General features: G+C 31.5%; 3 protein-coding genes across 3 annotated transcripts in view; 2 read left to right on the top strand and 1 right to left on the bottom strand.

Moving 5' to 3' along the window:
- The first annotated feature begins 25,464 nt into the window (after positions 1 to 25,464).
- Positions 25,465 to 125,993, top strand: LOC126735915 (adipokinetic hormone/corazonin-related peptide receptor variant I). The gene is made up of 7 exons (XM_050440038.1): positions 25,465 to 25,604; positions 40,618 to 40,916; positions 80,059 to 80,207; positions 96,658 to 96,763; positions 108,981 to 109,188; positions 121,833 to 121,959; positions 124,581 to 125,993. The coding sequence occupies exons 2-7, from the start codon at positions 40,632 to 40,634 to the stop codon at positions 124,837 to 124,839; spliced, it is 1,134 nt and encodes a 377-aa protein (XP_050295995.1). The 5' UTR covers positions 25,465 to 25,604; positions 40,618 to 40,631; the 3' UTR covers positions 124,840 to 125,993.
- LOC126735916 (procathepsin L-like) lies at positions 71,021 to 72,655 on the bottom strand. Its single transcript, XM_050440039.1, has 5 exons — positions 72,497 to 72,655; positions 71,982 to 72,189; positions 71,735 to 71,892; positions 71,472 to 71,677; positions 71,021 to 71,420 (listed from the first exon to the last, which is right to left on the bottom strand). The coding sequence occupies exons 1-5, from the start codon at positions 72,599 to 72,601 to the stop codon at positions 71,069 to 71,071; spliced, it is 1,029 nt and encodes a 342-aa protein (XP_050295996.1). The 5' UTR covers positions 72,602 to 72,655; the 3' UTR covers positions 71,021 to 71,068.
- Positions 125,994 to 138,660: 12,667 nt separating the features above from the next.
- Positions 138,661 to 144,179, top strand: part of LOC126736306 (uncharacterized) — a 15,097-nt gene continuing 9,578 nt past the window's right edge. The window contains exon 1 of the mRNA XM_050440598.1: positions 138,661 to 139,506. Within this exon, the coding sequence (XP_050296555.1) occupies positions 138,718 to 139,506 (789 nt within the window). The 5' untranslated portion in view covers positions 138,661 to 138,717. The remainder of the gene's footprint in view (positions 139,507 to 144,179) is intronic.

Raw genomic sequence — 144,179 nt, 5'->3', positions numbered from 1 at the left:
GTCATATATTCATCTGAACAGTGATTTTAAATATTTATTGACATTTAATTACAAGAAAAATATGTTTTTTCTTATTTGCTTATATGCGATAACATCTTTAAGTAAATTTACAAACGTTTAAATATAAGTATTGCTTCAAAAACGGTGACTAGTAAAAATGTTTATGTATTTTTCTGTATAATTTTTTTTAATTTATGCTGTCAGTAATTTTATTCGTATATCAATTGACAATAATTAAAAAAAGATATATCCTTTGATGTTAGCACATGTTCATCTCATCAGTGATTTATAATGGAATTCATTATTGTTTTAATGGTTGAGTCACTATCACCATTAGGTTTATTATAAGGATAATCTCGACAAAGACCAAAGCTTTATATGTCGAAGTCTCTAGTTAACACCTGTCTGTCACTTTTCAACTATAATTTCCTATTGATATCCACAACACAAGTGAGGGTCGTTTAAGGGACGTTTAAGAGTAATATTTTTAATAATACTTTCTGTCAAACAGTATCGACCTAGAAATTCCTTGCAAATTTTATCGTTCGAAAATGCCAAGCCAATGGAATTTTTTCAAATTTTTATTAAAAATTCCTTGTTTATGGCCTAGCGAGGAGCATACTAATTTTAACTGATCGCTCGATGTTAATGTAAAAAATATGAAATATTGATACAGTTTTAAAGCTTGTAATGTATAATGATGAAAAGTACATAAATTCTCAGATTTTTCATATAAAGTACTTTCAAGATTTTTAATTACAAAGAAACATTAGTCTAAAGACAATTTCAATATTTTGTTTGATAACAATCAAACAAAAAAAAATGTACTGTTTTAAATATTTACAAGAATTAAGTCCAGACATTAAGCGGGTCAGGGTTTCGACTACTGCCTTCCGAAAACAAATTAAATTTCATGGATTCACAAAAGGCGGACGTGCTCTTTTATCGCCACTCTAATCAAAAAACTTCCATCTGAAAAAAACATTTCCGAATAAATACAACTGAGGACTCCCAGGACTCGTAAATAAATTCAGTTGTAACCGCGCTGGCTTTACTGTGTAATCAATTTGGAAATGGCTCGAAATGTAAATGATGTAAATGAAAAGTCGTTTCACAAGCTACACGTAATTAGAACCAGGAATTAGATTAATCCTATGTATTGGCTATAAGTCGGTTTCGTAAAGCCAGTTCAGATCAATTGAATATTTAAGACGGTTTGTAAATAGATAACGGCAAGGAGTAGTAAAATACTTTTGTGTTCTGTTAAAAAAAAACGTTTCATTTTTTAATGCAGTAAATTTTTTGGATTCAATTTTTATCTGTATAAATTTTATTATATTGTAGAGCCTTACATTTTATACAAATTATTTTATTGGGTCACATTGCACTTTTATAAGACTTTTTTAAAGTTTTTTTGCATAAAATAATATTTTTATCTATCGCTTGATTATCACCAGAAGTTATTTGGAAATGTTCTGATAACGCCTTAAGAATTAAAAATTATTTCATGGCTTCGATCATTGCATCTATGCTTACTCTGTTGCATCTATGCTTACTCTACATCATATGCTTACTCTGTTAAATTGATAACTTTTACATTCGTTTTAAAGCTTTAATCAATTCCATGCTGATCATGGGTTATTTGGATAAATAAAATCATTCCATTTATTTTGTTTTAATAGTGGTATTTTTCTCATTTTCCATTGACTGCAGAGTTTAAGATGATCTGGATTATATCTACAGTAGCAGTGCAATTTACTCTACGAACAACCAGTACATTTTTTTCCGGAATATTTTAATTTTTCTCCGCCACTTTTCTTCGTACTTATTAAATTGAACATTTTTGGAATTTTGAACATCACAATCAACATTTTAGGTTGCTCTTTGGATATGTAAATTGCCTCATATGAAAAAAATATAATTTAATTGAAGACTTTTAAATTCGTCATAAGTGTTTACTCATAATAACTTATACATATGAAGAGCCAGGGGGAATAAGGATGAAAGTCCATGAAACATAAAATCGAAATATCGATAAAATTAAGTTTGAAACCATTCTATATTTAGCATAAAAACTATTCAATGAATAAATATATACTATTGGATAGTTCAACGGCGTTACTACCCGAAAAAAAAATTGTAAGACTCTAGAACAATAAAAAACAAAAAATTCTAGCAGAGATCGCAAAAAACTGAGAAAGAAAGATGAGGGTCCAGTGACTTTCATCGATATTAATTATTCTACTTTTATTATCAAGAACTTATACGGTTTTTCAATAAAAGCTCAATTTTACAAGATAAATCTTTATTGTTTGGTGACAAAATGGAGACTACGAAATAAAATAGAAATTCTCAATTTTGTGGCAAGCTGCAAATGTACTCCTGTGCCGATTCTCCACAAAATCTTGCAAGTTTAGTTAGATCCTTGAACTTAGCACCTGATAAAGGGCATAGACCTGAAACAAGACAAACTAGATAAGGTAAAATCTCATCAGAAAATACATACAGATTTATACCTTCGTAAGAAATTCCAGGTAATTCAAACTCCCCCCTATTGTTTGGCACCAATGGTTTTCCGACGATATCAGCTTACTGCCACTCCCCGTTGAATGTTGTCCGGAAATACAAAAGCCTTGGATTTTCCTTTGAAAATTTGATTTCCCTAATAACTCTAGTTGGAAAGGGACATTTTTTTTGTAAAATGTATTTAGAAGCACTTCCCATTGCCGGAAAAAGTGTTGTTGAACATTTTCAGTTTTAAAGGGCGATGATTTATTCCGACTTGACTCGAAAGCCTCTATCCAGTCTTGCGGTATTTCTGCTCTATGCTTTTGATTCACTGCGGCGAAGTCCTTGTCGCACTCCATATATGAATGGCCTCGAATCGGAAATGCAAGTATCTAAACATAGTTCAGTTTTTATTTTGTCCTAGGCATGAGTCACAGAAAATATTTAGTTTCCTCGTTTGCTGATTTAGATGATTGTACAGCATATGATGCAATAACGAACAAACATTCGAGCTTCCCTTTTTGCCTATTACTTCTGGATACGTATAGAAAATAGCTTAATTATCCGATAAAATGTGAATAATAAATGTGTAAATTGACAATTGACGACAATAATACACGTCATTTGTGGAAATGTTTGGAACTGGCAAGTTTTTGGCATAATCGATGCATATTGATTCCATTTCCATTGTCTTTCTACTCTCATTCTTCGCAGCTGTTTTCCTTGTAAAAGGTATCTGCTTTCCTCAAATGAATATCTTTATCCAGTTGCAGTTTCTTCAGTTCTCTGAGAATTTCAGCAGTACTTTTTTCCATCTTTGAGAGTTTTGATTGAAGATTTTGTATTTTGACGTTTATCTCGTCACAGAAAGAACAGGTATCTGAACGAGGGTACCCAAAACTAATGTTGAAGTTCTTGTTAAAAATTTCTCGATAGCTGTCGTAAGATAATTTCATATCATGATGTTTTTGTTTAAACAGTTTATGCATTTTTGCAACATTTAGGTCCTCCGATAGATACGTTTTCTTGGACTTACTTCAGCTGTAATGGCTGCTTTGGGATTTGAAAGATGAGATGTGCTGCTTTACACACGCAATTGTTTCCTTGGACAGAGCATGCTTTCTATTTCTGTGCTTAACTCTGTTGTCAACTGGAGAAAACCTGTCATTTTAAATGACCTTTGAATTGTTTGGACGCCCAGTTATTCCGTAAATTGACAGGAACGCTTTGAAGCATATCTGAACGCCAGAAGTGACACCATCTTGCCCCAAGACTCTAACTCTATATTTGTATGATGACTGATTAAAGTTAGTGACTTCATTTTGCGGTTTACGGGGTCGTCGTCGCTGAATGGGCACTACGGAAATCAGTCCGGCAAGATACGAGTTCTGCTCATTGTATGATGATAAAGAATTATTGAATTCACGCAAAATTTAACGACGTATTTCTTCGTTTACAACAGAAAAACATTTCAAATTCTTACACTTACAATCACTGCCAGTCTCATTAGATTTCTAGCGAAGTTTCTTTGTAGCATCACAAATACGTCCATCTTTCCTTCGTTTTTTCATCAGAGCGCTAGGCAAACTATTCTCCATAACCTCAAAAATGCACGCGTTTACAATATTTATCAGTTATCACTCACAACAACACAGTCGCACTGATTTAAAAGTGATATTTTTATAATATTATGAAGTAATATTTTTAAAGGCGCCATTCAATCCATATGGGACTCTCAGCGTTTTTTTTTCGCTGACGCATGGACTTTCAGCGTTCTTTCCTAGTTCATCTAATTTTATTTCGATTATAACTTTGGACTGTTATCTTTATTTCTTCTTATACTGTAACCCGACAAAATAGAGGCTATAAGCATCGTTCTGCATTGAATACTTTATTTTTCGTTAAATGTAGACTTTTATCGTTCTTCTCCCTGACTCTTCATATTTAATCAATTCCATGTTGCTAATGGCTTATCTGAATCAATGTTATCTTATATATTGATTTGGTGTTGCATTATATGTCTTTGCAATAACAAAAAATCTAGCAATCACGAAAATACTATCTATCAAGTTTTAAGTAAGTACAAAAGGCAAACATATATATATATATATATATATATATATAGAAGTAAAAATGTTACATAAAGAGATATTATGCTTAAGGGCATGTTAATTTTTATCTTTGGTGTGTTTGTTTTTCTCTGCAACAAACAAATAGTTACATATTCTCGGGATAAAGCAAAATAAAATAATAAAAGCAAAATAACGTTGTCTAAGATAACAATAACTGATTGCTTGAAAATAAAACAGGCTTAGGATTTTCGCCATTTTTCTTAGAGACGTTTGGAATCTCGGATATTTTATGACCTTTGGGATGCTTCTAGGATATTTTGTTTGACAACTAACCCTTTAAAACTTGCGTATGTTTAATTTCTGAACGTGTTAAATATTGTCAAAATATTCATAGAAATATCAGTAAATGAACGGTTAATGGAGCACAATGTTAAATTGATTTAAACATAGACTATTTTTAAATCAGAAAATAGAAATATGATGGAGAACTATCGCTCAATTTTCATTATGTCCAACTTTTCTAAAGTATTTGAGACCGACATTCATAGTGCACTAAACACACAACTGTTTTACCAAATTAAACATCCTTTTTTACCTAACCAGTACGGGTTTTTTCAGTGTAGATCAACAGTCACTAATTAATATCATTTCTGCAAAACGCATATAAGGTATAAATTGCAAATACTAACTTGATGTAGTCTACATAGATTTTGCTAAGGCGTTCGATAGATTGAACCGTGGAATTCTTTCCAAAAAAACTTTATAATAATAATAATAATAATAAAGGTCTTTTTATTTAGGAAAGAAAAAATACAATTACAAAGTTAATAGTTTAAAGGCGAGATTCAGCGCGCAAAGATTCAGATATCCAAATAATATAAACGCTATAAATTATAAAGAGTACATCAACCAGCAAAAAAAAAAAGAAAATCTGACAGCATATATGCCTACACAAGGAAAAAGAAACAAACTCAACCCCACAAACAAAACACATCACAAAGCAAAAGATACAGTCTGTTATATGTATGTATATCATAATATATAGTCTGTTGCACTAATTGTTTTTTTATCATCATCGGAATAGAGAAAAGAAAAATAAAACGAAACATCCACTTAATTATGCTTTATTGTTCCAGCAGTAATTTCTTAAAAATGTATTTTTTTAAAGAATATAAGCTAAAAATGTTTTCGGTATTAGTGTGGCAGCTATTTATAATTTTTGAAATTTGATAAGAAAATGATCTTTTATAAGTTTCGGTTGAGTGAAGTAAAGGTGTTAGTCTTCCTTTATACGGGGAATTAATATTGTGAACATCTGTGCGAAATTTTATTTTATTATATAAGTAAGGTGGAGATCTTAAATTAATTATTTTAAAAAACATTGAAAATGCGTGAAAAATCCTTCTGTTGTGCATAGTCAACCACCTGGTTTCCTTAAGCTTGTGTTTTATGGGGTTGCGCTTACTTATGCCATATATTAATCTAAGGCACGCATCTTGGAGTTTCTGAATTCTACTCTCTTACAGCAGTTCTCAAGCATAGACCATACACTGCATCGCAATAATTAAGCTGTGATAGGACCAGCGAATCACACAGTAGAATTTTTGTTTTTCTATTTAAAAAGTAACGAGGTGGATACATATTTTTAAGGTTTAAAAATCCTTTTTGAATACATGAATTTACGTGCTGCGTGAATCGCAGGTCACTATCCAGAATCAAACCCAAGTTCTTGCAGTACTCGACGTGTTTTATAGGCTCGTTATTGATATGAATTAAGTCCCCATAATACTGTAAAAAATCTTATGGCTACCCTTGCCCCCAAACCGCATAAATGCTGATTTCATAGAATTTAATTGTAAGCAATGATTTTTAGAAAACTCGTAAACATTAGCAAGGTCATAATTAATGGCAGCCACTGCTTGGGAACTTTCACCCGGTTCAAATGAGAGAAATATTTGAGTATCATTTGCATTAGAGGGCACACTACCCTCTAATGGAATAAGCGATCATAACCTTGTATTTGTCAAAATATCTGTTAAATTAATAAAGCCTCCTCCGCGCTTTTTTCAATATAGGACTTTTGAAGACTTTGTAATCTAAATGCTTTTAAAAATGATTCACAAAATATACCATGGCATAGAATTTTTTGGGAAAGAAGCACAGAAAAAAAAGTTATTATCTTTAATGATGTTATTATTTCACTTTTTGATAAACCTGCTAAAACGGAAACTAATTGCAATTATTACAAGTCTTTAAGAAATCATACATTATCTTGTATTAGAAAAGAAAAAAGAAATCACATATCAAATATTTTTAAGCTTAATAATCCTTCTAAACTTTGGAAAACTCTACAAGACTTAAATATTACTTTAAAAAATAACAGTACTCTTCCGCCAAATCTATCAAACGCTGAAAATATAAATAAATACTTCACCTCTTTTTTACAAACAGTAACTGAACAATGTAGAGATAATATAGAATACTACAACAATAATGCTTATAATTTTAAATCTAGATTTAACTTTGCACTAACAACTTCTCAGGAAATACATTCAATTTTGCTAACCCTTAAATAGGTGTAGATTCAATCAATTTAAAAATGTTAAAAATGTGTAGGCCTTTTATAGAAGATATTATTATGCATATGATTAACTCTATAATTTAAACGAGCGATATACCGACTCTGTGGAAAACTGCAATTGGCATCCCTTTACCTAAAATAAGTGATCCTCATCCTTCTCCAACTTAAGAATTATAAGTATATTACCCACATTGTCTAAAGTATTGGAAAAAGTTTTATATAACCAATTTTTTTTTCATTTTAACAATAATAAAATTATTCCTGATTTTCAGTGCGGACTTAGAAAGGGGTTTAGTACAGCTTCCGCTTTAGCATCGGTACTTGATAATGTCATTAAGAATTTCGATGAAGGTCTTGTTAGTGTTTTGGTTTTATTGGACTTCTCTAAGGCCTTTGAGACTTTAGACCATAGGCTTCTCTTAGCTAAACTTAAATACTATGGCTTTGAGTCCGATGCACTTAATCTGGTTGGATTATTTCTTCGAGGCAGATCGCAAAAGATCAGTGTTAGGTGACTCGATATCAAATAAGATTTCGATTAAATCTGGTGTACCTCAGGATGCTATTTTATCCCCGCTCTTATTTATTATTTACACAATAGACGTTATCGCTGCTCCTTTGTTTTGTAGTACACATGCCTATGCTGATGATACTCAGATCTACTTTTCTATAAACTCGGGTCTTAATCTAATTAATCAATTAACTTAGGAACATAATTTTAACTTAAACCCCAACAAGTTATTGTGTTTTGATAGTAAAACCAAAAAAGACATGGTAAAAAAGTCGTTAAATCTACACATTGGCGCCACAAGTTTATCCTTTGTATCTTGTGCAAAAAATTTGGGCTTAATAGTAGATGAGGATCCAAGATTTCATGAATATGTACGGAAGATTATTTATTAAAAACGATGTTGTGTGATAATAAAATGAAAAAAATATAAAATGCATGCTGTAGGGTTTTGTATGGAATACGTAAATGTGACCATGTCTCTTATTTGATCTCTGAATGCAACTGAATGAACATGGAACACCGAAGAACACACCATCTTTTAAATTTTGTTCATAAATTGGTTACTGAGGCGGAAGCATCTCAACTTCTTAAATCCAAATTTTTACCACGCACAGCAATTCACAATGTTAACGTTAGATCACGCCATACTTTTACTGTATCACAAAATAAAACAGCCATGTTTCGGAGATCTTTTATTTTCAACGCCATCAGCATATACAATCACATACCAGGCAATTTTAAAATTCTTAATATAAATAAATTTAAGTTTAAATCTCGCCAGTTTCTAATGGACAGATAAGTGTGAGTATGCAAGGAAGTGCTGGGTGATGACCTGCGGTGGGCGCGGGGTGCCTTCGATGCTTTTGCTGTGACTGAGGGAGGTCGACTGTCTGTTGCATGTCATTTTGTCTTAGGTGAACCTTAAATATGTTGAGTAAGAATAGCAGCTCGCTAGACTTCGCCCTTTAAGTTTACACAAACTTTTTCTTTGTTTTCATTGTACTTAAGTATCGTATTTTTTTGTAACTTATGTTAATAAAAGTCGTTTTTATTTATTTATTTTATTTTTTATTTATTTATAATAGTGCTGCTTAGATGATATGAATATTTTTGCCATGTTTGATGCATAAATGGAAAAGAGGATTGGCCCAAGGATGGAGCCCTGGGGCACGCCAGAAGAAATCTCTAAAAAACCGGAATCTACCCCATTATAAGAAACAGCTTGATACCTATTTCTAAGATAATTAGCAATTAACGCACATGCCTCCTCCCATAAACCAACAAATGACTAAATATTTATTAAAAGATTATGTCTGAGAGTATCAAAGGCCTTGCTATAGTCAAGCATTACCAGTAATGTTAGTTTATTGAAATCAAATGCAGTTATAAAGGGCAAAGCCGTACAACAGCTGTGGTTCGATCTAAACCCTGATTGTGTTACTGGTAAAATTGAGTTGTCTTTAACATATTTCTGAAGCTGCATTTCCATTACTTTCTTTTATATTTTTGATAGTGTTGGGAAAATGCTTATTGGTCTCAGATCGCTTAATGTAAGAGGATTTAACGTCTTGGATAAAGGGCTAACTTTTTTCCACAATGAAGGAAAAACAGAATTTTCGAGACAGAAGTTTATGATATGGACAATATAAGGTAGTAAAAAAGGCAGGCATAGTTGGATGGTAAGTATATTAATTTCATCAATGCCCGTGGCAGTAGTTTTAATGTTATTAATAACCTTTACAATATCGTGCTCCGACACGGCCAAAAACCTAAAACTCGTTTAAAATAAGTTATTTTTAACACTTTTATAAAAATTTAGAGTATTTTTATTTAAATTAATTTTTGGAACAGAGTTAATAAAAAACTGATTAATTTTTTTCAACATTTTCAAGATTTTTAGAAATATTATCTCTATTTTGTTTATTTTTTAGGTTAAAAAATTTTATTGAAGATCAAACATCTTTTGTAGCAATTAATTGTAAGTTAAAATATGATTTTTTTTATTACGTATTGCAAGAGTGGTCATATTTCTTAGGAGTTTATAACTATTTCAGTCATCAATACTTTTTTTTTGAATTTTGCTAGCATTCTATCTCTATCTTGCATCATAGCCCTTACAGTGTCGGTCAACCATGGAGCGTAAATGCGAAATTTTATAGGTGGTGCATGTAAATTAAGCAAGGCAACTATGTTGTCGGTTATAAAAGAAATTTTGTGATCAACATCTGTTAAATTATATATTATTATTATTACTCCAGGGTAAAGACCGAAGATCCGACTCAAACTGTTGCAGATTTATACTTTTTGTCTTAAAAATAGGCGTATTTTTGGTTGAATAAAATACAGTCTTTATATAAATAAGTTCATGATCACTTCCATCACAGGACGTTGTTCCACTAGCTATTACAGAATCTTTGTTCGTTGTCAGAGCATATTCAATTAATGTAGCAGGGTAGGATGTTATGCGCGTTGGTTCCTAAATCTCCTGAGTCAAACCCAATGCATTAAATAACTCATTAATTTTAATTACATCCGAATTTGCATAGTTAAGTAGATTTATATTTAAATCCCCAACACAATAAATATTATCATGTACTAAAATAAGATTTATCAGAGTATTCTCGAAATTATTTAAGAACTCCATGCATGAAAAAGTTGGTGGCCTATACACAACCCCTATAACAATATTTTTTGGTTCAATCGATAGGTCTATTGCAAGTGGAGAATTTATTAACGAAAAAATAAATTCACCTGAATTTATTCACTTATAAAATGGTTTTCATGCATATCTGGTAGAGTTTTTCATTTCCTACTTAGTAGATAGACCACATTTTGTAGAGTTCAATGAGTCCAGGTCATTTAACTACATTTCCTTAAGTGGTGCCTCCAGGAGAGCAACCTTGCTTCATTTTTGTTTTTGATTTTTATCAGTAACATTTCTCCAAGTATCGGCAGCCAGTTTCTACTGTTTGAAGATTTTTCGTGTTATTAAGGGTCGCCATGCTGCATGCAGCTGCAAGCTAATCTTGCTAGGGTTTATGAATAGTGTTAAGTTACCAGACATCCGCTAAATTTTCAGAAATGTAAGAATATGTCAATTACCTTGCTCAATTACCTTGGTTACGTAATAAATGATTCCACACTTTCAAATTATGACTCTGTCCGTGGCCTGGGGCGTATTGATAAAAAGCTTACCTGTAATACTCATATAGATACCATAATAATCTAGTTGTTTTTAGAGCCCAGGCTTCAATAAAAGATTAACAGATCTATTTTCAAATATTTCAAGCAGGACAATTGTGTTTACCTCCCTAGTAAAATCACGCCTAAAGCTTCTTTAATTTTTTTTCAATATTAACGTTTCAGCCTATATTTGGCCATCTTCAACCTCTTTATCAAAAATTAATTTAGTATACAATATAATAAGTTTTATTTGACTACATATCCAGCTGCAAAATTATTTAATATGATATTCTAGAGTTTTTATTTATTTAAAGTGTCATTTTAATATGCATAAAAGTTTTTTCATATATCTTAACGAAACGGTGCATTAAATCCACCTGACCTAAAAAAAAACATCCTTAATAAATAATTCATAGCCAAATTTTTGCGCCTGTACAAATTTATTCACCATCCACTCAATTTGCAAATTTTTATTATCATCTTGGGAGGTATTTATATTACAGCTACTTATCGATAATATGCCACGCAGTTCTCATATTAAATAAACTTTAAAAAGATTCTGAAAAGTTTTCTGAAGGAAAAGCCTTGGGCTCTTTCTTTGTACACTCAATCGTCTATATACCGCTATTTTTAAAGTCCCTATAGGCACATGGAATAAAAGATCTATTTTCAGATACCGTTTAATTTGAAATGGTAATGAAATATGTGCTTTATTGCTCTTTTATTAATCAATTTATTTTACTAAGATCTTATTCAAATTAAAATTTTATTTCCCGGAAAAGTTAAAAATTAGCTTTTTATGTACTACTCATGCAACTTAAAAAGGTATAAAACTTGTTTATTCATATGTACGAGCTTTCATTCCCTTTTGACATTGAGGGATGATAAAGCTTAATACCAATATATTACATCATATTAAATTACGCCTTGGGGGCTGCTCAATTTATTATTTCTGCAAATAGGTTGTGTATCAGAATAGAAAAAACAAGCGAAAAACTCATATGGTTTTTTTTCAGTTATTTTAATATGGCGAAATTATTGGGCAGAATTGATGAAAGCATGCCTTTGAAAATTCGTGTCTCTTATCGCTGTAATTATTAATTATGAACTGCATCTAAAAAACAATTTTATAGTGATTTTTTAAAAATTTTTTATATTAAATTACAATAATGATAACTCAATTAAAGAGATATAAAGATAAATATAGTAAATAAATTTAATTAAATAATCATCATAGTGACTATACAAGAAATCATTGAAATAAATTTAATGAAGATACAGACAAACGATTATCGGGCAAGCATTGATGAAATACGTCTTATCGATAAAGGATCATTGTACCTAAATCAATAACGTAATTGACATAATTTAATAATGTTTTTTAAAAGTAAAATAAGCTGAATAATTATTAATTAAGAGGCCATTTACCAAAATCATGAAATAAGAGTCAACGACGAGAAATCACGGGTTGTGATTTAGACAAGCCATTATTGTACTAGAATTGATTGAATAAATTATCGCAAATGGTCGTCGATAACTCGAAAAATATTTTTTATGTTCTAGATGAGCTCTTTTTTCATTATGCAATTAATAAAATTATTTCTTTATTATAGTTGATAACTGTTAAAATTGAATTATTAATTATCACAATGCATTTAATTAATTATTTAAAAAAAAACTCATAACCCGGAAAATTTACATTAGGCGAATAAATTAAATAAAAAAATTAATATAGCGATTTTAAAGGATGTTTGCTAAAGTTAATAACATGATAAGCCATTATAGGGCTAGAACAAATTAAAACATTATATTAGTATTTACTAATGGCTTCCATAGTAAATCAATTTATCAATAAAATTAACAAAATCGCTATCATCTGTAATTTAATTATCATCAGTGCGTTACCAATTAAACAATTTTTACGTATTAGATAAACCCTTAACAATAATTGGCTATTAAAAAACAATTACTAAAAATATTGAGATTGAGCAAAACTGATTGATAAGAAGTGATCTTCCCTAATAATAAAACAAAATCGATTAAAAGAATTATCATGGTGACTCTAAAGACTTATCATACCTAAATAATAAGATATTTTTTTATCAAAAACAGAACTAAATTAATAATCATCAATACATTTAATCAATAATTAAAAAAAAAATCTCGATGTGATTAAAAATGGTGATTTTAAATAAGATGATTGTCTGGAAATTCCTAAAATGAATTATATGATTTCATAAGACCATTATAGGACTTACATTGATTAAAGTATTATAATAATAATTATTAATGGCTTCCGCAGTAAATCAATGTATGATTAATATTAGCTAGTTACCAATTAAATTTTCTAAATAATCATGCTACTAGTTACAATTGGTTATAAGAGAATAATTTCTAAAGAAATATTAATTGAGATTGATAAAAAAGTCCATAGGGCATGTGGAATTGATTAAATAATCAATAGAGTAAGAGATCATTAACCTGAAACCCTTAAATCTAAGCAATTCTAAAATCCAAGAACAAACATGACAAGTCATTTTCCCAATAATGGGAGAATCGATTGGAATTAAAATCATAGTGACTATAAAGACTGATCAAACCTAAATAATAAAATTTTATTTTGTTAAGGTTGGTAACAAGAAATAAGTGTTACGATTTATATTAGATTCTGTTGGAAAAGAATTTACTTAATATTTATCATAACGCATTTATTTAATTTATTTATTTATTTATTTTATTTATTTAATAGATGGGATCAACCCAATTACAAAAAAAATATATTACAAAGTTCAATAGTTACACCTAACCATAACTTAAAATAGCTAAAATACAATTATGTTTTTACAGACAAACCAACATAAAATCACCAGAAGAGTTTACACAATCTCTCTAATTTGATTCCTAAAACTAGACAAGCCAATGCCCACAACTTCAATATCCTCATGGATAATATTTAAGGTTCTTTCGATAGGGGAGTGAGTGGCATAGTTGGTACTGTGAAAAGGCAAAGCAAATAGTCGATTTCGTCTCAAGAGTCTTAAGGGGACATTGAAGCTAATTCTACCGAGAAGGTCGAGGCATACAATCAGACCATTAAGAAGCTTAAATACAAAGGTTGAATCACCACGAATACGTCTTTCTCTCAATGTTGTCATAGCCAGCACTTCCCGTGCATCATCATAAATATGACCGTTCGGTATTTCTAAATTTAATTTAAATAGACAAAATCTTAAAAACTTATTCTGAATCCTTTCAAGAGCCAGACAGCTGTTCATGTAATAGGGGGACCATATCATTGAGCCATACTCCAATAAAAAAACCACCAAAGACATGTACACTCTCTTACAGGTCTCGACTGATAGCTCTCTACAGTTACGCAGAACAAAACCCAGAACCCTGGAGGACCTAACCATTATATTATTTATGTGTATATTAAAATTTAAATGATCGTCAAAATAAATGCCAAGATCCTTGATTGTATCAGAATACTGAACAGGGCTTCCCTCTATATTGTATGATGTTACAACTTTTTTACTTCTTTTGTGAAAACTAATATAATTATATTTCTGTATGTTTAAGAATAAGATATTGTTGACACATCAATCATTTAGCCTATTCAGGTCATTCTGTAACAAAATTTGGTCTTTGGGAGTCTAGATTACTCTATAAAATTTCAGGTGATCTGCAAACAATAAAAAGGCACTATTTTCAAAACATGTAGCTATATCATTAATGAAAATGTTAAAGAGCAATGGTGCAATAGATCAACAAGTTAGTGATCGTAGATCTGCCCGAACTAAACCCATGCTGCTGATTGAGCAACAGCTCCTTGCAATAGAAATAAATTTGGTCGTAGATAAGACTGTCCAACAGTTTTGAAATGGCCGACTGGATGTAAACGCCCCTATAGTTGCCTATTTAGTCATTATCATCTGATTTAAATATTGGTACCACAAAACTATGCTTCAATAATGACGGAAAGAGTGCTGAGCCAAGGGATTTCTGAAAAAGGAAGAATAGAGGGCGAGAAATAGTACAGACACATTTTTGTAAAAAATAGTTTGGTATCCCATCAGAACCTGAACTAACTTTGGCTTTTAATTTTAAAATTTTATCAAAAATCAAACCAACAGACAGTTGGGGATTAGGAATTGTCATATTTTCTCCCACCTGTTGACCCATATAATAATTGTTATTTTTATTTATATTAGTATTGTAGACAGTTGAAAAAAACTGGGCAAAACCCACCGCTATCTGTTCGCAAACAGAAAATTCATTATCACCATAATACATTGAATTTGGAATTTTATTTACTGCCTTCCTACTATTGAGGTGATACCAAAAGCTTTTAGGGTCAGTACACAGTAATTGGTCTAAATTTGAAATATAATCACGGTAGCAAATATTCGTTAAAGTTTTGCACCTCGCCCTGAGATTAGAAAAAGTGACATAATCAGATTGATCACGAGTACTGATGTAATTCTTGTGAGCAATCTTCTTCTGTGTAACTAGATATTTAAGTTCACCTGAGAACCACTTGGGAAAATCAGATGTCTTATATCTTTTGAGAGGAACAAAAAGGGCTATTGCCATGTTTAAAATGTGATAGAATTGAGAGACAGCTATATTAATATCAGTCGTGTTCAGTATTGTAGTCCAGTCAATTCCAAACAAGTAATTATTAATGCCATCATAATCTGCAAGCTTAAAATCATAATAAAATTTTACATACTCTACATTTGGCTTGAATTCACCACACAAATCTAATTGAAAGTTGTACGCTTTGTGGTTTTGAGATTTATCAAAAAGGTAGTCGATTGCTTCTGTTACCACAAGATTACTTTTATTAGTGAAGATCAGATCCAAATAAACCAACCTATCATTAGGTATTGTTATTTTTTTTAAAAATTCAAATAAGCATAAAACTGACCTAGAGTTAAACCTGGAGAGTTAGGACTGCACTCAACTACAGCGCCAAGATTGTTACTCCCCTAGAGGGCATCTGGTACATTAAAATCACCGAAGACATAAAAATCGTAATCAGAATATTCCTGCCGGAGAATATCTATCGAGTGGCAATGACTTTCATACAAACTGATTTCAGAATTAGGGGGAATATAAACCCCTCCAATAATAAGATTATTGTTACCCACTTTACATGATATAAACAATTGTTCCACAGAATCATATGCCAACTTAATACTTTTAGAACTAATTCTATCACTTATATATATTAATAATCCCCCACCTCGGTTCTTACTGCTAGTGACACGAGATCTATCACAGCGGAACAGGTTAAATGATTTTACAGCCAACTCAGCATCAGAGAATCTATCAGAGAGCCAACTCTCCACAAACACCAATACACTGTATTGAGAACATAAAACTAGTTTACGGAGTTCTTCAATTTTAGTCCTCAAACCACCAACATTAAAACAAAATACTTGTAATGGGGCTAAACAGTGTTTTTTCTTGTATTCTCAGATTTATAAGTATCAGTAGTCGTAGCGATATATGGTGCATCATTTTTATATTTAATTAAAAGATTTGTTTCACCACTATTCTTCCTTCTATTGAGTTCAGTAACCACCCGTTTGATGCACTCTCTCTGCATCATAGTTAAATCACCTTTAATTTTATATGTATTCCCAGGCACCTTTCGTCCAGCCAACAGTATATCCTTCCAGCCAACAGTATATCCTTAACTATCCTGTTCTCGGAAAACACTACCTTAAGTGGCCGAACATAATTATCTCTTTGCTTTCCCAATCTAATCACCTTGTCCATTTTGTCTACAGCCGATTCTTTGTTTATAGATAACAGAAGTTCAGATACCTTTTGCTGATCATCTTGGATTCTGTCTTGAATTTTATTACAATTGGATTCAGGTACATTGTATACTATAATATTGTTAGCCCTCAGTGCTCTATCGTTGACTTAACACTTAAAACAGTATCCATACTAGGTGGCATGTACGGAGAAGCTTCAGACAGCGGAGGATGCTGCTGAGTGATTGAAGATTTTACCGCAGCCAAATCAGTTGTCAGTTCATCAAACAAGCTTGCAAAGGATGTCTTAATAGTTTTAATGTCTTCACTGAGAGTCTTCATGTTCCCCAAAAATCCTGTCATGTTCGTGGTCTCAACCCTTACTGCCTTAATTTGTTGCTCCAAAGAGGTTATCCGTGCTTCCATCACGAATACATTTTTGAGTTTAGGAGTACAATCTTTACATATATAAGGAATAGATCGTGATCCATCCGTGCAGGATAACACCAAGGAACACTCTGAATCGGCAACTCTAAGCTTTAGACGCAAAAAAACTAGTTATATCTCAAAAAAGTTTTAAATTTATAATTTAAAAAAAGGAAAATTATAATACGGAAAATTTTCATTAGGCGTGTAAATTGATTAAAAACTTAATATATAGATTAACATCAATGCGTTACCAATCAAATAATTTTTACATATTAGATAAACCCTTATCAACCTAGGATTGACTAAATTAGTGATAATTGGCCATCAAAGAATAACTATTGAAAATATATATATTGAGATTAATAAAAAAATGCATAGCTGACATGGAATTTATTAAATAAATGACTTTTTACATTCGCACTAATAGGAAATAATCAATCTGATTAAGATAAACTTTTGGGTGAAAATTCATTGTGACTTTAAAGAGATATCTAAATAAATTTAAAAAATTTGCAAGATTCATAGAAATCTTTTTTAATTACCATAAAATTGTGATAAAAAATACCTGATATAAATTACAAAGCTATTTTAGATCAGGCATTATTAAGTATCATCAAGTGATTGATATGTCATTATTGGAATAATTGCAATTGAACTTATAAAATAAACTTACGATTCAATTGATTAATTAGTCAATTTTTACTTAATAATAATATCGTTAATTTAATAGGAAACGTTATCGATTGGAAACCAACGTCATTATTAATATTAATAAGATTTGTCGATCTGAAATTCATGACTAATCAATCATACTAGTGATTGTCATCATTCCGATCATATAAAAAAGTGTGGATTTTGATAATGGGCCTATTACTTAATTCTAATATTACTTGCGAAAAAAACAATTAAAATAATACGAAAATACAAAGGATTAGTAACAAAACTTTAAATTAATTTAGTACAAATTTTTGTCATATATTCTTTTAAAAAATGATGATATTTGGTTTTTGTATTTTTTTTTAATATTAATTAAAGGTCTGAAAGACAGCAAACCAATGAATCGAATTCTAAACATTTTTGAAAGTGTTTAAATTTCATTAAATTATTAAGCCAAAGAAATATATTAAAACAAAATATAAATCGCATTTATTTCAATGTATGTAGCTTCCGATGTTTAATTTAAATAAATCACGGCAATAGGTTCGATTTAGGCATAATTAAAATATCTCAAAAATTCATTCAGTGACTTTATTTTTCGTGCGCGTTAACATATCTTAAAATGTTACTTGGTTTAAGTAAACTGGATTGTTTCGAAACATTTTTTGGATATTAAGACGAAAATTTGTATAAAGGTAATATTTTGTTATAAATAATTATTACTACATTTATCCTCGTAACTTGAAACACGCTTCAATCCACAATACATCTATAATTATCTAAAAATTATCTGGCATGAAACCTAGTGGGATATCTAATATATCATATTTAAACCCCTGGATTGCACTAACAATCAAAGTGTAAATTAATAATCAATATAAACCTAGTGCATCACTTATTCATTGAATTATAATATAATTTAACAAATACTCAGTGGTTTACTATTACACCGAATAATGTTCCTGGTTATAAATAATTCACTGAACTTGTTATTATATAATTTAAGGTCAAATTAATTAAGTGAAATGGAAAACGGTTAATAAATGATTATTAGATAAGAAGGCTTTCTATATAACTTATTTATAATATATATTTTGATAATGGTTTCTGTTATTGAAATAATTAGATATTTACTACTTTCATTGTTTCTTATGATCATTGTCCATATAAGGATTAAGTCATGAGCAGTTGGTAATAAATTAGAATTTTCCAGACATTATAATAAAAAAACGGAAGAGTAATTGTTGGAAAATATAGATATATTAATTTTTTAAGCCTTATTAACATCTATAGCTTTTATTGAAGAAATTATTCAAAATAAGCATGAAACTGAAATTTGACTTTATATTTATTAGATAATTTTTTTATTATTTTATTGATTTATTATATTGTTTTAAAAGTCCTTTACTTTAATACGTAAAATGAGTTATTCTCATAACATTTCTAAAAATATAATATAAATTTTTCATCGTAATCAGCGAAATTGAGTATTGAGTCCAATCATAATGAATTATCTCATCAAAATGCAACACTCTTGAAACAAGACTTTTGGCATTTTATTTTGTAAAGAAAAAATTAAAAATAAAAATAGTCAGAGTCATCAGATTTCTAAAAGAATACGAAATATCTAGAATTGGAATATTAATCACAAGCGGATAAAAACAAAGTTACCCAGAAGTACCAGAAGAACCACAGGAATCAAAAAAATACCTGTCGATCATTACAACGCTAGCAGTTCATATGTTGCAACATATTGGCTTGGAAAATTAGAATTGACTTAGAAATCAGGCAATAGACAAGAAAACTAGAAAATACCAGACCATCCATGGTGCGCCATACCCGATATATGATAAAGACAGACTCTATGTCCTAAGAAGAGAGAGGACTCACTAATATGGAAGTCAGCTACAAGACTGCAACTCTTGAACTAGCATAATATCTAGAATTAAAATAGCATGACAAATATTTTGAAATTGCTTATAGCAGAAAAGCAAGGAAACAAAATCAACAAGCTCCAATCTTCACATTAAAAAGTAATTCAGCTTAAAAATCGAGGCTAAAATAGAAGGGAAAAAGAATCAAGAACAATTAACTGATTAAAAGGAAAGAGAATTTATGGACAGATTCTAAAAGAATCAGAAAACGAAACTATCAATAAACCAGATACTTTGATGTGGATGTGGCCTAAATATGGAGAACTGAGAGTGGAGACGGAGGAGTTATTCAGGAACAAGCGATTGCAAATAATTATCTCTGGGCAAAAATGAAGACTATTCCGGACAAAATGCCAGAAAATTCATCATGTTTTCTCAACTTGCTTGATCGTTGCCAAGAAGAAATATCTCGAACTGAATTATAACATCCAAGTGAAAAAGGCACACAAAAGGCTGCAATACATAAACTTAGAGATATAAAGAATGTAAGAAATGATAACAAGAGTTACCTCGGTGATCATAGGAGCAACAGAGCTCATTTCACAGTACACATTCAACTATCAAAGAAATCTTCGAAAAGCAGTAATCAATGGCAGTAACTCAATCAATAGCAAGTTCACCCTAGGCTCAGCATGCTCGGAAGGCTTAAGTTTTGCTTCAAATTCTGGATTTACAAATTATTCCTTCTTCAATATAGCCATATATATTTACTTAAGTAAGTATAAATGTAATTCATAGTATTAATTTCTAGAAATTTCAAGAAGGTTTTACCATTTAGATGTGAATATTTATTAAAATATGCTATGACTATCAAAAATTTCTACTGAAATTTTTGAAAGAAGTAGTTGGCGCAATTCTTTTAAAGCTTCATTTCTGCAATTTCTATTGAAAAAAAAAGTTTAAACCGATCCTGCAACTAAGGGTCTCTCTAAAAAGACATTTGAAAACACTCTACCATATTTGATACACGTTTTTTTCTTAAAAAATTAGTATAATCTTTAGTTGAAAAAAGGTTAAAACCAATGCTAAAACTAAGGTTTCTCTAAAAAAAAATAGAAAAAAATCGTCTAGTTTTGTTTCTGTACGTCTTTTTCATCATGATCAGTATATTACGGAAGCATTTATAGCTTAAAACTACTTTGTTATTCTGATTCTATAACTAACTAAATGGAAACTGATGTTGAATCTGAAGTTCCTTTCAGATGAAATTGAAAAAAACTCTCTAGTTTTTTCTTCACTATTTATTCTTAACTTAATTTTCTTTACTTAAAATCAATCATTGCTTCAAAAAGTCAAGAGGTCTTCTGAAAATTAACTCACAACTCTAGATTCTATTGGGGCAATTAAACTTATTTTAAGATTTTTCTCTGACTGATCATAAAATCAATATAGATCTTAAGAACTGACCATCAGTAGTTTCATTTTCACCGTGACTAGCATGGTGAAAAGTCTTCAGTTTTTCTCCATATCCAGAATTGACAGCTTCTTCACTATAATAACAATTTTTTGCGAATTCCATCTTGAAGGTAAAAGATGATAAATATATTTTTAACCCTTTGGAACCCAATTTTATTTTTAATGATTTTAAAGATGTTTTTGCGAGTTATGGTATTTTAAGAGATCATTTGATAATATATACAAGGTAAAATAAAAAAAATATATACAGGGAGAGCAAAATATTGTGGGCATAAAAATATATCCCAGCGGGATTTTTAGGTGGTTTATAAATATCCCTAGGGGCCGAAAAAACGTTTTTGGATTTCAAAATTTTTTTTATTCACAAAAAGACAACCTGCAAAAGTAAGTATTTTAGGACGAATGATAAAGCGCAAAACAATGCTTGCACAACCCTACATCGCACATTGCACAAATAGTAGTGGTTCTACGTTCTTTTTTCTGAAGAGCGCAACGAGTTTCGATGTTTCTATTGGAAGGTCACCCACATTTTTCATTACTTTTGATCGCTTTGATGGCCTTCCATAACTGTTTCTTCGAAGTTTGACTGAAGTTTGCTGTTGTCCTTCTTCGAATAGGTCCTCTGATAAGGTAAATACAAATTCCAGGAAGGGTATCTTTTTTGGGTACGACGTAAGTGATTATATATTACCCAGCTGTTAACAACAGCAATCATCAAAAGTCGATAAAATACTTTTTTCCACCATTTGCATGATTTTCTGCCAAAGTCATATACACCACTCATCTGATCAGCCAGATCCACACCACCCATGATTTCATTGTAGTATGCAATAGCAGTGGGACATGGTATGTCAATTCGCTGCCCAGTATTGTCTTTTCTCTTCACACAGGTCATATCAGGGGTATGGCAGTTAGTCAAAAGAATAACCTGCTTTGTATCTTGCCATTTGATCGCAATAGAGTTTGTTTGATTTGATAAAAACTCGCATTCACCCCTAGACATTTTTCGTTTTTCAATGAATTTTTTTGGCGTGTCTTTTCTTGTAATAATGGCTATTCCCACAGCTGGGTATTGGAGGCAATCCATTAAACGGACTGATGTAAAAAATCGATCAAAGGCCAGAACTATACGTTTGGATTTTGTATAGTTTCACATAATTTTTTTACAACAGTTTCGCCCAAAGTTCCGCTCCTTTCAACGTCGTCCTTGCCGCAATATACATTTGCATCGTATGTATATCCTGTTTTGGCATCACATCTAGACCATAATTGTATGCCTCTTTTCACAGGTTTTTGTGGCATATATTGTTTCAGTGAAGATCTTTCTTTGAAGCCCACCATGCTCTCGTCAATACTTTGACTTGTACTGTCGGATCGATAATTCTGAAACGTATATTTGAAGCAAGATAGAAGCTCTTGTACATAGTAAATCTTACTGGCCCCTTCTGGCTTGACTGAATTATTGAAATAAAGCTTGGGTAGTAAAAACAAACACATGTTTTTGGATATGGCCGATTTGATGGCCTTGTTTCCCAAAGATGGATGCGATGACCAGTAATGGCGAAGTTTTGGCACCTTATTGAAACACATAACTAATGTGCAGCAAATAGTAATCATAATTTCCCTTGCATCAGTGAAAGTTGCCTGCTTTTTTTTATTTTCTTTGTAAATTTTGATTCGCTGGTTTGTAGACTCAGCAATAAAAGTAAATAAACTTCGAGGACAAATTTTAGTGAATATGTCCAGCGGGGAGGCATTTGCAGCAATTGAAGGATGTATGATACATTAACTTTCATTTGGAATGCTTGCTAAGTCTTGGGACATAGGTATTTGTAGGTAATGACCAAATTATATTACCAGTTGTAACAGGAGTTTCAGCCTCTTGATCTGAATTTTCAGCAGATATAACGCCGTCGTTGGGTTGGGTTAGGTTCTCGTTTGCATCACTTTCAATGTCTTCACTATCTTTGTCCGAAGTATCCGAGGGCTGATACAACTCGTCGGACTCTTCACTATTATGGAATGGGTCTTCTTCTGAGGAAGAGTCTTCATATGGGGATTGCACCTCTTCTCCGGATGACAACTCTTCTAAATTGTCAGCAAGATCTTGAAGCTCTGCCCTAGTCAACTTCTTTTTTGACATACTGTAAAATACCATTGGGATATAAATCACCCTATCAGAAAACCCATTGGGACACATATATCCCATAGCCAAATATTACACCCAAAATGCAAAAACCAAAAAAAAACATTAAAATACTTTGCTATTATATATGCTGAACTTACCTAAACAGATTGCAGAGTGTTTCAAAAACCACACTAAAACTTGTTCCGTATCAAATTTGTAAAAAAACAGTGAAAAAACCGTATCAAATTTGTAAAAAAACAGTGTCAAAAACCAACAACGTGCTCGCTTTTCGGCGTTTACAATCAGAATGACCTCCAAAAAGCGTGTCGCTGCCTGTCGAAAAATTGTTAAAACCTTAAAATACCCGCTAATGACAATTTCCATTAAAAACGGGACAGATAGCGCCGAGCAGATGTTATGAAATTTATGTTGGGATTTATTTGTCCCATTGATGCCGAAAGGGTTAAACTAATTTTCTCGCTTTTTGGTAGGAATAAGCAGTAAACGCCTTTGCTTCTCTTCTTATTGATACAAACTGTAGAGTTCTTTTATCTATGAGCCAAGTTCTTAACCTGGAAGATGATGTAACGACGGTTACTAGCCGTATTCCCACCATATTTAGCAGGTTTAAAGGCTCAAATTTTTCTTCATATCCAGAGCTTAGAGCGTATTCTTTCGTCAACATTTTTAAATTACTCTTAAAAGAGAAAACAAATTCGAGTTTGTGAATATATAAATAATTGAATAGCTCCCACTATGAGTAAATACTTAAATCCCACAATATAGATGAACTAAATGTATTATTAATTTTAATCGGAGATGAATTTCTTGAAATCTGAAGAAACTTGTACATTTTTATTTGATTTTTTTTGGAAGCTTTCAGACTCCATCCTATGGTGTTATTGGCCTTTTTGATAAAGTGAATAAACTAAATCTTCTGAAGCTTCACTAACTTCTATTAAAGAAAATTTATCTTTAGTTTTCTGGTATTTTGGATAAGTCTAATTAGCTTACTCAACAAAAACATATTCAAAATAATCTAGGTATGAAAGTCATAATTCTTTAAAAAGTAAGTAGACTAAATTCTTCTGAAGCTTTACTAGCAACTTCTATATACAAAATTTTGAAAATTAGACTCAATTTAAGATTTCTTTACTTGACAATTTTAGATATGACAATCAGCAGTTTATTTTTATTATGAACAGTAAGAAATCTGAATAAAAATTGACATTTTAATTTAGTTCTCGTTTGGAAATTTTCAGACTATTAAAGATCCCTATACTGAAAAAATTGTATGTTAATATAAAGTGATGGTCTTATTGAATTATTCTTGGATAAGATGGTTAAACTAGTAAAAATTCACTAAATTCTATTGAAAAAAATGTGTCTTTCACTCTCTGGTATGCTGTATAATCAATATACAATCCAACAAATACATATCTAAGATTCATGGAAATAATCTTATTAGAGTAATTATTGAGAACATAAGGTTAGCAAATTCTACTAAGATTTTACTAGCAATTGCAACTTCTATTTTAGAAATTGCTGAAAATTACACTGATTTTGAAATTTTTTGAGATTACTTAAGAATTTGATGGTCAGCAACTTTATTTCTATTATGAACAATATAGTTGATTCCAGTTTTCCTTCATATCTAGAATTAATGGATTATTTTTTTCGTTAACATTGTTTAATTACTCTTAAAAGAGAAAAAAATTTATGTTTTTAGATATATAACTAATTAAATAATTCCCAGTAATTGGAAAACCGAAATGCATAATCAATGACTCGAATATTAATTTCCTCAAATTACAAAGAAAAATTAACATTTACACATTGTTGAAACGTTTCAAAACTAACGTAAAAAAATGTTCTTACTGAAGTAATTACTGAAAAAGCTAATTCTTGTTAGTAAATAAACAAAATGTTAAAACTGGCGATTAAAATGTAGAAAGAAATTTAAGAAAAACAGTTTTTTGGAGTAGGTTTATTTCTATCATGACTAGCATAAAGCAGGAACATATTGGTGTCCTTGAAAAACGTTTTCTTCATAGCCATAAGTTATTGCTTCATATTTCTTCAGCATCCTTCCTCTGGAATTACTCCTCAAATACAAAACAACTGGAAGTTCCTGGATCTATAATTAATTTAATATCTCTTAAATGTACTATCAATTTTACTCGCAGACGGATTTCTTGCAATCTCAAGGAAAAAAATTAACATTCACATATTATTTATTACTTTGTTTACTTAAGTGAACATTGGTCACTGATAAACCGACGATAAACTTTCGCCAAACATATGCAACACACGAAGATCAGTTAGTGTGACCGGGATCTGGAATTATTATCCGCGAGATTTGGTTTTGTGTTTTCTTTCTCAAATGCGATTTTAGGATACTATTCTTCTGGATTTTGGTAGGTACATTACTTAAGGCATAAAAAAATTTACTTCATAACAAATTACTTGTATTTATTAAGGTTATTATCATTATTATTTATTAGGAAATATTGGTTATTACGCAGGACGTTGTTTGATGAATCAAAGATCAATAGAAATTTTAAAAATGTTTGATCTTTACTGGTAAATATAATTTCAGAAACAGTTCATGCCAACTTGAAATCAGCTGTTTCTTATTTACCGTGTTTGTTCGTTATATTTCTTTTATTAGTCAAAATTCACAAACCCATTTACTATCTTTAGTACATTTGCATGGATGTTCATGTATATGCAAAAACCCTTAAAAAATACCCGGAATCAGTTTAACTCCGACTGCAACGAAGGTCAAACTGTTTTTAAACCTCGCATATGCACACGCGTGGTTGGAATGAAAGTTTAAGGGTCTTTCAGATTCAAATGAACTTCAATCAATCGATATGACTCTTTATATTATCTTGCATTGCATTAAATAGTAATTGTCAATCTAACCTCAATTATTAAGTAATATTTGTCATCAATGTCATATTAAAAGGATTTTTTCATTTCTTTAGTCTCTACAGATCATTGGTCTCATGTGATATTATCATGCAGCTAAGATCTATTTACTAGCGATAAGTAAAATGTGTGTGCGATGCACTAACGATTGCTTGCAAAGTTACCATCCATGGACTCTTTGACTATCATGATTTAAAATTCATGATTTAGTATCCATTTTTAGGCAATTCCAGCTTAAGGATACTACATGTAGTATTTCACAAGATTTTTTTTTAAGTTTCTTTCATCGGTGAACCTTGTTATGAAGAGCCAGAAAATAGATTACTATTTAGTAAAGAAGCTTAATCATCTGATCTATTTTCCCAGAGTTTGTCGTGTTACAGCTATGAAAGTGATAACATTACGAAAAGATAATGGTAAAATTCTTTAAATAAATCTAATATTTAACGTTTTTACGACTACCCAAAAGAACAGCCATTGTCAGAAAATCTGATATTAGGCCTACACTTGATTTTAAACTCTTAAACAATCTTACAGAACATTTGTATTACAATGGCATTGAGAAAAGCGTTTTTTGAGGACATTACCTGAGTCACTCTGAGTTCATTCAAGTCATGATATATGACTTGATATTTTGGGCTTGACGTAGATCATTCGAATCTTCCATGATCGGAAAATCAAATATTTAAATGATGTTGATGATGCTCTGGATAGTAAAGAAATTATCTTGCAAGAATTATTTGGATATCACTGATATCACTTATGACAAAAATCACTTTTAAAATATGAATATATACGATCTTATGATGGGTGATAATAAGCCCTTCAGTCACCACTCTTGTATCAGATATTTTTTTAATAGTTTTGATTGGGCTAAGTAGTTCTATATGCTTACTTGTAAGTTACAAATTTTTTCTAGGTTCTACGACATTATAACAATAGGCAGTATCATATTCTTCTTCTTTAGTTCCATTTTTCCTTAGCAGAAATTGGGATAAGCTACTCACTAAGGAAATTTGCTGGTCATTCACATGATTGCTGAAAAATGTCTATAAAAGCGCCAATATTATTCGCGAGAAATCTTGTATACAGGGTGGCCCATCGAAAACGTACCGCAAGGCATTACAGAGTAAGAAAAAACTTTTCGGCAAAATCCAAGAATACGTCAAGTATTTTTGTCAGGGGGACAACTTTTGACATAAAAACCATTTTAAAAAACTCAACCCCCTAAGCGGGGGTGACATCCTCTAATTTTTTTCAAATAGGACGGGGGATCAAGTGATACCTGTTTAAAAAGGTCTTACCATTCCCTATACAACGCTGCTTATTTTTTAAAAATCGAGTCTCTCGTTCAAGAAATATGGGCCCTTGAATTTTAAACAATAATATGTGACGAAAAATGCAAAAAGCGATTTAATGCTTACCATGTTAATCAAGTAAATGCTCGAAGTGCTGTCCGCCAACGTTCATACAGTGATACAAATTATCTTCAAACCGATGCCGAACGTTTAGAACCATTTGCGGTGTCACTTCGCGACATACGTTAATAATTCTTCTTCGCAACTCTTCTTATGTAGCAGGTGGAGTTTTGTAAACTACGAATTTTATGTGTTCTTACAAGAAAAAATTTAAAGGACTTACGTCGGGTGACCGAGGTGGCCATTCAATTGTGCCCCTTCGTCCTATCCAGCATTCTGGAAATCTGTCATTTAAATAGTTGCGTACATTTAGTAAGAAATATGGAGGAGCTCCGTCTTATTGAAAAACTAATTCCTGTTCATTGTATGCGCGGTCCTTTTCTATGATATTTATTAGAGCTGGGTCAATGGCATTTTGTAATAAATCTAAGTACATATCGCCTGTTAAATTTCCAAGGAGGAACAAAGGGCCCACAATGGAATTTTCAAAAATATCAGTTTATACATTTAACTTCTGGGGGTGTTGTGTGTGTGTTTCGTGTAAAATCCTTGGATTGCTGTCAGCCCAATAAAGGCAATTGTGGCGATTCACTAAACCATTTAGGAAGAAAGAACAGTCGTTCCAAAAACATACATTAAATATGAAATTATCATTGTTTAACGCTCGTTCACTCATAACTTCGCAAAACTGCAAGTGACGATCAAAGTCGTCTTCATTTAATTCTTGCACTAAGCGAATTTTATAGGAATGGCACTTGTAGTTCTTCAATACCCTTTGGATACTTATTCGAGACACACCCGTTGCAATGGCCAAGTGTCTTGCACTTAGCGTACTAACCATTGCAAGTTCCCCCAATACTGCAATCCATAGCTTCATGAAACCCTGCATTTTCAATAATTTTGTTATGAACTGAACCTGTTTCGCAGAACTTTGCAACCATTTTCCGAACAATTTTTCCAGAGAGGTGTTTCTTAGGATGCCGTTGATTAAATTAATCCGCGACCTAATTTCACACTCATTGTTTAAAAAAAAACTCAATACTCTCTACTCTGCAATTGAGTACACCATAATTGATAATAAATTTAAAGGTTCAATAATTTTTAAATACTTTAACCACAAAACAGGTATCTGCAAACCTACTTAACCTAATTTAAACGTGAAGAAAGGAACCAGATATTTTTATTCACTAATTATGCCTAAAGAATTTACCGGAAAAACGGGAAATTCATTTAAAAGACGAAAAATTGTTTCTCGCATTCTTATCGTTTGTTTACTTGAAATGATTAAATTAGTATTTCGACTTAAAGATGTGTTCTATATTCCCTCTGGGTTCAGCCTTACTCTCTCAATAAATTTTATGATATATATATGGTCTTTATATCTAAAGTTGTCTTCCTGACAAACATACTTGACGTATTTTTGAATTTTGAAGTTTTTTCCCACCCTGTAATGCCTTGCGGTACGTTTTCGATGGGCCACCCTGTATATCAAATTATAACCTGATGCATCCTAAATGACCCAATTTTCTATATTAAAGAGGGTGGTTCACCAATTTGTGAGCATTGTTATGAAGAATATAATTAGACAGTCTGAATGGAAATTATGAAAAGGATATAAGTCACGGTTAAATTAGAATACTTAATTTGAAAGAAAAAACAGCAGATTGTTTTTTTTTAAAGCGAATATATTATGGCTTTCTGCGTTGTGGATTTGAACCTTCCATCCAATGGAAAAATAGAAGACACCTGGTGATTCCGTGCAGAACCATGTATAGGAAAGAAATTATGGTCTAAGGAATATTTGGATATCTTGGTTTAAGGTGGCATGATATATAATTCGTCATATCAGCCAGTTTTCTACAAATAGCATTCTTGGAAAATTAGATTTCATCTGGCTAAGACTTTTGACGTTACATTTATATTATCCTATCATGCACAATTTTCTTAGTGTTGTCCTTAAACGTGTTTGCTCTAAAAATTTGCAATTTTGAAAATATTTCCTAATGTCAAATCTTTTGCTACATTTCTTGAGTTATATAATTATCTACGACATAAATACATTAAAAAGTGTCAACTGCTACTTTTTAGGAAATTAAACTCACTGAATGTCTTTAAAATTTAGTGGCCACCTCCATTTTTGCTAAAAACGTCTATGAGAGATTTCACGAACTAAAACTTTGTACTAATTTTTATCATTAATTATACATACAGATCGTGTTTTTGTTCGTTACTTATAGGAAACCGCATAGAGGCGAAGTTTTTCAATGTCGCACGTGTACGAGTGCTTGCGACAGGGCACCGCCTCGGCCGGCCCGAGGATGGGATTAGTAAACATCTGACTTTCGTGAGAGCTGTGTCGTTTAGCGACAAAATGTCCCAAAATATTACGCGAAAATCCAGGCATTCTTGACATATTTATTCTAATGCGGGTTTTACAGACATGACAATGTGTAAAACCCGGATAGAATTGTAATCTTAAAATGTTTAATATGTTGTGTTTTGCATAATGAAAATTAAAGCATTATTCTAATAAAAAATAAAATATCAACTCTGATAAAAATATAATAAAAAAATCAGAAGTAAAACTCTAATAATCAAACTTAACAACATATAATTTTTTAAATAAAAGGCTCAAATAAACCGCCTTCTTTCGCTAAATAAAAACTTAACCTATCGTAAAAGCTATTTCGCACCTCCAAAAGAGTTTCCAAAAGGTAAAACGGAATTGGCACCTTCGACAATTTTATTTCGCAACTCCTCTAAATTTGTTGGCCTACTAAATTCATGCTTGTAAATGGTCTGCTTAAGGTAACCCCACAGATAAAAGTCATTTGGAGACAAATCTGGAGATCTAGGAGGCCATTTAATATCGCCAGTCCCACTAATAAGGCGGTTAGGAAAAGTATTTGTTAAAAATTCTTTTACCCTAGACGCGTTATGAGCAGGACAGCCATCTTGCTGAAAATAAACTGATCTCAGGTCTACATCAGGTAGGATTTGAATGGCAGGAAGAACTTGGTTTTGCAGAAACTCAATGTCTTTTTGGGCGTTTAAAGTGCGATCAATAAAAAATGGCCCTATAACATTGTCGCCCAAAATACCTGCCCAAACATTCAATTTCTGAGGATACTGGGTACGAAACTGAAATTTTCTGTGCTCATTTTCTTGAGACCAATAACGAACAATGGAAGGATTATTTTTGTTATATAATGGAAAAGAAGATTCATCAGAAAACAAAATATTAAAAAAAAATATTCGTTTTCATTTGCCTTTTCCATCATGGTTTCACAAAATTCCATTCTTCGCCACTGGTCTTCAGGAAATATTTCCTAAATTTTTTAATTCTTGAAACATTTGTAGGTACCCATATTTTTTCCAAATACGAGCAACAGTTTTATTGCTCATTCCCGGTTCCTCTCCAAGAGGACTGTCCTTCCTGTCTGTCGAAGCGCACATGATACACTTTACAAATTAAGACTAAGTTTTTTAACATTTGGTTACATTGGTAAACAACCATTGGTAACATTGGTAAACAACCATGTTTCCACATTATACAAAAGAGAAAACTTGCATTAGGTTATGATGTATCCTTAATGACCACTTTTCTATTTTAAAGTGAGTGCCTTCACCAATTTGTGAGCATTATTTTGAATCTTAAAGAAAATGCTAGAAAACACCTGCTGCATCATGTGGAGGACCTTGGATTGGAAAGAAGTTATCGTCTAAGTAGTTTTTGATTGTCTGGATTCAGGTAGCATATAGGATACGCCATTCCATCCATGGCACTATTCATTCTTTGGAAATTCAAGCTTTAAGATACTGAATTGACGAAAGGAAAAAAACACACAGTTTCGTCAATTTTGTATGTTGGTCCCTTTGAGAAGAATGGATCAGATTTTTGTATTTAAGATACTGGATATTAGATGTATGTTGTCCTTAAAATTGTTTGCCTTAAAAATGTGAAATAAAGCTACTCATTCTTTTTCTGTGAGAACTTGGCTTGTATCTTTGATGATGATAGTTGAGTTTTTCCATCTGTGAGTTGTATTGAAAATAAAGGATTGCATTAGGAATTGCCGTGCTATGGCAATTTATTAAGTATATGTTGATTAAGAATATTTGGTACAACTAAATTTCATTTTTTAAGGCGGAGTTTTGAATTTTGATTGGGTTAAAAATTTGCGAAAATGTTCCTCTGCTTTTGTCTCAATAAGTCTCTCAAGTATCTACAACATTATTACATTGAAAAGTATCAAGTTCTACTTTTTTATTTTTTTTGAGCTTACTCCAATCAAGAAGTTCTAGGAACTAAAACTTAGTATTAAACGTCAAAACAATGTTTCTGAAGTATCCAAATAAGAAATTTTGTGGAAGAGACTGAAAGACATATTTCTTTAAGTTAAAGTGAACGCCTTCGCCAATTTGTGAGCATTGTTATGAACCTAGAAAATACTAGAGTGAGATAATGAATGGAAACTTCAAAGAGGATTTGAATTATAAGGCCAAAATAATTAAGAAAATCACTCAGATTGTTGTAAATAATGTATAAGAAAGAAATAGCAAGAATAAAATTGTAAATAAACGTTAAATATAAGAGGAAATAATAAGTAGAAGAAAAATAGGACGTGCAGCGTGCTTACAAAGTTCTCACAAAAAATAGAAAAACGACGATAAAATACCTAAAGAAACTATTTGAAATCCCTATAAACTTGAAATGAAAGTTATATGACTTGTGACAACCCAGGATTATCTATGTATATCATAAAACGAAATTCGGGCTGAATTAAGCCGAGCGCATTCGCTAATATTACCGATTCTCACTGATTATCGCCGATTAATATTTCATGCATTTTAGTCTACTTATTTATAAATTGATGGGTAAAATGGTTCCAATAAAAAGAATGTAAGAATATGGTAAGACAATCAGTGGTAAAAAAAAACAAATACATAATTGAAATCAACTGTCAGGCAAAGTAAAATATGGCCCGACACCGACCCACGGTCCTCAAGTGGTAACCCGATATTTATTGAAAGCTAGGCTGGTTATTAATTTCGGTACTTAAGATGGGTTTCATGGAATCGTATTGATGTGCTGATGAAAGACTTTTAGTTCTATAATTTTGTTTAGAAACAGGCTGAGAAAATATATCGAGTTTTAGTTTTAATAGATGAGTCTTAAAAAGCACATCCGTGTATTATTGAGTCATCCTGATATAACCTCCGAAAGAAGAAAGCATATGAAAAAGAAGAAGAAGTAAAAATTTAAATTAAAGAAAATAATTAGAGTAAATAACATCGTTTTATCTTAATTTGTAAGAGGTCAATGTCTTTATTATGTAATTTTTGTGATATATAATATATTTGACATGGTAAATCACAGAATATTACTGGCTATATTAGAATATATGGGTTTTGCTGAGTCTGCGTTGGCATTGGTGTCTTCTTTCTTGTTTAATCGAAAACAAAGAGTAGTGCTTAATAACAATAAATCAAATGCACTGGATGTTACCTCTGGGGTACCCCAAGGTAGCATTCTTGGTCCTTTGTTTTATACTCTTTATACTTCACAAATTACTAAAAAAATTTTACACTGTAAGCACCATTGCTATGCAGATGACACCCAGCTATTTTATTCATTTCATCACACTAATGTTGTCCAAGCTAATCAATATATAAATGAGGATTTAAATACCTTAAATGTAGAAACTCAAAAATTACTTCTAAAAATTAACCCCACTAAATCAGCAGCTATTCTTTTTTGTAGTGACAATCATCGAACTAATATTTTAAATAATTTAAATGTACACCTTAATAACAATATAATAAGTTTTAAAAACTCTGCAAAAAATCTTGGACTAGTAATGGACTATAAACTTAAATTCAAAGAACATGTTACCCTTAAACTAAAAAATGGATATTCTGCCTTAAAAACAATATATCGTCAAAGACATTTTTTAAGCTCAAGTATCAAAAAACTGCTCTGTGATGCTTTAGTACTATCACCGTTAAATTTTTGCGACACAATTTATGGACCATGTCTCGATAACTCCGACTCAGGTAGAATTCAAAAACTTCAAAACTCTTGCTTAAGACTTATATTTGGTATAAGAAGACGGCAACATATTTCTTATAAATTAAAAGAAGCAGGTTGGCTAAATATGCACAATAGACGAATATTGCATATTTTATGTTTTTCTTACAAAGTTCTTAAATCAAAAACTCCGCCTTATTTACTTGAAAAGCTTACCTATCGTACTGATGTGCATAATCTTAATATAAGACGTAAAAATCTTTTAACAATTCCTAGCCATAGCAAAGAACTCTTTAAGCGATCCTTTTCTTATGTCGTACCAAATTTGATTAATAAGTTCAAAATAATTAATTTGACTGTCACTGAAAAAACTTTTAAATTAAAAACCAAGCTTCTTCTTTTAAATCAAACTTAATTTTTCTTGAATGCCTTTCTTTATTAAAATACTACGCACATGCTAACTAACTGAATGCAACGTAAAATATTCTATTAACATTTATTATTCAAAAATTAACTGTTTAAAAAAAAAACAGAAGAAAAAAGAAGAATTTTTTCATTCCGTTTCATCCATTTTTCCCCTACTGCTTTTTCCCCTCATAAGTATATGCCTACCTATTTGTGTTTTTTTTTAGTTTGTCTATAAGAATTGTTTTTTTTTTCTCTCACTTTTTCTATTATAAGCCTTAACAGAATCCAGGAAGTTGTTTCCTTCTTTTCTGGAAGTCTGAATGCATGGCTTTTTAGTTGCCTTACTTGTGTTAACTAAATTCTTTATATATCCTATTGTTTTTAATATGCTCTCTTTGTTTAATATTCTTATATTCAATTCCATGTATATAATCATATTACCTTCTGTAATTATGCTTTTTTTGTATTGGTGGCTAATAAACGTCTTATTATTATTATTATTATTATCATATATATGCCAAAATTATTTAATAATACTCGTACATTTGAAGTAGTTTCAATAATTCTAGATGAAATTCTTCATATTTTGGAAGGTTGCGCTAAAATATATTTTTTTAATATGTATTTAATAAAATATTATACACGATTCAATAAATACTTTCATATCCTCATACACTTATAAATGTTTATGTATTTTAATAACCGAGCTTATCTCAAAATTAGTTTTCTTTTAATCATCAAACATGAATTCATCGTAAACAGTAAATAATTAATATTCGTTTAATCTATTCTTATCTGCTGTTGATTAAGCAATTATTGACTGGAATCCACTAATGTCAAATCAACAGGACACCCACACAATAATAAATGTTTCAATAAAATTTATCACCATGTGTAAATTATGCTGATCAGAGATTGCTCTAAAATGCGATATAATTTATTCAAGGTTTGTGAGTTGTCCATACCCGCATGGACAAAAATTTATTTTCGATATTAAATAAGTGGTTTTAATTAATTAATGAATTTGGGGTTATTCCATCACAAGAACGAGGCGTGTTAAATTTTCTTAGTAATTCAAGTATTAAATCATAAACTTTAAATCTTGTTAGCTTTGATAAGTGGCCTTTAGTAATTACCTTTTGAACTTGAACACTTCTGTTACTTTAGGCTTATTATTAGGATTTGTACTTCGAGCTAAAATTCATTTTTAATCGCTTTCTGGAATTTTTTTAACCTAATTAAATTTTTAACTTTATATAGTATTTATATATCTTATATTTTTTAAGTCTAAAATTTAAAAAAAAATTACATTGATCTCTTTCTAAAATTTTCTTTAATAATATTTTTTTTAAATTTAAATATTTTTAAAATTTTAGAACATTGAAAGTCTATATGTCTCATAGGGATATTTTCAGAGAGAAATATTTTGTAATATTATTCTAAGATGAAAATAAAAAAAAAATAATAAAGTTTTTTATTTCTCTTTTATTTAAGTCGTTTTCAAATATTTTTTATGTCTTTTGATTTTTAAACTAAATTTATTTAATTGGGTTTTATTCTAAGATTTGTATCTTTACTTAAAATAAACTTTTTTGCATTACTTTTTTTATTATTCTTTAACTTTTCTATGAAGATTTTTATAAGAGATTCTTGGTTGATTTTAGGAGAAAAATGAATTAATCAAATTAGTCTTATTTTTCTTTTAATTTAAAAATTTGAATAGTTAAATAAAAAAAACTTCTTTTGAGATATTTCTATTTTTGAGTTATTTTAAAATAGTATTTCTAGTTAAAGGAATGTTTTTCATTTTGATGTTCCTTAATTTCTGTTACTTTAAAATTATTCTTTAATTTATTAATTTTTTTAATTTTTATCATATTTTTATAATTTATACTTTTTTAAGCTAATTAAATTTTTTTTTAAATAAACATAAAAATTTAGGTACCATATAAAATTGTTTGCTCCTAGAACGCATTTAATTTTAAACATTGTTTTTTGCTAATAATATTAATTTTATTATTATATAAAATTTCGTTTAATATTGATGCTAATTAAAATTAAAAAATTATAATTTGTCGAAATTTATAGGTATTTTTTTATTCGAAATATTTTTTTTAATACAGTTATTTTATCTCTGTTAAGTTCTTAAGATTTCTTTACTTTGGTATTAAATTTTTTTAATTATCTTTCTTATATATGTATTTGTAAAAAATGTATTAAAATATACATACTTATTAAATTCTCAAATTTAAACTAAAATTTTCTTATTACTTATTTTTATTTTAATCAACTCATTTTTATTCCATCCAGGGCATACCGATCTATTCAAAATTTTAGAAAGTTTTCAGGAAAACTTTAACAATAGTGAACAGCGCCATCTAACTTCTTTCCTTAAGCTAACTTATGTTACTGCAAAATTTCGTTAAAAGAGATGAAAATTATCTTTTATATAACACCTTGGTCATTAAAATTTGCTAAGAAGTGTATAAGATATAGCGATTTAAATATGACAAGATTAGTTTGCTTCTCCCATCCTTATTATTGATTAAATCGAAATTTGGCTTAAGTCAAATTCATAGGAAATTTACTCAGCTTTCCAATAACGTTATCAAACTCATATTTTAGTTCTGGAATTATTGTGAAATTTTAAATTGCCATCTTGTAAAGTTACAAACATTTTTGTTAAGAATATTTTTTTTCCTTATTAGCTGCGATCAAGGGTTCTTAAGGTATAGATAATGTATGTGCATCCTTAAGTGAACACCCTGTATAATATTTCGCTGAAATAGTGTTAAAATCCGCTCCACTATTATACAAAGCTTTTATTAGAGAATACGATATGTATAATATATGAATGTCTACCCAATAGGATTAAAATGTATAAATGCTTTCATACTAATTCCCCTTTTCATACGTACAGTTAATTGTGATAATTATTTTTGATGATTTTAAGTATCGACAAAACATTTATCTCAAAGGTGGCACAATTGCATTCGTTGCACTACATTTTGACACCAAAATCAATAACTAAAACGAAGTCTAACATACACAAAATTGAGTTTTTACTAGACAATAGCTTAAAACACCGCATCAACAATACTAACGAAATACATTTTTTCATATACCAGATTTGTTGGAGGATTTTACTCTATTGTATAATTTGACAAATTGTACAATAAAGCCCAATCAGTCATACACGAAAAAGCGCCTATATAAACAATATTTACAAAAGGACAAATTTGTTTTATTTAAAAAATGTAAAAAAAAATATATTTTTTGTATAAAATTGATGTTTTCTGAAAAAAAGAACAATGACAACATTATAGATTAAATTTAAATTAAACTTGTTTTATTTATAGAATCACATTTTCAAAGTGTTTTTATGATTTATTTATGCATTAAAAATTTATATAATACATTCGAAACATTATACAGAGTGTGGGCCGTAGACAACATAATTGAGGAGCAACTTTTCAAAACGCATTTTGTCCAAATTGGACAAAATTGAGCTTAAAGCGGATTTGCAAATTAATTATTATGTTCTACAATCCTGTAAAAATGAAACGTTTCAAACGGCATTATGTCACTGTGTGTGTAATCGACGTGCAAAGTATAGGGTTCACATCAAAATGCATTTTGTCCACAGATGTATTTCGCCACTAAAAGGCGCTGTCTCGAACAAAACAGCTGATATATAAAGCTAGTGTTGTGTTAGTTTTGTTTTTTGTAACCTGTAATTCAGTAAGTTTCTGCAGTGGAACAGGTGTATATTGTCCAGTTACATTCTTTAAATAAAATATTTAGGAACTAGAAAGTGTAGGTCCTAAAGTGCGTTCTAATGGAAAACCTCGATAACAGTGTTATTGTGGGCAACTATAATGAAGGTTCAAGGAAAATGCAACGACAAAAGACAAAAAGGGAAATGGATTATTAGAAGAGGGAAGTATTGCTCGTTTGTTACAATAAAAAATATTCACACCTATACTTATTTTTTATAGATATCAAGACCCTGACCCTTTGTTGCTTAATTTTCAACCACCCTGCCTCCACAGAAAAAGAAAATTTAACTGTCTCAGTATTTCAAGAAGCATCCTAGCAAAAGCAAAGAGAAAGGTTTTTTATAAACCAGATGGAAAGGAGCAAGATAAAAGACTGTCCTTTTTAATGGATGTTGCTCAACCAAAACGCAGCCGAGTTCGTGGTGAGGTGAGAAAAAACAAGCCACATCGCGTTGCAGTTAAATATTTCTTGATATCTACAGAAAAACAAAGACTACCTGTATGCTCCAAGTTTTTTGGGGTCGGTCAGCGAAGACTAAACACGGATTGAAGAGAAATTGCTGACGGAATTTTATCTGGAATCGGGATCGTAGAGAAACGAGGAGGGGATCATAAACTTCGGAAATTTTCTGCAAAAAGAAAGCAAGTGTACGAGTTTATTTCAAATTTGCGAGGTTGCGAAAGTCATTATGCACGAAATAAAAGCCGTCGACTTTACTTGCATTCATCTTTGAACATAAATCGACTTTTTCACTTTTGTAATACTACCGTTGAAGACGAGTTGAAAGTAAAAAAAACGTTTTTCGTAAAAATTTTTGAGACAAAGTTTAATCTAGGGTTTAGCTCTCCCGCTTCCGATACCTGTAGCTATTGCGCTAGACTTAAAAGTGAAATTAAGTCTTGTGAAAATGGTGTTATCAAAGAAGGTTTAATTTCAAACATCGTAATTTACAAAAAGAGAGCTAAAGCTTTCCATACTTTGATGAAGCAAATCCCAGAAGCGAGTATAACGTACGTGTTTGACTTGCAACAAGTGCAAGCAATTCCCAAAGTCAGTATTGGCGAGGCTTTCTATTCCAGACAAATTTCATTTTACACTTTTTGTGTGACTGATGTTGCACCTAAAAACCCACATTTTTATGTCTGGAACGAGACATAAAAAGTCCCTAAGAATAGATCTCAGAGAAATACTGAAAAACATTGATGGAATTAGTGACATGAAGAGAATATTTCTACAAAAAATTATAAAAAACAGCTACGTTGATATTAAGATAAAACTTGAGCCCACCTATATGTTTGACGACGCTTCGAAGCACCCAATGGCAATAACAAAACGAGGCCAAACTTTGATAAGGGATATGCAGGATCGCTGTAACATTCTACTGGTAAATAACATCAAAGAAGAAAGGAAAACTGATGTGCGAAAGCTGCTTTGTGCAAGATTTGGACAAGACTGGGAATTTAAAGTCCCGCTTTCTTCGCTCTTGTTTTTTGATCATGCCTTAAACACCACGACGGAACCAGAAGCTGAAATTCCAGATCCTGCAGATGATGTAGGTTAAGAAAATCCCATGTGCGACTGCCTCGCAGAAGACCCTAACCAGGAACAAATTTGATTTTTTTTTTAAAGTGGACTTTGTATGTTATTAACATTAGTATTATTTTGTAAGTTTGCATTTTTCGAAGAAATTAAACAAAACAAATAAAAAAACATATTCCTGGTGCTTAGTTGACATTTTATCTTTAAAGTCGAATAATTTCACTACCAACACCAGTTTTTTGTAAAACGAATAAATTGGAACAAACAGCATTATGTCCAATTTTGAACGAAACAAAATGAATTTTATACATTGTTACGAATCAACACGCTTTAAGTCCAAAATTTTTTTCGATTTTTCCAGATGTTCTAATAAATATTGATTTAACTGAGATAACTTAATGGGTTTTTATGTTAATTTCTATCAAAACAACTCCATGTTGTAAAAATATATAGCAAGGTTTAAAAGAAAATCGTTTTTCGTCAATACCCAAAAAAGTATTTTTTGGACAAAATGCGATTTGAAAAGTTGCTCCTCAATTATAGAGGGCGTTCCTAGAAATATTAATAAATTGTCATAAACTTTTAGTTTTTTGATTAAAGGCATGAAATGCATATTTTATACTTGAGAAAATTAACGATAAAGAAAATTACAAAATATTAAATTTCTCGAGAAAATTGCTCTTTGACCGAGAATTTTCACAATATTTTCTTATTGCAATATTTTCATAAGAATTATTTTATTTAGAGCACCCAGGGATTTCCTAAAGAAAATTAATGTGTATGCCTTATATCCAAAGCCTCAATAAGAATCTGTTAAAAATCTAATCTTAATATAGCAAAATATTAATTTACTTATCTTATTATATTTTTGTATTAAATTTTATATTTGTGACTAAAAACTTTATTAAACGTTAAAATTAAGTTTATTGGCAAATTAAAGAAACTCAATCAATACTTGTGTGGATAATAAACTTAGCAACTGTAAACATGTCAAGTGAAACTTGGGACAAAGTTGTTTTCCCTCAGATTTCCCGGCATTTAAGTTTTTCACGTAAAACCAAACTTTTAGTAATAACATTTCATTAGGAACTTTCTATTTGTATTACAGAAAAAGCTTTAACTTCACAAATTAACTCATGGCATAACTACACAGTTAAATATTGTTAGATGTTTAAAATCGCCAATTTTTATATTTAGCGTACAAAAAATATTGGCCGAAATCATATAATTTTAATAATTAAGGAAATTTCTATATAAACCAAAAATTTTCAAGAAATATGTCCTCTGGTGATATATTACAACAATTGATTGATCTTTCAGACTCTATCATCAAAATGAAAGAACTAAAAGACCCCTCCGATGCCATCGAAACGGTCCAGGACCACAGAAACCTCCTGGACTGGTCAGATACCACCAACATATCAGATCCAGAGCACCATCTGCCGATCAACATGAAATTCAACGATGGACACAGACTGTCAATTACGGTTTATAGTACACTCATGGTGTTTTCTGCTATTGCGAATATTACTGTGTTAGTGTTGTTAGTGAGGAGGAGGAAACTGCAGCCTACGAGGATAAATACTATGTTGATCCATTTGGCGATTGCTGATTTACTGGTAAGCTTAAGATATACAAGAATAGTATTTTTTGAATTAATTCAATTTGGAAATTATTGGTAAAAATTAATTTCTTTAGTGGATAGACGAAACATTTATATTAATTCAGAAATATCCTTGCCTCAACTTTCAAACGTTATACAGTGACCGCCTAAAGTTCCGCATAAATTCGATGAAAATTAGAGACATGATTTTTTGAAAAAACGTTTGGACCCGTCGATTTTTATTTTAAGTTGTGCATTAGTTCACATAATTTTTTGTATACAGAGTGGAACAAAAAGATATTACGTCATCGGTCATTTTTTTAAATACAATGCTATATTTTTGATTGCATTTATGAAATATAGGCGAAATTCCAAGCAAGTTTTGTATAACACACCTTATTTCAAAACTCAACTGTTTTCCGAAATATTTACATTTAAATAACAAGAAAACAAATAAGTACGTCTGTTTACAAATTAAGGTAAAATCGAGGATAAAACTTTATAAAAACTGTTATAAATACTGCCAATTGTTTGTATTTCCATGGTTGCACTTGTAAAGAATCTCCATTTTGTCACTGTCAGTTCGAAAATTAATAGTTTTTATCAGAATAAATTATGGCTAATTTAACGGAAACCCAACGAATTGAAATTCTGATGATACTAGGGTACGGGGATCGAGTGCGCACGTAAAAAGAAGTACGTAAACTGTTTAATGCCAAATACCCAAACCATCCTATTTCTCAGTCAACAGTTAGCAGAATAGAGCACAAATTCATAACTTCAGCTCATATTAGGGATTTGCCAAAATCAGATCGTCCAAAAATTTCCGAAGAAACAAAATTAAATGTTCTGCTCTCCGTCGAAGAAAATCCAAGCCATGCAACTTCACAAATTTCAGTTGATAATAATATAGCCGAAACGTCAGTAAGACGGATCTTAAAAGAAAATGAATACCACCCTTATAAAATTAGACTAATACAGAAATTAAATGAGGACGATTCTGATCGAAGAAACCAATTTTGTGAGCAAATGATGAACATTTGCAATAATAAACGTCAGTTTGTGTTACAAGTTGGATGTAGCAACTTTTTGTTTAAACGGTGTCGTAAATCGGCAACATTGTCGGTACTGGTCAGTGTCAAATCCACACTGGGCAACTGAGGCTCATACGCAGTACCGTAAATCTATTAATGTTTGGGCTGGTATCGTGGAAAATAAAGTAATAGGGCCATACTTTTTCGAAGAAAACTTAACAGGACAACGCTATTTGAATTTTCTTCAAAAAGATCTTATTCCTGCTTTGGCTGCCCTATACCTAAACGAACAAGACCCTGCTGTCCCGACAGATAATTTGTGGTTTCAGCAAGACGGCGCACCACCACATTTCTTTCGAGATGTCCGTAATTACTTGGATACAGTGTTCCCAGGAAGATGGATAGGATGAAAAGGGCCAATAAAGTGGCTGGCTAGGTCACCAGACCTTAATCCCTGCGACTATTTTCTATGGGGGTACCTGAAAAGAAAAGTTTATATTGAGAAGCCAAACAATGTAGAAGAATTAGATATGAAATTAGACATATCACCCGAAATAATTGATAGTGTTTTACATGAGTTTGTAAATCGTCTTGCTTTTTGCCAAGAAGTAAATGGGGATCAGTTTGAACACTTGATACATTAATAAGAGTTTTCACAGTTTATAACATTTTAAGCTTAATTTGTAAATAGACGTACTTACTTGCTTTCTTGTTAGTTAAATGTAAATATTTCTGAAACAGTTGAGTTTTGAGATAAGGTGTGTTATACGAAACGTGCTTGGAATTTCGCCTATATTTCATAAATTCAATAAAAAATATAGCATTCCATTTAAAGAAATAATGCGCAGCTTAAAATAAAAATCGACGGGTCCAAGCGTTTTCTCAAAAAATCATGTCTCTAGTTTTTATCGAATTTATGCGGAACTTTAGGCGGTCACTGTATGTGTTTTATTACGTCAAAAAAAGAGATAGTTTAGAATTGTCCATGTACTTCTTCACTTATTTAAATATATTTTTCTCTTGGCTACCTACTTTATTTACTACGATTTATGTCCGATTTAAATATCGCACCAATATTCCGACCTGCACTACACTGAACTGTCAACTGCCTTTCCAGTGCCGACGCGACTCATATACTCGATAGAACACGTCCGGAAGATTCGCTAACCTCCCATGCGTCTTAAGAGATGTCGTGCGGTGTGCTCGCTTGTCATTCCGGAATTACGAAGAACAGGTCGCATTGACGGCATTGCCAATATCGTTACACTGCCCCCTACCTAAGTTCATTTCATCCCGAAATGATTCCAAAGAAGGTGAATGTCGATATCGGCAGTGCACACTTATAGACCTAAAGACCACTTCTAACAAGCTGCTAATCAGGCTCCAGTCCAGATTATCAAGTCCGCATATGAGTTTTGAAACTGCTAGGCTTCTTAGATCCTCGGCAAGCAACTCTTTCTTTAAAGAACACTAAGCATCCCAAAGGTCATACGTCCTTATAGTTTGGCTTGAGGCGCAATTCAGTTTTTTTTCTAAATTTTATACGAAAAACCTACTTATTTCCGGGTTACAATCCTTTCAAAGGAACTTAGTACTGACCCACATAGTACTGACACATCAAAGCCTTCTGCTTTGTCTACGGTGGGTTACTTGTTGCACACACAACCATATGTCTGCCTTGCTATTGACTCAGTAAAATCTTTCCCTCACTTTTCCCAGGGTGTTTGTTACTCCAAGGTATCGTTCTGGATACCGGGATCTTCCTATTGGTCTCTTATAAGATCCCCATTTTGCCAAGTATCATTGACGATGATCATTCTTAACAACTGAGCATCTTTCTCCTCTGCCCGCTGACAATATTTGCAGTCCTCTGGTAGGGGCTTCTCGATAGAGCATCTTCATTTCCATTGATTTTCCCTGCTTGATGTTCAGTGTCAAAGTCAAACTTCTGTAGCCTCTCTATCCATGTTACCACTCGAACCTCCGAATTTTTAAACTAAAAGAGTCATTTTGAAGCTGCATGTTCAGTAGGAATTTTCTCTCGTAGAGGTACTTGTGAAAGTGTTCCACTGCTTTGACAACAGCTACGAACTCTCGGCGAGTGACGTAATAGTTTAGAACTGGCTTGAACATTTCTTGTATTGATTTTGTACTGAAATATGTTTATCTTAGAAATTCTCCTTCTTTGGTCTGGCATTAGACCAGTGCTTCCCGATGATGCCAATACCTCTTGGTAATCTACAAAAATTCACTGAAATTTTCTGATATGTGATTTTTTTTTATTCTTACTCAGTAAACTATCATTTTCCGTCTCTTTCTTGTTTATTTGGACTTAATATATCTTGCTCGACCTTAGAACATTGAAAGTCTTTCAATTTTCTAAGTGCTCGACAGTATTTCCAATTATCAAACCTGTTCTAGTGTAATGTATTTTATTATTTTAAAATAGAGAGTAATACTTCTTGTAAAATGGTTCTGAGGAATAAACTTAATTTGTTTTTCCTTTTTTCCTTTCTTCTCTTATGATTTTTTCTTCTTTTAATGCTGTAGATGCAAACTTCCACATTCTGTTCAAATATCTCTAATTCTTAAACGAACTTTTTTCCTGATTTTTTTTTCTGTGCATGTATTTCTTTACTTAATTAATTCTATTTCTTTATCCTTCGTAATCTATATTTAATTTTCTAGATATATAACTAAAATTTGCTAAAATCTTCTATTTTTTTATTAGTTACAGTTAATTATTAATTTCTATCTCTCTCTTATTTATAAAGAAAATATTTCGATTGATTTTAAATAGAAAGCTATTTAAAAACGTTTTATAAGAAGATTCTAATGATTAAACCTAAAGTGCTTTGTTTTCCTTTTATATTTTTTTCTTTATCTTTTTTCTCTTCTTCTGTTAAACATATCTAGCTCTTGAGTTTTTCAATTATTCAAATTCTTTTTTTTGTCTATGTATTTAATACTTCTTAATTGACTTGATTCCTCTCTTCTTGGACAGTTATGATAGTTATTAGTACTAATATTTATTTAAGTTATATGAATATCTGTCTATTTTGTATATGAAATATGTTCTATTATTTGGTTATTAGGTATTTTTGCTACTGGTGAATCTAAATTTTAATTAAACTCTGATATTATAACCCCTTTCAACTCAACTTATCTGGTTTCCTCTTCCAATGGTTCAATGGCAAACATTCCTTCTTTTCATTCTTTTTCATTTTCATTAAAAAATTTCTGATAATTAGGTTCATGGAGGTTTCCATCCCTGCTTACGTATTTATTTTTTTTATTTTACTATATTTTCTCTTCTTTACATTTACTACATATTTATCTGTAACTTATAGATACCATTTAATAATCTTATATGATTCATACTAACATTATATTTCTGGTATTTTCACACTTCTTTTATTTTTTTTTTTTGAATAATGATTATTTTTTCAACTTATCATCTTCTTTAATTTATCTTTTGGTCTTTATTTAGCATCCGTTTCACTTTTCTAAGCTGCATATGGATTCTATTATACTTCTTCCTAATGTCTACTTGACAATTTATATCTTTTATTTTTAGATCCTCTTACAGTTGTTTTCCTGATATAATATTACACGCAACAAAATATTTTTATTTTTACATAAAGTTATTTCTATTATACCTCAACTGGAGTCACATAATTCGAATGATTATTTGGGATTCTATTTAAACTCATCAGGTCATTTATGAAATCAACATATTTGCTTCTTTTCTATCATTATTTCTGCTTGAACCTTTCTGCTCTTTCATTGATGCTCTAGCTACTGCTGTAATCCACCTTTGTTTAATATCTATTCCTATTGTTCAAGGCTATTTCTAGTATAAAAATTTCTATCAACATAATTTTTCCACATTTGTTTGACTTTACTAAGCCATAAGGGATATCTTTAGCTTTCAGCCTACTAACTAGTGACAGCCAATTTTTAATTAAAGGACCTACAACTAGAAATCTGCTAACATTAAAAGACAATTTAAGTCACTGCTTTTTTAATTTTTTTCTATACATTAAAATTTTTGTTGTTACTGACTAAGCTAATGACCTAAAGCTATATAGGTAGATTAAGGAAATATAGAAAAAACTAAGAGAGTTATGCCTTCTTTCATTTGGCTATTCTGAGGTTTCTTGCTACATCCAGATCCAACTGCCACTAGCCGTACCAAGTGCCACTAGATTGTATCCAGATTCTTTAGCCTCATAATTAAGTGAATTAAAGGAAAACCATCAAATAGCAGAATTTATCTGTTTGATATAGTGAAAAATTCAAATTGATCTCTCAACACTATTGGTGAGGAAATTAGAACAAAATGATCTTAAAGATAATCGAAGACAGTGGGCTCTCGGGAGTGTCTGACCACCTCCAGTAAGCTCCCCTTCTCTTTAATCTACTCTTAAATGAATAATTAGTTGAATGTAAATAAATGAATAATAGAAGCTCTACAGAGAGGGTATGGTTGAGTTGCCTAGTTAATCTTATATGAATGCTCAATTTTCTTAAACTTTTTATCTATGACTAATTAAACCAAACCTTAAATTCTCTTTATGGTTTGGGCTCCAGTAAACTACGTTATTATAAAAAAAATACAAAACTGATAAAATCCATACCACAAAAGTTTGGTTTTAAGTTCGTTAACGATATAACGAATCCCAAAGAAGCTTTAATTTGTCTCATGTTTCTCATAATCTTTAATTGATTCTTTTAAGAACATCATTAGAAATAATAAAATTAAGCTGAATTCCTTAAAATAGAAGTGAATGAGATAAACATTTAATTGAAAATCCCTTTCTAACAGTAACATAAAGCTCCTCCTAATTATATCAATGTCTCTCAAGTTTAATCTTACTTTATCACGTATTTTTGCCCTGGTTAATGAAGCAAATAACATCAGTGAATTGTCTTAGTAGTTAATGCCAAGGCATTAAAATCAATAGTTTCTCAAACTGAATAAAAAAGGTTGCATGTTACATTAAGGCAAATTACCATATATTAAGGGAAGTTACATATTATATTAGCTTTTTAAAATAAGTTTTTCATCTCTATTATTCGGTCATACTATTTAGACTTATTCAACAATATTTTTGTCGATTCGTCGACAGCAATTTGCTTTTAACCTTGACGAAATAAATCTGATGTTCGGGAGAAAAAAGCTGGCTGAAAACATTTTACATTGAAGCTTTTAATAAGTTAAATGGAAAAAGTATATAATATAATCCTTTTATTTAGAGAGATTTTCCCAATATTGTGCTTTTACCTTAATAAAAGATTTGTTTTTATTGGAAAGTAGGCGGTCGGCCACTTCAAGCTTAAAATAATTTGTTATATTTATTATAATATATTGATTAGATGCGTATCTTTTAATTAGCATTATGTGGAAATTATTTTGTTAAATTAGGCCATTGGATTTTGAGAAATTTTTACGACTTTTGGAATGCATGTTTTCTCTTTTTAGTAAAATATACTTCTGTCTAAGCAAGGACAGCAACAATTTGCTGCGATTTCTCCAAGGCTTTCGACTATATGAATCATAATATCTTTAATTAGTTCAGGTTCACAGGAATACCTCTCGAATGGTTCATGTCATATCTTAATAACAGTAATCGGTTTATAAGGGCTAATATGAAGACGTCTTCTTGTAAGCCGAAAGACTGTGATCAAGGTTCAGTTGTAGAGCCTATTTTATTTTTTATTTATAAATGACGTAGCTAGTTTTGACATCAGCGGTGAAGTTTCTTTGCAGACGATAAGTTTGATTTTGAGCCACCCGGACATTCACGCCCAATATAAAATCGTATCAAATGCCCTAATTACTATTAAATTGCAGTGCGATTTAAATTTTCTGTTATTTAACGTTTGTAAGTTTAAACCTCCAAATTTTTAAACTAAATGAGTCATTTTGAAGATGCATGATCAGTAGGAACTTTCTCACATAGAGGTACTTGTGAAAGTGTTCTACTGCTTTGACAACAGCTAGGAACTCTCCGCGAGTGACACGCAATAGTTTCGCACAAGCTTGGACAATACATTTCCTGTATTGGTTTTGTGCTGGAATATGATGATCCTCTTTTCCTTTCTAGAATCGAAAACGTCTCAATATCTATAGACCACATGTCTTAGCCTCCTTCTTTGGTCTGGCCTTAGACTAGTGCTTGCCGATGATACTTAACGTTTGTAAGATCAAAGTCTTGCTAAATGGCACCCGTTAAGCCATTGGATATCCAATAGATTTCTGCTTTTGGATATACTGTCTATCCAAAAATGATTCAAATGATATCCAATGGACAGTCGAACGACACACTCTTGGACGTCCATTTGAAATTCATAATAATAATAAAAGTTTTTTTATTTCCAAATATATAATACATAAAATAATTATAAGTGAAATAAAAATTTATATATGCAAATAAAAGGCCTACAAAATCAGATTTCTGCAGTGCAGATTCTGATCGTTAACGTTGTGACCCAAAAAAAAAGGAAAATTTATTAAAAAACAGTTAAATCTATGTTTTCGAGTAATATTAAAAACTAACGACCTAAGTACTAACATGCATGTACTAACACACACAAGACCTACACAATCTATTACTAAAAATAATTTTTAAACAAAATATGTCAGGCACACGCACAAAGAGCAATAAAAATAAATACATAAATATAAATACGCCCCAATTAAATATTCTATAATAATATCCTTTGTATTAATATCTAATGCTGGCTCATTAGAATTGATGTCATTCTTTTACGAAAAAGTATCACTAGATTAGAAAACTTGGACCGAACAATTTAACTTGAGAAGCAACATTATACGAAAAAGATGTTTAAAGAAGTTTGAAGAAGAAAAGACGTTGAAATATTTCTAGTATAATGCGCTTTTTAATTCGTGTGTGAATTTTGCCGCTCGACTTTGCTCGCATTCGAGGATTCTCGCATGGTTTCGAAAATACGGCCCCAGGGCCGAGCAACAAAGTCGAGCGGCAAAATTCGCACACGAATTAAAAAGTGCATTTTTGAACAGCATTCGAAATTTCATTCGCATGCGAACATGAAATGTAGTGGCAACGTAGCAAAGTCGAGTGCTATTGGAGGCCGTGTCAACCGGGATGAAGACGATAAGAATTTTTTAACCTAACCTAAAATTTAAGTTTAAAAACATCAGGGAATTTTCAGGTTTTTTCATGGCGTTTCTTGGGTTTTTGCGAATTGACTTTTTTTTAAATGAATTCAAAAAATAAAAAAATATTGCGGTTTTGTGTCGAGTGAGCGAAAGAAAGAACTAATTTCATTTATGGAAGAGCACCCGGAATTAAAGTCGGGCAATTTCACCCAAAATTTTTCGGCTAAAACTGCACAAGCCTTATATAAAACTAGTGGATAGATTACACAGTCTCAGGAGCACATAAAGATCACATCATTGTAATATGCTTAATCATTCTATCGTAATAGGCTTGCTTAATTTATATAATTTATTAAATTAAGCATCTGCATACATTTCAAATGGGTCAAGAAATAAAGAGTACATCCTATTCCTTCTATCTGCCAGAGTTTTAGTATCTTCCAGTGCATCGACGACGTTTCTTTGCACAAGATTGTTTAATCTTGCCATTTGATTATTGCTATTTTTTTTTTCAATAAACAATAAAAAAACACTACGAAAATACTTAACCAACCAACAAATTAACAAAAAAACAAAGCTAGTTTAAAATCAAAACAAGACAAGTGGCAGAATCGCACACGAACTTGAAATTCGAATGGTATATACCCATTCGATACACCGCATGCGAAAAAGTTCGCATACGAAGCGGTCGAAAATACGAATATCGATTTTTCGTGCGAAATCCTCTAATTTCGTATGCGAATCAAAGTCGAATGGTTTCAAAAATACGGCCCCTGAGCTGTATTTTAGAGACCGTATTTTTGAACAGCGTTCGAAATTTCATTCGCATACGAAGAATGTAGTGGCAACGTAGCAAAGTCGAGTACTATTGGAGGCCATGTCAAACGGGATGAAGACGATAAAGATTTTTTAACCTAACTTGAAATTTAAGTTTAAAAACATCAGGAAATTTTGAAATTTTTTTTATAGCATTTGTTCGGTTTCTCGAATTGACTTTGTTTAACATAGATTCAAAAAATAAAAAATATTTCGGTTTTGTGTCGAGTGAGCAAAACAAAGAACTAATTTCATTTATGGAAGAGCACTTGGAATTAAGGTTAGGCAAATTCACGCCAGATTTTTCAGCTAAAACTGTGCCTTGAGAATAAAAGTAGCGGACAGATTACACAGTCTCTCGAGCACATAAAGAGCACATCAATTCCATCGTAATAGGCTTGCTTAATCTATATAATTTAATAAATTGACCATCTGAATACATGTCAAATGGGTCAAGAAATGAAGAGTACATCCTATTCCTTCCATTTGCCAGAGTTTCAGTCTCTACCAGTGTATCGACGACGTTTCCTTGCACAAGATTGTTTAATCTTGCCATTTGATTTTTGGTCATTTTTTTTTCAATAAACAAGGAAAAAACTACGAAAATACTTAACGAACTCACACAAATTAAAAAAAGACAAAGCTTCTTTAAAATCAAAACAAGACAAGTGGCAGATTCAAATTGAAAATCGTACACGAACTTTGAAATTCGAAGGGTATATACCCATTCGAGACACCGCCTGCGAAAAAGTTCGCATACGAAGCGGTCGAAAATACGAATATCGATTTGTCGTGCGAAATCCTCTAATTTCGTATGCGAATCAAATTCGAATGGTTTCAAAAATATGACCCCAGTATTAATCGACCCAAATTTTTGCTTTTATCCACAACATGAAATTTACAATCCGCTATATTAATATTTATGTTATATGTTTAATTTCTCACATTATTAGGGAGATGTTATACAAAGCCAGCAAATTATTATTTATTTTTTTCTCTAAAATTTTAAACTGCTCGGGTAAAAGAGAAAAATACAACTGGGTGTCATCTGCATATAGATACGAGCAATACTTTAATTTAAGATAAAATCTTAAATTAAAGTGTACATGATGAAAAATAATGGACCCAATATACTTTTAATAATCCAATATACTTTTAATAATCCAAAGTGGGGTTTTGGATTATTAAAGGATCAGATATTCGAGTATCTGTTTTAACGCACTGTTGTAAGATCTAATTAAATCAATGGCATCGTAAGAAAACCCAGCAACCTGAAAAATGGCCTTCAAGTAATCCAACAAGACCAATGCCGTAATTCTATTGTTATCACGCGCTCTTAATATGTCATCATATACACCAGACTTTGCAGAGGCCTGAAGTCTTTCTAAACCCTGATCATATGAGCGTATTTGAGAGCCAAAAATATGTTCAAGAATTTTTGAAAAGGTTGGCAGAATACTAATAGATCACTCACCAAAACTAGTTGGATTGCCCACTTTAGATAACGACCCCACAAATGCTTCTTTCCAACTTTTAGGGAAGTAGTTTTTAATTATACACTCAGTAACTATATCCAGAATGTAAGGAATTAAATAAAGATTACAGAGGTTAACTAAAGTTATATTAAGATTATCCACTCCAAAAGCCTTTGATCTAATATTTAGTAAAATTGTGCAATTTAATAATAATAAAGTATCGCTATAATTTACAATATTGAAAGAAAATTTATTTAATATTGGCAGAGGATTATTATTATAAAAACTAACTATTTCTTCGCAATTAACTTTTCTAGAAATATTCGCATAATATGACAAACTCATATGACAATAATTCATCAACATTCTTTCCGGTATTTGTGTTTGCTTAATTGGTAATTTATTTAATTGCGTTCCATTTCTCTTTATATACAGGGTGCCTCCGATTAAGTCGGCACTATTGGTATCTTTGTTAATATTTAAGATACAGGGTCGGTTAAATTAGCAAACCAGTAGGATTTTTTCTGTTGATTAAAATGGTGAAAACAGAAAAAAAATTGAACATCGCGTTTTCGAGAAAATGTGAAAAATGTACTTTTGTTAAATGGAATCCCCTGTATATTTTTACATAAATCAAAAGATAATAATTTTCCTAATAAAAAAGTTTATTTACACTAATAGCCTAAACCTAAAAATAACAAAGTTATAGCGATATTAATAATTTTGTCAAATTTAGGCAAGTTGGCTTTGAAATAAATAACATCAAGTAAAACTACTAATTTACAATAAATGAGCAAAAACATCGCCATCTTGTTCAATACATTTCTGAGCACACTTAAGCATACGTCTTGTAGCTTTTAAGATTGATCTTCTATCTATTGATCCAATTATTTGCCTAATATGTGTTTGAAGTTCATCAACGGTTCTGTATTTTTTTTTATACATTTTTTATGTAACCCCAAAAATACAAATCTAGAGGGGTTAGGTCTGGTGACCTAGGTGGCCAACGAATCGGGCCACGTGTCGCAATCCATTTATCGTCAAACAGTCTATTAAGTAATATTCTTACATCATTTAGTTGATGGGGAGGTTCTCCATCCTGTTGAAAATAGATTTGTTGTCGTCCCTCCAAGTTAACATTATCCAAATAATCTTCCAGCGCTCCAGATAATATGAGATAAACATATCTCCTTCCAGTCAAAGTGCCATCATAAAATACAGGTCCTATTACTTGGCTTCCTATTAAGCCGCACCAAACGTTTATACTAAATTGATTTTGAGGATTTCTGGGATCAGTAAGGAAAAGATTTTCTTGGGACCAATAGTGTATATTTTTACGGTTAAACATACCTTTGTTTGAAAAATTAGCTTCGTCGCACCAAATTATACGGTTTAAAATATTATCATTAGCTTCATATGCATTCCGTAACCAGTTGCAAAAAGCAAGTCTTCTTTCGTTATCGCCAGGCAACAATGTTTGTACTGGTCGATACTTATATGGCACAAATTTGTGTTTCTTTAAGACCCGCCAAATTGTTACTAAGCTCACACCGTAAGCTTTTGCTAAATCTCTAGTTGAGTTTTCCATATGAGCTTCAAAATATGCCAAAATAGAAATTTCAACATCCTCGCTTACTATAAATTGGTTCCTCCTTCTAGTTCTTTTAAACACGTTTTCGTTACTTCTAAATTTTCTGTAGAGAATTAAAAAGTATCTACGGTTTGGCAAGTTACGAGTCTGTAATCTTTGGCGGTACTCTTCTAGCGCTCTGTCACTATTTTTTCGACATACAAGGTAACATTCTAACATATCACATTTTTCAATATGCGTAAAAGGCATTTTACTAATTTAGATTTTACAAAAATCACAAACTTTGCTAACATGTAACTGTCAGTATTTCTTTATTTAATAAAATCTCTACAGCTACTGTCATTTTATTATTCAAACAATGATTTATTTGTTTTGCTCTCAAAAGGCCAACTTGCCTAAATTTGACAAAGATATTAATATCGCTATAACTTTGTTATTTTTAGGTTTAGGCTATTAGTGTAAATAAACTTTTTTATTAAGAAAATTATTATCTTTTGATTTATGTAAAAACATACAGGGGATGCCATTTAACAAAAGTACATTTTTCACATTTTCTCGAAAACGCGATGTTCAATTTTTTTTTCTGTTTTCACCATTTTAATCAATAGAAAAAATCCTACTAGTTTGCTAATTTAACCGACCCTGTATCTTAAACATTAACAGAGATACCAATAGTGCCGACTTAATCGGAGGCACCCTGTATACTTATAAAGCTTTTAAATTTATTCCTGTAAAAGGCTTTTTTCCTGCTCTAATTGCTGCACTAGTATAGTTTCTGAGTTGCTTATAATAATCTCATTTAGATGGTTGTTTGAATTTTTAAACTGCTTAAGAGCTTTATCTCTTAACTTCTACAAAAGTTTTATATTCTCAGTTAGCCATGATGAATTTCTAACTTTTCGCAAAATAGCTGTCTTAACAGATGCATATTTATCAAATAATTCAATTAATTTACTATTTAAAAAATCAACCTTATCATCAATAGATTCATACTCGTAAGTCAAGTCAGTTTGAAAGTCATGCATGTTTATATTTTTGATATATAAGTCTGAAAGTTGCTACCCGTGATGATATCTTAGAAATGATATTATTAATGTCACAAGAAATACCAAAATGATCAGAAACTGTAGAGGGTATTATACCAGTTTTTAAAATATTATGGTAATTGGTAAAGAAAAGATCAATAATAGTACTTGAGTTATTAGAAATGCGAGTTGGCTGTGTAATCAATTGTTTTAAATTAAATGTAGCGCAAAATGAAATTACCTGATCTGTACACTTATTAAAGGATCTCAAAACATCAATATTAAAATCACCAAGGCAAGTTATAAGGTTATATTTAGATTATAATATATTAATTAAAGTTTCTTTAAACGTCGAAAAAAATTTTGAATGTTGGAGCTTGGTGGCCTATAAATTATCTCAAAAATGTGTAATTCGCCACCAATAATTATATTTAACCATAAACTGTCCAAATAAATATAATTTTCAGCTATAATAACCTGATATGATAGACCGTTGCAAGCAATAATAAGCAATAATGCCGATTTCCCTATTAGGCCGGTCGCACATTTGATACGAATTTGTATCGTACGTAAACGTACGATGCTAGTCGTACGAACGCACACTGAATACGTTTTTCGCCGTCAAATAAGATAGGGGATAAGCAGTGTTTCGGTGACATTGTATTCATTAAACCCTCTTACTTTTTATTTGTTTTGTTTGGAATTTGTAGCGTAATGAACCTATACCTTCAAGATAATTCTCTTCTAATTCGGAGACTGCGATGACGTCGTCACTATCGAAGAACTGAGTGGGTGCGTGAAATATATTTGAAAAGAGAGGAATTCGGTGAATTTCATCATATTATGGAAGACTTATCTAATGACCAATTACTGTATCATGGTTAAACACGTATGAAGAAAGAAACTTTTGAATGTTCTCTGAACATTATCAGACCTAAGGTGACTAAATACAGTAACTTTCGCGACACAATATCACCTGAAGAACGATTGATTGAAACTTTGAGGTAAGGAAGTAAAATATAGTTCTTTTATTCATACTTCTTTATTCAAAACATTACTTACATATTATATTAATTACTGGTGTTTGGATTAAATTGCATACTGGGAGAGCACCTGTTGAGAATTGTGGACAAATATATTCTTGCGATAGTCCTTGTGCTGAATTATTTTGTGACATACTGAGATCAACATTAAACTGGGTCGAGTCACTAGATTGATCAAGCACTACCACAGGAGGTACAGCATTTTGTTCGTCTATAAGAACTTTTGATATTACCATTAATTTGCGATGATTGGGGATATCTTTTAAAAACGGCAGAAGGCTCATTAGAAATTGGGCATCAGGATCATTTGCAGTCTCTTGAAAGCACTTTAACTTTTCCTCTTCAATCTGTCATAGTCTTGTATCGATTTCATCTGCCTGACGTGTTTTAATTTTTTTTCTAATTGGAGATTTAAAAGTCTTCTTTGGAGTTTGTTCGGTACTTGGTTCCGAAGATTGACCGGGGGACGGCGAAAGCATATAACTGCTACTTGTATTTGAACTATCTTCTCCATCAGAACTATTACAAGTGTCTGGCACGCTACTTTTAAGCTCCCTTTTACTCATTGTACTTCGAAGAAATAGCAGAAGCTGAAAATATGGCCATTTGGAATCGGGATCTGAAGTACTTGCTTGGCCAGATTTTTTGTTGCTGACTTTTTTGAGCTCCTTCCCAAAAGTATCTCGTAGACCTCGCCATTTCTTTTTTAGCTCATCAACTGAAAAATAAAATAAAATTTGTCTTTTATTACAGGTACCTAGCGACAGGTTCATCTTTCAAGACTCTTGGATATTCATTTAGAATTTTAGACAATACTGTTGGTTGTATTGTACATGAAACTTGTAACGTTATTTAGGAAAATCTTTCCGAAATTCATATGAAGTTTCCATCAAATGAAAATGGCAAAGAGAGTGACGGTGGAATATTCTCTCATTCAAATCTCTCAAGGCAATTGGAAAATGGTGCTCTCATCGCAAGCCAGGAAGAAGGATTACCAGGCACTAACATAGCTTTGCTTCAGTTCTTAGTTGGTGATGAAGCTTACCCGTTAAAGACATATCTCATGCGTCCCTATCCCAAAAGAAATTTGGGACCGGAAGAAGAAATATTTAACAAACGCTTAACAAATAAATGCAAGGCAAGTTGTTGAGTGTGCCTTTGGTATTCTGAGCAGCAAATGGAGATTATTATTAAAAGCAATTAAAGTAAATCCCGATCGTGCTGATGTCATAATAAAATGTATATGTTTACTTTATAACGTTATAATTGATAAAGAAGGTCTTTATGATTTGCCTATGGAAACACCACTGCCACAAAATAAAATTAAAAACAGATTCATGACTGCAGGAGAGAATAGAACCACAACGAGAGCCCACAACATCAGGGATGCACTTAAAAATTATTTTGCTCGTAACACTTAAAGAAATAATTATAATATAAATAACTAAACTAATATAATTAACTTAATCATTAGAACTGTTAATTATTAATAGCCGTATTAATAAATTTACTTATCAGATATTTTCATTTCTGTGGATATTTCTAGCCATGCCTTGCGCTGAAGATCTCGTAAGTGATAACCTGAATCTTTCTGATTCCACAAACATTAGTGATTGTAAACCAAGTTAATTAGTTTTTCTACATCCACGTCTATATATTTTATTTAATTAATGTAATAAGTGCACGAAAAATCCCAACAAGTTTTGATTGACTTCGGACGTCGGAACTAGACGTACGGATACGTACGATTAATGGTCGGGACACACATGCCCGCAACGAGTCCGCACCGTAGCACGGCCGTGTCTCGGTTGTGAATTGTCGTTCGTAATCATATGAAGTAGTCTTAACATGACCGCACCGTGCCCGTGCGCCGACTTCATATGATTACGAACGACAATTCACAACCGAGACATGGCCGTGCTACGGTGCGTGCTCGGTGCGGACCCGTTGCGGGCATGTGTGTCCCGACCATAATTCGGATCCAGTCTGCGCGCTGTCATAATACTTGAAAGGTTGGGATCGTTCGGGCGTGTACGTACGTATTCGCACGAGTAAACTTCGTACGAAAACGCGTGCAGTGTGCGATCGGCCTTAGCATGCCGATCATTTTGTACTACTTGGGAATCTGGTACTCGTATAAATTTATCGTCGACATCGTGATTAAGCCAAATTTCAGTAACGGCAATAAGAGAAAAATCTTTACTTTCATAATCATTTGTAAAGTTCCTGAAATAAGCCAACAGTGCTGAGTGATCTGTAATTAATATGACAAATTTTAAATACCATGATACTACAAAAAACAATAACGTTTTTAAAAGCTTAAAGAAATAATGTTAGGATTAAAATAAAATACATAAAATGTAAAGGGGAAAGTAGAAACTAAAATTCAATTTAAAAAGTAATGAAATTTTGATATTAAAACTTAAATTCAAAACAATAGACATTAGTGAACAAAAAAAACCAAATATTTCGACTTAAAAAATTATTTTTAATATTTTTTGTTTTATCTTTCTTCTTATTTATTTGGTTCCAAGTAACTCTTTTAAATTATCTTTATTCTGAGCCTCAGTTTAAGATTGCTTACGTTTACTAATAGATCATAAGTTTAAATTTGATAAGCATATCGAACAAATATCATTAAAGCTGGCATCAGGATCTTGCGTTAGCTTTCGGGAAAATTGCTTTAGAGAATTATTTCATCTGTATTTGTCCTACAAAAGCATGCATTTATTGTTGCATTTATTATTAAAATTGGCAGTAGAGAATCCTGTAGGTCATTGTTTGTTTCTGAAAAAAATTTAACACCACCGTCATTTCTTATTTATGAAATACTACCTAATGCACAGAAACTTTTCCTTGGTTATCAATTCCATTAATAATCAAACTCGTTCGTCTTTTAAAATTGCCTTATCAATACCATGATCAGCCATGACACACAATTCAATTTCCTATGTAGGTAAGAAATTGTTAGAAAGTATAGACAAAGAAATCATAGTATTTTATTCAGGAACATCAGATGGAAAGCTGGAATACGGAGTTGGAATAATAGTTCAAGACCTATTATTCTATGTGTGTATCCCAATGTCCGACAGAGCAATGCTACTCCGAGTAACAGCTGATCCTGTGAATATGAGCATTGTCTAAGCATATTATGACACTACTGCAGACAAAGAAGAAAGAGGAAGTCAAAAGTCTCTACCAAAACAAAGAAGACATAATAAAACGACTCCCCAAGAACAAAATAAATATCGTAATTGTCGATTTTATTGCCAAACTATCAGTAGGGTTGAAAACAGCCTTTATTGGAACGTTTGGATTAGGAAAAAGAAATGATAGAGGAAGAATTATTAGTATTAAATACATTCTACAAATCGTTAAAGAGAAAACTATTTACATGAAAGTCGCCAGTCGGTATATATAATAACATTGTCCGTAACCAAATTGACTATGTTAGTTAGCAAAAAGTTCAGAAACTGCTTTAATTCAGTTTAAGCTTATCCTGGTGTGGACATTGAATCAAAGCATATACCTTTGGTAGAAGTTTTAACAGTGAAACTAAAGAAAGTTTAGAAGAATTATTCCTCAATAGGATCTGAAGGCTTAACATATATTATAACAAAAAGCAATCCAATACATATACAACGTAAAGGCAACATATATCAAAGAGGCGAATGACATTCAGCAGAAGATTAACGGTTTCGCTAACATAATAGATTCAACAAAGAAGGAATTTTTAACACCAGAAAAGGAAACCAAAAAAAAATTTGGATGACCAGTGACATTTTTAAACTAATGGAACAGAGAAGAATACGTAAAAGTAATGAAAAATAGTACATAGTATATGGACATTGTCAAACGTATCATTGACAAACATGATCCGAAAAAAAAGTTGGATATCATACTTTAAGCTTCTTGAGAATCAAAGACCTGAAGTCAGGTACTTACTATCAGAAGAAGCTACAAGCCAATACTATACCAATATTAATCCACGAGATAAAAATAGCAATAAAACAAACGATAAACAAAAAAGCAGTGGGACCAGGCCACAAAGAAGGTGAATTTCTGCAGCTGTTGGATAATGAAGAAAAAGCCCGGATTACCGACATCTTCAACAGAATCTATAACTTTGGAAATTTCTCCAAAAAATGGCTGAAATCAGAATTTGTAGCGTTGCTCAAAAAAACTGGAGCAAAGAAGTGCGAGAAATATCGGATCATCATTTCTGAAAATCTTCAACAGAAGAATTTACAGCAAATGTGCAAAACAGATCTTCAAAAACCAACTTGGTTTTATAAAAGAGTCAGAATCAGAGAGCTTCTCTTTGGAGTTCAAGTCCTAATCCAAAGATGCAGAGACGTCAAACAATATAAAATGATCAATATCCTGGAATGGGCTGGCTTGGACGATAAAGATATCAGATTTTTAATATCTACTGGAATCAGAGAGCATACTTTTAAGAATTGATGGAGGTCGATACCTTGGTGATAGCAGATAGCTTGGAAGCAGTACCACTATATAATAGACCATATCGTGCAGTACAGTCGACAATATGATCTTAATATCAATGTAAAAAAACCGAAACAAATGATCAATAGCAAAAGAGAATAGAGATCTAATAGATATATGTTGAACTCGAATTAAACCTGTTGCTACAACAATATTGCTACTTTGAAACCATCATAAATGAAAATGGGACAGTGCACAAGAAATAATATGTCGTATAGGAAAAGCCAATAGGGTATTTGACGAAATGAGTTCTATCTTGAAAAGTCAAAACATATTTCTTCAAAAGTACGTAAGGCACTTAGGATGCCTAAAGTCTTTTTCGTTTTATTGTATGACGTAGAATCCTGGATATTGACAGAAGCCAACACTAAAAATCTGGAAGTATTTGAGATGTGGCTGTATAGGAGAGTGCTCAAAATACCATGGGCAGCTCACATTATAAAGATATAAATGCTAAGAAGAACGAAAAGCAATCTAGAAGTCATGTACACTATTAAAAAAAGAAAACTAGAATACCTCGTGCATTTTATGAGAAAAAAAAATTGATACTTTAAAGTGCAAACGATAATACAAGGAAAAGTATTGGTTAAAAGAGGTCCTGGAAAAGCAGGAACATCATGGCTCTGGAACCTACGAACTTTTATGAGAGACCTCGTGCATTTTATGAGAAAAAAGATCGATAATTTTAAGTGCAAACGATAATACAAGGAAAAGTATTGGTTAAAAGAAGTCCTGGAAAAGCAGGAACATCATGGTTGAGGAACCTACAGAGTTTGTTTGGGAAAAGCTCAATAAAGTTTATAATTGCCAACGTGATTGCTAACATCGGAAAGTAATAATCTCCTTCACTCAAGATATTGAGTGAAGGAGATTATTATGATATTAAATATTAAAGACTATTTATTAAATGATATGTACTTGCTTTGTGTTGAAAGCTGAACAAAAAACAGTTATTATCGAATTTTACACGTAATTCATATTTTGAACCCAATAATCTTGAACGATCGTAATGAAATTATATTTTTTACTCGTAAAGAACCTTGCATTTAATATCTCGGCCTCTACGTCAAAAAATATTACTTCAAGGCAATACAGAACTTAATGGAAACCTGTAATGTAATAAAAATATTTTTCGATATAAAAACACATCTCAGACCCAAATATCCGGGACGATTATAATGAAATTATTTGCCATCTAAAAGAAACGTAATTTCATAATTCTAATCAAATATTAATTTTAAAGAATTCATATTCATAATTTCAAATTCTTTAAAGTATACTTTTTTATATAAAATCTGTTTAATTAAACTAAAAGATTCTAGAAACATCATATTTTAACTCCTTTTTGAAAATTGAACTTTTTTATGAATTTATTACGGTAATTAACACGATAACTTGTCCCAAGTTTCCATACATTTTCCAGGACAGGCAGTTTTTTGAGTTAAAACTTTCACATTTCTAACGTAATCCGTCCTGATGGATAAACTTTCTGGATTAAACATTTATCTTTTTCACGTTTCCATGTTACACCTGAGTTTGATTTCTGTATAAATGAATCCTTATGTAACCTCTTGATGGGTTAGAGGCGGCTAGTACTTCTGGAGCTATTTAATTAAAACCCCATAACTAAAACAATTAGTGAGGCTTAAGACGTTTCAACGGTTCTGTTTACTGCGTAATTTCCCCTGTTATAACTTTCTGTCTTCTCAATTGTTCCCTCAAAGCAGTAATTTACCATCTAAGACTCTATAAAAGTAAACTATAAAGGCGCCATAAACTTTCAAGTCCCTGAAGCTTTATTTAGTAGTGTTAAAAGGTTTCGCGAAACTCTTATTTACGTAATTGCATGGTAAATGATGTTTATCTGCAAGTCAAAGATGCAAATTAAATAAGTTTAAAATGAGTTTAAGTCTTTATTTTTAGCTCAAGTAAATATTTGCTAAAAGTGACATTATATAGTAGGTGTTGCTGATAGTAAATTCTCCAATTTGCTTTGAAGTAGTAAAGTAGTTTGTAGGTCTAAGCCTCTCATTGAGTCTCTTGAAACTCTTATTTAAGTAATTTAGTCCTTAATGGTGTTGATCTTTAACGGTGGCGTCAAAGTTGTAAGTTAATTGGTTTTGAGTCGTCGTCTTTAGTAAGTAAACAATGCATAAGAGAAAACTTAAAGAGAAATTTCAATGGAATTCACCGTGTCACTGGGTGAGCATGTCTATTTCAAAATTAAACAATTAAACGCAGTAGAACCTGGAAAAAGCTCAAGAATATTGGAACGGAATGAATAAGTTGAAAAATGAACAATGAAATTTTATTTTTTCTTTAAAAGGAATATAATTATTTAATGGTCCAAGAAAGTAAATATTTCAGGGCAATTCAGGATATAATGGAAACAGGATAGGCTGTGAGAATGGAAAAACTCAGCTTGAAGAATCTTAGATTATGGTATTTAAATTCTGTTTTTCAATATAATAATATGTACAAAAAATAAAAGAAGGTAATTCATCTTAAGCCCAAGAAACTAAGACGATTGCAATGAAGTTATGTTTTTTATATAACATTTACTTAGTGAAATTCATATTTTAAAGCAATTTAAAACGTAAAATGAAATACGGTAGATAGTCAGAAAACACACTTCATATCAATTTTCATCAAAATATTACATCATTGGCTCAACAATCTTGGACAATCATAAAAAAAATTTATTATTGTATTTCTTTTTGTATTTGTATTTTCATCATCATTTCATCATTTGTACGGAACATAATTACGTAAGAAAATTAATAGTTCAAGGCAATCCAGGTCGTAATGATCATAGATCATATCATCATTTAAATGATAATGATCATGTCTTTCATCTAAGAAGAACATAACTCTGTATAATTAGAAAAGGAAACTAATATTTTGGGACAACTTACGATAGAATAAAAACATAAAACGATATGAAAAAAATATTTTTAGATATTTTACCAATTTTTCTGTATGATACTCCATCTTAAACAAAGAAACTAGGACGATTGCAATGAATTTATATTTGTCATAAGTAGTACAAAACCTTATGTAGTGAAATTCATATTTTAAGTCAATTTAGAATGTAATACCTATGTTCTAAGTATGATCTTTTTCTACGTTTTACTTTAAAAAGCTCACGATCTTCTATTTGTGCTCTCCGTAGAACTTCTTCATTTCTTACGTGGTCTACTCACGAAGAATGCTGAGAATCCATTCTTCTTAAACACCACATTTCAAATGCTTCTAATTTATTTATGGAACTTGCTTTTAATATCTAGGCCTCTACATCGTACTAAATAACTGACCAAAAAAAACATTTCAGAGTTCTGTATCTTAGTTATTATTTTTCTTATTTAACTAAATTCTGATTTGTGGAAAATCAGTCATACTCACGACCATAAACTTCGTTTTTTTATAATAATTTTCAGGCCTGATCTTGTGCTTGTTTGATAATTCCTGAAGATCCTTTGCGTTATCGTCAACTATTACAGTATGATCTGCATAATATCTGATTTGTTGATATGTAGATGTACTTATATGTAGAGGTACCTATCAAAAAACAGACTTTTACCAAGTAGAGATTAAGCAACATCGGTGGTAAAATCAAGCCCAGTCTCAAGGCCTTCTCATAATCAATGAAACACATGAAATCATCCTTTCTTTAATCTTTTACAATTTTGTACCAAGGTTTGTATACTAACTTAAACTACTAACTAACTTCTACTGCTATCTTCAGTAATTATACAAAGATCGTATAAAGAGCTTCAAGAAATGGCTTTGTTACACTTATAAATCGGTAATCTAAGCATATTTTTGCAATTATTTTGGTAAGGTTATAAAAGTACATGGGAGCGAGGGAGTCTTCTGGAATATGTTCTGTCACAAATAGGTTATTAAAGAGTTTCAAAATTATCTTTGCTCTATTCCTTAATAAACTAGAACGTGTTATAATATATATTAAAACCCAGGGTATTGTTAAGCTTCACCGCGTGTCTGATTTCTTCTGTTTAATATACTTAGTCTTGTCAGCTTTTCTAGTTGGTCGGTTGTCATTAAAAAGCTTACTTTGTATTCCTTCCAGATTTCCGGTATTCTGTCTGTATCTACTACCAGTTCATTATTTTCATCTCTGTGTCGTTTCTTTAATATACAGGGTGTTTTTAAAGAACTTTCAAACTTGCTGAAATTAAATACGCAATATCTCAAATTTTTCAAATAGAACACCCTGTATATTTTTATCTAATTAAGTTTGTCCCTCAAATACCTTCCTTTTTTATTTAATATGTCCTATAGCTAAACCAAGTACTTTTTGAGATATTTTAACTTTTCTATAAACACTCTTCACTATGCATAAAACGGGTATTCTTTAAGTTTTGATCAAGATTGCTTAGAAACATTGGTTTAAACGTCAAATAATAATTGTCAGATTATTAGTTTTATGACAGCAGTAGATAAGATCAATGTTTTTTCTTCAAAAACCATTTTAGAAATTATTATCAGTGACTTAGTTAATCGATTTTTAATTTTTATTGTTCATTTTGTAATCAATATGAATTTTCCTCGTGAGGAATTTGTTGCCCATAAAGCTGCTGAAAGAAATAGCCTTTTGGCATCTACAATTTATGCGCAACTTTATCCTGAAAGGAGACATCTCCAAGCACAAGTGTTTCAAAAACTAAAAGAAAGATTTGAGATAACAGGAAGTGTAATTTATAAAAAACATGAACGGGTGAAGCCAGTTACAAATGAGGAAAACAGGATGACAGTAGCTTTAAGTGTCGTTGAAGATCCTCATAAAAGCGTTAGGCAGCTTGCTAAAGAATTACCCTTTAGTGCAACATCAATATGTCGCATGCTTCGAAGTGAAAAATTCCATTCTTACCGTATTCAATTGTTGCAGGAATTGCTTCCGCAGATGAAAGAAGAATGGCTTATGAAAGAAGAATGGCTTTCTGTCAGTGGGCACAAAATAAGATTCGTCAGCCTGACTTTTTTAATTTTGTGCTTTTTTCGGATGAAGCTACATTCCATAATATTGGCAGTGTTAAAAAACATAATTTTCATTATTACGACACCAGCATGCCATTCTTCACCCGATAAATTCATCATCAACATAGATGGTCGCTTAATGTTTGGGCAGGAATAATGATAGGACATTACGTTATTGGACCGCACTTTTTTAATGAACATCTTACAGGTAAAATGTATTTAAACTTGTTACAAAACGATTTTAATGTCCTTCTACAAACGTTGCCTGACCATGTTCGAGATGGGATTTGGTTTCAGCATGACGTGCTTTAGCTCATTATAGATTATAGCCATGCTGTTAGAAATTTTTTAAATGAGCATTTTAATAACCGGTTGGCCCGCAAGATCCGCGGATTTGACCAAACTGGATTTTTTCTTGTAGGGATATGTGAAGGAAAAAGTCTATTAAATAACTCCTACCACAAGTGAAAATATGAAAAATAAAATTTGGGAGATTTTTCAAACAGTCACGCCAATTATGTTGGAAAAGGTTAATGACTCATTCTCAAAAAGGGTAAACGCTTGCGCACAAAATTTAGGAGGTCATATTGAACACAATTTATAATAATTGTAATTGATCTTTAAAATTTAAAATTAGTGCAACGATGTACATTTATGCAAAAATACGTAAGTACCTACCTAGTATGTAATTTAATTTTGCTGTTTTTTTTAGCAGTTTAGGTGAATAAATGTGTTGGTTAATTCTTAGTATGTAATATTAATAATAATTGTAGGAAAAGTAATAATTCTAATTCTTCAATAATTTTTTCTAAGCAATCTTGATCAAAACTTAAAGAATACCCGTTTTATGCATAGTATTTTACAGAAAAGTTAAAATATCTCAAAAAGTACTTGGTTTCGCAATAGGACAAATTAAATAAAAAATAAAGGTATTTGAGGGACAAACTTAATTAGATAAAAATATACAGGGTGTTCTATTTAAAAAATTTGAATTATTGCGTATTTAATTTCAGCAAGTTTGAAAGTTCTTTACAAACGCGATTTTTACATTTAGGGATTTAAAGAATCTTACTAAATTTACAGATAGAACCAAAAAAGGTCAAGGATCTAAAGGAACTTATTGAGTCGTTATTATGAACAATATTGTAGGTCAAATTATATTTATTTAAAAATTTGCAATAAATTTTGTCTATTAAATGAAGGGGAAATCCGTTGTTGAGAGCAATATGTTTTATAATATTCAATTATTTAGCGAAAGCTTCTTTTGACAAGGGGATATTAAACAATCTATAGAAAAATGAATTAAAAGAGGCAAATTTATGAGTAGGGAGAATTTAAAGAGTACTGAATTACATTATCGGTAGTAGTGTGTCAAACTGGAAAAAAATTTTGGTTGATCACTATATCGAGTAAGTCTAAAAGACCCTCAATATACGACTAAAATATGTTTTTAATAGGAGAATTCTCACTGACTTTAAACAATCTTTGGGAGGGATGCTGGGAAAAAGATTTTTTACATCTAAGGAAATAAGTTTAGATCTATGAGGGATAATAAGATTTTTTAAACTGTTGGTTAGATCAACAGAATTCTTAGTCGAATAAATACTTTTAAAGTTGGTCACCTTCCTGAGAACGTTATTCAACCAAGAGGGAAGATTATAGCATGGGGAGTTAACAAAGGAAACCACTGGTCTTATGGGAAAATTGGTCTTATGGATTTTGGGGAGACCATAAAGGATCGGAGTTCTAGGATTCATAGGATACAGTTTTTCTTTTTTAGTGTTGAAGAAATCGAGAGTTAAGCTACATCTGTCCAATGTTTGCTTAACTTTCGTAAAATACGAATTGGTGGGGTTACTCTATTAACTCTAATGAAATCCCCCGAGTCCATCGTTACTCTTTATTTTATTTTTTAGCGAAATTAGGTGCTTTTTATTGATGTTATTGTTTATGCTGTTCGAACCACAGCTAGAATTTAAAAAGTTTATTATTTTAGCGCGTAAGATGTTTTTATTTATTGTATCAGTCGTCTGCAAAACACTCTCAGCCTCCACAGCTAAAGTCTCTCGTGTCTGTGAGTCCACCTTATTATAAAGATTAAACTTAAGGTTAAGGTTTAGTATACTTTCTTCGTCAGAGGTAAAAATAACATCAGACAAATTTAAAAATCTTTTATGGAACTGAAAATGATAATGGCCTAATTTTGTTTGATATTCCCTAAAGTTATTAGACCTAAAGGTGGCTTTAAGACGCTTCAACTTATTGTTTAATTTATTAAAAGTGTTTCTAGAACTAACCTCTAATTTATCCCTAAATAAACAGTCTGAAGTACTAAATTCCAAGTAATTTAGAAATGAGTTTAACGTGAAATAGAGGTATTTTAGTAAAGAGTTCAACTTGTTTATAGTTCTATAATGGCACTTCACTTCTTCCTTCAACCAAGTTGTTCTGGCGACGTTCACGGCAGTTTTTGATGAAATTGTTCTTGTTTTACACCGCAGATTGATGAATTTCGGGATCAAACCGAAAAGTAAACATTGTTGAAGAAACCATATTTTTAGCAGCAGATTCTTCCATGCAAAAAGGTTCTTATGGTAATGGCGGATGAGTTTAGCTTGACTAGCATTTTCAAATCCAAAAATCTCATCCATTATTCTCTAAGAGACTAAGGGGGTGGGAGCTAAAATGCTTCATGAATGCCCTAAAGGTAAGAAGCTTGACCTTCTGGAGAAAATGGAAATTACAAAAGCTAAAAAGAGTCCCGTTCTCGTGTGTGTGAATGACGTGTTTACTGTTGAACCTAATTTAATTTTTAACAATTTAATTTAGCTAAGTATCGTTTAACATTTTCCTTGTAGTCACTTTCTTCAATTTACATTGGCTAACGTGTTAAGTTGTTTTAGCATTAGGTCGATAGGTTTTACACTTATACTTCTAACCTGGTTGTACCGGGTTCGATTCTCGTTGAGTCTATGTTGTTGCGTTCCATTTTGAATTTTTTATTTTTTGCTTCGTACAATTATAACCTTAAAATTATTGTTTATTTATGTACTGTGAAGTGTGTGGATGGCTTCTAAAGGTTTTTTATTGTTATATGTAAGTTTATAATTTTGTTTAAGTAATATTTTTATTTTAGGCCTGATGATGCTCCAACTAGAGCGAAACACGTGTAGCCTGTTTTATTACATGTTGGGAGACCGTGACTTTGTGTTTTTCTTTCGTCAATTTTGTATGTTGGTCTCTTAGAGAACAATAGAGGAGATTTTTGGATATGGTTAAACATATAATTTATTTGTTTGCGTACAATGCGTTGGTCTTTATCTTGAGGTGACTTCCAAGTATTTCATGAAAAGTAAAATACCTTCTCTTTTGGCTAAGTCAGTTCGTTATCTGGCCATCGGATTTTTCTTACTCAAAAAATATTGATCTTGAGTCTCCTTATTTCTTCAGTTTGTTTGTCGGGTATTCCTGCTTACGTTTTAACACTCCAGGTTCGTATTTTGCTTTTTTATTTAGCTGAAAACGAGGGATTCTTTGTATCTCTTGATCAATTAAGATCTGCCGGGACTAGAGGCAATTTATTCATAATATTCCAGCATTTGGTTCATCTGCCTTTTGAATTGATTTCTCCATCCAAGGACAAGGAATTGCCTTAATTCTCATACAGCCGAAGTTGTTGGTTGTTGAATCTCCCCTTCATTCTGGAGTACATTTGGCCGATAAAGTCTCATTGGATATCTAGCAGAGTGCACCACATGCAGCTGGCTTTTTTATATTGCCGTTACACTTTCCAGCCCATTATTGGCCCAACTGTAGAAAACATTATTATGAAAAAAAGAAATTAAATATCAAGGGAATTCAGGGAAAACTAAAAACCCAATTCAAGCCCAAAAATCTATTTCTCATTAATATGTAAGAAAATTCAAATTTTTATGATTTCGTAAAAACATAAAGGACATCATAAAAACATAAAATGTGATATAAATTTAAAAATTTATTTTTTTTATCCATGTGTTGATCTGAAAATCTATCTCAGACCTAAAATTCTTTAACGTTCTTATACTTTTATTTTAACTGAAAGATTATAAAAATCACTGTTTTGATGAATATTTTGACTCCGTTTTATTGGATTAAACCTTCTTTAAAGGTTCAAATATTCCTTGCTTCTTTCCTGTATTATAAATTTTATTTACATTTTAATAATGTATATCTATTTTTACCCTTACGAGTTATCAGGTTATTAGTATTCCGATACTTTTAATAAAAGCAATTAACAAGTGTTTCATATAATTACATTTTCATTTAAATTGACATTTTGGTATACAAATCATTCTATATTGTGGCTTATTACATTTTAACTGAATTGCTTTTTAGGTCATTATTGGAATTCTATAGTGAATAATGGGAAATGCTATTTCTCAATATAATTATTTATTAGTTTAGTAATTGTACTTACTTATTAAATATTTGTCGTCGAAAAAAGGGGTATTTACAATGGCAAGAGTTACAAGCACTCACCCCCAAAACAAATCTGCCAAAGAAAATTTTATTGAGCGTCAAATGCCCTTCGGTCCATAATACTGGTTTCCCAAATAAAAAGAAATTGAGATTTTTATTGTCAGATCCAAAATTCAATTTGGAATTTAATCTTGGAAAATGCTGATTTATGCGTAGGTCGAAGATAAAATAAATAGAATGTCTAATAGAAATCCACTCGGAAATTCTGTTAATAAGTTCAAATTACACCATCTTTAGAGTAATAAGTTAAAACAGTTTATTTTATATTTTTCAGAATTATTTTAATAAAACTAACTTTATTACTAATAAAAATATTTATTGTAACAGTTCTAAATTGCCTTAAATGTGACGCAATTCCATGTTGATTTTAGGAAATTATTTGCCTCTGGAGTCCAATGCTTATTAACATTACATGTCCGCCCCTGTTGGTTCTACGGTTGCAAAACACTCCTAATTTTATCCTTTTAATATTTATTTAATTTAAATAAATAGTATAATACTTGTATTACTTGTACCTATATGTTTGTTTGAAGAGAGCGTATGTCAAAGCCATTAAAGTTGCACGACTTTGGTTTTTAGTAGTATCGCCTTTCTAGATCACATTTAATTATTTTAAATCAAGTTCTTACAAAATACTACTTAACTTTTTTTGGTATTGTCCACAGAAACTGCTGTCGGTCCAACTGCAGTAATTGTCTGTAGAAAACTATTTGTGTCACCTTTTCTCAACATCCTGTCAGTTTTGATATTGTATTGTGAGAACTAAAGTAAAACTGAAATTGCCTTTAGTTTAGCTAAATGTAGTTCTTCCTTTCGTAACTTCTCGGTGTCAACGCCTCTACATAAAATACTCTTAATTAGTCCATTTATACTTTTAATACGTAGTTAGCCCTAATATTATAACGTACAATTTGTGTTTGTACTTTGGAACATTTTTGAAAAGAACACGTATCAGAGTCATTTAAGTTATGCATGAATTTTGGTTATACTTGGACAAAAGTATTAAAATTTTCCTGTTTTCAACGAATTATTTAATATACATTTTACTACTTAATCTATAATTCGAATAATAATTTTTTTCCTGTTGTTGAATTTAAATAAAGAATCCTAAAATTGTTAGGATTATGCATGCACTGATAAAAAAGCTATTTTTATATAATGCTAAGTCCATTTAGTGGTTATGGAAATTTAAAGGAAATCAACATGTTGAGCCAGGATTTTCACTGGGAATGACACATTGGTTTTTACGTGATTGCATACTATGTTACTTGCGGTTTTTGATAAAATGTGCATTGTAATAAACATTTTACATTTATTCCAGTCGTCACGTACCTCTTTTGGAAGTTTCTTTATTACGCTCCATTACCCTATCGACTATTACCTACCATCTAGACTAGTTTACTTCACTTGTATTTGCAATTCGGTTTTTTTTTTGCTAAGGGTAAGACTTCTCTGTGTCAATGCCTTTATTGGAAGCAATATACTCAAAAGCATTAATATCAGCATCTTCTTTGATGGCTGAACTTTTCGTTAAACAATCCAAGGTTTGGCTCACTTAAAACTAATAATTTTGAGTTTTCTATTGCACAATAACTCACCAATGCTTTAGTTTACTATTTTCCGAAAATTATTATGAAGATATTTTAAAATCTATTTTTTAAGCTTAAAGCCGTATATTTTTATCAGATCTTAACCTTTATCGTTGACTGCAATGGTAGTAAAATACTTCTGATTTGTCCTTTTATAATTTGAAAACGTATTTAGCCCTAATAATTAACATATATTTTGCATTTGTACTTTAGAACACTCCAGAAAACGATACGTATTAGTTCCATTTAAGTTATGCATAGGCTTTTGTTATTCTTGGGTAAAATTATTACAATCCTCCTGTTTTTAATTAAATACTTAAAATAAACTTACTATGAAATATTATTAAAATTAATAGGCAAATAAATGAAACAATAATACTAGCTAATATTTCAAATTTTATTCATTTATATCTTAACATAGAAAAATTAAATAATCGGATACACAGCCCTATCAGCAATTCCACAATTATTTCCTCTGTTTCTAGACATTTTGACATACCCTCCTTCCCCCCAATGGGCACCCCAAGAATTTTTTGTTAGCCAGTAGTCACTATTACCCTGTCGACCATACCCTACTACCAACATAGCATGTCCACCCTTATTGATTTTACAGTGAGCGTTGTAAAACACTCCTGATCGATAGAATTGTAGATGAGGAGAATCCGGGTCTATAGATACTGCTGCCGGACCAACTTCAGCAATTGTATGTAAAAGATTATTTTCATTACCTCGTCTTGACATCTTGTAGGATCGGATACGAGCACCCACATTGTGAGGACTAAAGTGAAAATAAATTAGACTGCGATTTTTATAAACTAGCTTAACTTACTTGTATCTGCACTTCAATTTTTTCGCTTGGTAAGGGTAGGATCTCTCGGTGTCAATGCCTCTATTGGCAGCAATATACTCAAAAGCCTTAGTAGCAGCTCCACCTTTACAGGCTGAATTTTTTGTTGAACAGTCCATGAGGTTTTGTTCACTTAAAGAGACTAATCTTTTGGTTCTTATAGCCCAGTGACTCTCCACGGCACCAGTCTACGATTTTACAAAGAATGTTATTAATGAGATTTAAGATATTTTTTTGGCACTTACAGCTGCAAAGCTCCAACAGGAGCCACACCGTCCTTGATTCTTCACACCTGTAACTACCCCTCTTTGTCTCCAATCCATGGAGTTTTGTACATTTCCATCTTCTTCTGATAAATCATATATGGTATCATCTTCAGGGATAAGTGCATCCATTTCAGATCCTGAAAATTATTTATTTTTCAAAAATTTGTAGATCTGTGATAAATGTGATATGAGTTTTGCGTCTAAAAATGTATATTTAGATGCTTACCATAATCATATTCCGTAGTATTCATGGTGTAAAACTTTAAAAATTCTTCAAAAGTTAGATCAGCAAAATGATTAATGCCAAGATCAAACGTTGTTAAGCCATTCTCGTACAATTTATTATGATTTTCAATAAAAAGCTTATTAAGCTTAAATATTTCGAATCGTTTGCTTTCTTCTAGTTCGTCCTCATACTGTTTGTGAAATTTTAACTAAAATTTATTATTTTTTGTTATTTGTTACTCCAAAGGCACAAAAATGTATTAAAAAAACAATATAAGGGATTTAATAAGGCCACTAATGTTTAAATTATTCAAATTTATAAATTAATCTCAAATTAAAAATAAAAAACTGTAATTTTTTAAATAAATAAATCGTTTCAATTTAAGTTATGCATCGATTTCAAGTTCCATAGACATTCTGAAGTTATGCAATTTTTAAAGCTACTTATTTAAAACAAAATTTAGTTAAGAAAATAATTAATTGGAAAAAATATACTGATATTCCTTAAAGTTTTACCTTAAATAAACTCCAGTCTTGCCAGTCGCTATCCTCGTAGAGATTAGCGTTACCAAAGCCACAAATGACACTTAATAAAACTATAAAAAGAAGGTAATAAGCCATTTTCAAAGGTTTACTACTTAATCGATAATTCGAATGATAATTTTTCTGCCGTTGTTAAATTTATATAGACAATCGAAAAACTCTTAGATTATGCATGCACCGATAAAAAACTATTTTTATATTAAACTAAGCTGATTTGGTGGTTATGGAAATGTAAAATAGACTAATAGATTTAGATCAGGATTTTTTACTGGAAATGATACATTGGCTTTTACGTGATTGCATACTATGTTACTTGTTGTGGCTTCCGATAAAATTTCCATTATATTTATTTCTGTCGTCACGTACCTCTTTTGGAAGTTAATAAAATATATTTTATTGCATAATTAGGAGTAACAGAAATATCCAGATGATGATTTTCCACTTAGTGTAGTAACTTCATGTATAAACAAATGAACTTTTTTCGGAACGATTTAAAATTAAGTAAAAATAGTCAGGGAGAAGCTGTAATAAAATATATCTTTTTGTTTATTAAATTTTTTATAACCATAGTTATTAAAGATCTGCAATTAGTTGAAGAAATCTTTTGCTTCATTTTGTTTTTGTTTTTTATATATAGGTTTCCCTATGCTACTTTGCGTATTCTAAAATGTAGGTAAAACCTGAGTGGCAAAGAGAATAGCTTAAAATAGTACAGCTTGATATACTAGTGAATTCTTTTTTGACAATTTTATTTAAATTGCTGAAAATAACCTTAAAGATAGCTGACCTAAAGAAAGCTTCTTCGTCTAAGTATATTTTTGCCATTTGAAGGAAAAACATGAAGGACTTTATCAAATTGCTACGGATATTACTTTAAGTAATTTAAAATGTTCCGGTTTTGCTGGTGTGCATTTAGAAAAAGCTCATTTGGGTTTTGGCTATAAATCGCTTAGAAAAGTAAAAGTTGATAAAAAATTATATAAAAAAAATTAAATTTTTCTGAGAGAATGCCAAAATAATTACATTACCTTCTTGTTATTCTTCTGATGTAATTTTCTCATTGAAAATTAAAGTTCTTCAAAATTCATTCTTGTCCACTCTCTGATATTATGAAGCCACGATTTTTTCTTTTTTTGATTGAAGTAGTACATACTTGTCGTTGTGGAGAATATGACTTATGTATGCTCTTTTACGGATCCTAATAACCCTTAGTAGTTTTCATTCGTGTTCAGTGCACCTTAGTACTTCTTCCTTTGTTATTTTAAGTGTCCAGAATATCTAAGCAAACGCCTTTATAGCCACATCTCGAACGATTCTAGCTTTTTAGCAGCTTAGGCTTTTAAGAGCCAGGTTTTCACCCCATGTAGTATGGTATATAGTATCCCATAAAGTAACACCAACCACACATAACCCTCGAATGAACCTTAGTCTAATTTGCAGGCACTCCTATTTGTGAATCTTGAAGGAAAGACGTCTACTTCCGAGCCATTTCTATCCTGATCTTGATTTGTTTATCTGGATCCTGCAAGTCATTCCTAGATATTTGTATTTTTGGACCCACTTTACTTGTTTTCCATTTAGTGTGATCCAACATAATTAATATTAGGGTTTTTACTTATTATCATGAATTTCGTTTTTTCTATGTTAATAACTCTCTAGTAAGGTGTGTAGTTCTTCTGCACTCTTCGTTATTATTGCAGCAAATTTAAGTTTATTAATACGTGTTCCTCTAATATTCTCTTCTCCAGCGACCTCTTAAACACAAACGGCAGTATAAGTTAAACAATTTCGACAACAGGACGCAGGACGCCTTGTCGGTTTTTTTTTCTGTTTTGATTTCGTCCATTTCCATATCTTCAACCCGCACTAATGCTGTTTGTTTAAAGTATAACTTCTTTATTATGCATATGTCGGTTTAATCCAGATTAATACTTTTTAGATTCTCAATAAGTTTGTCGTGTTTGACTTTATTAAAAGGCATCTGGAAGTCGGTGAAACAGACGAATACATTTTTATTGTACTCTCTAGAGTTGTGTAGTATTACTTTTAAGGCGAACAGAGTATCTCCAGTTCGTTATCCCTCTTCGAAACTAAACTCCATTTCATCCAGTGGTTTCTGGATTCTGTAAGGCTGGTCAACTTTCTATCGTAGAATGCTTTCCACATTTCTATCAATATGTTGTCAAGTCCTATAGCTTTGTTGTTTTTTGCTATCTTAATCGCATACTTCACTTCTGATTTAAGAATATCTAAACATTCCGCCTGTCGATCTTTCTCCCTTGAATTCTCTCGTTGCGTTGCAAAAAGGTTTATCACGTTTTCTTTCCAGATTGGCATTTTATCTTCTTGCCTCAGCTGAATATCTCCAGGTATGTTTAAGTTCTTTTAATTTCTTATGCATATTGAAGGTATCGTGCTTGTTATTCCTCCATTCCGTTGTATTTTTCTTCCATCCATTCTTCTTTCACCCTTTTATGTCATGTTTTATTTGTCTTTTTAATTGCTTGTATTTTTCTGTGTTGGTGATTTTGTGTTTACGCTTTTCTTCCATCAAGTTAATGATATGCTGGTTCATGAAGGGTTTTTTCGTTGTTTGATCCTTTCTGCCCACGAGTTGTTTTCCCTACTTTCAGCATTGTTGTTTTAACCTTGTTGCAGGCAGTACCAATATTTTTTGTTAATACCTCAGATAAATCGCTCGCAATTCGTCCGTTTAACTGCGTCAAGTATGGTTCTTTTTTGAGTTTTTCCAAGTTTGCTTTCTTTGGTCTTATCGATCATTAATCTCATATTTACTTTGGCTAACAGAAATTTGTGGTCAGTATCACTGTCCACACTTGCATAGATTTTAATGCCCTTAATTTTGTTTCTAAACCTCATGTTGACACGTAAAAAATCTAATTGAGTCCTAATAAGGTTGTTTTCATTTTCACTAGGTGATGTCCAGGTGCAAAGTCGTCGAGGTATAGTGTTCATAGAAGGCGTTTATGATGACCAATTTTTTTTCCTGTCAGCACTGTATGAGTCTTTTACCTCTCTCATTCCTATATCCTAGATGAAATTTCTCCACTACATTCATAACTCTGCTTTAACCAACCTTGGCATTAAAATCCTTGTGTATTATTGATGATGTAGTTACCACTTTCCTGCATATTATTCTACTGGGAACTCATTACTTGCAAGGTGTTCGAAATACTTTCTTAAAACATCAAAAATTTAGAAAATGATAATCATATGTCATATAATCATATAAAAAAAATAAACCATTTGAAAAATTTTTCCTACGAACTTTCTTATTGTGATTTTAATGTATGGTATACCTAAGTTATTTAGTGCATAAGACTTATTTCTTATTAGACTTTTTAAACGCTTTTGGTTCTCTATTTTTCACAATTATGATAAAATATCAAAAGTTTTAATCCAAATTTATTTTGTGAGAAGAAGAAAGGATTGTTAGGTAGTCTTATAATGCATCAATTAAAATTTGGTCACTTAAATGTGCGTTCTCTTTCGACAGGCTTCAATGAATTACGAAATATGGTTAGCGGAAATGAATTCGATATTTTTGCAGTGACGGAAACTTGGCTAAATGGAAATATTCCCACTGCAATGGTTTTTTACTTTACCCAATTATAAATTTTATAGGCTGGATCGTGAGGGAAGGGGTGGTGGTGTGGGTATATATGTTCGCATGGATTTACAGGTAAAGGTGGTTCTTAGCGATTATCCCAGAATCAAGAAGGTCGAATTGATTTTTCTGGAATTACAAGTGGGTAGACTAAAACTTTGTTGTGGTTGTTTTTATAGGGTGCCTTCGGGAAACCTGCAGGTGTGTGTGGAATACAGGGATAGTCTATTGTCATATGTAACTACTCTATATGGTCCAGTAGTTCTTCTTGGCGATAGCAATATTGACCACAATGTAACAAATATTTTTTATGACTGTTTTATATCTTACGATTTTAGACTATCGACAAACCCATAAGAATCACTGCTAACACAGAAAAAATTATAGACGCGATCTACACAAATAACTTTGATTATGTAACTTCTTCTGGAATACTTTTAGCTGACCTAATATCGGATCATATGGCTATCTACACCACGTTTGCCTACGGGCTGCAAAAGTATCCGCCCAAGGTGGTAACTTATCACGATTTTGGGAAGTTGAATGGTGATCTTTTTTCTGAGGATCTGGGAAGAGTGTGTTGGGATCGGATATTCTATATGCCTGATATCGAACAAAAAATCAATTATTTAAACTATCAAATATTGAAACTATTTGATCGGCACGCTCCCCTTAGGACCTCAAGAATTACAAAAAAAAGTTTCCAAAGTCCTTGGTTAACGGATACAATAAATTTCTAAAAAAATATAAAAAGGATAAAAATCTAATTGACTTTAACATATACAAACAACTACGTAATTCAGTTGTATCGCTATTAAGGCGTGAAAAAAATGCATTTTTGGAATATTGTGAACAAGAACAGCTTTGGAAAACTCTTAAAAGTATGGATATTCAAATTAAAGATAAAAATGAAATTCCTATCAATTTAAAAAAAACCTAATGATATAAATCAATATTTCTCCTCAGTCTCTAGTAACTCTCAAAACTGTACAGAGCATGCGTCGTTTTTTAGGACTATACTAAGGACTATAATTTTATAATAAATTAAATGAAAATTGTACTTTTCATTTATTATTATTATTATTATTATTATTATTATTATTATTATTATTATTATTATTATTATTATTATTATTATTATTATTATTATATTATATGTAAAAAAAAGTTGGTATTGTGTGACCTCTTCGAGAAGCAGCCTTAAGTAAATTGTTTTCCAGTAGAAGATTACCCTCATTCATTCTGTCTCTTTCCTGTTCATCATCACCATCATCTTGTTTTGCATCTTCACCATCGTTATCACCTTCTTATTATTAGGTCGTCCCATTTGGTACTTTAGAATGATATCCTGGCAGTGACTCCTTTCTGCATTAATTTTATTTTCCATTTCTATGGCTAATTCAGTAGTTTAAATCAGTCTTTTGGTAAATTGAACTTAACATTATGGGAAAATGCTTAAAATGTGTGTTATTTTACCGGGAACAATATTTATATGGCGGAAGAGCAAATTTACAAATTGAAAGTTGTTGCGAATAACGAGAATTCATATTTCTGTAAAAAATTTATGGGATTGATATTATAGGAACATATTTCAGAAACAAAAACAAAGGTAAGAACACAAAGTCACGGTCTCATCAAATCCATATAATTTTTTAAAGCTACACGTGTTTCAAGCTACACGTGTGAAAAAAAAATATACCCTATAAATCCCAGAAATCCTCTCCTCTACGGCCTTCCTAAAATCCATAAACCTAATCTCCCTATTAGGCCAGTAGTATCGTTTGTAAACTCACCTTATTTCAACTTGTCAGCCTGGTTAAATACCACACTCAGAGATGTAACTGGTTTCAGAAGTACTTATTCCACAAAAAATTCAGTAGAGTTGACAAATTTTTTAAAAAATATCTGCATACCAGAGGTTTCAAAACTAATTTCTCTGGACGTTAAGAACTTATTTCCAAGCATTCCACCTGGTGATTGCCTTGATCTAGTCAACTCCCTTTTGCTTGAGTCACCGCTTGACAGATTAAATGTTGATGATCTTTTAACACTCCTCAAGCTAGTACTTGATCAGAATTTTTTCGTTTTCAACAACAAGTTGCACCATTTGGAGAAAAGGATTTTCAATGGGAAGTTTGGTGCTTTTCTCACTGTATATAGGAGATAAGTGGATGATATTTTTGTGGTATGGAATGGAAATGATCTAGAATTGGCGGATTTCCTCATTTCTATAAACTCTCTTCACGTAAATATCTCGTTTACCATTGAAGAAGAAAGAGATGGAAGGTCGCCTTTTCTTGATGTGCTTGTTTTAAAAAATACCAACAAACTTGAATTTGAGATTTACCGCAAACCCACCACTACGGACAATGTCATCCAATACTCCTCAAACTCCCCTTATTCTTACAAATTTGCCCCTTTTAATTCCCTTTTCTATCGCCTTTTCAACATCCCCCTTTCTAGAAAAGCTTTCCTTGATGAACTAAATATAATTAAACTTATTGCTTTTAGTAATGATTTTCCACTTGATATAATTAATCGCCTTTATTCTAAATTCTATAATAAATACAAACTCACTTACAACTTAATCCTTCTTAATAATGAAAATAATCACCTTTTTAGATCAATGTCATTTTTTGGTAATATTTCTTTTCAGCTTGCAAAGTCTTTCAAGTCTACAAATCTCACAATTGCTTTTAAAACTAAAAACAGTTTAAAAAGGCAGCTAGTGAGTACAATAGATAAGGCAGATTTCTTCTCAAAATCAGGGGTATATTCATTAAGATGTAATGACTGTAATGCCATTTACATAGGGCAATCGGGGAGAAAAATTTCCACCAGAATAAACGAACATACAAGTTTGGTGGACAGGTACAGGGATACTGACATGATTGAAACTAAATCGGCGTTTGCAAATCATTTATTGGCCTCCTCAGATGGTTTTTCTTTAACTCAGGGAGCGGATATTTTTCATGAGTGCTCAAAAGGCAAAAAACTCTCCTTATGTGTGTGTGAACGATATTTTCACGTTTGAACCTCACCTCATCTATAACAACCTCTCTCAAAGAATTTAAAAAGTCTTTTCCTTTTCGATTTTATATATTCTTAGTTTTTATTAATATAGTTCGGATTGTTCCCCATCTTTGATTATGGGTTAGACGCGCGCCTGTGAATCTAAAGGTTGCTGGATAGTTCCACACTGGTGACATTTTACATTTTTACTTTCTTATTTTTTATTTTTTTAAGCATACATTTTTATCTATGGTGGGAATTGTTAACTCAACCTCGCTTTTCTTTTGTTGTTAGTTGTAATGTGATCTGTGTAGGTCTAGGTAATGAGTTTTATCATAATTTATAAGCATTCTTTTTGTGAAAAATATCTTAATGTATTTTTTAGGTCTGATGATGCTCCGATAGGAGCGAAACACGTGTAGCTTTAAAAAATTGTATGGATTTTATGAGGCGTAATTTCGTTATAATAGTGTTCTTACCTTTGTTTTGTTTTCGTTTGGTCTCTTAGAGAAAAATGGATGATACGTTTATATTTCAGAAAAGCGGGGTTAGATTGGGTTGGGTTGGATATATAATTCCAGGTGCGATAAAAATGTTAAAATGTCAAAAATAATTTTTGTGTTTTTTTTTGCGAAAAAAACCACTTGAAAATTCAGCGCTTTTTTCGCGCCTAATTTTAGGTCTCGTTTTCAGAAAATACCAGTTTTTCAATCACCTCTGATGGCTACACCGAAGAACTATTCTTTGAATTCAATGCTCTCAAGAACTAAACAGGAAAAGCCACAAAACAAGAAACTGTAAATAGAAAGAACCTTAAATGATAGTCATTAATAATAATTTATTATTTTATATATATTTTTTTATTACTTATCTTTATTTTATTCTGATGTTTCAGGTGACGTTCTTGATGATGCCACTAGAAATTGCATGGGCATATACAGTCCAGTGGCTGGCAGGCGATCTTATGTGCAGAATAATGAGCTTTTTTAGGATATTTGGACTGTACCTATCCAGTTTCGTGCTTTGTTGCATAAGTATTGATAGGTAAATATTAACTACCATATGAATATTTTCAGAAATTGGTCACTTTGTTTAGTATTAAAAGAGCATGTTTATAGCGAGAATTTACATAATTAATTGCAACAATATACATAATTAAATTCATCTATGCAGACCAATTGTCAATATTAATGTAAAATGTTTTTACTGTGCAATCTGATATATGTATATGTTGGGCGCAAAGCCCGAAAACGGCCAATGGCCGTTTTTTTGCTCAATCTTAGGATTGGCTTAATTAAAACGACCAAAGCCCAAATTTTATTCCAATTTCGGGCTTTGATCGTCTCCAATCAGCCAAACCTAGGATTATGCAATTACGAAACGACCAAAGATTAATAAATTCGGTCCAACAACACTGTCGCAAAAGATTTTGCACAGCGTCGGCGTCGCATTGAGTGTCAATCTGAGCCAGTGCGTGAATCGCGTTAACACGTGTCTTAGTAGTGCGTTTTGTCTTATATTTACGATGTCCGTTGTAAGTGAAGGAGAATTTAAATTGAAAGTAAATGCCTATATCCAGGAAAGTAAACTAAATACATTCATGTTGACAACAGAAAAGTACAATGAATTATTATCCGATACAAAAGTTTCTTTAACTAAAAGAAGGCAGGGAGAGTTGCTTACATCATTAGATTATCGCAGAATTAAGAGGTACGATATTTTAATCATCGGGGATGTAGAAAAACCTATAAAAAGCGAACTTCTAGTGAAGAAGACATAAAATATTTTTGCCATATAGATGAACTGTATGAAATTATTCATAAAGCCCACATTGATACGGGGCATAAAAGAACTCGGTGCATGGATAAAGAGCTTAAAAAAAATACTGTAATATTACCTGTGATATAATTGATATTTATTTAGGCTTATGTGAACAATGTCAGTTGAAGAAAAAACAGAAAGGAAAAGGGCTTGTGGTTAGACCAATTTTGAGCAACAACATGAACTCAAGAGGGCAAGTAGACCTTATGGATATGCAAACAGAACCAGACGAAGACTACAAATTTATTTTAAATTATCAGGACCATCTGAAAAAATTTGTGTTTCTAAAACCTTTGAAATCTAAAAGAGCTGCAGAGGTAGCTTACAATCTTTTAGACATTTTTTGTATAATAGGTGCTCCTTACATCCAAAGTGACAATGGAAGAGAGTTTACAGCAGCTGTCATTAATGAACTTGCTGATATGTTCGAATCTAAAATAATTCACGGTAAATCAAGGCACTCTCAAAGCCAGGGAAGTGTAGAAAGGACAAACCAGGATGTTAGGGATATTTTGGTATTTTGGATGGTAGATAACAAGAATACTAATTGGGCTAACGGGTACTAATTGGGAATTGTTCAACTAAAAAAAAAAACAGATCTTTTCATAGAGGTATAAACAGAAGTCCGTATGAGGCTATGTTTGGGGTACCTATACGTAATGGCTCATTTGACTCAAATATACCTCGTGAGGTCCTTCAAAACATTACTGAAGAAGAAGAGTTGGAAAATATAGCAAATGAAAATTCTAACGCAGACATCTCTAGCAGCTCAGATGTAGAAGAAGAAAATAATGCAGTATCATACAAGACATCAAGCGATGAAACCAAGCAAAAAGAAGTAAGTGATATTTCATTTCTTTTCGTACAAAAAATAAACAAAACTTCATATAAGTAAATTTGCTGTTTATACAAGGTGTTTGGAGGGTGAGTCGCCAAACTTAAGGAAGAGGTAGAACATCTGAAAAAAATGGAAAAACTCCTTATAAGGATTTGCCTGAAAATGCTTTATTATGGATAAACAGGGTGTTAAAGTTTAACAAAAAGCTAAATTCCTGTAAATATATGCGTGGAATTGCTTCGTTCTCGAAATAAGTACAGGGTATGAAAGTTAGCTTTTCGTTAAACTTTAACACCCTGTATCTTCATAATAATGCATTTAGAGGCAAATGCTTATAGGGAGTTTTTTCATTTTTTTGAAGTCCTCTTTAAGTGTGGCTACTCACTCTCCAAATCATGTATTATGTAGGCAGATTATTGACCAACATGTTTTTTTCAGTGTACGTGTATACCTGAGAGGTCATGTATGCTTTGCACTCGGCAAGAAAAAATTTGCTCCTGTTAGTATTGGGCAAAATGTTTTGTTTAGAATACCAGATGTAGACAGAGGACGAGCTGCACCAAGAAACGTGATGGCTGTTGTTATGGAATGAAAAGAAGACAGTAACCTCTACAAGCTGGGAACATCATCAGGAGTACTTGAAAAATTATACGCAAGAAACGAGTTCCAAGTAGCTGATCATAGGTTCATAGACATGGTGAATGTTCCAGAAAAAAAAATGAACGCTAAGAACTGTTGCTGCTGAAGATTCTCAATCAAAGCAAGGTTTTGATGTGGTTGTAAAAATAATTTCGCAAACAGAAGATGTAATTGTCTAAAAAAAGGAGTGAAATGCAACTCAAAATGCCACTTATAAAAATAATTAAAAAGATATAATAATAAAACAATACATGTATTTGTTTTTTTAGTTCATATATATAATCATGTTCTTTTGATATAGAAGTTTATACAATTTATGTTTACTAATTATTTTTTCTTTTTTTTAAGTAGCCATGTGTTATGTAGGTATCAAGTTTATACGTACGAAAAAATAAATTGTGCCTTGCACGATGACCTCTCTATATAAATATTTTTATTGCCAAATTTATGCCAAAAAATTTCTTCGGACTTGCCATAGCCTTTGTAAAATTTTTCTTTTTTAATAAAATCAAAACTAAAATAAATATGCACAACTTTTTGCACTTAAAAAAGAGGGATTGGTTTTTAAAACGTTACATACATTTATATTGATTCGCTAAAACAAGATGTACAAGTACGTCAAGTTTTGGTTATATCCTAATTATCCAATATTAGGTTTGGCTGTTTAGAGACAGCCAAAGCCCGACATTAAGATGAAATTCGGGCTTTGGTCGTTTTAGATAATCCGATCCTAAAATTGAGCAAAAGAAACAAATGCCTTGACGAAATAATAGAACTTATAACACCCGAAGCAGAAACAAAACTAAGAGATTCTAAAGAAAAAAAGGTAAACAAGATATTACTATACCAAACTAAGACAGCTCGTTAAAAAATTTAGCAGATGATTTATGTAGATCCTTCAACACCTGAAGTAAATGTGCAAGAGAACACCTGTAAAAAGGGCAGCGAAGACAACCAATCAAAGAGTCAGCAAACTAGAGCTAATAACACTTGTACATTTAAAACTTTATTATGGTGTCACTGCTATATTACTAAGACCTTGGCAACCGCCAATCTAAAGAAGACTATTTAAAAAAGAGTAATTTATCATTTTACACCCAACACCCTTGCGCCAAAAAAAATAACAAAAAGATCCCTAAAGACGAAATATTAAAAATCCTAAAGGCAGTTAAAGATATAGCCAGCAATAAGTAGTGTCAGAACACCAAAGAGAACCCAGAAATCATTAAAATCTACACAACTTAGAAAGGGATCAGGAAGAAATTGACAATATATCCTGACATGAAAATCACCAAGACAGAATGAAGTGCACGAAACATCTGAAACCGACGAAAGCAAAGACCTAAAACAGAAGATATTAGAAAATATTTACTCAGTGGTAGATAAAAAGTGGAACAGATAGAATAACTTGCGCCACCGGAACTATGATACAGAATATCTTTTAACCTGAAAAAAATGAACTAAAAACGAAATAAAATATACCGCATGCATCAAAAAACGGCAGAACTTCAAAGACTACTGTCATACATAAAAACAGATCGAAAAACCTGAACAGGACTTAAGACTTGACTGTACGCCAAATATATTTAACAAAACAATCCTAATTAAGAATATGGATCAAGCAACTGAGCCGCCTACAAAAGTCAATATAGAAAACATTAAAGTCAATTTAATTAAAGTCTATTATTGGAAAGTTCTCCTTACGTGCACGGTGATCTGGTGAACTTTAAACTAGCCAACTATAAGAGAAAAGCCTGGTTGAAAACCCAATAATAATAATTAGAGTTGCTGATTTTTGAGCATAGTGCTTATTTTAAGTTAAATACGACAACATTATTTTCTTTTACTTTTTGTGCCTTTTTACATAAATCTCCGATTTTTCACATATGGCATAAAAGAAAAAGTCTGGATAAGGAAGATAAGGGGACATATCTCGACAAAGGTAATGCATCAAAATTTAAGAAAAACAATCTTTACTTATAAAATAGGTCAGAAAAATAGCTGGGAATTATTTTGAATATACGTAGAACAAATAAGTTTACTTCAAAGAAAGAAGATTTTTAGTTGGGAGTTTAAATTAAATAAAAATATTAAAATTTTGTTTCAAAAACAATAATTTTTGTCATAAGTTGGATTTCAATATATAAAAGTACACTAGTGTCTTAACATCTTTTCGTATAAAGATCCAAATCGTTAAAATTTATATGAAAACTTTTGCATTGTATTACTGCTTTTTCCATAAATTTGCTGTGACTTTTTAAGAGGTTCTTTGAAACTTTCCTTGTTTTTAAATCCACACTCTTATAATAAAAATTAATGTTTAAATGACAGTTATAAACTTAATAAATAATAGGAATTATAAACGGAACCATGAGAACAGGCGAGAGAAGTAAATTGAAAAAAATTACAAAATATTTTTTTTTAATGTATAGCGAAATTTTAACAGTAGTAACTTATGGAGAGTGCTTTCTAAAAGTCTTTATGGTAATTGCCAGGTCATAATAATAAAAAAATACTATTCTTCGTGCAAACTATAATTTAGTTGTTAAGTTTTGGTTTCCTTTAGGCACGTGTTGCTATTAGAAGTAAAATATCTATGATTTTTTACTTTGCCCTAAACGTTGAACAAATTTTTACACCGGTGTTTTGTGACCTATCAAAAGCTTTTTGATTGCGTCGATCTTAAGTTTCTGCTGAAGCTTCACTCTAATAGTTTTAGCAGAATTTGTTTGGACTTATTTTCTTTGTTTATTTTATCTGCATTGTACCTGCTCTGGATTTCAGCTGAGCCTCATCTGGACTTTTCAGTTGTTCTGTTTTGGGGTCCTATCCTATTTATTTAGTACATAAACAATCTCCTAACTCGAATTTTCTATATCTGCATGATAAATCACTATATTGTGACGAGCGCAGGATTTCCTTCATTATTTAATACATTTAAAAAATTGGTGGAACTTATTAACAACGAATATCACTAAAACCAAACCGGTATCTTTTAAGTGTAATCTCTTTAATATATATTTGTCAATAACCGCACATATAATATATCTTAAGAAAAAAAACTGTAATATTAAAATAGTTGGATACAACTATTTATTGAAATACCCTTAAGACTTTTGTTGGTTAATTAATTTATGACTTTTTTTAATAATGTACAATCTTAGGAAGGCATCTACTTATCTATTAATGTCTTGTACATGTTTTAACAATGTAAGATTTATTTGACATCGACTTGACCATTCACATGTTATATAATAGATTGAGCAAATAATTTAAAATTTTTGCTCTTTGGAATCAGTTAATTTGGTATTGTAGCACGACTTAAAATAAGTAAAAATTGCTAGAAAATCGAAAATGTTTAAGGAAAATATAAAAGTTGTGGTGTTTGGTGCGAAGAAAATAAAATTTCGCTTAACGCAGCTAAATGTAAGGTTCTGTACTTAACTCTGTACTAATCGTGTACTTAAAGAATCCCTTGGTATATATTTACGAATAATATCTTAATTCCCAGATTTGCAACCTTTATAGATTTACGGGGTAACATTTGACTCTACTTTGTCACTTCTTCCACTACTACCAAAATAATTAATCGGATCTATAAATTGTTAGGTTTTTTAGATAGAAATACTCAGCATTTCAATAGTATTCTTTCAGTAGTATATATTAGAAAAATCTAAATGTACAACGTGAATTTTTAAAATATTTATAGTTTAAATGCGACAGAGTATCCCCAGATTGGTTTTCCACATCAACAACAGCTGGAGGGGTTTTCTATAAAATCACTTAGAGGAAAACGTAAAAAAGTGAGTTGGTAAACAATGTTATCGATTTACCGGACTTTTTAAATTTTCAACTTTCTCAAATATTAGCGAAAGACCCATATATCTTTTATTTATTAAGCTAGAACAAACTTTTCTCCCTTGTGTAGAGCGTGTATAACGTACAACGAAATACAAACTCAGTATGACGTAGGTCACTGCATCAAATGTATTTTACTCGTATATCTTTAAGCAAGATTTTTATGCCCTTGCAAAAATCGACGCATGTAGTTCAACTACTGACACTACTAACCATAGTAACAACTAGACCACGAGGTTGTTCCTCAAGTAATTTTTTTTACATTTAGTGTACTGAGGGTTCTTTTAAGAAAAGTAAGCAATTGAACCAGTCGCATAGTTCCATCCAGGTGCGTGCCAAAAATTCAAATTTCTCAGTGCATATTTTCCTGTAAAAATAATAAATTTTTATTTTTTTTGTTTTCGCGACATTTTCTGTTCCTTCGAGCCGGATTCATCGAAATATGCGTGCAGGTGGCTATCGTCCAAATCATAATCCTTCATTCTGGGTCTGGATAGAATGATGTGGTCAGAATTTCTTACGGTTTTAAATATAAACATTTTTTTTATGTTTTTCTTCGTACTTGTTAACAGGATTTGTAAAGTGGAATATGTAAAATAAATAAAGTATATTAATAACTATACGTATAGGCTTATATTCGAGTTGTTTGTAGAATATTTCGCTTTTGAGGTATCCTGATCAACTTTACTATTTTAATTATGACTGATTTTAATTTTATGTAAAAATTATAAAATTTATTTACAATAAAAAACTATTAATCAGAAAAAAAACATTTTTTTTATTGTCTCGACCTTCACATCGTATAATACGTTGAAAAGGAGGTATTATAGCCCTATTAAAAAAACAGGCTAAGACTAAGGAGGAAAGACGGATAATGGATTTTTTATAGCAAAAATCCGAACACATAACTGAATTATACATAGGGTTAAAAAATTCTAATTTAATGAATGAATATAAAAAAATTTATAGCTAATACAATAAAAACATATTTTAGATAGACATGTATTTCTATAATTAAAATAAGAATTTGTTTTTGATTATTTGTAACTTAGACAGTAGCATCTTGTAACTTAGGCAGTCGGGAGGATTAGGTTCTAAATATATCATAATCATCGGTATTATCTTGCGAGCAAGTATATTTTTCTAGTTCACAAATGGTGATGAGTTAGATCTGGGATCTGAAAATAACTCTGCTACTACTTCAAGCTATTAGTCTCTTAGGTTTTTTAAAACTCGCTTTTCATTTTCAAGTCTTCGCCATTCTTCTTTAAATTATAAACCCTCCTTTACCTGTCATCGCCATAAATATAGTTCTGATGTTTTTTGAGATGTTCGTGGAGTGTATTCTTAAAACGTTTTTGTTGCTGGCCAAGGTTTCTTTGCTCTTTTACTTGACAGTAAATTATATTGCCGCAATATTGGTACCATTGATTTGTTCTAATTTACTGAAGTTTGTGGTATGTTTCAAGGGCGTTTATATGTTTCGATGGATTAACTAGGTCTAACATATGTATGGTAAAGTTTGTATTACGATAAGGAGCATAGTTCAACAAGACTCTCTTGTTGGTATTAAAGACGTGTTTCAGCATTCGGTCAAAGGCAACGTAGGCACTTCTTCAGTCGATGTTCAATTTCAGCATCAATATTTATATTCGATGAGAGACGACTACCAAGGTATGGAAAGTTTTTGATTTTCTGTAAGGCTTGGCCATTGGCAGTTATCATTGGAGGCAATGGTTCGGTTGAGTTCAGAACATACTGATACACTATGTCCATTTTATTAATATCTACCCTTGCCCTATGCTTTTAGACACCTTGTACATTAGGAATTATTTGATCTATTTTAATTATCATTGGCATATTGAAGTTCGACTACTGAAGCAGAGTATATGATAATAATAATAATAATAATAAAAACGTTAATTAGTCACTCAAAAAGCAAAAAAAAAAGTACACAGACAGTAAACAACACTATGTTATTTCAATGTAAATAAGAAAAATAAGAATATTATTCGTTACCCTTAACAATATAATTTTTTACACACATAGTAATAATGGAAGTGAGTGACCAAGAGGCCATTCTATTCAGACTTTCAGAGGTGACTTTCAAGAAGTTCCCCCAAATTCTTTTAAAGCCCTAGACTTATGCAAAAAAAATAAACAGGAACATATACCTAAAAAAATGAATGGGATAGAAAAAGGAGAGGGGAAGGTCAAACTATAATATCAATTTTAAATTCCATATTTGTATATAATATTACGAAAAAAATTTTTTTTTTAATTTTATTATAAGATATTAATTTGCACATTAATATTCATAGTTATTTTTCATTAGTTTAGAAAGAGAAAATTTATGCGTTGAACAAATGCCGCTTAAATTTTGCTTTAAATGCATTCTCGGACATCGAAAAGTCTAATATTTTAAATTTATTTACAAGGTGCACTATTACATACGAAAATTACTTTTTAAACATTTCTTTGTTGTGAGAGGGAACGACAAGTCATTTGATAAGTCACCTTTCTAACTAGAAATGTTGGATTTTCCCATTTAAGCACCTTATAAAAAAGAACAGAGTGCAGCAATCGTCGATTTTCCATATTTAGCCATGCTGCGTCCTTCAGCTTATGAGACATATGCTCTCTTCATGTTATGCCAAATATAAGCCTAAGGCAAGAATTTTGGGGTTTCTGTATTTTATATGAGTCATAATAATGAAGACAGGGCCCATAGATGTTATCGCAGAAGTTTGTTGGTGATAATACAAGGGAATCGCAAAGCATTTTTTTAATGTTGGCACTTAAAAAGTGTCTCTGGGAAAAAATAGATCTTAAAGCAGAATATCCAGTTTTTAATTTGAGGGTAATATGCTCTTTAAATGTTAATTTATGATCGATTACCAGACCAAGATTCTTGGCACTGTTTTTAAAAATAGTTTCATCGTTATTAAGTTGAATTTTTAAATTACTCAAAAGGGCAGCTCTGTGGCGATCGCTAGAAATAGCTGTTGATTTAGCAGAGTTAATTTTTAAATGTAGTTTTTGAATTTCCGCCAGTAAGTTGCTAAGATCAGTATTAATTTTTTGATTGACTTGAGCAACATCAGTGTGTTTAGACGAAAAATAAATATGAGTGTCATCAGCGTAGTTATGGTGTTGACAATATTTTATTATTTTTGTAATCTGTGATGTATAAAGTGTATAGAGCAATAGGCCAAGAATACTACCTTGGGGAACGCCAATAATCACATCCAGGGGTTTCGAAATTTTGCCATTTAATGTTACTCTTTGTTTCCGGTCAGACAGATAAGGTAGAAATTAATATTAAAGAAACGGCCGACTCGCAAAAGCCTAAATAACGTAGTAATGCTAAAAGAATTTTGTGATTTACCAAATCAAAAGACTTGGAAAAATCTAAAAGAACCAACACGGTGGCTGGGTTATTATCCAGAGCATACAAAATATCGTCAGTCACTTGAGTTAGTATAGTAGTATAGCTGTAGCTTTTACGAAAACCAGACTGATATTCTGGTATCAAATTATTTAAAGTTAAGTAATTCAGAATTTGTTGTTCCATAACTTTCATAACTTTCTAACTAGAACTTTAGCAACCAAGTCCTAAGTAATCAAATTAAATTCAAATTCATTAGGAAAAATTCTGTGTTGTTTAAAAAAATTGACAAATTCATCATCAGTTTTATTATTCCCATTATTTATGCTGGTAAAAAGCAAGTTTTTCGACGTCTTGTAAGTGAAGAGGGAGCTGAGCATTCGATTTTTTAGAAAGATCAATATTTTTTAATTCACATCAAAGTTCTTTATTATTACAATTTGCAAATTTTAAATTTAAATATGCCTCTTTTTCAGCTTTTATTGAACTCGTAGTAACATTTCTAAATTGTTTGTTTATATTTCAATCATCCCGGGATTTGCTTTGTCTAAATTTGTCTAATGCTCTATTACGAAGTTTCTGCATTAATCTTATATTTGGCGTTATCCATGGGCAGTAAGGTTTGGTTTTATGATTTACTTTAATTAAAGGGACATGTAGATCGATATTTATAGGTATAGATTGATTTAAAAAATCGATTTTTTTGTCTATATCTACTGTGTTGTACATAGCGTGCCATGGTATTAACTCTATGTCAGATATAAATTTAGCCCAGTCCACATTATGTAAATTACGATATGCAAAATTTATGTTCGGGGGTTTTGAAGTTTCAATTTTTATATTACTGTAAACAAGCAGGTAGTCTGATATCTCAACATCTCTTGCCCCATAATTCTAAATTAAATATACATTCAAAAAAATAAGATCAATTAAAGACATAGTGAAATTTGACACTCTTGTCGGATCAGTTATAATTTGCCTTAAGCCATAAACCTGTGTAAATTCTAATAACGGACAACTTTTATTTAAACCTAAAACATTAATGTTAAAATCGCCAAGTAAAAAGACAGAATCATACACTGCATAAAAATGGACTAAAATGGTGTCTAAATGTGTAGCAAAAATAATAAACGTAATCTACGGAAAAGTACCAGGCCCAAAATGAGATCACATGGTGCTAAAAGCAACCCTAGGCTGGGACGTGATAAGAATACTTATGAGCCTTTGAACTATGGTGGGAATCTACCCACGTCTGTTATCCAGCTGTTTGGACAAACTTTAGATCTGCTAGAATGTATTTTAAAAAGGAAAAGCCCGGTAGTCTGGAATATATATTTGTTGTGAGCACTCGTGTCTTATTTATAAAATTTTGGTCGTTTACATAATGTTGAAAGTTTATTTTTGGCGTTTTAATATAAATTAATCTTACAAATTGTCAGAAGTGAGATCGGCTCAAATAAGTGGACTGTACTGTGTACTTTTATACGTTTTACGTTAAAAACTATAAAATATAAATCGGCACGGTTTTTTTTTGATTTTTGACTTTTGTTTAAACAACTTTAAAATTAGAAAACCAATCCAGAAACGGGTAAAACGTACGCGAAGTTCGTCAAGTTCAAGTTCTTCGTCTACGACTAGTCGACTAGTAGGAGTAGTGCGGATAGCCGCGAGTTAAAAAGAACTGTAAAAAGACTTCAGTCGGAAGTGAAAAAGTTACAGAATCGGCCATCTACGTCCGCGGGTGTTAGCGCGAGTGATGCGTTCCTGACTCCATTGTTTGATCCACAGAAGGACGACATTAGTGTTGAAATGTGGATTAAGCGTGTTGATAAAGTGGCAGAAACAGAAAGGTATCGTTGGGACGTTGATGCAATAATGCGTTTAGTGGCTGGTCGTTTATGTGGGAATGCAAGACAATTTTTTGACGAACATGAAAAATGTGATATTTCTTGGAGTGAGTTGAAGATAAGTATGGCACAACATTTTGGTTCAAAATCATTCCATTTGCATGTTTACTTCGCGAGGCCGCTAATTATGAAGCTGAACCTAGTCAAAATTTGGTGGATTATTGCTTTCAAAAGCTTACGAAGTTAAGAGAATTGCAATTGACAATTGTTAAAATAGTTGCAAACTGTTAGAGCGGCACGTCATACAAACGTAAATTTATTGTATGCGTATTTAAATGCATTAGGAAATATGCCGCCTAATTTAAGTCAAATTATTTCTGTTAAGCCTCAAACCTTTAAACCTTTTATTGACCCAAACAAAGCTAAACGTATTTTGCCTCCTCAATATTCGCAATCAAAATCAAACAAAAATGTATTTATTGATAAAAAGCTGACTCAAAGTTGTTGTTTTAATTGTGGACTTATGGGACATTATGCACGTAATTGTAGAAGGCCAAAAGTTGAGTGTAGCAATTGTAAAAATGTCCTTTTAAAAATAAAAATAAAGAACTTAACGTTGTTAGTGCTACGAAAAACATTTTAAATATGTATCTTAAAAAGGCATACATTAACGGACATTCATTTAAGTGTTTAGTTGATACTGGATGTGCAACTACTGTAATCAAATCAAAAATTATTGAGCATGTAGGTTGTAAAGTAAGCAGTGTAAATGACATTATAAAAAGTTTTATGGGATCTACTATAATTTCAAATAAAAAAGTAAACATTACTATTCGGGTTATGGAGGCGATTGCTGACGTGGATGCTATTGTAGTTGATGATGAATGTTTAATGACCTATGATATTTTGCTTGGAAGCGATTTTCTCGATCAACATCATATAATAATAGAAAAACGAGATAATTTGGTAACGCTTAGAATGCTACCGGAATTGACCGAGTGTTTTGTTGTGAGAGAAGTTGTGGATAACATTAAGAGTATTCCTGATACAGATGTTAGTATTGGAAATATAGATACTAAATCTAAAAAGTTATGTATGGCATTGCTAAATGATTTCTCGGACCGAATTTCGTCATCACTAAGAATGTTGGGAAAAACAAGTACTATATCTATAGAATGGTTAATCGGTTGCAAATCAAAGAATATAGCTGAAGCATGGATTTTGAACGAAGTGCAAGTTCAAATTAAAAGATTGGATTTACATGAGTTGCGAGAGAGCATTTCCCAACACATAACCGAAGATCAACGAAAGCTAAAAAAAAGATATGACAAGACTAGAAAAGAGGCTACGAAGTATCAAGAAGAAGTAGTAGTGTAGTGCTGGTTCGAATACTCAGTGAGGTTCCAACGGAGTCAAGCCGAAAACTGTTACCGAAGCTCAGAGGACCATTCCGCCTAACAAAAGTGTTAATTAATGATCGCTATGAGGTCCAGGACTTACGAGAGGGAGCCAAACGAGTTAGCAGACCGATGGTGGTGTCTCCTGATTTGATTAAGAAATGGAATACTTTTCAAGACGATGAATTGTGAGTATAAGACGTATACTTACAAAATAAGGTCAAAGGACCAATACGATACGAATTGAGAAAAAAAAATTTAACTGAGATCAACGGATCTCCATAAGTCAACGGATTTATGCATGCGAATTAAGGTCAAAGGATCTTAGTTGAGATCAACGGATCTCCATAGATCAGAGGATCTATGCGTATGAGTTATGAATAACGATTCTTAAGTAGAGATCAACGGATCTCTCTAGATCAACGGATCTATCTTTACGAATTAAGGTCAAAGGATCTTAGTTGAGATCAACGGATCTCCATAGATCAAAGGATCTATGCGTATGAATTATGATTAACGATTCTCATGTAGAGATCAACAGATCTCTCTAGATCAACGGATCTATATTTACGAATTAAGGTCAAAGGATCTTAGTTGAGATCAACGGATCTCCATAGATCAACGGATCTATGTGTGTAAGTTGTAAATATTGTGTCTTAATTGAAGTCAACGGATTTTAGTTGAGATCAACAGGTCTTCATAGATCAAAGGATCTATGCGTATGAGTTAAGATCACAAATTTATATTTGAGATCGACGGATCTATTTGTATTTGATCGACGGATCAAAGAAATAATACTTGAGGTCAAAGGACCTCGGCAATTACTTATAACGCTAAGGAGATTGTCTTTTGCAGGTTAACCCCACCTGAGGACAGGCGATTAGGCCAGGATGACCGAATGTAGCAAAAATAATAAATGTAATCTACGGAAAAGTACCGGGCCCAAAATGAGATCACATGGTGCTAAAAGCAACCCTAGGCTGGGACGTGATAAGAATACTTATGAGCCTTCGAACTATGGTGGGAATCTACCCACGTCTGTTATCCAACTGTTTGGACAAACTTTAGATCTGCTAGAATGCATTTTAAAAGGGAAAAGCCCGGTAGTCTGGAATATATATTTGTTGTGAGCACTTGTGTCTTATTTATAAAATTTTGGTCGTTTACATAATGTTGAAAGTTTATTTTTGGCGTTTTAATATAAATTAATCTTACAAATAAGAATAAAATAAGTTTAAATCGCATTTGGGTGGGCGATATAAGTTGCCAATAAGGATTTTTTTGCCACTGACTTTAATTTCATTTCAAACATGCTCAAGAAATGCAATGGATTCCTGAAGCAAAACACGATAATCAAAAGCACTTTTACAATATACTGCAACCCCACCCCCTCAGCCCAACCGATCTTGGCGTATAATGTTATAGTTATCTAACTTGATGATTTTGTTATTGATATCGGCATGTAGCCAGGACTCCGAGACACCAATAACATCATACTGAAAGTTCGCCACATGATTTTTAAAAGAGTTAAAGTTATTAGTCAAAGATCTTGCATTAATATGCGCACATAAAAACATAATTTTTTTTTATTTAGAATGGTACAAACAATAGGTAGAAAATAAGGAAATAAAATAGGGATAGTGAGAAAACGAGTTAGAAAAAGTATATGTTCCTTAATCTGGTAATTTTTTAGAGAAGCAATAAGTTTAAGCCTAATAAATTGCTCACTATTTGGTTACGTAAAAATAAAGAAATAAAAAGAAAAAAATAACTACAAAAATACATAGAATTTTTTTCCCACAGGCATGATTTTTACAAAAATAAAAAAGTAAAAAAAAAATAAAAAATTTTACAAAACAAAAAAAATTAATCTTCTTAAACTCAAGAAATATAAGTAAAAGTAACATAACTTAAAAAAATATATATAGTAAAAATATTGATAGTCTCTGCAAAGCCAGGAGAAATACAAAGAACCAAATGAATCAGTCTGTATGGTCTTTATAGACCTTGTCAAGGCCTTCGATTTAGTTAACAGAAAAGCTCTCTAAAAAATATACTCATCAAAATATATCCAAATATTCCGGCTTCTGCATAAGCGTAATTATTCTCGATGGTTCTGTGTGCAGATCTGATATGTGCAGATCTGATGCATTAAGAATTACCTCGTCCATATTATTATCGGCGTTTTGAAGTTCGACAACTGAAGCACACTGAACTTTGGTTTAGGCGTTAAACCCCTACACTGCTGACATGATATTCAGTGCGAGTTAAAGTAAGGAGAAATGCAAAGAGCATTATGAACCAGTCTGTATGATCTTTATAGACCTTGTTAAGGTGTTCGATTCAGTCAACAGAATTGTTGGCTTAGCTGGTAATCCATCAAAATATGTCTAAATATTACGTTTACTACATAAGCATAATTGTCCTCGCAAAGGGCGAGTCAAGTTTTCTTACTATTAGTGAGTATTGTGATTAAACTCGTCTAAGGGAGACCACTTGGGGGAAAAATTATAAACAGAATCGATGGATAGAAAAAGTTCAAATAGAATCAAGTATCGATATCAACTTATATAAATAAAAAATATATATTATCCATTGAGAACCAACCATTAATAAAGAAATGGAAACTTCACTGAACCATTTCGTCAAATCCTCACGTAGCAAATAGCAAAAATAAATCGGCAGAAATATATATTTGAAAAAATACTGCAACTGGATATTTAAAAATAACTTTTGGAAAATTTAGAAAAAAATATGTTCCAGATAAACATAGACGACGAGCTCGAAAAGCTTATATCCTTTATTGGCTGAAACAACAGCTTCTCTGTATATTCTTTCTCACAAAAAAAGTTTGCATTTAAATACTACTTTTATTAGAAAATTGAGAAAAGCTATTTAAAAAAAAATATATATATGAACCTTAATTTAAAATAATATTTTTTATTTTGCTTTGTCCTGGATATTTGACAAGTAAAACAATTTAAGGAATTAGTTGGTGAGTTAAATTTTGTCTCATTGATTAAGTCTACAGGATATGTGATACTTTCAAGCGGTTTAGTTTTAGTTTGAAAAACAATTCGGTAAAGAATAGAGAAAATGAGAGATCACAAGCCCCGAATTACTTCAAATTGTCGCCACAGGTCTTGTTTGTTTGGATCTTTGGATTTCTTTCCAAAAACAAATTGCCTCCTACGAATTGACTGTCGCAAAATTTTTGTTACTTGTTAGATTAGAATCAAAGAACACTATATTTTTTCTTAACGAAAATAGACAGAAATTCGTTTCGTTTTATGTTTTATTAGCTAAATACTTAAAAAAATACAAGCAAAACACATTTTTTTGTTTGGAAAAAAATATCTATAATATGATTACACAGTTCAAAAGAAAATAATTATCTTTATGACTGGACCGTTAAATTCCAATAAATAGGCTAAGTCCTCACAATGTTATGAAATTATCTCTTGACTTCAGTTAAATACAATCCCTTTCAACCATTTATAAAATTAAATAAATAAGCCCCAGTCGGAAAATAGAGAGATTATTTTATGGAGCATTCAGAGTTTTCAGGCTTAAAAACCGGCATTTATTTAATTAATAAATATTAACATTGGGTATTGTATAATCCTAATAAGGTTTTTATATATGTATAATTTTATTATAAGATTATATTCCAGTTTACATATGTATGCATATTTTTTTTATTTAGGTATTATGCGGTACTGAAACCCCTAAACCTCGTCAACCTGGACAGACGAGAAAAATTTATGATTGCAGGCGCTTGGATGGGAGCGGTCATTTGTAGTAGTCCACAGGTAAGTCACTTTATAAAATACTTAAGGTTTAAGTAAGTAGTAAATTTTATGGTCCGTTTAAGTCCTAATAATACTTAAAAAAGACAAACTTTTGCGACAAAAGACATCTCTTTACCTGTGCTTGAGAAATTTTATCTTCTATAATCTATTCAGCATAAAGTATTGGTAGCACAGAACACAAATATAGAGAAATGCATGTTGCCTAATGATCAGACGGAAATGCCGTTGACAACTTTATTGACGTTGTTGACAAGAACGGCGGTGATCATCTTGGTTAGCGTGTGGCGGAAAATTTAAACTTGATCTATATTTAAATTTCAAGTCATTTGCAGAATTTCAAAAGTTGATGCGTTAACTGAAGAGTGATGAAAGACATATTTAAATAGAATTTATTATAATATAAAATAAACAATACGTTTATCAATTTAAAAATACCCACATTTTATTAAAATTATTAATTTTGAATTTGAAAGAAAAATAAATGTTGATATTGCATATCTCAGACATTCCTCATCACTTTCTTGAAGAATTAACACATCAACTAATATATTATTTGATTTTTATTTAGTTCTTAAGAAACTGCTTATTTGAGTCTAAACTTCGAAGATCTTTAGACATAGATACTTATCAATAATTATAAATTAGCACGATCCGTAAGGGACCAAATTTTCAGTTAAAAAAATAATAAAATGTTGTCTTTTAATATTTTATTTTAAAATAAATTGAAACAAATTTAACACAGGGCTTTAAAACGCATAAAAATAAACTGTAAAAATACTGTAAACTGTATGCATGGTATTAATAAGACCTTTTCTGTATGAATATGGAATTATTGCAGGTATAAAGCATATTTTTTTCAGAAAAAAAATCCTGAATTTTTTTAAGATAGAATTTTTCCTGAAAAATTCTATCTTAATCCCTGACATAACATAACAATGTACACAATGATATAAAAACCATAATATTATTGTTTTTTTAAACAAATGTGGTACCCTGATCACAGATGGTTGTGCAGACTTTTATAACAATGGATTATAAATCTTTTATGCAAGATAATAGAAAAATTAAAATAATAAATTAAATAATTTTAAGCCTGATTAGTGTTCTTTATAAAATAAGAAGCGGGACTCTTGTAGGTTTTCTTAGGCCACTTACCATAAAAGCCAAAGCATGATTCGCCTGATTAGGGATCCTGCCAAGTTCACCCAAACCCTCAAAACCAGAAATTCTTTGCTTCGATTTTTTATAAAAAAACACAGAAATTAAAGGAAATTTATCATATTTATTTATATGAAAAAGAAGAAAGCCTTATCCTCACTACTCCCTTTACAACCAAAAGGAGCAAGGACTCATTAGGATTTATCTCGATAAACTGGAACATAGTAATTTAATAGATGTTTGGTTGAATTAGAATTGTAAGAGCCATGATTTTAGTCAAACCAACCATTTTTCTAAGTTTATTTTATACCCATGATTACAAGTCAAAAGAAATCTGATCATCAGACGTTTTGCTAGGCCGCCTGCACAAACGCGCATGACTGCTTTTACTTTGATCTTTATCCACAGTCGATATTGGCGGCATAGAACAAAGTATGTCGGCTTTTCATCAAAGGCTGAGCAAGCCACGTTATTTATGGCAAGAGACAGTGCTTGGCTTTGAGAAATCCTTATAAAAAGGCTGATTATTTTAGTATATGGTAATAATAATGGACATAAAGAAGAGGAATGGTGTCGCAAGGTTCCAAATTTAAAGGTTCCAATGTTGATAAGGAAAAATTTTGTAAACATTGCAACAAAAAGTGTCCACACACACTAATTGTGTCCCTTATGAGTCAAGTTACCGTTACCGTAGTGCGTGGCAGGCAAAAATACTTAATAGTGAAAATAAAAAATTACGTGTCCAAAAAATGGGGGTTAGAATTAGAGATAAGTGTGAAATGGACAAAAACGAACGCTTATCGAGTGGGAAACCAGACTCTGAGGCAATTTTGTTGAAACTTATTTTCAACTTTTGTCAAAGCTTTTACAAATCTTGACAATAGAGGAGGCGCCATATAGGCTCCATATTTTCGATAAATCAAATACTTAAAAAAAGCTCTCTACATTCATTATCTCTTTTTTTCATACCACCGTCGTCATTTTCAATATATTATGCTTATGACTTTCGTCATCCATCATGTTTTCAATTAAAACATATTCTTTAAAACGTTGAATTTAAGGCGTCTTTTTGCAACCTATCAGTGGTCTGGAATCAAATTAGTTAAATTTCCTTTCAGATCTTCTGGAAATCTTTTACAGAGACGCTTTTTCTTTGATCTCGACCGATGCCGATGTTAGCGGCTTAGATCAAAGTAAGGCGGCTTCCCATGAAAGACCAAGTAAGCCACGTGGTTTTTGTTATTCATTTACTTCCAATGTAGGTCAGTTATTATCTTAGGAGGATGAGTGATACTTATTAGATATCGTTCATGATCTCCATCTCTTTCCACTTTACCAACTCAGTATTATTCCCATCTAGTACCTACATCGTTTGTATTTGGAATTAACTTAATTTCAAAGAATGATGAATTTGGAATCACTTATCTCGGATTTGTGCATGTGTACTCAAACTTACTTTATAGTCGGAAGTAGGGGGAATATAACTCATGATTAAGCTATTTTAAGCTGAGCAGCTCAATATGAGAATATTTAAGATGGATCTTTTTAAGGTTAGAGCTGTGCTCGTCAATAAATATTTTAAAAAAAATTGTGCCTTTAGAAATCCTCTTGTAAACTAATCTAGTTGATTATATTATTTTATTATAATCTAAACTAAAACTATTACTAGTCTGGCTTAATAATTAGCCTTTCAATTGCCACACCTATAATTTAACTTTGACGATGAACTCCTAATCCCAGGAATGAAAAAACATCTGAATTTATTAGATCGACATAAATTACGATATCACAGATTTACGTTATAGTGTTTTAATATATGTCATTATAGTATTAATTAAATCTATTTTATTAATTTCGTCTATTTGTATTTCTTCTTAGAAGAGCAGAATAAAGTGGAAATTAAGATTATGTAAGAAATTAAGAAATGAGAAAACACTATATGAAAATTATTAAGGAAAGAACAATGATGAGAAGGAAATTCATTTTTGAAGCCAATGAAGAGGCTTAATTAAAAATAAATTATCGTATTTTCTCAAACATTTTTATACGACTTTTTAATAAAGAAATTTATACCATATCAGTGGAAAAATATTGTTTCCAAACTCGTAGCCATCTAAAAGCCATACTTTAAAACATGAAGTAATGTCACTAGGTCTGAAAAGATACACCATTCAAACGAATAGTGTATCTTGTTTTCAGTATACGGTGGTGCTACAGTAACGCTATTAAACTTAAATTAAGGTACCTGAAGCAGAAAAGCTAAAGAATTATAAGTTGAAAAAAAAATCGTTACAAAACTACATTGATAGCCGTACATATGTACATACGTCGTACTATATCCGTACGTCGTATTATATATATATATATATATATATATATATATATATATACTAGATATCTATGGTAATCTAATATAGTTTTGATATATCAAATCCTACGAAATTTCTCCTCACTTAATGACTTCTTTTAAAGATTTTTTTTTAAACATCAGAAAAATCACTAAATATGATGAATGGCTTTAATCAAATTCTTATTACCTGTGTGACCTTAAATTGAGGCTTAACTAAATGACCAAAAAACTGAAAGGCCCTTATAAGAATTTCTTGAAGACATGCTGAACAATCCATTATGGCCGTATAACGCCCTCTAATCTAGAATCTTATGAAAAACTAGGGTTTGATAAGGGTCAAGAGAAAAAAATTATCCTTTTATAGGCAGCCCACTTAAGTTCCACAGACGGTCAAAAATTTATTATTACCTCTGTCCATAGACTCTAGTTGTATTTACAATGTAAGATTCGCACTTTGTTCTGGTTTATGTAAATAATGGCGACTTGTCGTTCTTTTTTTTTAACAGTGAATAAATCGTTATAAAAACGTAATTATCCTTAATATTTAAAAGAAAAGCTTAAGAAAACTACTGTAATGAAAAATAAGACAATTAGTACATATGACAAAAAGCGTATTTTTGTGGTTATTGCTTTTTCATTATTTTTGTAAGGGGATTTTTATAAGGATACTTACCGTAATCTTTCCTTGTTATTTCTTTGGCTTGAAAACCTAACGAATGGAGCTGGAAGAGAAAGTTTTTCGTAAAATATTTACTTTTAGAATTATTACTCCAGAAAATTTAAAAATTTCCTTTTTTAACGTTTTAAGGCCAATTTTAGAAAAGAAATGTTTTATATATTTGTTCCTGGAATATTGTGTTGAATTTCTACTGTAAGTACTGCAGAGCTTTACCCTTGAAGAGTATAATTCCAGTGGTTTTCGTAAGTCTCTTTAGTCCACTTTTTAAAACTGCCACGAACTGAGGATTTTGTTATGCCAAATACAAGTTCAGGGCCTTTAAATCGAATTGAGTCTGCTTTTTTATTCACGCCTGTATGTCCTGGCACCCAGGCCTGTTTCAGTTTGCCAGGCTGAGGTGCTGTAAACCGTTCCAAACTAATTTGGAGCTGACGTTTGAAGATGTTAAAGCTTTTATTGAGGCGTAACTGCCCGTAAACATTGTTATATCTTTGGTGACATAGCTTTTTTCTAAATGTTCCCTTAGGCACATCTCTATAGCCTGATTTTCTGCTTTGAATACTGTGGTATATTACCCCAGTTTGCAAACACATGGTTGTTTCACAGGTTAATACTATATAATACTGATCCTGTTCCACTATCCATATATGATCCATCAGTATCATATCATACTAACTTATGGTTTTGGATTAGTGATTGTTTCGTTTTATCTTTCCAGTCCAGCTGGGTTAGGAACGGTTCATTCATGTTGATTTTAGTCGTTATAGGGTCACTGCTCATCTCCAAGAGTGAGTTTGGGATTATGTTCGGTATTCTTGTATGACCTATAGTATATTTTTCATACCAGGTGCCATTACGTTGATAATAAATATAATCCCATTCTAGCCTCTTCCTTAACAATGACGTTGAGCGGTACTACCCATTGCTCCTGTTATGCATAGGCTAGCAAATCTTTGGAGTTTGGATAGTTCTGTTCTTGCTCTGGTTCTTGTTCAACTTTTGGCGACCAAATTGTTGCGCCGTAGGTTAATTTGAGTCTTACCACAGTAGTGTACAGCCATTGCACTATGTGAGGTAAAAATGTGCAAGTTTTTCCCACTGCTCATTTGGTGGCCATCAGCGCCATTCTGCTTTTGTTTATTGCGTATTCAATATACGGATTTTAGATTAGTTTTGCGACAAGAATGACACAAAACTAAGTATTTAACTTCCTGGGCAAATTACAGACTTTTATAGAAGAAAGATGGAGTGACCTGATTTTTCAAATTTCTTTTTTTGTAAACGGAATGAATAGAGTTCTTTCAGGATTAACGGTAAGGTTCGCCCAACTGTACCAGCTTTTTACGATTTTCAGTGCTTTTTGCATTTTAATGGACATATGTGTCATATTTTTCCCTTCAATAAGTATAGCTAGATCATCATTAATTTTTTTAAATGTTCGTCTACCACTATGTTACACAGTAGCAGTGACAGACCTCCACCCTGTGCTAAAAGGATGCTACAGACACCACCAATGTGTCACCTTTTAGAGTGGCTTGCACTTGTCTTCCTCGAAGCATATTGTACCCTATCTACCAATGTTTTTTTATAGATTTAACTGAGGTTCGGTCAAACGCCTTTTCAATGTTTAGAAAAGCTGTAAGGACTTTTTTTTGTCATTTTGCGGCTTCTATTCTTTCTGTCAGTTCTATGTAGTGCACTTTTGCAAGATCTGTCTGATTGGTAGGCATTTTGATTGGCGGAAGTTTTCCTAATATGTCTTAATCAGTTTTTAAGCGTTTTCATTATACTAGATGTGAAAGTAATTAGCCTGTATCCTCTTAACTGCGAGCAATTTTTTCCATGTTATGGTATGAAACTTATTCTAGCCTTTGATCATGTTTGGGGTATGTATCCCGTGGCTAGAGTAGCGCGCAATAATCTACAAAGCAGCGGTTATAGTATGTCTTGCTGTAGAAGAGCTGGGATGATTTCATAAGAGCCAGTTCCATTTTTTCATAGGTTACCATTTCTTTTGCATCATCCCAATCTTTCTTCCAGGTTCTAGGAAGGTTATTATTTTATTTCGTTTCAACTTATTCTGGAACGTGAGTGCTAACCAAGAGATTTGGAGTTTCTTTCCCGCAATTAGTGTAACTTCCATTTGGGTTTTTAAGTGTACGCACTGGTTCGATCAGATCCTTAGATGGAATGGACCAGATTTAGTGTCTATTGAATTTCTCTTGAATTTCTACAATAAACTTTATAACATAAGAAGATTTCGAACCAACAGCCTTCCATCTCTTTTTATTGCACTCCCTAAAAAGAACAACGCAATAAAACGTGAATATAATTTGATCAGCTTGATAAATCACACTATGAAATTGTTTCTCAAGGTCATTCACTACAGAGTTTTCACAAAATGCGAAAGCGCTGTTGGATTCTCGCAATTCGAATTTAGAAGAGGTCTTGGTATGGCAGAGCCTGATGGCAACCCAAGTGTTCGTTTAGATATACTACGATCAAAGACAATATGTAATAATGTGTTTCATAGTTCCTATTCCTGTCAAATGTTTGCTATTTCAGTTCCACGACATCCTCTTTATGCTTAAACCCCTTTTTTCTCTCTATTTTTATCCTTCTATTAATAGTTGGAGCAAATAGTACCTTTCGTTGTGTAACACTTATTTTAAGTATGCGGTTTTCCTGCATTTTATCATGCCCATCAATTCGCGATCACTTCCTATTTGATAGAGCATACAAATATTTGACAGAGTGCAAAGTCATAAACTCGTTGGAATATTGAGGCCACTTGACAAATCAAAAAGAAGTACGCTATATTAAAAACTTGTACTGGAACGAATCAATAACGTTTAAAGTTGACACTGAAACTACAAATGCACAGAAAATTTTTAGAGGTTCCTCCGCCCACTGTTCAACATTTTCTCTGAAAACATCTTATAAGAAGCTCTCATAGGACAACAATTGGCATTAAAATATCACACATGGATCAATATATGGTATGCAGATGACACAATCTCCAAAGCCTCCTGGACATAACATCAACATCAAGAGGACAAAACTCCTTATTAATATCCGCAAATTAGATGAGTTCTAGATTGCAACTCTCATACGATAGCGAAGACATACGAGGGTGGTCCCAGAAGTACCCGGCCTGATCTAGAGATGTCGGTAGTAGTTTTAAAAATATCAGTGTATTAGAAAGTATACAATCTATAAATCATATGTTTCAAGTTTGAAGACGCCACGTTGTTTAGTACTTGTTTGGCAGCCATCAATAGTGAACGTTTTCAGTGAATTTGTGAAAATGGAGAAAATTGATCATCGTTATGTTATACAATACTTTTATTTGAAAGGCCTCAGCCCAACCAACATAAAAGCTGAACTGGATTCTACTCCGGGTGATTCTGCTCCTTTGTTAACAACAATAAAATATTGGGTAGCAGAGTTTAAACGAGGCCGTACGAGCTGCCAAGACCAGCATAGCAGTGGTCGACCAAATGAGCTGACGACTCCAGAAATTTTAAAGAAAATTCACAAAGCGATACTGGATGATCGTCAACTGAAGGTGCGCGAGTTAGCGGATATAGTAGGCATTTCAAAAAGTGCGGTACATCGCATATTAACTGAAAATTTTGACATGAGAAAGCTGTGTGCAAGATGGGTGCCGCGTTTGCTCACACTCGAGCAAAAACAGTGTCGTGAAGATGTTTCAATTGAGTGTTTATCGAAATTTAATAGCAACAAAGCAGAATTTTTGCGTCGTTTTATAACCATGGATGAAATATGGGTCCATCATTTTACACTTGAGACAAAAGAACAATCTAAATAATGGACTCAAAAGGGAGAACCGGCTCCAAAGAAGGCGAGAATAGAAATAAGGTCATGGCGTCGGTTTTTTGGGATGCGCGAGGGATAATTTTCATTAACTATCTTGAAAAAGGTAAAACTATCAACGGCGAGTATTATGCGAACTTTGTAACTTTTTTGCGTAACTAACGTTTGAGCGAAGAAATCAAGCAAAAACGGCCGCATTTGGTTAAGAAGTGCAATGCACCAGCTCACAAATTCGTTATTGCAATGGCCAACATTAACGAATTAAAGTTTGAACTGCTACCTGATGCACCCTGTTCGCCAGATTTAGCCCCCTCAGATTATTTTCTGCTTCTAAACTTAAAAAACTGGCTCAATGGTCAAAGATTTTCCAACGATGAAGAAGTGATGTCTGCAGTTAATGGCTATTTCGAGGCGCAAGACAGTTCCTATTATAAAAAGGGTATCGAACTTATAAAACATCACTGAGAAAAGTGTATAGAGCTGAAAGGAGATTATGTTGAAAAATACATTTTTTTTTCCAAAATTTTCGTGTTTTCTTTCTTGGGTCAGGTACTTCTGGGACACCCTCGTAGAATAATTTAAAAAGCTTAACTATCTGGGGACTTGGTTATGTGAATACTGGTATTCAAACATCGAAACTAAAGGTCGGATAGAAAAAGCAAGAAGCTCATTCATAAGATTTAAAAACGTCTTTACGAACTCTGACTTTGAGCTCAATCTCAGAATAAGCTCCACACAATGTTACTCATGGTCTGTATTGTTGTATGGTATAGAAGGCTGGATGAATTGCGAGGTATGATAAAACGCAGGAAAACAGCATACCTGGTATATGTATTACGAAACGAAAAGTACCATTTGTTTCAACTATTAATAGAAGTAAAAATACAGGGATGAATGGGGATGTCATAGCTCCAAAATATCAGACATAGGACAGGAATAGAAACTACATGATAATTTAGTCACAACACCAGAGATAGAGAAAAACGGTTAAAAGTGATTAAAACGCAAACATCCATTAATAATTAATAGATAGCAGAGGAAGAGGAAGAAGAAGAAGAAAATGATAAATTCTAAGAAAAAAACTTAATGAGTTTGTTAGCTTTTGACACTATATAAAATGAATTGTACATACCTACCTGGAGAATTTTTAAAGGGACTTAGATAAAGTTAAATTAATTTAAACTCAAAAGGATTATTCTGATAAATAAACTACGTAGGATACAAACAGACGACAATGTTACAATCTTTACATGTTTGTACTACAATGTCAAAGAGGAATTTATATATATGCATATCACCAGCACTAAAAGACTTTTATGACACCTTCTTGATTAAAAGTTTTACGTTTCCCCTCGAAAGAAATGCCGGCATTTTCTCGTTATCAATTTACCGCCATAATTCAAGGAGCTACTCAGTTTTCCATAATAATTCAAATATTAAATTCATCACGGGCCCCTGCGGCTCTACTTGTGGTTAATTACATTCCGCGTTTGTCGTACAAATTTATTGTTGGTTATGTGCAACCCTCGTAGCGCAGTTAATTTTCTCAAGCCGAATTTCGGGCGAAATAAGTTTCTTTTGTAGCTTAAATCATCTTGTAGTGACAGTTGCCTCGACCGCAAATATAAACTCTTAATAGATTGCTTTTATGTGACCACAGGAATTATATAATAATAACAGGGTGCAAATATACAGGGTTACTGGTAATTCGATACATTCCTTTGGAGATGTGATAGGGGAGGGGGTAAGAAGTAAATTGAACCCTAATATATATTATGCAAAAGTTGATAGTTTTCGACATATTTAATTTTTTCTGTTTTTCTTCGAAATGTAGACCTTAGTGGTTTAAAAGGCTGTATCAGGCAGAAAATCCGCTGTATATTTTTTTAACTTTTTAGGCAAAATACATGCTCAACACAATAGTGTTACGTTTGTAATGGCAAAAGTCCCGCAAATAGTTGTAACCATAGGTAAATTCTCGATGCAAAGTGTAATTTTTTTTTCTTAAATAAAATACTACACTTTCTAGTGGATATTTTTTGAAAAAAAAATATGCTACATTCTTCAAAATTTCCTTAAAACTTCCTTATTACCTAAGCTAGCTCACAGGATACAAATGCTTAAAAGTTAGGTGACATGGTTTTATATTTTTATTATAAATTGTAAAGTAACGCATTTATCAGTATTTACCTTCACAAATCTTGTTCAAAATGAGAGCCTTTATTGCGAATACAGGCTCGGCAGCGCCTTCTCATTTCAGTCTTTGTTGTTCTAGTTGTTATGGTATTCCTGATCTGCTGGGCAGCGTTGGTTATTCTTTGGATAAGATCTTCCCGGGTAATTATTGGGGTTGCATAAACCAGTGCTTTCATTTGACCCCATATGCTATAATCAAGCGGGGTTAAGTCAGGGCTTCGTGCTGGCCAAGCTATTGGACCTGACCTACCAATCCAACGATTCGGGAAACGTTCATCCAGGAACTGCCGAACTGACCGCCGAAAATGAGCTGGACAGTCGTCATGTTGAAATATCATTCGTCCTCCAACGGCGAGAGGAATATCGTCAAAAAGATCTTGTAGGTCATGTCGTAAAAAATTTTCATAAATATCCCCGTTTAAATGGTCTGGGAAAAAATGTTATTATTACAATGTTGCTATTACATCCCGGCCAATAAGTCCCATCCACACATTTACAGAAAACTTTCTTTGAAAACTGGTTTCTCTTGTTAAACGGGGATTTTCTTCGGCCCAAAAATGAAGGTTATGAAAATTTGTAATGCCCTCATGACGAAACTTTGACTCGTCTGTCTACAAAATGTCGGTTAAAAAAGTTCTATTGTCTGCATCAGAATTTATAATAAATCTGCAGAATTCTACCCTTCTTATCGGGTCCCCTTCTTCCAATCCTTGGACAGGCGTATAATGGTAAGGATGGCTTCCCATTTGCCGAATCGTGGACCAAACTTTCCATTGCGATGATCCTGTTTGCTGCGCTACGGCATTAGTGGATGTGGTTGGATCGTCTTCAAAATGTCTTAATATTTCCTCCTCATCTTCTGCTCGATATACGCGAGGAGCGCCAGCGTCACCTCTTCTTGGTTTTACGGATCCAGTTTCAGCGATAGCTCGGTAGGTCGAAGCGAAAACACGGACATTTAGAATGCGGCGGTTCGGAAAGCGACGTTGGTATTCTCGGCGAGACTTCGCGGCATTACCATTGCAAAACCCATAAACAATCATAATATCTGCATATTCAGCGTTAGTAAACGTGGCCATAGCGCAGAAACCAATAGAATACCTTCTTTGAAAACACAAGAAAAATAAACTCGAAACTCGTAATTTAACTACTTTCCACAACAATTATTGCTGTCAGACTATCTACACATCAAATTTTTAACAATAAAATTAAAAAAACAAATTGTTGCTATAGTACTTAAATACCATAGAAGTAATTACCACTTGGCATTTTTCAAGTGCGTTCTTACTATTAATAATAAAAATACAAAATTCTGTTAAAATTTTTGGTAGCATTTATAGCCTATGAGTTAGCTTAGATAATAAGAAAGTTTTACGTAAATTTTGAAGAATGTAGCATAATTTTTTTTCAAAAAATATCCACTAGAAAGTGTAGTATTTTATTTAAGAAAAAAAAATTACACTTTGCATCGAGAATTTACCTATGGTTACAACTATTTGCGGGACTTTTGCCATTACAAACGTAACACTATTGTGTTGAGCATGTATTTTGCCTAAAAAGTTAAAAAAATATACAGCGGATTTTCTGGAAACTGCCTTTTAAACCACTAAGGTCTACATTTTGAAGAAAAACAGAAAAAATTAAATATGTCGAAAACTATCAACTTTTGCATAATACATATTAGGGTTCAATTTACTTCTTACCCCCTCCCCTATCACATCTCCAAAGGAATGTATCGAATTACCAGTAACCCTGTATATAGAATAGTCTATAACAAGTGTGGAATAAGTGGAATTCTATAAGAATAAAGAGATTTACCAAAACTACATTATATTGAAATTCATAAAAGCTCGATTTAAAAAACGTAGCGGTCATAAAACATACTTAGTGATTTTAAAATTCGCAAATTATGATAAATGTGTAAAAGAGATACGTGCTGTGAGAACATATTATGCCACTGCTACTGTGTATTGTGTGAAAAATATTTTTCGTTTTAGATGTTCCTGTTTCACGTAGAACATCATCCGAATATTACGTGGTATGTCCAGTGTGTAACTTACCATAGTTTTCCGACCTACACGCACGAGTTGGCTTACAATATTTCCGGGATGATTATATTGTATGCATTTCCATTGGCTGTAATAATATTTTCGTATGCCTCGATTTTGTTAGAGATATTTCGAAGGACCAGGAATCCTGGATGCGGTGAGTAATGAAAAACCTAAAATTAATCTATTTTTAGGATATTCACTAAACTCATTTATTTTAAATAATATACGCAGTTATTAAAAAACACACGTTATCAAAAAAAATATTTATATATATATATAAGGCCATCCCTGTCTCTCAAATTAACACAGTTTAGATATCTTAGTTATTACCGTATGAAAATTGCTAGAAAGCAGACTTAAAAATTATTACTACTACTAAGCAATTTATAAGTTTTTCTATTTTCTCTCAGATGCATTTTAAGAAATTAAGTTTTGTTTAAAACTTGACCAAAATTTGTTTCGGTTTTTTCTTTCTTTTAGTTTCTTCTTTTTCTTTTTCTCAACAAATTTTCAGTTATTCAGTTTAATTTAAGACACACTATAATGTTCTCCCAATACCCATATTTTTGAGCTTTTAGAGCTCCTATACATTATTTTTCTTATTTCTCTTTACTGTACAGAACAAAGAAAAATACATACAACAAAGCAATAATCACTATTAAGCAAATAGAATAAAATATCAGACAATTCATAATTTTTGATTAATCGTTTTAATAAATTAAGTTTTTTACATTTCCTAAATTTTTTTGGCAGCTGATTAAATTTTAATAAACTTTTATTCAGAATACTGTTTAATATGTGTGTCAAACATCTGTGTTTAACATCGATGCCATACTATTGATTGACTATGATAAAATCAATACGATTTCTAGTATCATAATCATGAACATTAATAAAGAAATTAACCATCTCATAAACGTAGGTAGGTAAGAATTATTTATTACTTTATAAGCAATATTTCAATCTGCACAATGCATATCTGCTGCGTTTCAGGACGCATTGCTCACTTTTGTACTATTTGAAATTCCGCCGCTCTATATTTCGGTATACTGAGCAATAAAATTAAACAATTTTGCAAATGATGCTAACCTATTGTAAAGTAAAAATTTCGTATGTGTTATTACATTTTTGCCTATTCTAGATATAAAACCTACCTTTTGCGAAAAGTTTCTCAATATAGAATGAGCATAAATGTTCAATTGAGGATCCTGTAAAATTCCTTAGTTATTTAATATATTTCTCATACTGCAATTTAGCGCAAATTAAATTAGTATTAAAATTTTCTATATTTACTAAACTTAATTTATTGTTTGCCATACACACTGAATTTTGATTTTGTGATATTCATGCTAAGATTATTTTTGCACAGTCATTAAAACGCTCGACTCACAGTCACAGTCTTGCAAGAATGTCGATTGACCAATGATTTCCAATAATTTCTTGTATATTACCACAGTCTTGATCGATCTAAAATTCAAGTTGCTGCTTAGAACCTGGAATTTTTGGCATCGGAACCACTAATGATGACTTCCATTCCATTCCTCTAGAAAATGCGTCTTAGAAAATGATGCATTTAAAATATCTAATACTCGATTTCCAGCAACTGCAAAAGCATATTTAAAAACCCTTATTAAAATGTCATGTCGCCACTGACACTTTTTAGTCCACGCACAATTCTTTAAAGCGTCAAACAATGAAACGTTTTTAAACCTAGTGTAAGCCTGTAATTCTCTACATTTTTATCTAGATTCAAATTAAAGTACGTCAGATTAGCAGCTAGTCAAGTTATTGCCGATATGATATTCTCAATGCTCTCCACAAAATACTTATTATATTCATTGGCTAATTCCTTATCTATTCTCAGTAGTCCCCATTGAAAAACAGTGTTCTTTAGCCACATACGCTTTTATTCGGAAGTAGTGTCTTTAAGTGTTTCCATAGTTCTGTTGAGTTTTGCTTATTTTCATATTTTGCCTCTCTGAAATATTTGTCTTTTTCATGCCTATTATTTTGCAATATTTCATAATTTGTCTTATTTCGTACTTTATCTCTGTACTGCTGATTCTTTTTTGATTTTATTATACGGCGGATTGTATTTATTACTAACGTTACATCTTCTACAAATCTATTGGCAATCATGTCGACGTCTAAAACTCAACCGGTCAGAACCTCTATCAGTGGACCTTGAAACTGAATAGCATCATACTTTTCCTAGCACCTTTTGAAATAATTTATCGTATAATTATAATTTCCAGATATTTGTTGTATATCAGTAGTTAAAATGCAATGATCTCTGATTTTCGGTGTCAAATTTACTTTATGTCACAGGTTTTCTCTATAGAGACTTAAAGTAAAACTTATCACCATAAAACGAGTATTTTAAAATGCCATCTGGACACCATGACTCCTTCAAAATTAGATATCCGATACAGAAAAATGATTCGAAAAATACGCATTTTCAGTCTGTGGAGGGCAGTAAGGAACAGTAAATAAATATTTCAACAATTATATGCCACAATTTATAAGGACAATAACCAGTCATATTTTTGAACACACTCTGTACTACAGATCTTATATTTGATACCGTTTCGTACAAGAGCCTTACCACTTCTCTTGTTTGTTGTGGACATTGCTTCAGGTGATAATCATCAATGTTTGTTTTAATTATTTACGTCTTATGCAGTCTGATCAATATTTAGTTTAATATCCTTCATTTACTTACGTTATTACCACAATTTTTAACATCTTGCTCTTGACCACATTTAGCACAAACATTTTTTTCCTCACATTCTTCTTGTTGATGCCTATATTTGCAACACTTGAAGCATATAAATTATTTCATAATCAGTATAAACCATGCAACGACTTATATATACAGGGTGTTTCAGAACTATGGGATCAAACTTCTAGGGGTTCAGTAGAATAGTAGAATCCATTTGAGTAAAGGAACCCATGTCCGGAAATGTGTCACTACGCCACTACGGCCCTAAGACGCGTTTAAATTTAGAAAAAATATTAATTACCTAAATAGGATCTGCATTTATTTTCACTTTTTGTATATGATACCATCACAACAATTGTTCAAAATGTCTTCCTCCAACCACCATACACCGATTTAAATGCCGCACATGATTTCGGCGGACTACACTAAAAATTTGATCCTCGTTTTGAATGATTTCAAATGCTGCTGTTATTCATCCAATTAAGTCTAAGAAAAAATCGAGCGACGTTAAATCGGGTGACTTAGGAGGCCAAGAAACTGCTCCACTTCTGGCAATCCAACAGTGCCCAAACCGCTAAGCCAAATACTGGTGTACTTGTACAGCAAAGTGAGCCGGCGCTCCATCATGCTGAAACCACATTTGCTGTCTAACGTTTAGTGAAACATTTTCAAGGAGTTCTGGGAGAACTTCCTCCAAGAAACGCAGATAAATAGGTACTGTTTACCGTTCCGGTAGAAGGTATGGCCCAATTAAATATACATCAACAATGCCTGCCCATACGTTGACAGACCAACGATTCTGATGTTTTCTTCGAAAAATTGCATAAGGATTTTCTTCGTCCCAAACATGGCTATTCCTACTATTAAAAATACCAACTCTTGAGAAAGAGGCTTCATCGGTCTACAAAACATATCGTAAAAAATTTGGTTGTGCAATGATGTGATCCAGAAGCCATCGACAAAATTGAACTCTAGGATGATAATCGGCTGCAGTCATACCTTGAACTTTCTGGAAGTGGTAAGGATGGAGTTGTTGCTCGTGTAGTACCCGCCAGACAGAAGCGTTACTCGTATTCATATTCTTAGCGACGTCATGTGTGCTATTTGATGGTTCATCGGCAACATCCTGAAGCACCTCTTCTTCAAATGCGACTGTTCTTATGGTTCGAGCAACCCCAGTATCATGCATCTTGGTCTTAAACATGCATGTCTCAGCGAGCCGCCGATGAACCGCAATAAACTTTTTGTATCCAGGATGCTGTCGTTCGGGATAACGTTCATGAAACAACCGCGATGCTGGTCGTGGATTGCAGTTTGTTGCTCCGTATGCCAAATGCATATCCGCCAATTCTTGATTGGTAAAGTTTTCCATTAACAATAAATGTTTAAAAATTGTAAGCTATAAAATTTTTAAACATGACATTGAAAATTGACATTGATAAGCGTTGATTTTAAACAATTGTTGTTATGGTATCATGTACAAAAGGTAAAAATAAATGCAGCAGATCCTATTTAGGTAATTAATGTTTTTTATAAATTTTAACGCGTCTTAGGGCCGTAGTGGCGTAGTGACGCATTTCCGGACATGGGTTCCTATACTCAAATAGATTCTTTTGTAGCACTGAGCAACCCCCAGAAGTTTGATCCCATAGTTCTGAAACACCCTGTATTTATTCTTTTATTAAACATCAATATGTTTGAGTCCACCTCAAAAATAAGGTTAAATTTTCTATATATTTTTTTAAATTTAATTGGTAAAAAAGTGTTTTTGCCATTTTTATTCTCTGTTCACGTAATTTACGTCCTTTTACTTCATATTCTTGACCAAACTTGTTCTGTATTTCTCATTAAATAATTGAAATTTATTTTTCATACTTTAATATTAGTCTACCTGATTTCGTACATTCATCATATTTTTGTTAAATAAGACTTTATTTTATATGAAATAAAGATTAAAATTCTTGTATCTTTTTTTCACGAATTCTCATTTTTCTTTTTATGGTTTTCCAACCGTAGTAATATATTGGTTACTTAATGATTTTTAAGTTATTTATTTTTGAACTCACGTTCTTTTATATATTAAAGCTTTGTGTTTAATTTTTCATTCACAAATTTTTAATCCTTTCCTAAAATAATAAAATTTTCATGTTTCTACTTTTTACTTGAAAGTACAATTTATTTATTTAATTATTTTATTTATCTATTAACTCTTAAAAATGTATTTTTTGTCTTTTTTCGTGAACTGATTCTTGATTTGATTTTCCCTTAGTTTTCTTATTAATAATTTTTTTAATGCTTTAATTTTAATTTTAAAGTCTTTAAAATTTTTAAACTTTAGATTAATTAATTAGTTTTTTGGCTATTTCAATATATACATATTTTTTTTTAAGAAATATATGTTAAACCTTGTTTTTCAATAAGAAAATTCAATGTCTGTCTCAATTTATTTTTTCCTTTATTTATTATAATTTTTCTTTATAGATTATTTTTTGACTTCTTTATTTTTTAAATTTTCTTCTTGTCTTTTGTTCAATTTTTTAAATTTCATTTTATGATGTTATAAATTTTAGTCTTGCTTTAAAAAAAAATAAATAAATCTAAGGCTCTCTTAATTTTTATTACTTTTTGGTTTATTACTATTATTTTTGCTTTTTCTTGTAAATTGTTTTTTAAATTTTTGAATATTAAATATAAATTTTGTATTTAAGCTTGAAATGGTAAATAATCAGTTATTTTCAGTATTTCAGTATGATTTTTCTTAGCAAATATATTTTTCTTAAGCCTCGTTTTTTCAATTTACCTATTTTTTATTTTCTTTTTATTTCTTAAATAATTTTCTCTTTTTAGTAATTTCTTTTCTTTACCCTTTAAAGATTTATAATAATTAATTTTTCCTGAAACTATTAATTATGTATAACGACTGTATGTATAACTGTATATCAACCACACTTGCTTTAGTCATGCTATGTCAATAAACTTCTACCTTATTTTCTGGTAAAATAAAGTAATTATAATAAAATTAAATAACAAATACAAAAATAACAAGAACGAAAAAAAAAAGATTCAGCGATGTTCGATAAATATAACACATTTTAGATCCCCATACACCTAGACAGCATTCATTAAATAAATACCTCAATTCTGATCCATGACTGTAGACATGTTTTTGCAAAACCATTAACAATTCTTTTTAACTTGGCCCTTAAACAAGAATGTTTTCCTGATCTTTGGAAGTCGTCTAAAATTGTTCCCATACATAAAAAGAATGACAAAAACATGGTTGAAAATTACCGGCCTATCACAATAATAAATAACTTCTCCAAATGTTTTGAGCGCGCACTTCATTCTGCTTTATATCCTAAAGTGGGGAGTCTTATAAATGCTCGACAACATGGATTCATGAAAGGTAGATCTACCACTACAAATTTGATTTCTCTTACAGAATATATCACCGAATCAATAAATGCAAACTCTCAAGTCGATGTTATTTATACAGACTTTTCAAAAGCATTTGACCGACTAGACCACAACATTCTCATTAATAATTTCGACCTATATTATGGATTTTCTTCTTCTTTGTAAAATCTTTTACAGTCCTATCTTACCGAGCGACCACAACACGTGGAATGTTTTGGTCGTAGTTCGGTGCAGATAGTTGCCACTTCCGGAGTCCCACAGGGCTCAATTCTGGGACCACTTCTTTTCAACTCATTCATTAATACAATATCTGACCAACTTGATGTTAATAGCCTGCTGTACGCAGATGACATAAAACTATATATTAGAATTGACTCTATTTTGGATTGTGAGCAGCTACAAAATAATTTAAGTCTTTTGAATACATGGTGTAAAAATAATAATCTACCCCTTAATGCGGCTAAATGTAATGTTGTCTCATTTGGCTTAAAGAAAAACTTCATTACTTACAACTATACCATAGATGATGTTATTCTGCCTAGATCAACTGAATTTAGAGATTTAGGGGTGATCTTTGACAGCTCTTTCTCTTTTCAACCGCATATTTTAGATATTGTCAAGCGCAGTTATAGAATGTTGGGATATATCATCAGGAACTCGCAAAATTTTAATATTGTTCTTAATCTAAAAATCCTGTACTTTTCTTATGTCAGATCAATATTGGAATATGCATCCCAAGTTTGGTCACCATATTATACAAATCATATTCATGAACTTGAAAATATTCAACGAAAATTTCTCAAATATCTTTGGTACAAGAGTGACGGAGTGTACCCAGAAATTGCTTTCCCACATCAGCGTTTATTGGAAAGATTTTCGTTTGCTTTGCTGGAGGATCGGCGAAAATCCGCTGATTTGCAATTTTTATTTAAGTTGGTAAATAATATTATTGACTCACCAGATCTATTGCAGCAACTAAATTTTCATGTGTCTCGCATATCAGCAAGGAATACATCAACTTTTTACCTATCAAGACCTAGAACCAACATTTGTAAATTTTCTCCTCTGCGCAGAGCATGTAACATACATGACTCTGTTCTGGATCAGTGTGACATCTTTAATTGCAGTTTATCGGAAATTAAAAGAGTACACTTTTCCTAGATGTTTTACTTTTAATTTACTTTGTCTATATTTCTTTTAATACCATTTGCTTGTAATTATTGATAATATTGTATTATTTTTAATTTTCTTAAGATACCTATGTTTTGTAATTTATTCTGTGGAGTGGTGTAAATAAATAAATAAATAAATAAATATAAGAAAACTTGTCCTGTACGTAATTGGGAACTAATCCAGACAATCCAGACCTACGTAATGGGAATGAAAACACAAAGAGCTATAGTTAAATATCTATTCAGGTCAAGGGTTTAGCAGTTTAATAAACTGGCAAGCAGAAAATTGATGTTCATTGCCCAGCAGGATGCTTGTTACACGATTTTGCTTAAGGCAACCTTGTTATCCCGAAGGATTAAAGAGCTTTAATTTTTTAAGGGAGAAAAATACGCTTTTTTTTATTCACGTGGAAAGTTTCAGTCCAGAAAAATTCATTTAATTCCTGTAAAATGAAAAAACTAATCCCTTTTACTCTCGTCAAAACTAAAACGAAAAAAGGTCATAAATAAATCCCTAAGAGAGTGATCGAAACTTTCCTATTTTATCTTTTACTAAAGCCCCTAAGGGTTGTTAACTAGCGGATCCTTGTTAACACTCAAAAGCAGACGGTTGTTGTCTTCTTAACTTAGTTTTGTGTCTCGACAATTTTAGTTGAAGTTCGCCTCGGCCATATTAGCTGGAATTAACGTCATAATTTATTCCATTGTTAGGACTTTTAAGTACTTTCTTCACCTCCTGTTTCTGTATTACCCGTCTAGTCTTAAGGAATCTTAAATGTGTTGAATATTTAGGTTATATTATGTTCTTATGTGGTACGAGATTGCTTTCAAATGTTCCCATGTAAGTCAAAAACCTTTTATATCACTTCTACTTTTTTTCACATTTAAAAGTGTTAACTATTTAGTTTTTCTCCATCTCCAGATATGTTTGCACTCCTCTGATTTAATTGTTTTACTTTATACTTAAATCGCCTTTAAAATAGGTCCTTAATATACTTTTCCAGATTATTTTGTATTCCAAATTTTCTGGAATGGCACGTTAAATTTCTTTAATTTGCTTCTTTTAGTACAAAACTGAAAGACATAGTTCTCTAGGACTTCCAGGAAGTTACATCTCACTTCTGTTTAAAGAAATTTAAACCCCAATCTATATCTAAGCTTTCCTATGATTTCATATTTCTTCAAATGTGTCTGTTAAGATCTTGCAGGATTTCAACAAGTTGTAATTATCTTTTGTTTCCTGTTTTCAATTTTGATACCTATTTTATCCTTGATTGATGTATTTGGGACTAAGCAATACTTTGGTTGCATATTGCTTAATTCAACTCAAAACGTGTTTTTCCTTCGATTTTCTCTTTTTTATCTTTATAATGGATTATTCTAGATTATTTTTCTGAAAATCTAGAAACTTGATTTTTCTTGGCTTTGACCAAGCTCTGATTCAAAATCAAGATCACTTTAGAGAACTATTATTTGGACTGTTCTTACAGTCTTTAGGGAACTAAGGACAAAGACTCTTTGATCTCCCTATGTAAAACACGGCCACGAAATCCATGCTTGCATACGACTTTCGTTCTTTTTATGTTAAACCTAATAATAATTCACTGTTTTCTTAAAATCACCTTCAAAACTAGTAATTTTCAGATATCTTTGAATTCCCATTTTTCTGGAAATCATTGTCAGGCACCCCTAGTTTGCTTTTTTAAAACTTCTTTGCTAAAATATTCCTTTTTGTATTTTACCAGGCTTTTCTCCTTAGTAATTATCCCGTTACAAATTGATTGATTGGCATTTTTTATTTATTGCAATACATTTTCTGCAGTGATTACATCGTTTCTAGATATCTCAGTTAAATGTCTGGTTTCTTGTTCAATTGATAGAAAAGGTCGTATGTAGAACTAAACGTTATTTGATATTACAATAAGATTCCATTTGAAATGTATATCTGTTTAGGTTTTCAGATAATTTTGTATTCAAAATTTTCTGGAATGGTCCTTTAGATTCGTTCAGCTTGTTTCTTGTAGTCCAGATGTCCTTACTTCCTTTCTTTCTTGTGCTAATTGTGTTGATATTTAATCTCCAATTTTCTTAATAATCCCCAACGATTATCTACACTTTTTCCAGGCTTATCAAAACACTGTACCAAGAAAAGGCTCCATGATTTCAAATGCATATCTACATTTACCTATATTTTCGTTATATAAATTTAATATTTTTCATCTAGGGAAAAAATTAAAATATAGAAAAATTATTTTGTAAGTTCATTGTTAAGCTGCGGATAAATTAGGCTTTACTTCATGCGATGAAAAGAAAATTCCTTAAGGCTCTTATAGGGGTCGCTGTTACTTCCAGATGGCTTCCCTCCCTTCAAATCTCCGGGCATGGATGTATTATATCCATGCCTTTTGCAAAACGGGTTAGAAGTACTAACCCCACACATAGTCAGACTATTCAGGTCGTCCCTTACTCAGGGCTATGTTCAAAGTTATGGCGTCAAGTGAAAGTCGTCTTCATTCCGAAACCCGGAAAAGGCGATTTTACAGATCCCAAATCGTACCGACCTATCAGCCTTACCAGCTTTATGCTGAAGGCGATGGAGAGGCTGATTGATCAATACCTTAAGGAAAGCATCCTGGTCAACAAACCACTGCATGTGCACCAATACGCCTATCAGGCGGGCAAATCTACGAACCTGGCCTACACCACCTCGTTAGGAAGGTGGAGGGTGCTCTGGGTAGTGGCAAGGCCTGTCTGGGTGCGTTTCTAGACATTGAAGGTTCACAACACCCCTTTGCATTAATCTGCCAAGCACTCGAGAGCCGCGGCTCAGAACTCTGTTTGGTTAGCCGGATAGAGGCCATGCTCTCGAAACGTCATGTATCTGCCCGGCTCAACAACAAGATTATCGAAACGTTGGCGGCTAGGGGCTGCCCGCAGGGAGGAGTATTGTCCCTTACCTTGTGGTGCCTTGTGGTCGACAGCCTGATAAATCTTTTAAACAATGCTGGCCTATACACACAGGCCTACGCTGATGATCTGGTAATCCTTTGCCCAGGGAAAGACGCCGTCTCAATGCGGGGCCCTATGATGAGAGCCCTGCGTATGGTCGACATATGGTGCCACTCGGGGAGTCTCAGGATTAACCCCAAAAAAGCAGAGCTCCTACTATTCACGAGGAGACGTAACTTTGGCACGCCCCCTGTTATATCTCTAGGTGGCGTGCAGTTGCATTACTCCAGGACAGTTCGATTTCTGGGAATCAAGTTGGATCCCAAACTCTCCTGGCACGATCATGCAGACACCAGAATGAAGAAGGCTACCTGCGTGCTATGGGCCTGCAGGCGGGCTTTCGGCAATACCTGGGGTCTGTCTCCTAAGATCCTCCACTGGATCTACTTGCGCATTGTGAGACCTCTTCTCACATACGGGGCTATCGTTTGGTGGCCATGTACGGAGAAAGCGAAAATTCGTGCTCAACTGGACAGAGTCCAACGTCTTGCATGTCTTAGCATAACGGGTTCCATGCGGACGGCGCCAACTAGAGCGCTTGAGACTCTGCTGAGCCTTCCGCCTCTGGACCTCGTTCTGCAATTCGAGGCAATGAGGACTGCGTACAGGCTATACGTCCTCGGCGAACTACGTGCTGGCGAGACCGGTCACGCAAAAATTTGGTCACTCTCTCCTTCTGATGGGCAGTGACTACTTGGCTCCAGGAACTGTGAACTGCGAGGGATTCGTGACGCACATTGCAGGCAGAGAGGAGTGGCAGCATTCCAACAGACCTGCATTGCTAAATAGGGGGACCATCTTGTACACAGATGGCTCCAGAATGAATAACAGAGCTGGATCAGGGCTTATTGGTGGGATCCCACATACCAGTAGGGCATACTCGCTGGGGGAGCACGCCACTATCTTCCAGGCCGAAGTATTCGCTGTATTAAAATGCGGACAGAAAATCCTAAGCTGCGGACACCGCAATACAGTCGTATCAATATGCTCGGACAGCAGAGCTGCCATTAAGGCTATCACGGCCGCAAAGGTAAGCTCCAAGCTTGTGCTAGAGTGCATAAAAGTCCTGAAAAAACTGGTACAGGTTGGATGCAGGGTCCAGCTCGTCTGGATACCTGGCCACGCAGGCCATGCAGGGAATGAGGAAGCGGACTCTCTTGCCAGACTGGGATCCGCGAATGTGCCGATGGGGCCGGAACCCATAGTTGGTATTGCCAAATGCGTTGCGGTCGCGTCAATGAAGGGTCTGCTAGACAAGTGGACCCACCGAAGATGGACTGAGTCCCCCCTGGTATGAGACAGGCCAAAGCGCACATAGGTGGGCTCTCTGCCTGTCTCACCAAAAATCTACTACGCCTAAAAAGACGCGAAATTCGGCTAAAGGTCTTTTAACCGGTCACTGGCACTTAAGAAGCCATCTCCATACTATCGGTATTGCGGATAACCCGGAATGCCGATGGTGCTGTGAGGAGGATTAAACCGTTAACCATGTAGTCGGAGAGTGCCCAGCACTCACGCGCGCCAGGTTCAAATACTTGGGTAACACTTTCAGTGTACCGAGCGACTTTAAGTCCTTTAGACCAGAGAGCCTTATCGGTTTCTCTAAGGCCGTTGGGCTCTGGTAATCTAAAGAGAAAACTCTTCTAAGGTGAAGTTGGATCATTACGGATGATATTATATATAGTACTTTTGATCCACGATTTTTCAATCCATATAAGTTTTTTTTAGTACACACAGTACTTTAATACACTTGACATGACCATAGTTCAATTGCATAATCTCTCATTTTCTTACCTTGGATCAAAATGTGGGCTTATATCTAAGTCATTGCAAGCTTCATTTTCAGTATCAGTATCCCTTTTAGATTAATTAAAAAGTACGTTTTTAGTATACTAGTATGAGGTGCCCTCAATTTTGATTCCATGATGATACATTTTCCTGATGATGAATTTGATGCAGATAAATTTTCTAATTTTAAATCATCTTGTGCCTCATTACCACTATAAAACTATAATACAACTTGCATAAAAGAAATTAAAATACACAGCATCCTTAAAGAACGACTTATGATTAATGATTTTGTCCTCCATTATACAGCATAACTGCTAAGAATAAGCGTCTCATTATTGATCCTAAAAAAGCCCCTAAAGAAAAATAACTTGTCTTAAATTTTTTCGTGAAAGAAAGTGAAATAATGTAGTTAATAGCTTTCGAAGATTCTTTAAAACTTGTTTCCCGTAGTCGTTCAACTTAAATTAAATTTCCGTGACAGCTAATCTTAAAGTAAGCCTGAAGAGTTATCGGGCTGGAAAAATATAGAACCATGTTGTCTTTCGAAAGTTCGAGCGCTTATCAAAAATTTTAGTTGCCTTAAAAACACCGGCTTTTAATCTTATTACAGTAATTTTCATGTTGTAAAGTTAATGGCTGATGAATTTATTAATCTAGAATTATTCGTATATTTTTTAATTTTTACAGCTGACAGTATCACGAGATCAAGTCTGGGATTCCTTGGAAAAGCAAAAATACGGACCCTTAAGATGACAATAATCATTGTCTTCGTATTCTTTGTGTGTTGGACGCCATATCATGTGATGTGTATTTGGTAAGTAATTTTATATATATAATTATTAATTTTACGTTTATGTCTAACTTGAAAATTATTTTAATTTATCCTTGACCAGCTTGTTTTTTTGGATGCTTTTGAGTTTCATCTAAGATACATCTTAGAGGTTTTCTCATGAATGGTCACTTACATCTTACATGGTCACCAAATCAATATATTCTATTCGATCAGACTCAGCTACTATACTTTGGCTATTTCCTTCTTAAGATGTTTTATTACCATATAATATTTGAGAGCTTTTCGTCTAAGTCAAGCAGCTCCTCTCCATTCTTAGTTTTTGATTGCTAAAATTAATGAATTGAATGGGCTGAATGAATTGTATCTTCAAAATAAAAAAAATCATAAAACATATCACGTCTTCTAAATAAAGTAAAAATATTATTCATCTGTAACAAAAAACCAGTCCAACTCTATATACGTCAATGGTAAAGGAGCAAAAACAATTGAATAGTTCTTTATATACAATATAAAATATTTTTCTGACATACTCAATTTCTTAATGTTGCAGGATTCTCAAAACTCGGCTATCAGGAGCTATTAGGTGATCCATTAGAAATTTCCTCTCGTTAAATAGCTAAATAGAAGAATCAATCGTTGATTTCTGAACCTGGTTATGAGAGTAACACTTTCCTTGGTTCTTATTATAATTGTCTGACATATTTTCTTTGTAACCTGTATTAGTTGCTTTATTTTTCAATCTAGCTTAATCTGACCTAGGCCTAAGTATTTATTGGTAGTACCTGTATTACTTAGTTATGGCTTCAAAGGGTTCTTTGGGGCTTAGGATTAAGATAAGGAAAGAGAAACACGATTACTCCATCTTAATTTTTTTTTTATATAGTGTATTCGTGTTTCTTGATAGACCTTCCTTCTCTTTTCTTTTAGCCGTTACATCCTTCTATTTTCTTTGCTATTAGCTTTCTATTGTAATTCTTAGTCCTAGTGACGTATCCTCCATAGCCTTGACTCTAACTAGTCTTTCTGAAACATTTTTCATTCCATTGATGATAGGTTAGCAAGATTTAGGAAATCCCAGGAATATGCTTCATCTACTCTATTATAATTACATTGACACTGATTTTAATATTACAAAACTGCATCTGATGTCGATATTTTTGAGGCAAGATTTCATCTGCTTGGAACAAGTATGTAAACGTGATTTACAAGTCTTTTTTCAGATTATCGCTTGGCCTCTTGAAACGAGCTTATCGCATCTTACTTTGACTATTTAAATAAGAATTCAAGTTACAAAGAAAATCTTTTAAAGATCGTCATTTAATACGTGGTTTTTGTCAAAAAATTGCAAGGAGCATTATCGAAAGCCTTTAAGAAATGTCTATATACTATTTCTACGTTTTGAGTCTCCACCTACGGACTCAATAAGCTTATTGGTCGCTATTTAGATTGCGCTTGCGTGTTACGCAAAGTTGACAAATACTGACTGGTATAGTAAAAATTATGTTTTTAATTGGACAGTGTAAAATACTTAGATATAAGATTTAAAACGTTCTAAATTAATAACATCGATGTGTAAAACGTACGTTTTAACCCTAACAATATATAAAACCCTTGTGTAGATGATAAAGTAAGATAAATGTAGCATATACGTCCATGAATCTTCGGTTTCAAAATAACGACGTCTCAACAGAAAAATATATACGCGTCAAGTCACATAACGAGGCCATTCAAATTGACACTTTTTGCATAGTTATTGAGGATAACAAATGCGAAATAATAAAGAATAATTACCTAAGTTGCAAAGTAAAAAAAAGCAGACGTCTTTTATATAAATGTTTTTTTAACTTTGTTTTCTAAGTCCAGAAACATAATTTGTTCAGTGGAAAATAGTAATTTTTTATGAAGGAAAAATAATAGGATTTTTTGTTTAATATTTACGAAACCATTTATAAGAAAAAACGAATTAGCATCTTCTTAGCACCTTCTCTCAAGAACCTTGCTTAAAGCGTTAAATAAATATGGATTTTTTGATTGTTTGAAAGTTGATTAAAGAAAATCTTAATTAACTGTCATGTCCAGTGATTTAAAAACGTCAAGTGTCATAGTTGCCAAAAATGTCATTCACAAAATTCGATTTAGATCTTAAGGTATTTAGACACTTTGGTGTTGTTATTTGATAAAATTACCTAATAAAACCATAAATCGCTATCATCTGGTATGATTGGCAAATGTCACAACCGTCATCTGTCAATACCCAATACCAAGATTAGAGTCACTACTTTCAATTGTAGAAAATGTTTTTTTCTTTTGAAATATTTTACCACTGATCGAATACATATCACTAATTTTCTTATTTTTTCTATATATAGTATCATGTCCGCTATCAAAGTTCACACATTTTAGCTGTCAAGAACATCAAATGTCATAACTCTCAACTTAAATGTCATGTCTGCAAGGATCCTATACAATGTTGCCGATAAATTTGCAATTTAAGCGGGAAATTTGAATTTATCATCACTAAACTAAATGTATTATTCTCAAATTAAATTGATGCTTGTTTGATATTTTATGAATATCGTTTGTCACGTTTGACAAATATGTCATGGTGACGTAGCACTAGTTAAACATTTAATTGGTTTTAGGTACTGGTACGATCGAGATTCAGCATTACACGTAGACCAAAGGATCCAGCGAGGGCTTTTCTTATTTGCTTGTACAAACTCCTGCGCAAACCCGGTAGTCTATGGCATATTTAATATCAGGGCGCGCAGGAAGGCTGCCAAGGTGAGGCCAAGGGCTTGCAGCAATGCTATTTACCGTACTACCTCTCGCATTCCCCCACCGATCACAGCAGAAACTAGACTGTCGCCCTTAGAAATATCACTTAGGAGTCTTGAGTAGATTTGGAGTTTCTATGTATTTGTAATGCCTTTTAAAGTTTTGTTGTAGATGAGGATTTGTGTAAATTAGAAATGTAACGACTTAACCTTAGAATTGTGCCGTTGTGTTCTGTTTTTTATATATAAAATTGCATGGAACGAAGATATCTTGCATGAGAACATACAGCTATTGTTAATTGAAAAATATATTGGGTCTTGTATCACTAAACTTTACTAGCTTATTCAACTAGGATTGTCAATGATGTCAATAAAATTATTAGGCAGTCTTGAAGATTTGAGACTTTCAGAGCAGTAAAAGCGAGCATTTTACTTTATTGCTTGAAGTGAAAGTGCCAAAGGAGCATAGAATCAGGTGGAGTGGCGTAGGTAGTGACCAAACAGAAGAGTCTTTAATAGGTGCTAATCTGGAATATTCTAGTAAGCTTGATTCTATCATAGAGATTCCAAATGAGGTTCATATTCTCCCTTTTTAATAGGGTGCTTGTAAGATTTTCTCATTCCTGTTTATTCTATAAAATCAAGTGATGCATATTTATATCAGTCGGATTAATGAAAGTGGCTATAACTTATAGATTAAAAATGATGATTTACGGATAAATTAACGGAAATAGGGAGAGAGGGGAGAAAGCTGATGTGATTTGCAGAGTATAAGGGAAACCTTTTTCACAATCAATGATGAGATTCAAAAGAGACTCTTAGGAAAGCGCAAGTTTGAACTGGAGAGGATGTTTATTAGGATGTATATTGTGCTTCTAATTGAATATTACAGATTTTAATACTAGTAATCTTTGATGAAGATTTATTTTGAGACGAATTTAGGGCTTTATAATAAATGAAAAATATTAACAATATTAATTGATTTTTGAGAGAAGGATCATATGGAACTAACGCAGATAATTCTGGGTGGAATTTCTTTTCTAAGATAGTCAGCTTCTACTGGAGCTGGTGACATTTCTGTTTTGGCTGCCTGATAAGGCTCAGTATATGTTTCTGAGGATTAAATGCTTCTTCGCGTTATTGAGTAAGCATAATATTATTAGTTTTGCAATAAATTATTTTTAATGTACTATTGGCATTGATCTTTAAGGGATCTTGGGAGGACTTAAGATCAAAATAAAAGTGATTTACTGTTTTTTTATGCACAAGAAATTGAGAGAGATATGTACTAGCGATTATAATTAAATGGAAGATTTTTGTATTTTGTTTGATGACGATTTTAGTTTTTTGTTAAGACGAGTATTCTGAAGAGCCTAATAATCATGGAAAATCTATCTTCAAATAGAATGATTTTTTAGGGGAGGCTTATGTGGAAAACTAAGATAGTTCCGGAAATGCATTTTTTCCTAATGAAGTCAGTTTCTGCTGGTACGAGTACATACGTACAAGGAAATATCCTGGAAAAAATTTGAGACTTTTTATGAGATTTATATATTTCTTCGACCAACCTTATGGTCTTGTAAATAGGAGGGTGTTTGAAAGATGGGTTCTGGGGAACTGTAACTTGAGTAGGCATAATATATAAAAAAGATTTTTTGTTTATTTTGCTGACTTTAGTAGATGAGCTCTTACGGGAAACAAGAGATCAATTCCATTTTACGGTTTTTATTTTTTTAAAGGATCAATGGCTCAATTTTGTTTTCATTTTAATTGAAAGAGTAAGATTCTAATTTCTTGGGTATGATTTGCATCCCCAGTAGATGAGGTGTTAGTGGTATACTATGCTAAGATTATAGCCAAAGATTTCCTTAAAAAAATATTTTCATGAGATTGTTTTCATTTATTTCTTTTATTATTTCTTTTTCTAATATTATTTTTTCCTTCAATCCATTAACACCCTATACTATTTTCACTAAGGCTATGCTTTTAAAAAATTATATAGATGTTTATTGGAAAGGCCACCTTTTACCCTTTCTGATAAGAATTCTTTAATATTCAACCTCCTTAAATGTCACTCTATGAGTTATTTCGTTACATATAAATCATTCCCATTATATTCTTAAAATAAAATAAAAATATCAAATATAAATGTATACATTTTAGTACCAAATTTGTGCAGTATGTAGTGTATAATTTATTTACATAAACCGTTGTATGTTTTTACCCATATCTGTAGAGTAGAATTGTCTTATTGTTAAATCACTTGTATATTGCCAATTTGCATCTTTAACTATTTTTTTTAATTCTACAACTTATGATAATTTTGCTAGTACCACCACTGTAAAAAAGTGAATTTCTTACATTCCTTGGTTTTTCTATTTTATTACTGTCACGTTAGTGTAAAAATTTTCTTTTTCACATGTAGGTTCCATTAATTAAACAAGTAACATATTTTATATATTAAGTATTTAACCTAAATGTAAATATCACTTTTTTTTGTAATTTTTTCAAAATAGTTTAAAGCGTTTTAATGTTTTACTTTTTAACTGTGATATTTTAAATAACCATAAAACATAATTTGATTATTTTTAATTGTTGTACTCTTTGCTTCATCATTGTATATGAATATATTTTTGTTATTGTATTGTTATGTTATTTATTGTCCCTTTAAATTTTGTTAGTTAGTACCCATGCATGCTGAAGCTTAACAGTCCTTTATTCTATAATTTAAATATCTTCTTTATACTTAAATTGGAAATTTTTATTAAATTTATTAAATAACATTTTTGCATTATGACATGGTTTTTTGGACTTTTGAGATTTAATTTTTTTTAAACAGGTTTTTTTTATAATTTATTAACGGGTCAGAAACCTATCTTCTAATAGTTTATAATAGATTTGATATCATTCTATTAGATATTGAAACCAAAAGTACATATTACATAAATTTAGAACTATTAGTATTATTTTATAAATATATTATAAAATAAAGTAAGAAAAGCAATTTTCAACTACAGAAATAATATTTTTAACATGCAAACTTTACTCTGCGTGGCTTGAAAAGACGAAATTTAGATTTTTTTGTTCTGAATATTTAAATAGGTGTAGAAAAGGATATTAAGATTTTGAATTTAACGCATAAATATTAATTCTATATTATATTTTGCGTAGTATTTAATCGAACATCCGTTTAAAAACTGGGTGGAGCAACAAAAATACTTATTGAGCATCTAATCTTTAGCATCTAATAAAGTTAATATTGTCAACTGTTTTATACTAATCTGGATAGCTATTTAAATAATAAAGGTTCTAAAAACTGTTTGAACTTCATACTTTATAATATGACAAAAGCTAGTGAGCATAAAATAAAACAAAAATAGGCATCACAAATATACTTTATTGTCTTTTATTTATAAAACAAGAAGAACAAAAAATGCCATTTTTAAAACAGTATTTGAACCACAAAACAAAAAAGAGTGAACATTAAACACATTATTAATAAGACTTCAATAAATTAACAACATCACTGAATTACCAAAGCAGGTTTCAATTTTGATGGACGTCCACGCTTTCTTTTTTGTCCAATATGGATATTTTTTGCCTCTACAGGCGGAACTGTATATTTTAATCTAATTGCTTGGTTCAGAAGATGTTTGCACATATACATCTTAAAAAACTGTGGACAATTGCAGCTACCATTCATCCAATCATCTTTTTCTTTGGGAATTGTTACTCTCCAAGTGGGAAAAAAAATTCTTTGAATTCATCAAAAGTTTCCCAAGGTTTTTCAGCCTGAACATCCAATACTTGACTTCCTGGTACTATATAGACATTGTTCTTCGTGTCAGCATCTAACACCTTTATTTTTTTGTCTAATTTTGCCCACTGATATGCTTTTGTCCAATCAGGAAGTTTAATAAGCGAAGTAACTGAAAAGAACTCCTCTGTAGTTTTGGAGGACCATTCGTTAACTATCTCCTATGCGATAACCAGAAAACGAGACGAAGGAAATCTTTCGCGTAATGTATTGCTATCTTTTATGGTTCTATTAAACGATTCCAGTGCGTTGTTTGTGGCTGGTGATCCTGGGGCAGCACCTAGGTACCAACTGCAATTTTGAGTTAACCACTCTTCTTTGAAGTAATTAATAAAATTAGTTTGGGTTTTCCATTTCCTCATAAAAAGCTGTGATGCGCTAGTAAAATGTTCAGGAGAAGTAACGGACTGTAAAGCATCAATGTCTTGTAATATATTCTTTCGGGCGTTTTTGTCTGAGCAAGTTTGTTCAACCCTGGTTTGCATTTTTGTTTTTGCATGTGCCCAACACATTCTCACAATGGGTTCAGGACCAAAGACTTCTGTAAAAGCATTTTGGATGCTCTTTGCGGCATCACAAAGTAATACCGACGGTTGTAGAGAATGTCCGTATACAAACAAAACCTGTTCTTTTAAACTATTAAATAACATGGTAAAATCTTCCTGACGCTCGTTTGTCGAAACTCCTAGACATATCGGATGAAATTTTCTATGTTTATCTGTAGTTCCTACAACTAATACCGGGAACCCTTGCCAAATCAACTTGTATGTCGCATGGATAATATTTGCATGACGTTCTGCTAACCCCAGTAAATGTTTTGTAGACAATGCAAAGCGAAAGGACATTGGTTCATCCTCGAATATATAATAAGAAAGTACAAACACTTGGTGTATGTCCTCGGGAACTGCTGTACGATTTAATATCCATCGCTCCAGTTCTCCTAGACTTATAGTTGAGGAACCGTATTTAACACGTCTACGACTTGATAGATAATTGTTCAATTGTTTCATTGATAATAATTTTACTCCCTCTATCTTACTAAGACTTTTTAAAATAGCTTTAGGCTTCAAATGTAAATCAAATAGTTTGTTTATTTCTGTCTTAACTTCCTGACTTATTCCGTAATCAGAACGAATTCTAATCGAGTCGTGGTTATGGGCAGCCTCTACACGATAGAGCAAAACAGCATTTGATATAGCTTCAAACAGTAAATAAATTTGTGCCGCACACTGAGGGCCACGACGTTTTACTTTGTTACAGCCATAAAACCTTTTCTTTCCTTCTTCAGTCATATGTGTTATTAAAATAGACCAAGTATTTTCTGCACGAACAACTTCCTCCGCTTCTTTAACACATGCAAATTTTCTTACAAAGAGCCACTGCTTACTCTCGCCACGCTTTATTTTGTTTCTAATTCTTCAATCTCCGGATCACTGAACGATATGAAGGAATTTCTATTTCATTCTCCATTTGAATATTGTCATCAGAACTATTCCCGGGTAAAACAGTATCGAGTTCCATGATTATTTAATGTTTAAAACGAATAAAACGGTGCATAAACCAACTGTTTATACTACTGAAATATTATATACACCATAACCAATAAACGTATATGGGAATCCCAAACGCAGTTAACTATCGCTCCAGTATAAACGCACGTTGCCGGATTTTTTTGTAATTCATTAACGAAAGCTGTTGCCGAATGCAAAATAAACACTTTTAAGAAAAAAAAAATTGATGATTATATAATATTTTAGTTGAAATGAGTTTGAAAATTAGAAGCTCATTTAGATTTTTTGTAAGCTTTGTGTATTTTTTGGTGCCTGCTTTTGTTGGCCGATTAAAAATATAATGATGCCTTAAGTTTGTTCACCGATAAATTTATTTGATATACAGAAATATTAAAGTTGCCATGTTAGTTAAAATAGTTACCGCATGTTGTTGTACATCCATAATATTTGATGCTCATTTAAAAATTTCTCTTATATTTTTACATCATTCATACGTTAGTTTATTCTTACTTTTAAACTGTATTATATTATTCATATTTAATTTAAAATTTCAGTTAAGATTAAAATTTTTTGGTGATTTAGTGAATAATTATAATAATAGTACTTGCTTTATCAATTTACAAAAAATAAAACGACTGTAAATTCAAACTTCATAAATATATACATATGAGGTATCAAAAATTAAGATGAAAAAAGGCGAAAAAAAGAGAAGTTAGTAAATAATAAAAATATTGGAAAAATTATTGGATATAAATTTGAAATGAAAAACCTACCTTTTTACTGGTATTTATATTTAAAAAACATTCTTCGCATTTACACATTTTTATAAACTTACTTAAAATGATGAAAAAAATGTATATGCTTCGGAACAATTATAAGATAATTGGGAGGATTAATTGATAAAATTTGAATTTAAGTTTTATTTTTATTTAAAACTTAAATTTAATTATTTTGAAAGTTTTTAAAATTCTTTAAAATATTAATTTAAAGGATGACATATATATAAAAAACTTTGAAAAAACAACATTTTTTTTTTGGTAATTAAAAATGCATTTATTTTGTATATTTCTGGTAGTCAAAAAATTGTTTTTTTTTTGTAACTTCTTCTATTTTTGTAAATATTACTCAGAACTGAAGAAAATTACTATGTTATAAATAAAAAATTCAAAATTTAAGTAAATTATCTAATCAAATAAATAAGAAAGATTAATAAAGGAAACGATAACTTCTTTGTTAGGGTGGAGGTTCCGAAAGATCAAAATTCTCAAGATCAACCAGAGACGAAAACATGCGCCTCTATTCCTGGAAAAGATCAAACACACGCCAAACGTCAACCACCTCACCCTATACCTGCACCCAGATCACTGAAAGCAAAACGGACCTTAGCCAGAAAATGTTGAATGGGAAGTGAACACATTTCAAGCAAAACAATTCTTTTTAATTTCTATATGTTTTATAAGTAATTATGATTTATTGTATATACTTTTTGTAAATATCTTCACATTCATTTAGAAAAAAATTGCTGATACAATTATTAAAAGGACATGATTAAAGGAAATTCATATCATATACGTCTAAGTTATTCATTAGTTAATTATAAAATGGTAATAAATATTAGCATCAGTTTATATTAAAAATCGCTATATTATTATTAAAAAAAACTTAAATAGTTACTTAATATAAGTATAAAACGTATTTCGATATTAAATATAGGTAAAATTAACATATAGTGTAAACGTAATAATAAAGTATTTTAAAGAATTGCTTCCTATTTAATTAGAAAAAAGTACTTTTTAGTAAAGATTTATATTTTTGTATGAATATTTAAGTACGGATTATAATTATAAGGCCTAAGGTTGTCATATGGAGAATAACTTCCTCTATAAATAAAAAATTCTATTTTCATAAAAAGTGATTTAGAAACTTAAGAAACTTAATTCCTATATTAAGGAAAAATTTACAAGCATTATTTAGAGCAAAATATGTGCACTAAGTGAATTGGCTAAAGACAGATTATGTACACAAAAAAAATTTAATTCATAATGGACGGACGAGCATTTAAAAGAAACATGGATACAAATGTTTTAAATATGAAGATTTAGCCTGAAGACCAGTGGCGAAGAATACCATTTTGTGAAACCATGCTTAAAAAAATATTTTGTTTTCAGATGCGTCCTTTTTTTAATTGCATGGTAAACACAATCCTTCCGTTGTTTGTTACTAGTCTCAGGAAAACGAGCACAGAAGTTTTCAGTTCCGTACTCAATACCCTCAAGAGTTGAATGTTTGGGGTGGTATTTTGGGCGACCATATTATTGGACCATTTTTCATTGATGGTACTTTGCACGCCGAAAAAATACACTGACTTGCTACAAAACCAAGTTCTTCTTGCTGTTCGACTCCTCCTCCCTGATATAGACCGAGATCAGTCTATTTTCAACAATATGACTGTCTTGCTCATAATGCAGTTAGAATAAAAGAATAATTAAGAAATATTATTAGTGGGACTGGCATTTATTAAATGGCCTCCAAGATCTTACGATTTATCACCAAATGACTTTTATTTATTGGGTTATCTTAAGGAGACTATATTAACATCATAATAGTAGGCTAACGAATTTAGAGGAGTGGAGAACCAAAATTGTTGAATCTGTCAATTCCATTTTACCTCAATCTGTTGGAAGTAACAAACAGCTTTTACGATAGGGTATTTTTTTGTTTAGCTAAAGAAGGAGATTTTTTTGAGCATTTTATTAAAAGAATCATTTGTTAGGCTTATTATTTAGAGTTTTGTATTCTATTTTTTATAATATTTACATTCTATTTTTGTTAATTTTACACATGTAATTCGATTACCGAGGTCAGAGACTAAAATAAAATGTAAAATAATCGAACTCGAATCTCGAACACCAGCTTGATGCTAAGAACACATCTCGCCTGTTAGGAACTTTATACGTGTAGTAATCTATTCACCAATCTGTATATTTTATCATGCCTATGATGAAGTAATTGAAGTCTTATTTTTAACTTCTTAGAAATTGATACTTTTTCTTTGAGATCAGATTGTGATATCGCTAAAATTGATGTATCATATAAGCTTTTTAAAATCACTTTTAAGATGAATACGTTTTACCTAGATGTCATTTTAGATTTTATGGTTAACTGTCAGTTTTCTGATTATCTGCTCGTGTAGTAACTCACTTGTCAAAATTCAATTCTTTAATGTAAAAAAACAACATTTTTCGTTATATTATATTATTTTAGACTGTTGATCTAACCCTTGATTTTGCAGTTAGATCAATATTTTGGCGAAAATTAGTGGGAGTAATAACTAAGAAATGAGAGCGTTCTTATGATTTCAACTATTTTTAATGTCTTGATAATAATCAATATCACGAATGTTTTATTTAGCAAACTGCCATAATATATAAAAGGTATAAAGATATAATTATGTAATATACAAATAAAAGTTGTTTTGAAAAATTGGAAGGAAATTACAGAGATGTCAAGACGAAAATATTTATTGATTGCAATCAAATATTCATTTTCACGATTGTCATCTATCAGATTTTTATTATTATAGATGTGATAATTCGCATACCTAAATCCATGAAAATCATGTAAAATATTATGTTATTTTAAAATATTGAGCTATAAGATTTAGGATTAGATCAAATTTTGAAGACGACATCCTCTTTTAGACTAAATTTTTCCTTCTCCCTATTTTTTCTTTTATTAATAATTGGAGCAAATAGTACTTTTTAATGTTTAATAAGTAATTTGTGTTTTGTTCCTATCGTCCTAAGAATTTCTTCGTTGGTTTTTCTTTCTTCCATGGGACTTCTAAAATTCTTCGATTGATTGATATTTCAAATGTTTCCAGCATAATTATTATCCTAACTTTCAATATCCATCCTTCCGTATCATAAAACAGTACGGACCATACGTAACATCCGATACCGTATAACCATCTTCCCAAACCAAATCCCCAGAGAGTTAAATCTTTTTACTCGTTTTATATCATCATTATGGTATGAGAGTTTCGTACTTGGGAACTTATCTAGTTACTAGAAATTTTTTTTTCTTATGTTGATGTGAATTCTCAAGTTTGCTGTGCATTCTACTATATCCAGGAGAAAAAATTTATATTATTTGCTTACCGGATATATTGTTGATCAATGTGCTATTTACTTTCATGCCTAATTACTGTTCTTTGGGAGCTTCTTGAAAGATGTTTTAAGAGTAAAGGCTAAACAAAAGTGGGGAAAAAAGCATATCCCTGTCTTACACATTTAAGTATTTTCAGTGTAAAATCTAACTATAGGTTATTGGTTTTAGTACAAGTTTTTTATCATAGAAGATTAGCTGTAGTTATACAATAAAAAAAATTAAAATAGCTTTATTACAACTGCTTGAACAATTTAAAAGACTTTTTTATTTCAATACCTTTTTTTAATTCGTCAGATTTAGATAATGCGCATGTCCAAATTCAAATTGTTTTTATGTAAGAATTATATTTTTTTTCAGGAATCAATATTCCTTACATTTAAATTTGGGGTTAGATCAACATTCTACTAAGAAATTATATTATTTTGTAAACCTAAAATTCGGGGTAGGTCAATATTCTCGTGAGATTAGAGTGAAAATGTTTTAACAATGTGCTTCCATGATTTGACTCAATTTTTTCAAGCCGTCAATAATATTTAATGTACAAAAAGTTCTTTTAGTGAGAACATATATTGCCGCCATTGTTAGATATTAGATTTTGATTATGAACTAATGTAATGATGTGTATATTAAATTTAAATAATTTTTACGTAGAAAATTATTATATCTTAGAATATCGATTTAACCCTAAAATCTAGGATTATTATTTGTTTTCATGGTTGTCAAATTTTGATAATACGCATGTCTAAATTAAATTCAATAATATTTTATAATTCTAATCTTATTTATATATCTGGGGTTGGGTTGTTTGGTTGGGTCTTCTGAAGTTCCATGATTTGAATTCATTCTCAGAACATATTTAATTCTTATAAATTTTCAGTCACATTTAAGTCACTTTTCTTTATTGATAAAATAACCCTTTAATGTGCTCATTTTAATGTAAAATATAATTTTTTTCACTTTTACAATGTAGAAAGGTAAAAAATGCTCTTAAACTATGTCCTAGCTTGGATATATTTTCCAATAAATAAGCTGAAGTGCCATAGAAACTGATTCTCTATGAATAACAAATTATCGAAATATTTTTTTTTACTATAATACAAATAATTATATTGTGATTAAAGCTGGTACAATTTACAATAAATAGATTAAAGAGCTGTAGAAACTGATTTTTAGATAGATAAAAAAATTATCAAAATATTTATTTTTTACTGCTAATACAAATAATCTCATTGTAGAAAACGAAAAAATGTTTTTATACTAGCTGTAGGTTAATAAACTATAGAGAGCTACTAAGACATTTCATCATACTCAAGATAAAAAGGGAAACATCTTATTTTTCACTAGGTACCAATCTACCACTCTCTAAGATCATCTGGAAATTGTAATCACTGAAAATTATATTGCATGCATCTTAAACTTCCGGAGCTCGCGCTAAGTATTTTGGAAAGGACTCTAAAAATTATTGGCAATAAAAGTTAATTTTTATTTATTTTAAGATTTTATTCATCAAATACATTGATTTTGGCATTTTAACAAAACTTATTGCTACAAAAAAATTAAAATAAACATTTAAAAAAACTTTCTAGAAGCTAAAAATAAAAATGTGTTTCATTCTGAGCGGCATTCATGACAAATAACAAGTAAATGCTCTAAACAAACACATTGGTGGCATTCAACACAAAAAAAACGAGAAGGTCTATTTTTTTTTCTATCGCAGTATGAGCAACGTCCACGTTGTCCTGCTGGTAGGGGCTCAGGTGTAGGTGTTTCCAGTCCGAAAAGTTCTTTTATTCTCAACTGCGTAGCGTTAGGAAAAGTTTGCCTCATTTGACGGCGAATATAGCCCTCCACTAATTGAAATGACAAATATCGCTTACTTGATAAAAGCAGCACGTTTTTTTTTCTTTTTTGGTGTATATGATACTAAAGTACAGTTATGACGAAAGGCGAACATGGATGATCCAAAGGATTCGAAAATTCAGGTGGCAATTCCCTTCTGTTTTTTCTAACTGTATCTAATAAAGTTAGCTTGAAATCGGACTGAAGGGAATTGAGTAGCTCCATACTGGTAAACCAGTTGTCAACTGTAATATTACGACAGGTTCCTTTTATTGATTGGCACAATCTCTGCACCACTGGAGTGGGAGAATTACTCGCTTGGAATGGACCCTCAGGCTGCTTTCCTACGTAAACCTCCATGTTACAGGTGTAGAAAGTCTTGGCGTCTACCATAGCAAATATTTTTGGGTTTTCTAGGTATATACTGTCTAAAGTTGCAACGCCCCCGAAATGCTCTAGCTTCTCGTCTATTGTTAGCCATTCAAAAGGTGTATAGGCTGAGTCAAAGTTACCAACAATTGTATCAAACACTGTCCGGATGGCGGCTAGCTTGTCAGTCTGTTTTCGTTCATTAATTCGTAGCATTTAATTTCTACTCCTTTTTGTATAACTGCAATTAAAAAAAAGCAAAAATTAATAATATGATCAAAAGCGTTTTATCGAGGGTTTTATTTATCTTAAAAGCCATTTAAACTTACCTCAAACCGATTTCTTGTAGTAAGCGTCGAAAGGTGCTTTTTTTAAACCAAATAAAAATTGCGTCGTTTTCTTCAATTGCGGCTAAAGTCTTTTGAATCGTTGGCGGTTCATTCCTAAAAAAAATTGATGGATTGTCCTGCGGATCGCACATTTTGTGTCATCATCTACATGATCCAAAATGGCTCGGGGTCTATTGTACTGTTTTGGCGCTTGAAATTGAGGAGAAACGTCATGTTCCCGAAGAATGTTATAAACACTACTATGACCAACTCCTAAAAAAAAACTTGTGTAAAACGTATATTCTAAAAAACAGTAATTTTTAATGAAAATTAGCTTTCTTTAAAAATTATAATAAATTAATTGGACGGACGCTGTACAGTGTGTCCCAAGATGAGCGAATTTATACGTAAAAATGACGAAAAAATTTGTAGTTGAAATTTGGCCGTTTGGCATCTAGCCCTGCTTGATTAAAAAATCAAATTTAGCATATTTTTATTTTTTAAAAATCAAGCCTTGGTACGAGCATTTTTAAAATTTTATGATTAGGTAAAGTAGTATTTCTAGGCATGATGTAAAAAAAGTTTATAAGAAAAATTTGTTTAGAATGCAAAATTATGCCCGAATACCGAATTTCATAACCATAGGCCTACTTTGATTTTTACAAATTTAAATCTCTAATAATTAAATATGAATAAAAAAATTCATTGGTACATACACAAAACGTAAAAATCAAAGTAGTTCTATGGTTATGAAATGCGGTATTCGGGCATAATTTTGCATTTTAAACAACCTTTTCTTATAAATTTTTTTTATATCTTGCCTAGAATTACTACTTTACCCTCCACTTTACCTACTTATAAAATTTAAAAAATGTTCGTATCAAGGCAAGCTTGATTTTAAAAAAATAATAATATGCTAAATTTTATTTTTTATTTAAGCAGGGCTGCTTGCCAAACGGTCAAATTTTAACCACAACATTTTTTGTCATTTTCACGTATATATTCGCTCATCCTGGGACACACTGTATATTAAAAATATTTATTACCTGCAGCTTCTGCTGTAAACTGGACTTTTTGCACTTTGTTGTATGCTGGATGCTCGTTATCACATGTTTTATATACATATGTTCATAATCACTTCCTTTTCAGCAAATGTTTTCATACTCTTTTCTTGGGGGGTGACAATGGGGGTGTACGCGGCGCGTCAGCCATTATTTGTTAACAAACAAATTAACAAATTAACAAAAAAATGAACACAATCTCAACTTTTCAATATTGCGAAGATTCAAATATTCGAATTGCAGAAAATTCAACCAATACGATCTAAAGCCGCTCGACTAAAAAAATTAAATAAAACCCCAAGTCATGAACCCTATCGAGGCTCTAGGCCACACCTCTGGCACAGAACGATCACGTGACCACTCCATCTGTTCGGTAACCTAAGTATAAATTCAAATTATTTTCATGTAAAAATTATAATTCCTCTTTTTTGGAATATTGATTTAGACTTAAATCTGGGGTTAAATCGGGATTCCTTTAAAGCTGGAGCCTTTGATTTTTATTTGATTGATTGTATGATTAAGACCTATATTTTCAAAGTATATTCATTCTCATTCAAATACATACATTATTTTCCTTTATTAAAAAATGCCTTTATAATGCTCATTTAAATTATTAAGAATATTTTTTTAAGCTTTTACAATGAAAAAAGCAGAAAAAGCTCCTTAACTATATTCTCGCTTTTACTTTATTTGGCAATAAATTAAATTAAAACGTCATGAAAAACTGATCCTCTTAAATAAATTATCAAAATAAGTGTTTCCTTATCATCCCCTTCCTTAAATCTAAAATAGAAAAAAAATAGTAAATTGAGATTGCATCAAATGTCCTTGCACATTTTTAGATTAATAATAGAGTTGGTCGCTGATGCAATAAACTGCGATTCAGTTTGCAAACTGCATACAATAATGTCGGTTGTTCAGTTAACTGCTAGTCAAGAAAAACTAATTAGAAGCGCATCGGAAAAATGCGGAATTACGCATTACAATATCAATGCCGAGGCTGGCTCGACGAAGGGCGATAATTATTTAGGAATTATTTATAAGATTACCGTTACGGGAAATGGAGGAAATAAAGTTTTACATCTAATATTAAAGAGTGCCCACACCAGTGAACATTTTAGAAAAGAAATTTTACTCAATAAAGTTTTCGAGCGAGAAGCTTACATGTATGAAACAGCTATAGCCAGTTTGCAAAAGTTTCAAGAGAAGTATGATTTAAGTCAGCCTTTTACAGGAGTTGCAAAGTTTTATGGATCTAATTTAGAAGATAATAACGAAGCCCTCCTAATGGAAAACCTTAAAGAGTATGGGTATAGCCTCTGGGATAGAATGAAACCCATGGATGATACTCACGTTAAAGCAGTTTTTAAGGAATACGCCAAATTTCATGCAGCTTCTATGGCTTTCAAAGCCAAAGAACCCAAAGAATTTGAGAGGGTTACAAGAGTTATTGAGAAGAATGTTTTTGAAATGAACGAAGCCTTTAATACGGAGGAAAAAATGGAAGGTTTTTTAAAATCGTATCTTACTGTAGGGGCTGCGGCAGCTGAGGGTAATGAGAAAGCGACTGCGATACTCGAAAAAATGAGAAAAAATATAAAACAAACAATGGAGGATGCTAAAAATAGAAACAAAGAAAATTTTGTAATATTGCATGGGGATTGTTGGTGTAATAATATTTTATTTAAATACGGGGTGAGTTTGTCAAAGTATATAGGTATTATAATATATCATGTCATCGCCATTTTGCTTATTCATTTACATCCTCTTGTCAATCCCCCTGTGTAAGGAAGAAATTCAAAAAAGTCACCCTTGTGCTTAGATATCAAATTACGTGCGATCTTTAATATTTTGTTATTTTTCTACCTAGGGTAAGTAATCTAATATAGCTATACTGAGTACTTAGCATGTAACAAAAAACTACGATTCTTTAATAATGATTTTATTCGTAATTTTTAATAAATTATTACAAAATGATCAAGAACCATGGAAATTTTTCAAAGAATTAATTGAAACTCATTACATAAAATTAAAATTTTAGCAGCCATCATCAACTTTATTTATTTTATTAATTACGTAAATACGATCCTGGATTTTTTAAGACCACCTTTTTGTCACACACTTAAGGTTTATGGTAAATTAATTCTAATCTCTTAAACTATAAGCAAAACATCTATAGTGTCACAGGAATGAGTATATTTTCCGCATCAAAACTTCCTATATTTGTAGGTCTGATGATAAACCTTAATGTTTTAAATTTTATACATGTGGGACTGTAGATTTTGTGTTTTTAGGAAAAAATGTGGAAAGTTTTGTGAAAAAAATGTGATTTGTTTCATCTAATTATAAATTTTTTTTATTAAAAATTAAGAAAAAAAGAAAATTTAAAAGGGTTAAATTAGTTTTTTGCAAAATTCTATTTTTTTTATCCATTTGATAATTTGGTAATCCATTTTTATTCCAAATTAACTTTTTCTCATCTCACATTTCTCTTTTTTTTCTATATCACCATTCTATACAAATATTTACACTATATTATATCGCCAGTTCATGTCTATACTATTATTTGGTTTACTAGAAAGAAAAATCATAATTTTATTAACATCAGCTTTTATGATATCATGAAATTTAATTCTTATATTGCAATTTTATTTTTTTTTCATTTCTTTATTGTTATACATCTTATATGTCAGGATGTTCTTAATAAAAAAATACACAAAATAAAAATTCACTAAACAATATTAAAAAATCTGTACTATTACAACTATTTAATTCGGAAATTCAAAATTGATCCTCACTCGCTCTTGGAATGTCGACAATCGTAAATTATTCAATTGTTCGATTTCAGGTTTAATTTTAAAACAAACTTTTTTTAAGTGAAAACTGTATTGTTGTGACGAATTCATAATTACTAACTTAGTTTGTTGGTTATTACGTCACTATTACACTAAATATCAATTTAGAAACTATTATCTTATACGCTGAATTATTAGTAAAAAAGAAAAAAAAAATAGACATTCACGTATCTAGAAGAAACATGAACCTAAATCTTTAACTAAACCTTTCATTCTATTTAATTAAATCTAAGACCAATCCATTTTAAATATTGATATTTGAGCCCGTTTCTTCTTTTCAAGATCTCACCTAACTTAATTTTTTCTTTTATTGGAATTTAAAATAATAAAATACGTATTTATTGAATAAAAAAAGACCTAATTTGAACCAACGTTTTTATAATTAAGTCGCATACATTTTGAAACTTGAATTTACTATAAACCAACTCATACTAATAGATATCTTAGTTCTAATTGTAATCATCTAATAAGGGTAGAGAAAGGAGTAGTAAAAAGTTTATAGGTTAGTGCAAACATTATTTAGAAAAAGTAAATGAATCATTTCCTAAGGCTAATACAATAAAAGGTAGAAGAAAATGAAATGCAAAAAATCGGGTTTTTATAGTTAAATCTACTACCGTCATCAAGGTAAATAAAATAAAATTAAATTAAATATGTAAAACTATTTAACTTTTTTGTACTCCTTTTCGTTCTTCAAAATGTTTCTTCAAATACTTTTTTTATAATTGAACGCTTGCTTGACTTTGATAAATTGTTTTGAAAAGTAAAAAAGAAAATGCAAAGGTTACTTTTTTTTTAAATTAAAAGAAATTGATGCTAATGTAATTAGAAATTTAATTCAATCATAAAATATAAGATTAAATATAATTAATAAAGTGTAAAGTTATCAATTAATTTTAAGAATTACTTATTCTGCTTCTCTCTCTAGCAAAGGAATCTATTTATTATTAAAATGAACCGAACAAGCAGCTATGCATACTTTCCTTTATTTTACGTAATTTTGACATTGTTTCCTGTGCTAAAATTGAGGAAGCACCCCAGTTTTTTCTGCGGTTATTGTCGAATGCATGTTGTATTATTTTTTTACTAATTCTTTTTCGTAATGGTCTAAAGTTTTCACCTATGTGAAATTTACACTTATAAATTGATTGGCGATAAATTCTAATTTCAAAATTTTGTAATGTATTTAATTATTAAGAAAAAAAAGCTGATCATTAGCCTCCTTTTTGAGAGTAAATTTTATAGTAGACTCTTTGGAGTTAATATAACTTTAGAAATTATTAAGGTCTATTTCGTTATGGCGATATATTGAAAGAATATCATTAATATATCACCACCATGTATTAAGGGTTTTATCAAATATACTAATAGTTTTTACATTTTTTAAATTAAATTATAAATTTGCATTTAAATAATAATTTAGAATATTACCACTATTAATTAATAAATTTGGTTAATTTTCATAAGTGTTATGAAAATAATAAATAAATTGTATTTGAAGCAACAGTAGTATTACCTTTACCTACTGGAAGAATTTTAATAGTATTACGGGATTTAAGTGGTTTTTAAATCTTTTAATGGTTTAAATTTTGTTTAATTTTTGATTTATCAATTCTATCTTTGTCCTAATTTTAAATTTGTCTTGTTTCGATGATAACTGTTTTCTATAGCTGAAATGATATTTAATTCAAGATATTGAGATATTTAATTCAAGATATCATGATATTTAATCAATTGTTTTTATTTAATAGTTGCTAAATTATATTTTTAATATAAAGTAGATTTCTTTTATGCATGTTTTTATTTTTGAAAATTATTGAAATTAATTTTATTATATCTATGAAATTTAATGCTTTCTATTAGTAATGCTTTACTTGCTCTTTTTAAGATTTTATATGCTTTATCATTTTTATACGAGGTATGTAATCCTAAGCATTTTGGTATTAAATTATTAATTATGCATTCATTTAAAAATGTTATACTATTTTCACTATGAGGTAGTCACACTACAAATTTTCTGACATTTTCTCTGTATATCTAAAAATATTTAAATAATTTGGCTCATACCTTTGATTTAAAAACTTAAATATCGTTAAAAATAAATTAAAAAATAATAATAAATTGGCAGAACGCACAACACTAAGTGTTACATAGTTTAGTACAATTTTAACATTTCACCTATTGTGAAAAACCTACTACTTATTTCTAATTATCAACAAAACTTTGGTATGGGTATGAATTCTCCTCTTTCACCAATTTTAAGTAATACATTTATGGAAAATTTTAAATCTGAAATCAATAATACGATTTGATAAAAAACGTAAAATATGGTGGCCATATATTGATGATATTTGTAATATCTTATGAGGAAATATAAATATCTATGTAATATGTATGTAATATTTTATGAGGAAATATAAACTGTCTATTATTATTATTATCATTATTATATTCTTTCAACTATATTATTATGGATTTTTCTGCCATATCGAAATATACGTTAATAAATTTTACAATTATTTTAACTCTCGAAAAAAAGGCTGATAGATCTTTATTGTAATTAATAAGGGTAAAAAGAAGAGTAATAAAAAGTTTATAGGATGTGCAAACATTATTTGTAATAATCAAAACTTAACAGCTATAGAAGATTTTACTAAAAATGTCTTATTACAAAAAAAATATCCAAATAAATTTTTGGAAAATTGCTTTAAAAAGCTTGATAATCTGCATATCAAACAACTTTTTATTCCTGCATAAATCTTAGGTTCATAAATCATTTATTCCTGTTTTCTGATAAAATAAAAAGTATTGCTAAAAAATTTTAGATTACTTAAGTTAAAAATGTAACCATAAGGCTATTTTATTCTATAAATAGGTTTTAGGTCTTTTTAATTTCAATAAAAGGAAAAATCTAATTAGGTAGGATATTGAAAAAAAGAAACGAGCTCAAAGGTCTATAGATAAAGCGTCAGCTCCTGGATATATAAGAAAATATATCATACATCAAATAAATTATTGTATTTTAGCTTTAGTAGACTTAAATTAAATCAGGTATCTATAACGAAAAGTATCGGTAAAGATCTAAAATATAATTTTTCTAAATATCTGAATAAGTCTATTTTTTTTTAATAATTGAGCATATAAGATAATATTTTCTTAATTGATATTTACTGTAATAGTGGCGTAATACTAACAAAATAAATAACAATTTTTTTTATTGACAATTTTCAATTTGATAGCTTTTTGAAGCGCTGAGGATAACCTCATCGAGGTCGAAACGTCGAAAATATATAAACACGCGTTTGTTTTAATGTCTATTATTTTTGGCCTCAATCCAACAGGCATTTAATTTAAAAAAATCGTTTAACCTTAATTTTAAAAAAAATTTTAAAATGAATATTGAAACTTTAAAAATTTTAAAATAACCAAATGATATAATTTACTCAATTGCATTTTAAAGAAAATTTATTTATGAATAAAATAAATTTAATTAAAGCATAAAAAATAATAGAT

The sequence above is a fragment of the Anthonomus grandis genome, chromosome 5 (genome assembly GCF_022605725.1).
Source record: "Anthonomus grandis grandis chromosome 5, icAntGran1.3, whole genome shotgun sequence".
NCBI classification, from domain to species: Eukaryota; Metazoa; Arthropoda; class Insecta; order Coleoptera; family Curculionidae; genus Anthonomus; species Anthonomus grandis.
This window is presented reverse-complemented; position numbering and strand designations above follow the sequence as displayed.

Bases quoted from the DNA above. Each gene is read 5' to 3' on its own strand.
- LOC126735915 (XM_050440038.1), top strand. From the start codon at position 40,632: ATGAAAGAACTAAAAGACCCCTCCGATGCCATCGAAACGGTCCAGGAC. The intron at 40,917-80,058 runs GTAAGCTTAAGA...CTGATGTTTCAG, and splicing joins TGGCGATTGCTGATTTACTG to GTGACGTTCTTGATGATGCC. The intron at 121,960-124,580 runs GTAAGTAATTTT...AATTGGTTTTAG, and splicing joins TATCATGTGATGTGTATTTG to GTACTGGTACGATCGAGATT.
- LOC126735916 (XM_050440039.1), bottom strand. From the start codon at position 72,601: ATGGCTTATTACCTTCTTTTTATAGTTTTATTAAGTGTCATTTGTGGC. The intron at 71,893-71,981 runs GTAAGCATCTAA...AATAATTTTCAG, and splicing joins TACTACGGAATATGATTATG to GATCTGAAATGGATGCACTT. The intron at 71,421-71,471 runs GTAAGTTAAGCT...TTTTCACTTTAG, and splicing joins AAATTGAAGTGCAGATACAA to TCCTCACAATGTGGGTGCTC.